At 35.9% G+C, this 111,820-nt stretch overlaps 14 protein-coding genes, 2 long non-coding RNA genes and 1 other non-coding gene across 52 annotated transcripts; 7 read left to right on the top strand and 10 right to left on the bottom strand.

Moving 5' to 3' along the window:
• The first annotated feature begins 13,319 nt into the window (after positions 1–13,319).
• LOC107420417 (chaperone protein dnaJ 11, chloroplastic-like) lies at positions 13,320–13,967 on the top strand. Its single transcript, XM_016029372.4, has one exon. It carries the CDS (start codon positions 13,364–13,366, stop codon positions 13,877–13,879), a length of 516 nt encoding a protein of 171 aa, XP_015884858.1. The 5' UTR covers positions 13,320–13,363; the 3' UTR covers positions 13,880–13,967.
• Positions 13,968–14,276: 309 nt separating this feature from the next.
• LOC107420416 (uncharacterized) lies at positions 14,277–16,263 on the top strand. Of its 2 annotated transcripts, none has more exons than XM_016029371.4 (6): positions 14,277–14,973; positions 15,076–15,124; positions 15,246–15,297; positions 15,544–15,707; positions 15,807–15,914; positions 16,006–16,263. In XM_016029371.4, the coding sequence occupies exons 1-6, from the start codon at positions 14,612–14,614 to the stop codon at positions 16,159–16,161; spliced, it is 891 nt and encodes a 296-aa protein (XP_015884857.1). In that variant the 5' UTR covers positions 14,277–14,611; the 3' UTR covers positions 16,162–16,263. The 2 variants fall into 2 exon arrangements, with proteins under 2 accessions (XP_015884857.1, XP_015884856.1); XM_016029370.4 differs by having other exon boundaries at positions 15,070–15,124.
• Positions 16,264–25,734: 9,471 nt separating this feature from the next.
• On the top strand, positions 25,735–28,433 carry LOC107420415 (pathogenesis-related thaumatin-like protein 3.5). The gene is made up of 3 exons (XM_025075176.3): positions 25,735–25,942; positions 26,064–26,757; positions 27,691–28,433. Exons 1-3 carry the CDS (start codon positions 25,885–25,887, stop codon positions 27,887–27,889), a joined length of 951 nt encoding a protein of 316 aa, XP_024930944.3. The 5' UTR covers positions 25,735–25,884; the 3' UTR covers positions 27,890–28,433.
• Positions 27,864–30,231, bottom strand: LOC125422847 (uncharacterized). Its single transcript, XR_007241328.2, has 2 exons — positions 30,091–30,231; positions 27,864–29,602 (listed from the first exon to the last, which is right to left on the bottom strand). It is a non-coding gene; the product is annotated as an uncharacterized LOC125422847 (long non-coding RNA).
• LOC125422848 (uncharacterized) lies at positions 30,129–30,465 on the top strand. The gene is made up of 2 exons (XR_007241329.2): positions 30,129–30,268; positions 30,376–30,465. It is a non-coding gene; the product is annotated as an uncharacterized LOC125422848 (long non-coding RNA).
• Positions 30,466–34,714: 4,249 nt separating this feature from the next.
• TRNAL-CAA (transfer RNA leucine (anticodon CAA)) lies at positions 34,715–34,798 on the bottom strand. The gene has a single exon. It is a non-coding gene; the product is annotated as a tRNA-Leu (tRNA).
• Positions 34,799–38,235: 3,437 nt separating this feature from the next.
• LOC107420409 (thaumatin-like protein 1) lies at positions 38,236–41,867 on the top strand. Its single transcript, XM_016029362.4, has 3 exons — positions 38,236–38,862; positions 38,988–39,660; positions 40,106–41,867. The coding sequence occupies exons 1-3, from the start codon at positions 38,796–38,798 to the stop codon at positions 40,320–40,322; spliced, it is 957 nt and encodes a 318-aa protein (XP_015884848.1). The 5' UTR covers positions 38,236–38,795; the 3' UTR covers positions 40,323–41,867.
• On the bottom strand, positions 41,672–46,713 carry LOC107420419 (endoplasmin homolog). Its single transcript, XM_016029375.4, has 15 exons — positions 46,553–46,713; positions 46,173–46,293; positions 45,798–45,951; positions 45,607–45,687; positions 45,393–45,504; positions 45,170–45,296; positions 44,932–45,070; positions 44,544–44,658; positions 44,209–44,414; positions 43,875–44,090; positions 43,633–43,798; positions 43,232–43,373; positions 42,958–43,108; positions 42,427–42,831; positions 41,672–42,169 (listed from the first exon to the last, which is right to left on the bottom strand). Exons 1-15 carry the CDS (start codon positions 46,617–46,619, stop codon positions 41,918–41,920), a joined length of 2,454 nt encoding a protein of 817 aa, XP_015884861.1. The 5' UTR covers positions 46,620–46,713; the 3' UTR covers positions 41,672–41,917.
• A 597-nt stretch (positions 46,714–47,310) lies between these two features.
• On the top strand, positions 47,311–58,554 carry LOC112491959 (protein ALP1-like). 28 transcript variants are annotated; one of them, XM_060817762.1, is made up of 7 exons: positions 47,311–47,581; positions 47,881–47,952; positions 48,184–48,217; positions 48,846–48,917; positions 55,347–55,864; positions 55,953–56,178; positions 56,259–56,877. In XM_060817762.1, exons 5-7 carry the CDS (start codon positions 55,520–55,522, stop codon positions 56,711–56,713), a joined length of 1,026 nt encoding a protein of 341 aa, XP_060673745.1. In that variant the 5' UTR covers positions 47,311–47,581; positions 47,881–47,952; positions 48,184–48,217; positions 48,846–48,917; positions 55,347–55,519; the 3' UTR covers positions 56,714–56,877. The 28 variants fall into 28 exon arrangements, 4 of the variants coding, with proteins under 4 accessions (XP_060673745.1, XP_060673747.1, XP_060673744.1 ...); XM_060817764.1 differs by having other exon boundaries at positions 48,140–48,217; XM_060817761.1 differs by lacking the exon at positions 48,184–48,217.
• A 426-nt stretch (positions 58,555–58,980) lies between these two features.
• Positions 58,981–63,028, bottom strand: LOC107420422 (E3 ubiquitin-protein ligase CIP8). 4 transcript variants are annotated; one of them, XM_016029378.4, is made up of 2 exons: positions 61,741–63,028; positions 58,981–59,362 (listed from the first exon to the last, which is right to left on the bottom strand). In XM_016029378.4, exon 1 carries the CDS (start codon positions 62,818–62,820, stop codon positions 61,750–61,752), a length of 1,071 nt encoding a protein of 356 aa, XP_015884864.1. In that variant the 5' UTR covers positions 62,821–63,028; the 3' UTR covers positions 58,981–59,362; positions 61,741–61,749. The 4 variants fall into 4 exon arrangements, with proteins under 4 accessions (XP_015884864.1, XP_048331990.1, XP_015884866.1 ...); XM_048476033.2 differs by lacking the exon at positions 58,981–59,362 and adding an exon at positions 60,455–60,802; XM_016029380.4 differs by lacking the exon at positions 58,981–59,362 and adding an exon at positions 60,455–60,702.
• A 2,748-nt stretch (positions 63,029–65,776) lies between these two features.
• Positions 65,777–67,368, bottom strand: LOC107420407 (uncharacterized). The gene has a single exon (XM_016029360.4). It carries the CDS (start codon positions 66,391–66,393, stop codon positions 66,061–66,063), a length of 333 nt encoding a protein of 110 aa, XP_015884846.1. The 5' UTR covers positions 66,394–67,368; the 3' UTR covers positions 65,777–66,060.
• Positions 67,369–68,860: 1,492 nt separating this feature from the next.
• On the bottom strand, positions 68,861–75,048 carry LOC107420418 (uncharacterized). Of its 2 annotated transcripts, XM_016029374.4 has the most exons (4): positions 74,766–75,048; positions 74,250–74,325; positions 73,875–73,951; positions 68,861–72,524 (listed from the first exon to the last, which is right to left on the bottom strand). In XM_016029374.4, the coding sequence occupies exon 4, from the start codon at positions 72,395–72,397 to the stop codon at positions 69,413–69,415; it is 2,985 nt and encodes a 994-aa protein (XP_015884860.1). In that variant the 5' UTR covers positions 72,398–72,524; positions 73,875–73,951; positions 74,250–74,325; positions 74,766–75,048; the 3' UTR covers positions 68,861–69,412. The 2 variants fall into 2 exon arrangements, with proteins under 2 accessions (XP_015884860.1, XP_015884859.1); XM_016029373.4 differs by lacking the exon at positions 73,875–73,951.
• A 5,518-nt stretch (positions 75,049–80,566) lies between these two features.
• LOC107420410 (kinesin-like protein KIN-6) lies at positions 80,567–87,478 on the bottom strand. Of its 4 annotated transcripts, none has more exons than XM_025074478.3 (23): positions 86,677–87,478; positions 86,264–86,593; positions 86,068–86,162; positions 85,654–85,789; positions 85,395–85,460; positions 85,157–85,219; positions 84,898–84,948; positions 84,699–84,781; positions 84,461–84,575; positions 84,014–84,062; positions 83,691–83,803; positions 83,437–83,583; positions 83,201–83,293; positions 82,949–83,053; positions 82,749–82,859; positions 82,532–82,570; positions 82,362–82,436; positions 81,965–82,039; positions 81,735–81,806; positions 81,442–81,500; positions 81,266–81,344; positions 80,936–81,102; positions 80,567–80,794 (listed from the first exon to the last, which is right to left on the bottom strand). In XM_025074478.3, the coding sequence occupies exons 1-22, from the start codon at positions 87,181–87,183 to the stop codon at positions 80,995–80,997; spliced, it is 2,571 nt and encodes an 856-aa protein (XP_024930246.1). In that variant the 5' UTR covers positions 87,184–87,478; the 3' UTR covers positions 80,567–80,794; positions 80,936–80,994. The 4 variants fall into 4 exon arrangements, with proteins under 4 accessions (XP_024930246.1, XP_024930248.1, XP_015884850.1 ...); XM_025074480.3 differs by having other exon boundaries at positions 80,936–81,090; positions 86,677–87,474; XM_016029364.4 differs by lacking the exon at positions 80,567–80,794 and having other exon boundaries at positions 80,880–81,116.
• A 1,011-nt stretch (positions 87,479–88,489) lies between these two features.
• LOC107420421 (receptor protein kinase CLAVATA1) lies at positions 88,490–92,434 on the bottom strand. The gene is made up of 2 exons (XM_016029376.4): positions 89,474–92,434; positions 88,490–89,166 (listed from the first exon to the last, which is right to left on the bottom strand). The coding sequence occupies exons 1-2, from the start codon at positions 92,079–92,081 to the stop codon at positions 88,814–88,816; spliced, it is 2,961 nt and encodes a 986-aa protein (XP_015884862.2). The 5' UTR covers positions 92,082–92,434; the 3' UTR covers positions 88,490–88,813.
• Positions 92,435–95,164: 2,730 nt separating this feature from the next.
• On the bottom strand, positions 95,165–100,675 carry LOC107420423 (synaptotagmin-2). Its single transcript, XM_016029381.4, has 12 exons — positions 99,980–100,675; positions 98,764–98,862; positions 98,624–98,674; positions 98,408–98,531; positions 98,151–98,269; positions 97,775–97,876; positions 97,387–97,461; positions 97,026–97,102; positions 96,695–96,941; positions 96,051–96,401; positions 95,618–95,749; positions 95,165–95,485 (listed from the first exon to the last, which is right to left on the bottom strand). The coding sequence occupies exons 1-12, from the start codon at positions 100,088–100,090 to the stop codon at positions 95,357–95,359; spliced, it is 1,617 nt and encodes a 538-aa protein (XP_015884867.2). The 5' UTR covers positions 100,091–100,675; the 3' UTR covers positions 95,165–95,356.
• A 5,952-nt stretch (positions 100,676–106,627) lies between these two features.
• LOC107420402 (sec-independent protein translocase protein TATC, chloroplastic) lies at positions 106,628–108,247 on the top strand. The gene has a single exon (XM_016029352.4). It carries the CDS (start codon positions 107,165–107,167, stop codon positions 107,861–107,863), a length of 699 nt encoding a protein of 232 aa, XP_015884838.3. The 5' UTR covers positions 106,628–107,164; the 3' UTR covers positions 107,864–108,247.
• A 177-nt stretch (positions 108,248–108,424) lies between these two features.
• Positions 108,425–111,202, bottom strand: LOC107420403 (uncharacterized). The gene is made up of 6 exons (XM_016029353.4): positions 110,912–111,202; positions 110,449–110,603; positions 109,431–109,471; positions 108,855–108,914; positions 108,721–108,777; positions 108,425–108,625 (listed from the first exon to the last, which is right to left on the bottom strand). The coding sequence occupies exons 2-6, from the start codon at positions 110,564–110,566 to the stop codon at positions 108,551–108,553; spliced, it is 351 nt and encodes a 116-aa protein (XP_015884839.1). The 5' UTR covers positions 110,567–110,603; positions 110,912–111,202; the 3' UTR covers positions 108,425–108,550.
• Positions 111,203–111,820: the final 618 nt, after the last annotated feature.

The following is a 111,820-nucleotide window of genomic DNA, read 5'->3' as shown; positions in this document are numbered from 1 at the left end:
TATTGTTGTGTAATTTTGTTTTGATTTTTGTATGGTTATAAAGTACTTATCGATACGAGTTCATAGACTAGCGGCACGCTTAAATTGGACATCTAGTTAAAAAGTTATGGTCGTGTGAAGTTCGCCGGATACCGTAATATTTTATTATATATGGCTTAAGTGCACAATAATGCCACGTGTCTCCACCTGATTGGTCCACGTGGGTGAACAATGTCACCCACGGTGGCTTTTATTTGGCAAAAATGCCGGGGAGGAGAAAGAAAGAGAGAGAGGAGAGAGAGAGGGAGAGAGAAACGACCGGCCGTCGGAAATTGTCAAATTTTCCGGCCAATCCTTGCTACACACGTCGGCCAGAAGGGAGCGCCTTCCCATTTCTGGCCGAACCCTGAAATTTCACAACCGTCGGTCACCTGATGCGCCCAGATCGAGCCTGCGAAGCTCGGCAGCGATTTTTCCCCTCCACCGCCGTTGACCCGTTTTCGGCCACTTTTAAGCCACACGCGCCTGACGGGTCCCTCACCCATGGCAATTCCGACCTACCCACCAAATTTCACGGCCACCGGACCTCCGACGACCCAAGATCGGAGCATTTTCCGACGAGGCGCTGAAAATCTTCAAACCCCGATCTCTTCGCCGTTCGGCCTCCGCTTGCCTCACCGTCGGTCTCGTTGGAATCCTCTCCCCTCGATCTACAAAACCTCCAAAAATCTCAACCATCGGCCACCGCACGCGTCGCCGCCGGCGACGGTTGCTGGTGACCGCGGTGGCTCACCGGAAGTCACTGTTCTGGCGAGTACCCAGTTGTACCGCCGGTCCCTGTTCACTGATTCTGACCTCCTGAATCCAAATCTGGCATCCTTTTCCTCCAATTCGTGACGGTTTGGGAATATTGAGGAGTCGAATCCTGAAAGCTTTCTGGCGAGATTTCGGCCACCTCCAATCCGTGATCCTCATCACTCAAGCTTCGATTCTGTATATCACTTGTAATTTTTAGTTGTCGTTTGTGTTCGCTCCCCGGGTACCCATTTGGGAGTTATCCGATTAAAATATTAATATATTTGGTTGGTGTACTGTGAATGTTTTAGGTGCGCGTGCGAGTAGTGGAGTTGATCCTGCGGAGGATCTTAACTGATATACGCGCTTAAGGTGAGTGACCCACCTTTAAAAATATTTTGGGGCAATTAATTATATTTAATTGGTGTTTAATTGATATTTGAATTATGCTCATGTGGTGCAATTTAATTATGATTTTATTGTGATTTAATTTATTTATGATGCATGAGCAATGTATATTTCAGTAATAATCGTATGTGGTTTTAATATTATTTTTCGGGCATAATTGGTTTAAATATTTTAAGGAAAATATTTGTTTTAAGTGGAAGTTTAAATTTTTATAATTATGCTCGTGGTATATTGTTTGTTGAACCTCGTATTACGAGAAAAATTATTGTTTTACTGTTATCGATGTTTTCGTACCGGGTTGTTAAAGGAAAGTATATGGGATGGTAAATGTGCAAATTGGTATATTTTCCACGGTAATTTTGGAAAAACGGTACGGTTATAATTAATTTAATAATTATTTTAGACGCGTTCATACAGTATTGGTGTTCTGGTGTATATATATGGTTAGTGCGCAAGTATTATGTCTCCCGTGAGTTGCCATTGGACTGTGGGCAGGTAAGTTTGATATTGGCCACAGCCGCCCCCCTCCTTGGCCGGGATGACGGTTTCAGCAGCGGTACTATCGGGACACCGAAGTGCCGTTTGTAAGTTTCTCTCTTTAATCTCCCCATCAATCGGTGCTCGGGACGCTGGGTATTGGAGGGCATCACCAGTATATGGTGTGGTGCGTCAAGTGTAAATTTTCAGACAAAATTTCAAACCCCAAAGTTTTCAAAAATTATTTATTATATGTATTTACATTTTAATTACATTTTGGGTATTTATTTATTTATTTATTGTTGATTAAATTGTTTGATCCTTTGGTTTTCGGGAAATACGAATATTGGGTTTTGTGAAAATGGTTTAAAAAGGAAACATTTCCAACGGAGTGATTAGTGAGAGTTTTGAGAGAAATTATTATTTTCAACTGCTATTATTTATTTACCTATTTAATTGCCGGTATTAATTAAATTTTCTTATTTGTTATATTATTAATATTAAAAGTGTTCAGTAGCTAGGGTCGCTCACTGAGATGATTAGCATCTCACGTTTTTAAATTTCGTTCTCTTAGGTGCCAGGGGTGGTAGACGTTCTTCCGGGGCGAACCAAATCTCCGCCGCTATCGTAGTTCGAGAAGTACCTTTGTACTCGTTCAATTCAGTTGTAATATTTCTTTCATCCTTGTTGTATTTTCTATTGAATAGCACTTCATGAAGCTCTGTATACTATTCTGGACACTTATGTTTTATTTATTCACTGGATTACTGTTATTCTTGTGAAGTGCTGTAAAATTGTGGAACCAATTTGTAGTATTGTGGGAGGAATAAGGGGATGAATATAGAAGTGTGTTTTCAGTGCAGGTAATTTGTGGTAAGTCCAACCCTTAGGGGAGGTTCTGCCGGATTTTCCACTGGAGGGTCCGGTAGGGTCTCCCTGGGATCAGGGCTTGTCTAGGGTTCCGGTGAGGAATTTTGGATGGGTCCTGACATTCTTCCACCAAGATGGACACGTAGGCGAGCCGGTATGTCAAGACTAGTCCAAAATTCCTCCCTGAAACCCTAGACAAGCCCTGATCCCAGGGAAATACCACCGAACCTTCCCACGGAAAATCCGGCAGCACCTCCCCTAAGGGTAGGACTAACCAAAAATTTTCTGCACTGAAAACACACTTCTATAAGCATCTCCTTATTCCTCCCACGATACTACAATATAATTCCATAAATTTGCAGCACTCCAAATGAATAACAGTAAATCAGTGCATAAATAATAACTACATGTCCAATACAGTATACAGAGCATTATACAAATAAATGTGGAATTAATACAACAACAGATAAGGAAGTAATACAAGATGAAGAGGAAAAAGGGAAGAAATGCTTCTTGGACTTTCGGCAATGAACTGAGACGTCGAATTTGTCCCGGACGATCAACGTCTCCCAACCTGGACCTAGGGGAACGGAATTTAAAATTATGAGATGTTAATCATCTCAGTGAGTGACCCTATCTACTGTACAAATATAATAGTAAGAATGATTATAGTACACTTGGTTAATTAACAATAAATAGGTAAATAAATAATAATTAATTGGAAATAATATTTTCTCTCAAAACCCTTACGATTCTCTCGGTTGGAAAAGTTCCCCTTTTAAAACATTTTCACAAAATCCTTTATTCATACTCCCCGAAAACCAAGGAATCAATTCTTCAACTAAATATCAAATAAAATATAATAAATCAAGCATTCAAAATTTATAATGAGAATAAATCAATTTATTGAATAATTAAGTAAAGGGAAAATATTAAATCAAATTTAAAGCCTCCATTTGAAATAAACAATAAAACCAACATTAAATATATTCTTAATTTGAATACAATTTCAAAATATTTATTTTGAAATCCAAGTTCTGAAAATCACTTGATGCACCCACTATATACCAGTGGCGCCAACAGTATCCAGCATCCCGAGGTACTGCCAGACAGAAGGTTATAGAGAGAAACCGGCATACGGTCGCGTGGCGTCCCACCGCGCCGCTGCAAATAGGCATCCCAGCCATGGAGGGGTGGCCTACCCTCATCTGATGGCAAACGTAGGACAATCCCATAAATCACCTGCGCGCTACTCACACCCACCTGCGTGCTAATCACATCTATATGCGCACTAATCACATCCATATATACAGAACACCAGTACGTGTATGGTGCATCTAAAAATCATAAATCAATACATCTCAAAATCTTAAATTTTCCACAAACATACCGGGTTTATTCCATCCAATTAAATCTGTAAATTTTCCACAATTCCTTTATAATCATCGTCATAAATTCATCGCATAAATACCAAAATTTTCAAATCCACCAACTCTCAATTCCACCAATTTAAATATTCAAATTTTCCAATGGCATAAATATTTTTGAATAATAATAAATTAAATCACATAATGTTCCATGGGCATAATTATAAAAAATTGAAACCACCAACTTAAACAAATATTTTCCTTGAAATATTTAAAATCAAATCATGCCCAAAAATAATATTAAAACTACAAGAATTTCATATATAATTGAATTCCACAAATCCTCAATACCATAAAATAATTTCCACATTGCATAAATTTATATAATGCATATTTTCTTTAATAAAAATGAATCCACAAATAAATTCCACAATAAATCAGTTAACATCCAAATCACAATGCCTTTATATATCAAATTTCCATAAAATCCAAATTTCCATAATTTGTTAAAAATCAAAATATGATTTAATTTATTCAAATATGGGCATCAAAATTTCCACATATAAATCCACTAAATATTTGACACATAGAATATAAATTTAAAATATTCAATTCACACAAAATATTCACACATTTAATTCCTGAAATTAATTTGAAGGTGGATCACTCACCTGGAGTATACAATTAACCTAAGATCCTCCATGGGATCAATTCCATGACGCACACGTGCTCCTAGAACAACAATTCACACACAGTCAAATAAATTAATATTTTATTCGGATAAATAATACCCGATATCCGGGGGGGTTAAACACAAACATTAACCAAAATTGACGAGTAATATACCGAATCGAAGCTTGAGTGACGAGGATTACGAATCCGGTTTTATTTCCCGGAGATCGGACCCGAGGTGGCCGGAATCTCATCAGAAAGCTTTTGGGATTCAACTCTTCGATTCTCTCAAACCGTTGCGAATTGGAGGAAAAGGACACCGGATTTGGATTCAGGGGATCGGAATTAGTGGAGAGGGACTGACGGTGCAACTGGGTACTCATCGGAATAGTGATTTTCGACGAGCCGTCCCGGTCACGGGCAATCGTCACCGGCGGCGGCTCGTCTGGTGGCTGATGGCTGAGATGTTTAGGGGTTTTGTAGATTGAGGGGAGTGGGTTCCAACGGGACTGGCGGTGAGGCAAACGGAGGCCGGACGGAGAAGAGATCTGGGTTTGAAGATTTTCTGCCCCTCACCGGAAAATACTCCGATCCCGGCCCGTTGGAGGTCCAGTGGCCGTGAAATTTGATAGGTAGGCCGGAATTCCCACGGGTGAGAGACCGGTCAGGCGCGTGTGGCTTAGGGTGGCTGGAAACTGGGCAAATCGGTGGTGGCTGGTGGTGGAGGGGAAAAATCACAGTCGTCGGAAAATGCTCCGTTCCGGGTGCGTCGCCGGTCGGTTGGCCGTGAAATTTTGGGGGTTGGCCGGAAATGGAGAGGTGCTCCTACTGGCCAGCGCGTGTGGCAAGATTTGGCCGGAAAACAGTTAAGTGGCGGTGGCAGGTCGGTTCTCTCGCTAGCTCTCTCTCCTCTCTCTCTTTCTCTCTCCTCCCCCGCCGTTTTGCCAAAATAAAAGCCACCGTGGGTGACACTGTTCACCCACGTGGACCTCTCAGATGTCAACACGTGGCATCACTATGCGCTTAAGCCAAATATAATAAAATATTACGGTATTTAGAAAATTTCACACGTTCATAACTTCTTAACTAGATGTCCAATTTAAGCGTGCCGCTAGTCTATGAACTCGTATCGACGAGCACTTTACAACCATACAAAAGTCAAAGCAAAATTCTACAACCATAAAAAGTCAACTCCCGGTACCTTTTGGATAGTTTGAATCGCGAATTATTTTGCCCATAACTTTCAAACCGTAGCTCCGTTTTCGACGTGCTACTAGTCTACGAACTCGTGCTAACATGTACTTCGTAATGGTACCTCAGTCAACCTAGAATTTCATTCGAGTCAAAAAGTCAACTTTTGACCCATTGGTCAACGGTCAAAGTCAACGGTCAACCTCGGTCAAAGTTAGAAAATTTCCGTTGTACTTTGGGACGGGGTGTTACACGGTAGGCCGAGGATGCAACGCATACCATCCGAAGGTGAAGATGTTATTGGACGTAAATATAACCGATGGGGTGGTGTTGGACATTATAGGTAGAGATATACAAATCCATTGTCTTATGCTTCGAATTAGAAAGTTTTAATTTAGTATTATGGTTTAATATGTTTTGATAATTATTTCATATCTTGGATATTATATTTTCTACTTCACGGTGGAAGATTTATTAGCAATCTTTATTTTTTTTGAATTTAATCCCAAATGAAAAGAGGCTTTCTGGAGTTGATTTTAAATCTTTAGTTTACATCTCATTTTATGAAATGGCCAAATGATTTTGAAAAGAAAAACAAATATATATCATTTTTTCTTTTCTTTAAAATAGTTATTGATTTTAAATGTCAATACATTTTTTGTTAATTCCATCTTCATCTTATATAATATTTGTCTCCACTCTCAATTTTTTTACCCCACTATTAACTTAAATAATCTATTAGAAATTGATTTTTCAAGTAGAGGAAATTAGTTTCTGATAGGAGCAAAAATTATTCAACGATTTCCGCTTTGAGGAAATTTTTTCCAATAGGAGGAAAACGATTTCCGCTTGGAGGAAAAATTTTCCGCCTAGCGGAAAATTATCCAGAGGCTTCAATTGATCTCCATATGGGATTTCTGACTGGAGGAAAATTTTTCCGCCTAGAGGAAATATTTTCTGACAAGCGGAAAATTTTTTAGAATTTGCAATTGACCTCGTAAGACGTTTGTGCATAATGAAATTCTAATAAATAAACATGACGCATTTTCTATAAGGTCAATTAGCTATCCTTACATCAATAATACATCATTATCTTTGTTAAATGAACATTATAAGCTACCATTATCTTTACAATTAAAAATCTAATATAATAAAGAATATGCATCTATAAACATGACAAAAGGAAAGAAAAATGCATCACCACCCAGCTCATATGCTTAGTTCTTTGTTGTAAGCCTCATATGCATACTTCTTCCTAAAGAACTTCATGTCATCTTGTGTGAATGTCACTGGTAATCTAGCATGTAAAAACTCAATGGTCTTGAATGTATACATGCCACAGTCACCACTACAAAAAAACAATTATTATAACATATATTAGTATTATTAGAACCATATTCAATAGTTAATATTTATTCAACAAACATGTACATACTAAGGGGCTTTATCCATTACTTTGCTGAGGGAAATTTTGTGCCAATTCACATGTAAACTCATCAATGGAGTCTACAAGATTCGGCAGCTGCTCATAGAAGGATGTAGACCGCAGTAAATAAGGTAACATAACGTAGTAAACACAACTTCATAATAGTTTTAATTTCACATTTCACATTCTAACCATGCAACACAAACATTTCCGTCACACCAAATAACACAATATTATAAGCATGGCTCATAATGATAAAGGTTCAAAATTGAGCAATTTATAAAGAGATGACTTATCATTTCTAAAATAATACATTATGGAAATTATCAACAATTCTGAAAAACCATTCAATACAGCACAAATAAAGGTTCTCAGATTAGTTCGTTACATTAAAGCAAAATTAGTTTGCAACATTTTTTTTGTTTTGTTCAAAGAAGCAACTTACATTAATGGGGGACAAACCGCCACCAATGCTTCTCTATCTATTTATATATATATATATATATATATATATATATATATATATATATATATATATATATATATATATATATATATATATATATATATATATATATATATATATCTCTTTCTCTATCTCTGTAAGTGTGTGTGTAATTTTCTCAGTAAACATTTGTAACTCTAACGATTGCAAATTTTGTGCTTTAATTTTCTGTTCGGTCCATCACTTACTCCTCCAATGCTGAAAAATATGGAAAATCAATATTAGAAACAAAAAAGAGATTGGCAGTGTTTCAAAATTAATAATGACAACGAGTATATTGTTTTAGTTTTAGTAATGTCCATTTATTAAAATCCCCCAATACAAATAATAACAAAACAAAGAAAGAAAAAACCCCATGCACACATGTGGATGGAACAAATTGCTTATACCAAAATGTAAACAACTTAAAGGTACATACGTTTGAGCAAAATGCAGAGAAAAAACAGAGTAAATGTCACATGCGTATAACAATCTATCTATACGGTATATCATGCTATAACAAGCTTAGTAAATGTTGGCATAATCAGAAATACATGCTAAAGCTATATCTTATGCAAAACTGTACATATACCAATTTCCCAAGTCATAAACCGCAAGAACAAATAAGTTATGTTAAGACAATCACTTAACATTATTCAAATGCCAATCAAGTATGATTTACCATTTTCATGGTCTTCTTTCTGGTCTAAATAACTAAGGCTTAACTAGGAAGTTTAATTAATTCAGTAATAATTAGTAGAAGTATTCAAGCTTAAAGGAAGAGATATGTTTCAGAGCACTATACTAATTAATCATAAAACTTAAGAACATGACTCCTACTATAAGTGTCTTTAGCATCAAGGTCCTTTCAAACAACAATAAACATGCTAGAAAACTAAGTGACCAGCTAATAAGCCAACTTAAACAGCTAAAGTTGAATTGTGTTTATACCAACAGTGTTTACAATGCAATCAATAACTCTATAACCAAACAGAACTTAACTAAGTGACCAGCTAATAAGCCAACTTAAACAGCTAAAGTTGAATTGTGTTTATGCAATGTTTTCTCAATGTTTTTTTCAATCTTCCATCCACTATACTCCGTTAGCTCAGGCTTGTCAGTTATTTTGTTTTTTCTTTTTCTTTTTCTTTTTTCTTTTAACTGGAGACTACATTAAGAAATTATAAAAGCAAAACCGTGCATGGACTTAAGCCTATTAGCTATATATATATTTCAACATCTTTAATTCTCTAATGGTTAGATTTGCTATTTCCTACTTTCACTCTTGGCCCTTGCAAACTAGTGACAATGATAGCTCATAACAGCTAAAAACCCAATCTTAAAATCAACCGTTTTATAGACACAAAAACTAAATAAATAAAAGAAAAAAAAAAGGAGGTGGAGCACTACTCTTTGTAAATTCATCATTTATATAAGAAAACGATATATATCAAATACAATAACAGAAAAAGATTTTCAAAAAAAAAATGTGAATAAATTGATTGAGTAAAGCTTAAAGAATAAAAAATAATAGATGGCTTCTAATTACTTCAAAGGGTGGGTGGACCATATATATTGGTTTTGCTCTCTCATTCTGTATATATTGATCGAGTAAAGCTTGAAGAATGAAAGAGCAATCATATTCTTTTTCACCCCTTTGAAGAATTAATTAAAGTTTAAAAAGCATCTCATAAACATCTATAAATAAGGATAAAAAATAGACAAGCACATACCTTTGTATTGAACACTTAAATTCTGTTTTTCTTTATTTTTTTTTTCTCTGCTTTGTTTCGTTTTTTATTCTTTTGTTAGCTCTTACTGAAGGGGGAAAAAAATATATATATATATATATATATATGGAAACAAAGCATATTCTCATTCTAAAACAAGAAAAAAGAAACCAGAGTTAATGTCCATTAACGAAAGAAAACAGAGACTTAATTTAAAGTTGAAGATGTTAAGCAACAATGTACTTGAATGTGTACTTGAAGATTTTAAGCAAACAAGAAGAAGAAAAAAAATGTTAAAGTTGTTGGAAAGAAAAACAGAGCGCACTGGTGCTTTCAGAGAAAGGTTACCTTGTAGTTGTGGCAACGGCTAGCCCCTGGTGGTTATAGAGGACGTGAAAGAGTCTCAAATAGATAGTTATCCCTATTAAGTATCGACATGAAAAAGTTTGCGGTTGTAGAGGACGTGAAAGCAGGGATTTTAGCTCCTATATATCCCAATAAAAAGAATAAATAAACAGTCACCCAAAACATTTGCATTAAACAGTGACAGGCAATTCAATGTAATCATGAAGAATATTTTACATTACAAACCTGCTGCAGCTTTTTCAAATTTGCAGAGATGACTTTTTTTTGCTTATGGTTGTTCACTTTTTCCTCATCACTCCCATCGTCATCCATAAGCAACTCAACAGATTATGCATTTCATTCAAACCAGCTTTTCTGTGCATTTTCCTTTCGAAAACGAAAACAAAATTATAGTTTTTAATTTTTAAACATCAATGGAGCATCATGACACTGCAACGAAAACAAAATTATAGTTTTTATTTTTTAAACATCAATGGAGCATCATGATATTGCAGAAATAACATTCACAAAACCCATGAAACCCATAAAACTCGATACTGCAGAAATTGAACAATTTGAAAGAAACAGAATTTACAATTTTGTTAACTAAACAGACTTACACACAAGACTGGGAGTTGGACAATTTTGTTCAATTCTTCTTAGTTGGGCTGGGCAGGTTCAACCAGAAATGCTATACTTACACACAAGACTACCCCTCTTCCCGAAAGTCTCGAAAGCTGCGCAGGGACTGCTTTACAATGACAGACGGTTGCTGCGGCGGTACCTGTGGCTGCGGTAATGACTAGAGAGGTCGGAATATAGCGATTGACGACAACAATGGTGTGCTATCCTCTACCTTTGGGTGGCGATCGCAATCGTGATTTTTGAAAGGGAAACTGGAAAGGAAACCGTAGCTGCGTTTTGAAAACCAAAGAGAGCAAAAACAAAAAACATAAAAGAAAAATAAAAAGAACAAAAGGAAAAAACCCTGTTTTGATGGAGAACAAAAACAAAAAATGAAAGAAAAGAAAAAAACTTAATGAAAGGTATTTTGGTCCAAATGAGTTTAAAGTGGGCTAGTTTTTTTAAAAAAAAATTTTTTGCTATTCTTCAAAAATGGATTTGTACGGTGACTAGTTTTCGAAAAAACCCATGTCAAGTTGCCTATGGCTTCTTTCTTTCTCTTCTTCTTATTATTATTTCTAATGTACACATCATGCAATACACACATACATATAGCATTTTTTTTTTTATTTGTTTCCTCCTTTTTTAGGTCAAAATATATTAGGCTTCTATATGGTGGCTTTACCATATAAAGTTTTCTTTTCCGGCCGTTAAATCGGTTCAATAGTTTAAATTTAAATTTTAATATTGAATGGATCTTACATATTTTAGTTTTTGTACATGATTTTAGTATAGTATTGAACCTATATTATATGATTTATTAATTTAAAATTTCAATTATTTAAGTTATACAATATTTATAATGAAGGATTTAATAATAAAACTATAGAAATTTCTATGCGGATCACATTTAAACCCAAAAAATATTGATTTTACTGTGTATATATACATAATGTATACAGCAAAGCAGACTTTTTCTTCAAAAAAAATTGATTTAAATGCGGTTTATATGCAAATTAGTCCGTATGGTAAAATTACTCATAAAACTATTAGATTGATCTCATACGAATATGATAATATCTTTTCTCTCTCTCTCTCTCTCTCTCTCTCTCTCTCTCTCTCTCTTTTGTGTAGTTTCGCTAAATAAATATCATCAATTTAAAAAGTTAACAATAAATAAATTAATAATAAATGGGACTGATGATTTGGAATTATTAACTTATATATTGCATTAAATTTATCACATCAAAGATATAATTTAACAATTATAAATAATCGTATTCACTTATCACCATTCTATATATGTATATATATTGTATATAAAGTTTTGTTATTTATTTTCATTTCTAATGATTATTATTATTTATTTATATGAATGTGATGATATCAGTAAAATCCAATTTATCTGAATGCATGATGGATATTTTTCAAATACACATTTCCTGGGCTACTTCTAAAGTAGTGGTTAGGAATTCAGACCACAATAAGAAAAGGAGAGGAAAAATTTAGCATGAGGAGAGAGGCCACGTAGGATAACAGTAGAAATTTCACTATTCACCGATATGTGAAGGAGAAGCGTGGTCCAATCTGAAATCAACATGTTACATCCACCGTCCATTGTGCAGCATAAGTCAGCAAATTCATCGTTTGTCCCCCTGAATGACCACGTGGTTGAAAAAATTATCCCACGGTATCAGAGCGTATCTCAAGCCACCGTCTGGTTGGTACATCGGGGCTGCCCACAATTTTATTGGCTTTAATTTCTTAAAGCATTGCACAGTTTGCACTGATGTGAAATCTGCTGCTCTTTAGAACCGCAAACTCTATCTAAGTATGAAATAACATCCGAATCAAGATTATTTCTTAGAGCCCCCAAAACTACAGTCACAATACAATGAATGAGATTTCATGGTCCTCAGCCATCCTCTCCTCTTATGTGTTTGATTGTAGCATTAAATTTGGAAGAGCCATGTGTCCTCAAACACAAGCAAAGTCGGTGGTCCATTGCTTATCTGTGTGTGTGTGTGTGTGTGAGGTGTGCTTGGGTACACCATCAATATGGTCTCCAAATGCAGGGACCATGCTTAATTGTTACACTCTTACTCTTTAATGCATGTCCACGACCCATATTACATATTATCTATAATCTATATCCACAGACTGTACTCTCAATTCTTTATTACTTTGTATAACTATCTTTATCTCTATCCATTGATTTCATGTTCGTTTATATGTAACATTTTATGTGTGATAGAAACGTTGTTCTTAACCAGTAAGTGGATCAAATTTCCGACTACATATCCGGATAAAATTGATCGTTTATTGAAAACTTTTTCCTTGTCCTTTCTATTATCTAATCCACAAATTGAGCAGTTAGTTAGCCTTTTTTTCTCTCGGATGTGAAACCAATACTAACAAAAACCTTGGTTTGCTATAATCGCGCAGCACATAGCGCTTCTCGGCTTCTTTTATTTTTCCCAAATTAAAAAGTTCTAAATATGTAATTATCATTACAGATACAAAAGACAATGAGGAAGGCACAAAATTAATTTTAGTCCTATAAAGTCTACGCAAGTTTTATTACCAAAAAAGAAAGTCTATGGAAGTTTTCTTAAAGATATACTTTTAATTTTTTTGCTGAGCTGTAAGATTTGTTTTTTTCTATTTTCAAAAACACTAAAAAAAAAAAAAATGTTTTGTTCTAGAATAAAAGAGGATCCTCCCAGTCAAGCCCGCAGGAAAATACAAGACGGTAATTAAGAATTAGTGTTGTGTGCGTGTGCGGCAAGAGATTCTGTAAGTCTAGGACACCGACGAGTGGCTGAGTCAGACAAGAAAACGGATCGAATGGATAAAGCCTAAAAGTTGTTAACCACACCCCAAAATAAACCCTGGTTAAGGCCGGCCCACTTCCCACATGGCCACAACTACCACTCTATAAATCAAAGAACAGAATCATTCCCACACCACGCCGCAACCAATCAAAACCAGCGACATGATTTCCACATCCACAACATCTTTTATCTCTTCAGCTCCATTCCTTGCCCCGAAAGTACGGGTTCCAAACTCAAACCCTTATCCTTCTAATTCCATCGCAGTCCGTCCGCTTACCATCTCCGCCGCTTCATGCGCATCGACGGCGGAGAAGCCGGCGATGTCCCACACTGCATCGGCCTCTTCGCTTTACGATGTCCTCGGGATTCGAATGGGAGCCACCAATCAGGAGATCAAGACTGCTTACCGAAGATTAGCAAGGGTTGTGCACCCGGACGTTGTAGCCAATGGCCCAAGGAGGACTAGCACTCAAACTTCTTCTTCTGCAGACGACTTCTTGAAGATCCACGAAGCTTATTCCACTCTATCCGATCCCGATAAGCGCGCCGACTATGACCGTATGCTGTACAGACGGAGAGGACCGGTTAGTTCACCGGCGGCGATGTCATATGCAGCTTCAAGATTTTCTGCCTCTATGAGTATGCGCCGTACATGGGAAACCGATCAGTGTTGGTAGCATGATATACCAAAAGAAATATACATGTTTATAGCATCGAATTGTTATATATTGAAAATTATTGATACATTGAACGTATATTTTTAGACGAACATATGTACATATGAAGCAGTAGAGAAGGCTGAGGCTTGCACTTATTTTTCTGATGAACATCAAGGGCTTGGAGCAGATTCAGTTATTATTTTGTATATGGTCAAAGTCACAATTATATGGCGCCATTTTTAACAGCCTAATATTAATGTACATTAAGGAAACTTGGACCCCTTTTTTTTTTCTTTTTTTTTTTATAGTTTTTTCCATATTGATAATAAATAAAATCAATACAAAGTAAAAGTATTCCCAAAGCAAAAAACAGAGCAAAAACAGAGTAAGAGAAAAAGAAAAGAAAGAAACCCCGCAGAATTTCATGCTTGTGATTTGCATCGTTGGAGCCTTGGAGGTTGTGTAAGATTTAAAGTCCAAAAAGAGACTCTGCCTTGACAGTCAAGCTCCTGGACCTTTTCAGAGCTACTGTAATAGTTGGTCCGATAGCTCAAAGCCCAAATTCAGTAACAACAGGCCTGAATTTAGCCCAGCGGGTTGTTTGAGGTCCAATATAAGATTTTGTGCAATTCGTAACTCTTGTATTGTAATTGTAGCAGCAGAAAGAAAGAAACAGAGAGATTTTAAGTTTTAAGATTATTTTGATTTTTATTAGAAGGTAAACGAAAGAGAAATAGGAGTCAAGTAAGTATGACACAAATGGGACGGTTTCTAAGGGAATGGCCGATGTTGCATGGTCAATACAGCATTTCCGCTGCATTCCATCGACTACTTTCCTCACCGACAATCTCACTAACACCGAAAGCCACTGTACGTCGACGTTTTATGTCGACAACAGTGCATTCAGCTAATAATCACCGTAACGTCCATAGCCGATCGAGCGGCCTCAGATTGCCCAACGCTCCCACTCCGTCAGATGATAAGGGCAGCAGCTACTCAGACTCAGATGAACAAAGGAGCCGAAACCAATTGAAGCGCCAAGCTCGTCGTGCTGTCCGCTGGGGAATGGAGCTCGCTTCCTTCTCCACCCCTCAAATTAAACGTATCCTCAGGTGCTTCGTATAATCTATAAATTTAATACTTAAAATCCGACAACTTCTGTTTTTGTTAGTCTAACGTGGTTTTGATTTAATCTATGATGTCGGGAGTTGTAGAGCGGCTTCTCTTGACAACGACGTCTTCGAAGCTCTTGTCCTGGTGAAGGTGTCAAAAATAAAAATTTTGGAATTTCTTGTTTTTTCGTTAGTTTTATTCTTTTACCATTTGAGAAGCGATTTGGCGGTTTTTAGTCTTTGAAGCTAAACTGTTTGTTGTTTTGCCACAGAAACTGGGCCGTGATGTCCGAGAAGGAAAAAGAAGGCAGTTCAATTATATTGGTAATTGAATTTCAATCATTATTTCTATGAGCTCACGAGCATTAATAATACCAGAAGTTAATCTTTTACTGTATTATTATATATATCTTGCTTGCTTCTAATCATGTTCACGGAATATGTATTCTTTGTCCAATCATTGTAGTATTTTTGTTTAGGATCTTTCTCATAATTTGCTATTTTGATATTTTAGATAGTAAAAAGGTTTGCATGATTATGATTCTAACAAGTTCAGCAAAATTTGTTAAGGGAAACTGCTACGGGATGTAGAACCTGAGTTGATGGATGCATTAATCCAGGCCACAAAGGATGGTGACCAGAATAAGCTACAGGGTTTATGTGGTCCAGAGACACTGATTATTCAAGATGATGACGAAGAGTTTGAAGAAACTGATGCTGAGGAGGAAGAGGAGGCATGCTAATTCTGTACAAAACTGTGTAGTAAAAATGAAAATGAATTGCATGGCCTGAAGGCTTTTATTCCATCTCATTTCTTGACATTTTTGTCTCAGGGATCTCACAATGATATAGCTACAAGATGGTTTGATGGTCTGGTCAATAAAGACGTTGAAATCACCAACGAAGTATATTCAATACATGATGTTGAGTTTGATCGCCAGGTGAGTTAAATTGTTTGGCCATCTTTGGTTGGAAGATTAGATTGTTTGTTTGATGTTTCCCTTCACTTGTGTTAGTATTTCTGAAAAGCAGGAATTGCGAAAACTTGTTCGAAGAGTGCATTCGGTTGAAGAACACAAAGTTGCTGCAGAGGAAAATAAGGGAGAAATAGATGCGGCCGTTGTGCGTGCCAGAAGGTCCCTCACCCGTTTCCTCCATGCCATTGCCAAGCAAATTTCTACTGCCTGATAGCTGATCTGTAAAATGTTGCGATGTAAACTCAGTGCCATTCAGTTGTTATAGTCAACGGCTGCATTTTTTCTCAATAGACAGAGCCAATTCGTTTCTATACTCTTAAATCTTTTAGCCTGAGAGTCAATTTCTTTGGGCACCAGAGCACATAGGTTTATGCTGATAAAAAGATTAGTTATGTATCAATTTGGATTTTCTTAGATCATTAGGGAAATAAAATTTTCGATTCAAATTCAAGAACCATTCATGAATTCACAGTCCATAGTTAACGGTTCAAATTTGTCTTGAATTTTTGCTTTTGTGACTGAAAGTTCACATCCACATTTGGTTTTTCACTCGAAAACGGGAAGGGAGACCGAGTGTAATATATATTATAAATGGGCTTGTCGTGATTAGTGGGACGAACTCAGCTCCAAGTTGAGGGGGCCCAACTAAACAGCCCGTTAAAGATCCCTTGCCCCTGGGTTTTAGTTTTTATCGGTCCAAAAGTGTTGAAATGGGCCCTTCGCGGTTCTCATTTTTGATTGTTTTTATTTATTTCAGCTTCTTGAATGACTTTAATTAATTTGTCCGATTTAAAAGCTCTATTCAATTTAGATTTATTTTTCGCTTATTCACTTCTTTACTTTGCTATGTCAAGGATATGCGACGGGTCTCCACACTTGTTGCCCAGACAACCCGGAAGGTAACGTTACAGTTTTTCGAAATATTTTTCATTCAATGTTTGCAATACATAAAGTGATATTATGAGTGTTGGAGTGTACCAAAAGTATCATTTTTCTCATCATGTTCCCATGCGAAGTGCTAACCTGAAAAATATTTAAACAATTTAAGTCTTTCCTATTTTTCTTTTTGAATGCGTACGTGGATGGATTTCGAAAGAGAATTCCTGAGTGCTGTTAAGCATATTAAAAACAAATTAATTAGGAAAAAAAAAAGAGGGCGACAATTAATGGTAGTTGGAAGAGGATGCTACAATTCGTGGACCATAATCCAATGGACGGCATCAGGATAGTAACGGATTTGTCATTAGAGAAAGTTACAAGAATATTTGGGTGTAAAATAAGCAATCCTCCAACTCAATAATGTTGCATGGTGTTTCTAATTTCTAAATTGGGATTGCTTTTTGCATCAACTGATGTGATTTAATTAATTATTTTGGCATATGCATGAACTTAGCTTTTAGATAAATTTCTTATCACATCTTCTAATTGAAAAGATTACAAAACAAAAAATGCCATTTCTTTCGACTGCGTTTAATCACGCTGATGGAATATGTTGTTGCAAATTCTAGCAATTGATGGAAGCCTCTTAACTTTTCAATAATTTGTATTCACCTGAACGTGGATATACATCAATCTCTTAACAATTCTGCTGCATCTTATTTATTTTTCTCTTTTCTATCTATACTGTTAAAAGGACCTTTGTCTTCTCTAACATCTGAACTTTTCCTTATATTTCTTCATTGAAATATTCTTTCCTTGAAATTTTCCTCTCATAATTTCAATATTTTCTGCGAAATTATGCATTCATTGTTACACAATTGCCTGTCCACAAGAAGCCGATTTTTTCTGACAAACTAAGAAAACTTTTCTAGGGAAACTGACGAGGTAATATGCAGAATTTCCTAGTTGGCTTCATGCATGAAATATGAACTACTGACTAAAGCCTAGACGTATGGGACCCGGGAACTCAGTCAATTTGCAATTCCGTTCTAGGCATGTTCATAGAGTTTACTCAAAAACTTAAAAGTGCAGATGCAAAGGAAACAAGCTGTTGGAACTTGGAATAGGTCTGTGTAATGTATTAGAATATAAAAGTATATTTTGTGAAAAGGAAATTGGATTTTTTTTGGTGTATCATAAAGGAAATTGGATTGGATTGTCCTTTTCTTGCTTATTAGGAAGCCAGCTGTTGCAAACTACTTTTTTTTCTCATTATCATTATGATATGATAAAAGGGAGAGTGCTTTGTGACGAGACCAAATTTGATAAATATAGAACCCTGTGGTCCCAACTACCAACTCCCACGTACCCCAACATGGAGCGAATTGTAAGAGTACAAGCACAGGGGAGATTTCCTTCTCTGACTCATCAGGGCAAGAACTGCAATCCAACTTGAGCACAAACATGCATTTAAGATTGATTGAGATTGTCCAGGATTAACATTTTCTCAAATTCAATTTCGTTTGGCTCGTTGGGTTTTACGGGTAACAAAAAAGAAGTGGTACGGGATCAGAAACTATATATGCATCTATGTATTATAGGTAAAGCATTAAAAAGGGTTGTTCTCCAAAAAAATGCAAGTTGACCCACTTGAGATGAAGATTGAAGAGTGTAGGTGGGGGACAATTGGATAAGATAAGGTCTAATGACTTTGTGACAAGAATACAATAAAGCCTCTCTACCGCCTCGTGCACATATACCCGCTTCTCTCTTCTCAAATGGATTTCTAACTTTTCAATTAACGCCAACGCTAGCTGCGGCTTCTAAGAAGACAATGAATCAAATACACCTTAAAATGATTTAAAATAGTCCAAGCCAAAAAGATTTGCTGATGTATATGCTAGTCTTTTATTTGTGCATGGTGTTAAACCTGATGTGTAAAGTACATAAAAATTTCTATACAAGTAAGAGACTCTTTTAGCGTCAGAAAGGTAAGGGCTAGGTATGACTAGATATGACGGTGTTATTCATTGTGCATTGTTCTACCAATTTTATACGGATTGCAAAATTTATTAAAGAAACAAATGCAGAGTAATAGGAGTAGGTCAAGATTTGTGGCTCCTGGATAAATAAACAGCACAAGGAATCTTAAGTAGCTGGTACATCCGTTGAATTCTTCAATTAAAAATAAATAAATAAATAACCAAATTGATATTTTGGAAAAAAAAAAAAAGAAAAAGAAAAATAAATTTTAAATAACTAAAAGAAACAATAAGGCACAAAAAGTTTTTCCTTTTTTTTTTTTTTTTCCCTTTTTTGACAGACTAAGGCTAAGGGGTAATTGATTAATATCAGAACAACAAACACAGTAACTTCCTAACTTTCATAGATTTGATTAGTTGAAAAGCGAAATATGGGTTTGAAATCAAGCAATGGACAAAAAACAAGAAAAACGAAAAAAACAAAAGAAGAAAACTCTGTCCATGTAATTTGACCTAATAAGATAAAATAATGTTCATGATGTTGTGTAAATTCTCATTGGATGTTGTTGGAAATGAATCTTGAGGGTCGTATCTAACGTCTGCGGTTAGGCTTTATACAGTCATTGAAGATGACAGGCTGCCAATAGCACAAATTTAATGGGATTGATTTTCAAAGCGCCTATAAGCAATGAGTCTTACCACCAGAACCTCACTTGACACAAACATAATATAGACTGTGTTGCCAAATCTACTCCTCACACTTATGCTGCCGTGAAATGCTAGCCAACTTGTTAAGCAGCCTAAAAATTAACCAGTCCAGTCTAAGCTGGGGGCTCATTAAATATTATAATTGTACGTGTTCAATAGATATTATTCTGGGAAAATTCAGTTCATCTAATTAAACATACATATATATTAATTAATGAATTCAAAAATATTTTCAAACTTAGATTTTTTTCCATCGGGATTCATAACCAACCAGTGAGTGGTTATTTTCTGGTAAGACTTATTTCTCCCTGGAAAACCTGATTTTGTAGAAAATTATACATGAAAGCTACTGGAATTCTGGGGCAGTTGAACAATTATGTGGGTATTTCGCAGACACAGTCTAAGAAGTTGAAGCTAACATTTAACTATCTCACTCTCTGTGTCGAGGTTTTTCTGTCGAGCCAATAGATATTGGTGATTTGGAAGCAGTAGTCTATTAGTATAGTAGACCGGTCAACGATTATAAAGAATTATGAGATAGAAAATCGTCTCTGTGGAAAATGTTTAAAATATAAAAACGTGTCAAAATGAAAAAAGCAAGCCAAATATGACTCTTCCTGTTTTTCCCATGGGGCGGCGCTGTGAACTAACCCATCTTGACAAACTCAATTTTTGCCGCACCTCCAATCTTGGAGGGTTTCATACTTGATTTACCAGTTGATCCTAAAAACTAGTTTTAACAAGAAAACAACTTTAAAATATCCATATATATGAATATAAATATATATATATATATATATATATATATATAAATATGTGTATGTGTGTGTGTGTGTGTGTACATGAACATATATATTCATATATATTAATTTGTCTTATTGTTTTACAGGTTGCAAGGCATTGATCATTTGAATTCAGTTAAATATGTAAATTAATGGTATATATCTCAGCAAAAATTTGAATGATTTGATCAATTTTTATATTTAATTTTCCAGCCATTTCGCTCTTTTATGCGTTGAGATTATTGTAGAAAATAATTCGCCCTTTCTTTTGTTGGATTAAAATTGAATATTTAATTATCATCCAAAATCCATGGAAAATATTTAAAAACAAAGTGAAATAATAGGAGAAATATTTAAAAATAAAGTGAAATGATAGGAGAACTTCTGTGTATAATTTAAAACGCCCACGTTGGATCGCTGCTTAACGTTTCACGTACAGTCCCACTCCATTCAAAAATGTGTAAAGTATGTGTCATGTTTCTTCAACCCGGGTAACTCCTATTCTAGCAAAACTTATTTCCTGCACGCATAAATTTTAAGTGAATCTCTATATTGGGGTCAAATTTAGAGGCCCACAGTGCTACTATTCTGAGAAACTTTGCATAGACAGCCGGGGGGGGGGGGAATATTTTTTTCTGAAAAGGAACAAATAAAGAAAAAAAAAAAATTGCCAAAATGAGGTCTTAAGTGAGAAAAAGGTTTTTGAAGGTGGGAGTAGTGTGGACTCTGGAGAAGCATATGATTGTGGGTTTTTTTGGGACAATTTTGCGAGAGCTTTCTGCTAATATTTATTAGGTGCTTTGTTATTGTTTTTGGATTGGATTGGATTGGTATATGCTTCCCCAGCATACCATAAACAGATCAATGACGTTATTGTTAATAGTGATGGAAAGTTTAAAACACATTAGTCTTAATAGTATTGAAGGTGACACAAACCAACCCAGATTTTATTGTCCGTATAACATCACCCATCTGGACTAATTTTATTTAATTTCATTTACATATATATATATATATATATTGAGAAGTTAATAAATAAAAACAGTCTTAGGTTACTAAATAATTAGATGAATATGAACCCAAAACAGAAGAAAAAAATAAAAAAAGATGGCTACTAAAACGCTACCTTCCATGTTATGACTTGACACTGACTTAGCTACTGCAACGAAGATGGAATTTTGGCTTTTGTTTATTAACAAATCATCCTCAATCTAGTTATTCCACGTTAATTAGTAGAAATCCACCTTCTTATTCCAACAATTGTCAAAACTCCTCTGTGTCCGTACCTCTGTTTTTCTCTTCCTTCCTCTGTAAATTAGTTCGCCAGCTAGAATCAAAGAAATGGGTTTCTCAAAATATTACAAAAGTGGCATATTAAATTACCCTACATATATCTAATCAAATTAAGAAAAACACAATTTGGCTAATCTTTTTTTTTTTTTTTTCTTTCAAAGAAAAAATGATTTGGCTAATATAAAGGTTAACTGGCTCCGTATTTCTATTAAGTATATATATATATATATATATATATATATTTTTTTTTTTCTTGCTATATGCTTAAAAACGTCTAACAGATTATTTACACTATCATTTTCATCATTAAGGAGGCATGTGCTTCCTTCCGAAAAAGAAAATAGGGAGGAAAAAAAAAAATAAAGGAGGCATGATGCTGTATGGAGTGATTTAAACTTTTTGAAAAACATTGACCAATTTATTATAATAATATGATAACATTTCCATTTCACCATAGTAATCAATGATAGATGTAATTCATATATTTAACATGCCCCAAATGAATTCCCCTTTTATCTTTAATTGGAATTTATTTTAAACGTAATATTTTTTTAGTAGGTCAATAAACAACAAAATGGCAATAATAAGGCCACTGACGCTATTAAATAACTAAAAGAAGCAGAAAAGAACACTCTTAAAACAATATTTAATTCCATAGCGTATGCATATTCAGTTGCTGAACAATTTATATCTTATTACTGTTAAAAAACTAAAAATTCAAATGAAAAGACAGATATTTTAATATTGAAAGCACCAAAAAAATTGCATTCCATCAAAGTAAAAATATATCAGAATTTTTTTTTTTTTTTTTTTTTTTTGTTCGGTGAAAGATGTCAGAATTGATATCCATATAACTTCAATTTCATCAATGAATTTTGCACGAGAAATAATTTGCTTTTCAAGGTCACATGTTGTTTGCACCGAGCCCATCAAAACTCAAGAGATATAATCAGTTGATTTAACGGCTTAGAAAATTTGTAGACAATTATAATATTTCTTTAATTGATATTTATGTATAACATATATATATAAATATTGTATTGATTTCTTGAAAATAAATGATTAGCATCCGAACCTTTTCCATGCTTTTTTATAATATAAAAATCCTTGACGAGATTAAAAAAGACAACCAACATAAAATTCACATTGCAAATTGTAAATTATATATATTTATATAATTTTTATTTTTACAAAAAATAAAATAAAATAAAAAATGTCTATGGTCTATGATCCCTCACCCCTACGCATAAATTGGCCAGTTTTGCCAGTTCGCCACCCTGCCAAGTGTCACGGTTAAAGCATTTCATCAAACATTTGGTGAGCATTCTCTCCATTATGGGCCTTATAATCCACTTTGGGCCTATTTTGGGCCTTACAATGGGCCAAGCCATGTACATATCCATTCTAGATGTTTCTTTAGATATTTTATGTAAAGTAGGTGGGAGTAGGTGGGAACCATTCTCCACCGTAGGATTAAAGCAATTATAGCCGTAGGATTAAGCTTTGTATGCCTATAAATAGGTGGAGGCCTCATTTGGCCAAACCATCCAAGAAATCTCATCTATACTTGTAAAGCTCTCTTTCAAGTAATATACTTTCATTCTCTCTTTGTGCTCTAGCTTTCTTTGCTTAGCTTTCTCTTTAAGTGGGCAAAAGGCTTACTTAGTTGCAACAAAGGGTCGGAATAGCAACTAAGGCCGCACGGCTTGAAGGGCAAACAAACAAGTCCGTGACAAGTGGTATCAGAGCCAAGGTTAAAGCTAGCATCTAGAGCAACATGTCTTCCTCAGAGGTTGTGATTGAAGAAGCAAGGGGAAGGGAGGTCATCCCCGAAGCTGCAAGGAAGGGACGTGGGCGTTCAAAGTCGAAGGACGTTCTCACCGCCATGGAGACCAAGGTGGTCAAGATGGAGTTGGCCGTTGCCGACATGTTGGAGCGGCTTGATTGTGTGGAGCAAGGCATGGAGGAGCTCGATGGCCGAGTGGAAGGCCAAGTGGGGGAGCTTAGAGGTACCATGCAAGACACCAACGAGGCCAACACCGAGGCATGGCGTCAAGAAAGCCAAGCTTTCCAAACAAAGGTAATTGAAACCTTGTCCCTTATGCAAGCTCAATTAGATGAGAATAATTATACTACAGGTGGGGGAGACAAGTTCTATAAAAGTCCCCAAAGCAAGGAACATCAAAGAAGGCCACCATTACCTAGCAAAGATTGGAAGAAAGGAGCCAAGCCCGAACTAAAGCCAAAGAGAAATTGCTTCCTATGTGACGGTCCCCATTGGGCAAGAGATTGTCCAAAGAGGAAGTCGTTAAATGCCATGCTCGAAGAGAGGGAAACTCAAGAGCAAACACAAATAGGTTCCTCACAGCTGTTGAATGCTATCAAGGCTGCTCCTAAGGAGACAAAGAAGAGTGGCCTAATGTTCGTGGAGGCAAATGGGGTGCCCACCAAGGCGTTGGTGGACACGGGTGCCTCACATAATTTCCTATCGGTGGAGGAGGCGCAAAGGCTTGGGATCGAGGCAACCAAAGAAAGGGGCTCCGTAAAGGCGGTGAACTCGGACGCAAAGCCACTCCAAGGAGTTGCTAGAGGTGTGCAAACCACCATCGGGGATTGGGAGGACCAATTGAACCTAACGGTTGTGTCCATGGATGACTACAAGGTTGTCCTTGGTATGGACTTCTTCAACCAAGTAAAGGCTTTCCCACTCCCATTTGCAAGCAAGTTATGCATCATGGATGGGGGAACGACGTGCATGGTGCCTACGAAACAAGCTAGCAAGCGAGAGGCCAAGGTTTTGCCAGCATTGCAAGTTGAGAGGGAGGAGCAAATCAACTTGGCTGCTGCCCAAAAGCCTAGTGAGGATGCCTCAAACCATGCCAAGACATCTCCTAAGGTACAACATGTGCCAAAGGAGTTGCACCAAGGGAACTTGCGTGCATTGGCTTCAAGTCGTGGAGACGACAGGAGAAAGCACGAAGAGGCTAAGGAAGGAAACTTAGCCAAACCATCACCTCAACAAAACGAGGTACATGACGGGAAGACACGACGCCATGAAGAGTCACTTCCCATTGTAAGGAAAGGGGGCACAGAGGCCCTAGCGATAGTGACTTCACCAGCCAAGAGTGTTGAAGCCACACCTGCGGATGGAGTCGGTCAACATAAAGGCATACCCAACTACACCAAATACTTGGTGAAGGGGAAGGACCTGCCGGATGGTGAAGTAACTGGGGAGCACGAAGATACACAACGGCAACTCAAAGATCACATTCGGCGGGCAAGGAAGAAGGCGCGACGAGGGCGTCGCGAGTTTAGGTGGGGGAGAGTGTCACGTCCCGTGAAAAAGGACTTCCCGCTAACGAAGCAAGTTGGGAACCTGCTATCGCGCTTTGGCAATTTGAAGATCATATCAAGAGGTTCCATGAAGCAAGCTCGACGAGGACGTCGACGGCATAGGTGGGGGAGAATGTCACGGTTAAAGCATTTCATCAAACACTTGGTGAGCATTCTCTCCATTATGGGCCTTATAATCCACTTTGGGCCTATTTTGGGCCTTACAATGGGCCAAGCCATGTACATATCCATTCTAGATGTTTCTTTAGATATTTTATGTAAAGTAGGTGGGAGTAGGTGGGAACCATTCTCCACCGTAGGATTAAAGCAATTATAGCCGTAGGATTAAGCTTTGTATGCCTATAAATAGGTGGAGGCCTCATTTGGCCAAACCATCCAAGAAATCTCATCTATACTTGTAAAGCTCTCTTTCAAGTAATATACTTTCATTCTCTCTTTGTGCTCTAGCTTTCTTTGCTTAGCTTTCTCTTTAAGTGGGCAAAAGGCTTACTTAGTTGCAACAAAGGGTCGGAATAGCAACTAAGGCCGCACGGCTTGAAGGGCAAACAAACAAGTCCGTGACACAAGGCCGGGCTTTACTGCAAGTTAACGTTATCTCGTATTTCCCAGAGCGAAACGACGTCAGTTTTTTAATTTCAAGGTGTCCCCGGTCCCCACACAATAAGCCACAAAAAAAAAAAAAAAAAAAAAAAAAAAACAAACAAACAAAGTGAAAGAACGGCACGCCCTTTCCTTTTTCCCTTTATAAATACTCCATATCCCCTAACTTGAAAGAATCGCAACTTAAATCTCTAAATCTGCTGCTCTCCGTGGGAGGAGAGAGAGTATTAATTTTGGTGTTTCAGAATTCAGCTAAACCATCATCATCTTCTTCTTCCTCCCACAATCTTCCTTATTTTTTAATTTTTATATTTGGGTTCCAGCTTCTAAATTAATATGGCTCAACTAATGCCATTATTAATCTTTGTGCTAACACTTGAGCAATTAACATCAGGTAACAACAATGACGTAATTAAAAAAGCTGTTACCAAATTGTTCATCTTCAATTAATCCGTATTTTTTCATGGCTATAGAATTGGTTTCGTTAACATAGTATAGTTTTTTGGTTAAAACAGGGGCCGTATCAACAACTTTCACAATAGTGAACAAGTGCGAGTACACAGTATGGCCAGGCATTCTTTCAAACGCGGGTGTATCACCTCTACCAACTACCGGATTCGCTCTCCAAAAGGGTGAGTCGAAGGTCTTCACCGCACCAACCTCTTGGGGTGGCCGCTTCTGGGGACGAACCCATTGCTCTCAAGATTCCGCCGGGAAGTTCTCCTGCGTCACAGGTGATTGTGGCTCCGGAAAGCTGGAATGCGTAGGGAGTGGCGCTACTCCACCTGCCACGCTGGCTGAGTTTACTCTCGACGGCGCTGGTGGTCTAGATTTCTTCGATGTGAGCTTGGTCGATGGGTACAACATCCCTATGCTTGTTGAACCCCAGGGTGGTACCGGCCAGAATTGTACAAGCACGGGATGCGTGGTGGATTTGAACGGCGCGTGCCCTTCGGAGCTCAAGGTCACGAGCGTGGAAGGCAGTGAAGGTGTGGCATGCAAGAGCGCGTGCGAAGCTTTTCGCCAGCCGCAATACTGCTGCAGTGGCGCGTATGCTACTCCTGATACCTGTAAACCATCTTCCTACTCTCAGATCTTCAAGAAGGCATGCCCACGTGCTTACAGCTATGCATACGACGATAAGACCAGCACGTTCACATGTGCGTCGGCGGATTACACAATCACATTCTGTCCATCCCCAAGTACCAGGTAAATTTACACAAAACTCCTCTTTATTATACTTTTACTTTTTTTCACCCAAGGTAACGTTATAAAATAATAAAAGGGGTAAATCAAATCTTGTCCTAGAAAGGTTGAGTGAAAAAAGGCTGCAAATATGAACGTTGGGGGGCTTAAGTTAAGATCGTGTCTCAATGGAAAGGCCTAACTTTTTCACGTCGGCAGAAAAAAGAAAAAGGAATGCTATATTAGGTCATCAGTCAGTTACGGCAATAATGAAGGGTGTTTTAGTGATTTCGATTTAGTGATTTCGATTCAGTAGGACACCAGAACATGCACTCCACGGCTCTTAGCTAACATTTTCATCCATCTATGTCCCTTAAAGAAAAAGAAAAATTTTGTCTATGTCGCAAAAATATTCATTAGTCAAATTCATTCCGTTGTATAAAACGTTAGGAAATTTGGTCAGAACTTGGAAACCAATTGATAGTGGCAAACAATCCGGTCATCTCACACACTTAAATTATAGGAAGTTGTCCACTAAATTATAGGAAGTTGTCCACCACCAAAGATGAATTAAAAAAAAAAGTCAAAAAGGAGGGACAATACGGTCTTATCGAGTTTTGGTGTCAAATTTTGATGCTGAGTCCTCTTCAGAATTCCGTCTCCGAAGCCTGGTCTCCAATGCTGGGGATCCCTGGATCTGAAATTGGAAATCATCCTTCGCTCAAATAATATCCAAATTCCCATACAACTTTTTTACACTTTGATTATACTTTTCCCGTCCCAATTCCAAGCCCGTAAAATAAGACGGTTGCACACTTTTCGAAGCATTAGTAACGGTTAGATGGGGAAAGTTACATGTGCACCCAATCATACTTCAACACGTGCACATCGATTTTTGTGATATTAATTTATGGATTATGGTAAAGTTTTAGTAATGAACGTTGTTGAAATATGCAGCCAGAAAGCGTCGCAGGGGCAGCAAAACACGCCGAGCACAAGCCCACCGCTCATCAACAACACAATGGTGTACGAAGGTGCTGCCTTAGACGATTTCAGTGGATCTCCGTCCACGTGTCCCCACGCGTTCGGATCCCATGCACTTGCCGGTGTGGTCAGCATCACGGTGGCAATTTGGCGGTTGTGGCAGCTCTTCTAACTCGTTCGCTAACTGATGAATTCATCGGGAGGGTTGGCCCACAAGCTTCCAAAACCTGCCCCATGGCTTTTGTCCTACTATTCAGCGTGGACCCTACGGTCCTTTGTGACCTGGGTGGAGACCCACGAGGTGGGACATGGTGACGTGGAATTGTGTCATGATTGAAAAAGCTCACCTGTCAATTAATGGCTTATTCCTTTATTTTTCTTTTATTATTATTATTATTATTATCAGTTTTTCTAAAATCATCAAGAAGAACAAGTACGGTAATTGAATGGGCAAAGAGAGTGGTGGGTGGGGCTGGGGTTGCAAATTGCATGAGGTTGAGCTGTGTTATTAGGTTGAGAAATAGGGAATTATTTAAACATATCTATCTGATTCTTTATGTTAAAAGGAAGGTAGGGTAGGTTAGGGTTGGGATGGGATTCATTTGTTTGTTTCGAGAATGTATCACAGTGATTTACATGTAACTACCAAAATTTGGTTCCAAGTGAATTGAATTTTTTTCTTTTATATTATAATATATAAAAAATATTAGCTCTAATTGTCCCTGCGTTTGATATCATATTATCACTGAGCGTATTATATTTTTGGTGAGGTATATAATATTTAATAGAATTTATGAGTTTTTCTTCTTTTTTTTTTTTTGGTCTGATAGCTATATATGAATTATAAAATGAAAATGTAAGAATAAGGTAATGAAATACAGGTACAGTGGATAATATAAATAAATAAAGGTACGAGTGTTGGAGACGTGGAATGTGATGGTTGAGATGACTAATCAACAATATAAAATTGCAATTACGGATCGAAGTGATCATTTTTTTTAAAATATTTTTATCAGCCTCCGTTGCGGTGTTCCATTGCCCCATTGTAATTTTTCTTTTTGCTATTTCAATTTTCTTCTGCTCAAGGGACCTTAACAATGAGTGAGTAGCTATGAAAATGAGGACGTCCTTTGGTGTTCCATTGCCCCATTTTAATTTTTCTTTTTGCTATTTTAATTTTCTTCTGCTCAAGGGACCTTAACAATGAGTGAGTAGCTATGAAAATGAGGACGTCCTTTGGTGAAGTTCTAGTAGTGCTTAGTTTTACGTGTCTTTATGTTGACTTTTGTTCTACTACTACTAACTACTTGTACCAAATATCCTAATTAGGCCAATCCCAAAAGCTGACAAACATAAGCACGGGTGAGTTGACATTCACAAAATTCATGTACAATATTGCACCTAGCGATTTTTTTTTTTTTTAAAAAAGAAAAAAATGGATTTTTCATGGAATTCTTCAACCCGAAAACTATTTAAAATTTTACAAGACTTCATATTAGATATATACAACCTTTTAATTATGCAATATGACATTGCATCAAGAAATAAAAATAAAATTTATTATGTTGGAATCCACAATTTCAAACCTTCCAAATAATAAGACAATGATTTTCTTCTACTTGCTCTACCCTTTTTGATTATATTGCACCTGGTTGTATAGATACATCTTCCATCACTGAATGAACTCGCGCTTATTGACGTTTAAATTAATAAGGTCAAATATATTGCATATGTGCTGGAGTTCTCACTCTATGCAGGGGTAGGGCTATTGGGCCTGCAACTCTTGATTGCCCATGCATCCGTGTAAAAGTTTTTATGTCATATGCCAATTTGTGTTGGCATTGTATGGTTTTTTTGAGTTTGTTTGAAACCCTTTGCCGTCGTCCTGGCGATTTGAATACAGAAACAAACAAATTAGAAGCTGTTCGTAAGAATAACAATTCGCAATACACACGAAATTAGAGACCCTATGTAAATGTGCCAATCATGCATCAAATTAAACAAATGAAACCTGTCTAATATTTACAAATAGACAAAATTCACGGGATCAGATTCCCATTTGAATAAATAATCAATTATGGGGCCTATAAGTCTACTGGTAATTTTCATTGGTTTATTATAAATTTTGTCAGAAAGGAGAATAATATCAATTGTTTCACACTTAAATTTGTGAATTTGAAGCAACCTTCTCTTCCATCATGTAAGGAGCTAGTTATATATACGTAACGTACCTATATAATTATCTAGTAAATAAACGTGAAATACAAAAAGAATATGGTGGTAGAGTTTGGACGAAATAGGTTTGCAAAGTGTGAAAAACACAGATAGAGGCTGCGGACTGTATAATCAAAAGATTCGATAGTGGTGGGTTACCGGATCTAGGTGCAGTCACAGTCATATATGGTTGGAAAGGTGGACATCAACAAAATGGCAGTGTGTTGGGTGATTCGTCATATATCTTATCGCGTGCTCAAAAGCAACTCACTGCGTACCGTCCAACTTCATCCCCTCCTTATCCACCGAGAATTCACAGAATTTCCCTGTGCCACAGGTTCAATATCCCCATGCCGGCATTTTCTCTCTTTTAATTTTTTTTTTTTTTTGGTTATTATAATTATTATTGTTGCTATTTATGCATTTATTTTATTTGATTTCTAGTGCGGGATCGATTGGATATGAAAGGATCAAAATAATTCAGTCCACCGGTTGAGGGATATATTGCAACATTATTAAATTGTCTTTTTTAGATATTTCTACATCATAATTCTTTCTTTTTTCTTTGCCTTTTTTTTTTTTTTTATTAAACACATAATAAATAAACGTAAATTTGGTGCCACAACATAAATTTCCTCAAGTCCTTTCGTCGTTTTGCCATCCAATGCGAGCGCTGCTTCCAACACAAACAAGATATGCGTGTAATAATAAAATAGGGGATGAACTTTAAGATATTTATATATTTGATACATATATTTTATATTTTATTTATATTATGTACACGTGGACCAAATGATTGTAATTTAGGCGGCTTAGGTGCTCTCCCTGCAAAAAGCCACATATATCCATTAGAAAAATAGCTGTGAGGCATCCATTAATACCTTTGACTCAAATTGCCAATTGTCAGATTCCAAGTCTTATTAGCTTCAAAGTGGTTTTGTTTTTAAATTATAAGGGCTGAAAACGTGCACATTTACATTCTAAAACCGGATAATCCTATAGATGAAATTGCTTTTACTGAACCACTTCTCTCTCCCAATACATTTTCATTACTCGAAGCAAAATCACAATTTCTTGTGTGCTACGTGATTCTTTGTGACTTTAAGAAAGCAATTTCATTGGCATTCTTGTAACTATTTACTCAAGACTCGCAATTATGACTTTGAGAGAGGTTGATGGTCAACTAAGGTATGCTAATTATTTAATGTATATTATATAGTATTTAAATTTATATAATTTTTAATGTATGTTATTTATCTTGATCATGATAAATAAATTAAGAAAAACAATATTATATATTTATGATTTAACAAATCTCGGATTTTAAGATTTAAAAATGGATGAGAAATTAGACTTGCCAACCAATTCCATATTATTAATCTTCAAATTATTGAATTTTTGTTTGAGGAAGTGCTAGTTTCATCCAAAAGTATATTAATTTCTATCAATTTATGAGATGAATTTTGTGCAACTTGAGTTTTATTTTTATTTATATTTTTTTGGGGCTAAAAGTGCAACTTGAGTTGCAAGTTGGAAATCTTGCCGCAACAAATAATAGCGATTTCATACTTATATAAATTGAACTAAAATTTCACTCTTTCGCATTTTCTGCCAATTTATTATTAGTTAATATAAAAATAATATGCTTTGTGCTGAAATTTAGAGTATAAGTCTTGTAACACAATATGCAATTGATTCAAATAAAACCCCACAAAATTATTATTAATTATTAGTTTTTTTGGCCGGTAGGTGGCTTTCTTTTCTCTTTCATTAGGGTAACTGGATTCAAAAACTCATATGCGAAGGAATGTGGACATTAACGTAAAGATAGTGTTCTCATGCGAGTCTCTCTTTTATTGAAAATAAAAAATGAAAATGAAAAATTCCCACATCATCTGTCAAGGACACCTGCAGTAGCTAAAGAGTCGGTTTTTGTCGTCTTAGTGGGGTGAACGTTACTGGACCTTAGCCCATTGTACGTGGCGAGCCCAATATCTTGTGTCGGTCCAGCAATTTTATAGACCATCGAAGCCCATGTTACACATGTCATTTCCCGAACCGTGTTTGTTTTTACTTTCTTCCTTTAGAAAAATAAAAAAATAAAAAAATAAAAGATTGAATATAAAATGTTATCCCCGAGTGATCAACTATTAAACTTGTCTATTTACTTTACCCCAGAAATATACATATATATATATATATATATATATATATATATATATATATATATATATATATATATATATATAACTTTTCTCTTTTCTTAGAGGACTTAACGAATAAAGCTATATAAAGGTCAGCAAGGGTCGAAGTGTCGAAGAAACTTTTAGTTTCGGATATAAAATTGTTTAATTTAGCAGTCCAAACTAATACTACGTTTAATTTCAAAGCTAGATTAGGGTCATGATCTATGTCTTCAACATTCCTCAGTTTGTATTCCAATGAAAATTGAATTCTACCAAAACTTATCTGTGAAGATATTAACAAACGTGGCCGTTATAGTAATTGATTACTCTGTCATACATTAAACGTAGATCCCCAGATATAGTTGTACATATGTTAGATAAAGTAATCACGGCTGGTCATATATTTCAGGGATTTTCCATCTTATCAATTTCTGCTACGTATGTATTCTTTTTAATTTAATATTAACAAGGTTGCCCAGCCACCACAAACAATCACTTAGCTACTATTCCTTACAACGTTATCTGCAGGAAACCCTGTAGAGCGACTCATCAAAGTAATCTAAAAGTATGAAAAGAATAACCATTTGGGTGATAAAAATGCAAAGTTAACAAATAAAGGGAAAAAAGCATGATAGACCTTTCAGTATTTTGTATTCAAAAGCAGCAATTCTTAGCGTACGTACGTGATGAAAACCTTCAATAAAGAGAAAGTTTGAAAAAGAAAGAAGAAAAAACTAATTAATAATGAGAACGATGATCCGAAATATGGTTACTTTACACGACAGATAACAAGTTAGTGGACATACCCCCAGATGTTGAAAGAACAATCTTCCTCAGCTACCAAACCATGTGAATCAGATATTTTTATTTTGTATTAATAAATCTCCGTTGTTCTATTATTGACCTTACTTTCAAATTCTTTTACATTTTTTTGTGGGGAAAAAAATCCAGATTAATTCTAGATGAGTCCATATATATAATGTTTTATATATTCTATCAATTGTCTATTTGAGTAAACAAAGCATTGGTTCGCACGGAATCTTGGTAAATGATACATACATACATAATACACACACACAAACACACACAATATATATATATATATATATATATATATATATATATATATATATATATATATATATATATATATATTATGCATTCGACAAATGAATATTCATTACTAAAGAAGAACAAGAAGCGTTCCATTTATGATGGAGCCTCCATTTTCGTACACAAGGTCACGTGCAAATCGTGTAATGAGCTCTGATGTAGCCGTACCTGAGATCAATTTTGGATTTTAATTATATAATTATGTATTATATTTATAACACTTAAATTAAATTCAAAAGATAATTGATCAATTTTATATGTAATAAATAATGTGATCGATAGAGATACAGCGCCGCTGAATTGAAATGAGAAAATTAACTTTCTGCGGTATTTGCACATGGAGCAAAAAATGGGCACGTCAGAAAACCAAATGGCTTATAAAGAGAGATTAAATGCAGTGTAGGATATTCACTTTTGCATGTCATCACCCCAGCAATGTTGATAAGCTACACAGCTTTTCACTTTTTGCATTGCATGGTCAACCATCTACCAACTTAGAAGTGTGCTTGGATTTCCATTCTATCTACTCACAACCTCTCAACCAATATTTGATCACTCTTACCCTAAGTACACATTCTTTGAACCAACTTTAACTTTTATGCCTCCAACCAACTACCTACTACTCTTATTCTTTGATTAGGGACATACATCACAATACGACATGTTGTCTGGCTAATTAATTTCTCAGCAAGTCCCTGCGCTTTGCTTTTGTTTCCCCTTTTGTCTCTTTTGACTAATTATCAGCCTGTTTCTGGATCAATACACGCCTAATTTCTGGCCCTTACACGCTTGTGACCTCGTATTTATTCATCGCTATAATCCATGCATCTAAATTATGAAAAATCTCATAAAGCAAGATTTCTGTGTTGACGATTTGGTCGTCTTTTATGTTTGCTGTGCGTTTGCGTCTTGTTTTCATGTGAATTTTGATTGGATTAATTTTGACAAATCGCATCCACCATGCATGGGCAGACAAGGGATGTAGAAACCTTTATAAGGGCTGTTCCTACACATGGAAAAAAGCAGTAAACTTTGGCACATCACATGCATGCCAACGTGAGCATTACACTTATAGGCACAAAATTTTGCTTTGTGAGTGCTAATTTTTGAGACATAAGGGTCGTCACCCGATCTCCATGGCAAAAGCTAGCTAGGCTGAATATTATTGGTAAAATCCCTTATTTATATTTGGATAAAGTATTCAGGCGGCATAGATTAGATTATGACATCAATGGTGGAATTCTTTTATTTTTAAATATCAAGCAAAGAATCGCTTTCTTCTTCATTCAAAAAAAAGAATGGCCTCCATCAAAGCCAACATTCATATTTCATGCAACTAAAGCAGCTGATTGATTCTAAAAAAAAAGAGAGGAAAACATTATTATTCAAATATTTCATGTAGTACTTTAACACTAATCAAGTTTCCATGGTGGTGTATTTGCACTAAGTAGATTAATTGAGGACAAACATAAAAAAGAAAAAACTGTCAGAAGTGGGATTTGAACCCACGCCCTCTATCGAGGACCAGAACTTGAGTCTGGCGCCTTAGACCACTCGGCCATCCTGACTTGTTATCAAATTTCTCTACTTAATTGTGAAATGTCAAAGCGCAGATTCTCAACAACCTCAACCAGTGAAGGAAACATTATGAAAAAGCAGCGATGAGTGAGGTCCACAGAGTAAGTGGATTCCACGCCACCATTTATGGTGTGAAGACGAGCAACATCAGCAAGCGGCATGAGAATCTCTTTTTGTAATCCTAAAAGCCAATTGTCGGCTCCTTTTGCTTTGCAACGTCCATCCACCATGGGCCCATAACCTATCATCTGTTCTTCATCCTGCCATAGGGGCTAATATTCATATTTCATAACCTATGATTTTTTTTTTTTTAATTTTAATAAAATCATCATATATTTATATAATATCAATTTGGACAAAGCTTAATTGAGGAGTTTTAAATTGCGTTCTATTTTATCACGAAATACAATATATTATAAATTAAAAATGAGAAAGAAAAATGAGTTGTGATGAATTTTTTGCTTTCTTTGCCAGTTAATTAGTTTCCACATAAGTATATCTACTTCACCCTTTTTTTTTTTTCTTTTTTCTTATTTCTTTTTTTAAATAAAGTATATGTACTCCTTATTTCAACATGTATGTGATAGGGCGGAACCAGAAAATGACGATGGGTTGGCCAAGACACCTTTTTTTTTTTTTTTAAATAAAATTATCTTAATTCGTACAAACAATTATATAGAAGCAAGTAATATAAAATATTTTATCAATTTTTTATATTAAATACGATAATATATGAAGAGCAAACAAAAAGATGTTATCACCAAAAAAAAATAAAAAAATGTTGATTGATCTTTAAAAAAAATTTGCGGGTCTTTTCTCTGTTTTTTTTTTTTTTCCTTTTGTTTTCTTTGATTAAAAAAAAAAAAGTTACATTTAGTTATATATATATATATATATATATATATATACACGCAATTAACTAATTTTTTCTCTAAAACACTTATATATATATGTATGCATATGCAATTAAAAATTTTCAAAAACCTTAAGAGGGGCCATGTTCCCCCGGGCCATAGGCTATCTACGCTATACTACTGTATGTAATATTTCAAAAGTGTTACGAGCATTACATTTTAATTAACCTCTATACACAATGAATAGTTTAAATTACATAAAAATAATGTCATGTGATCACCTGCAGATGTTCCACTCAAACTCGGGTACATGTGTTAAAGGTTCCCGTCAGCGATGGACGCGGATCTTTGTTATGGAGCGGGTTTGACATATGGGCGGTTGGAGAAACTCCTATAGTTGTCCTCCCAGTACGACACGTAGCAAATTGATTGGCAAACTCTCCGACATTATATACTTCCATTCCACCGTCCCACCCACGATGTTTAAATGCTTTGGATCCCCCCCCCAATACCCCATCCAATATCCATGCAATGCTACTCTTATCTATTCCCACCTTTCCATAACTGAATTAAAATAATATACTAAATAAATATTCAATCATTCGAAACCACCCCATCTTCATTTTTAGTTCTTTGAGACTTAGACATCTGTCACATGATGCTTGCACCTCGATTTTCCAATCTTAAATATTTAATTATTTGCATTGTATTGTGCTACCAAACAATGTTTAATGCATGCCAAACAAATTTAAGGTGTGCTAGCTAGCTAGCTTCATTCTTCCGCATATTTTTAAATACTATATGCAGAAATCATATGGTGTACTCCATATTATAAATTCGAACCCCAAAAAAAAAAAAAAAAAAAATACATATATATATATATATATATGTAAAAAAAAAAACAGTCCATTGAATTAACGAAATTGGGAGGAAAGCAAGATGGTACCTTTCGAAGATCTCTGGTCTCTTTACACGTGATTCGGATCATCAAGTGAGTAATTCGATCGCCTACCAAAAGCAATTTTTTCCTCTTAAAAAATAAAAAAATGAAAAAGGAGGGGTTTTATATATATTATGGGAATCTAATTCCATGACTAAATGTCAGATAGCCACATTCAAGCATTAATTCAACGAATATATATAAAGAATCAATGAAAGCGAATGGTCCGTAAAAATGATGCTTCAAACAGCGGTTAATTTGTTAGGTGGCCGGAGTAAGTTGATTTGATACCAAATCAAAAGATGCTTGGGCGGAGGGAATCTCTTAATTAGACCCGCTTAATTCATGAACTAACTCTAACTCTAATCGATATTATTAATTGTTTCTTGCCACTAATTTCTTTGATGTACTTAACAATGTAAGGCACAGAATATTAAACGGTTAAAATTCCACTCAGGTTGTAATTAAACCATCTATTCTATCGAGTTATCTCAAAATTATTGCTTTTCACTTGATAAATAAATTAAAGTAATTAGGATAAATATATACGATTATATGATCCTCTCGAATATTATCTTAGTTCTCATACTTTCGGTTAAATGAAAATTAAAGGGAAAAAAAAAAAAAAAAGAAGGCCGCATAAGTTTGTGCAGAAAACTAGGTTTAAATATATTATCTAACAAGTTCTAAATACCGGTTCAACATTTGTTTCGTAATTCTCATGTAATATTCTGCAGAATGAATCAAACTAATTAAATTACGATAACTTTAAAATGAATTATGATTCCAGTTCAATTTTAGTGTTCAAGCCAATTATTCTTCGTGTTATTCTTTTTCTTTGGCTTTCGGTAGCGCCCCAGCCAATGTCCTTTCCTTATTAAGTAGTAGCCATTTTATGATTCAGAGTAGGATATTGTTAGTATATTGACCCTTAGAATTTCCTTTTTATGGGAGTAAAAAAGGAAATTTTTTTTTTTTTTTTTGTGGAAGGAGTTAAATGGAATTTGATCCAACTAATTATATGATATACGAAAACGTTTATATATATATATATATATATATATATATATATATATATATATATATATATATATATATATATCTTTGGGGATGGCCATATATGGATACAATTAATGTAAAAACGTTCAAACCCAAGAAATTTTGTCACGGAAAATAATAATTAAGGAAAGGCATTGATGGCCATATGTTTAGAACCCTACCAATTTTAAGCATGTTTCTCAAGCGATTAAAAGTAATTAACATGCAGAATATAAAAAATAAAAGGAAAATAAATAAAATAAAGGTAAAATAGTAATGGCGATAAGGACTCTAAAATCAGTGAACTTTTGGTATTTTCCCGCAATCCATATAAACTTTATTTGCCGAGGGAAAAAAAAAAAAAAAAAAAGTGAAAGTGTTCAAATCAAGGAAAAGTCCAAAAAATAAAAGACAAATTTACATAAGTTTGCCTGTTTTTGATTTTTTTTTTTCCCCGTATATATATATATATATATCCACAAGCTCAGGATTTACATTAGCTTAAAAGCACGAGTAGAGAGGAGTTTCAATTGGAATTTACATACGCCCGCGCTCTTAATTAAACTGCCGCCCATTGTATTTTATTTCTAAGATGATTGGGATAGAAATTAGGTAGCTTTGACTTTGAGTGTTTGACCTCTTAGATTACGTGGCTTCGCTTTTGACCTCCTAGATTACGTGACTTCCAATATGCATCTATTTAAATTATATTATATTATTACATGGAGAGAGATAAATATATAGACAGATAGATAGATAGATTGATAGATCATACGAAGAAGCAAAGAAACTAGTCTACTTCGAAGCAATTTTGTAGGTGGCAATTCCCGTTCAATATTTTATTTTTCTATCTTTTTATATATCTCACACAACAACCCTCCAACAAAAGCCCATAAGCAACCCTCATCAATTACGTTCCATCATCATTTCCATTCTCCTTCCTTTTCATCATCATCATCACCTTCTTCTTCTTCTTCTTCCAACCCTCATCAATTACGTTCCATCATCATTTCCATTCTCCTTCTTTATCATCATCATCATCACCTTCTTCTTCTTCTTCTTCTTTAGGTGGTATTGCAGCCATTCTTTCATTAAAGAAAGTTATAGGATAGAAACAACCAATATTGGCAATAGCCATTCACCATTGCCAAACTAATGGATCCGACTGTCTCCCATTCTTGTTATATGTTTATCACTCTCATTATGCTTCTAATATGCAAAGGTAACATTTTTGCAATCTATGTACCTATATGGCTTATTTAAGTACTTTTTCCAAACATTGAAATCAAAATATGTCTCAATTGTGTTATTGACATTTGGTGTTTTCTGGGTGTAATTTGTAAAAAGGCACAGAAGGTGCTACATTTACTCTCCTCAACAGGTGCGGTTATACGGTGTGGCCCGGAATTCTCTCCAATGCCGGAAGCGACAAATTAGAAAGCACCGGATTCGAACTCCAGCCGGGTGGGTCCCGCTCCTTCCAAGCCCCGCCCAACTGGTCCGGAAGATTCTGGGGAAGAACCGGCTGCGCTTTCGACCCGAACACTGGCCAAGGCAGCTGCACCACCGGGGACTGTGGCTCCAACCAGGTCGAATGCAATGGCGCCGGAGCAAACCCACCGGCTACTCTTGCCGAATTCACAATCGCATCGGCCTCGCAGGACTTCTACGATGTGAGCCTGGTAGACGGGTACAATATACAGATGATCGTGGACGCGAGTGGCGGGTCGGGCACGTGTTTGTCGACGGGGTGCGTGACCGACTTGAATCAGCAATGCCCGGCTGAGTTGAGGGCCGGGAACGGCGCTGCTTGCAAGAGTGCTTGCGAGGCTTTTGGGAAGCCGGAGTACTGTTGCAGTGGCGAGTATGGGTCGCCCACCACGTGTAAGCCGTCTGTATATTCGGAGATGTTTAAATCGGCTTGCCCAAGATCGTACAGCTACGCTTATGATGATCCCACCAGTACATTTACATGCTCTGGAGCTGATTACACTATAACATTCTGCCCTTCCTCCACAAGGTAAAGCATTTTTTTTTTTAAAAATAAAAAAACAAAAACAAATAAAAAAATTTAAAATAAAAAAAAAACCCAACCCGCCCCATTTAACATTTTGTTCTTTAATTTCTAATATTTAGTATTTATTATTAATTGTAGTAAGCGAATCTGTTATAGTGTGGTATTCTTTACTACTATTCCATTTGGCTTTCGTACAACTTTTTTTATTTTTTTTTATTTTTTATTTTTCAAGCAGACTCATCTTTTGTATTTCACAAGCTAACTAACAGCTCAGTTTATATTAGCTTGTGGAATACAGAAAGATACTGCCAGCTATTATAAGGAAAACGTATAATGATCTTTTGAAAACCATAAATATTTTTATATAATTTTTCATAAGTTAAAAAAGCACTCTATAGATATGAGTAAATTTCTTATTATTTTATTGTATTTTTATTATATTGTGCAGTCAAAAATCAGCCAGAGATGCTTCTCCAATAACAGGCACAGCGAACGGATCTGAAGCAGGAACAGGGGATGTCCCAGTCCCAATGGTGGACAACAGTTCGTGGCTGCCAAACTTTTTCACTGGAGATTCTCCAAACACCCTTTCTTCTTCTGCTTTGCGTATTTCATTGTTTTCTTCTCTGACTTTGTTTCTCTCCCTGTTTTTGCATTATTCATAGTTTCTGTATTTACCATTTTTGCGTTGAGAGCAAGGACTGAACAAGTCCAGGTTGTAAAGCCCAAATTTTCTAGGTCACATGTAAACAAGTCCAAAGCTTAAAATATACCTTTTTCTTTATTAAATTTTCCAAAGATCTTGTAGTTTGGTGAATGAACTGGGAAAAAACAAAAGAAAAATGAAGAAGAAAAGGTAAGCTCTATGTGGGTAGAGTGTCATTATTAATTGGGATTGGGAATTGGTTGGTGGGTGCCAGCTAAAGAGAGAAGCATTACTTTGCTGGAAGTGGAAGCATAGTTGATGGTAATTTTGAAGTGCTTGGCAACATTGGAAATATAATTATAATTATGCTTATCTTTATTCTCGTGAGAGTTGTGAAGAACTTGAGTCTGTATCCCAAAAACAAAACTAGCATCATGTCTAATTATTATATAGAAAAAAATCCTTTACTCAATAAAGTATTTTCTTGGTAATATATATACATATATATATATATATATATATATGGGATCAGTCCATGAAGGTTGTGGCTCGTATTAACGAATAATTTGTGAAGCTTTCAATCAATTTTAAGAATGGAACGCTGAAAGGTTAGAGATTCGCCCAATGTCAGGGGGATACGAACTTGTTATGATTCCATACCATAAATATAAAACTATTCCAAATATAACATATTCAATTGAAAAAAGAGAAAAACACCTGAGACTCATCGGGATGAAGAGTAGAAAGACAAGAGGACGCAAGGTGCCAATCCTCTCCCTCCACAGGTGCTCCATTCCGGGCTGGTCAGGCTAACGAACCTCTTACATGAACGTCTGGCTAAACATTTCATCACACATACCTTGCCCATCTTGTAAATCCGTTCTAATCCTTAAGATTGAACTTTTTATTTTTATTTTTAAAATTAACTAATTAATTATATTGAAACAGCAAGAACAATTATCCTTTTCTATCTAAGGATTTTTCCATTGGATTAAAAAGGGAAAACCTTTTAACTGTAAAAGAAATACTAATTATCATCAAATTTTGCATTTTTATCGTATTGACGACAAACAAAACAGCAACATAGTCAGCCTTATAGTGAGCCCATCCAACAATTTAGGCAGGCCTAAAAGTAAGGCCACTTGAGATTGACCTATGTCTTATCCAGCAGGATGGGCTGTCTGTCACCCGATCCATGCCCAAGTCCCTTCGGGAATGAAAAGGATAAAATACATTAATCCCATATTTTAGACTTATGCCATGCCGTCCTTCACAACTTAAGAAGAATGACATCGTGTGTAGTCCACTCTACCCAAATTCTACATTTTTCCAACCTTGAGAGCACATAATAACATAGGAAATCGGACGGAGAGAAAAAAAAAGAGTTATGCATTGAAAAGTCATGCGATTTTATCTGAAAACACAGTTTTCTGATGCTAATGCAAGAAAAAACAAAATATTCTGATTATATGATTACAGTAAATCTACTAATGCTTTCTTTCACTTCAACAAAGCAAAGCAAAATTATGCGTGCAGCATTTTCCACGGACTGAACAATAAAAAGCTTGAAAAGGCAACATGGATTGGAAAAGAGCCGGTCATTCTTCAAGCCATCTACAATTCATCCTTGACATCATCTGCCTCTTCAGCTTTAGGAGTAGCTGCAGCTTCTTTTGTATCACTTTCTCCCTCATTTTCTTCAACATCATCATCCTCCTCCACTGTAGCATCAGGGCTGATATTTAGGCTCGACTTTACTGAGCTGTAGATATGGGAGGCAAAATCCTTTGGATCATTAAGATTGAAGCCACTCTCCATCAGAGCAGTCTGGTAAATGAGTTGTGCAGTTTGCTTTACGCTCTCATCCTGAAAGATAAGGCAAATAATTGTAGAAAACAAAGATACAGTCAGCCAATAAATTAATTCCAATATCCTAGTCACCAATCAAGCGACAAAGGAGCTATTATTCATAATGCTCCTTCAGCATCGCAAACCACAGGCATGTTCCAAGGCATGCCTGTTTTCCACTCCCATACAATAAAGATGACCGCTTATACATTTTTCCCTCAGTTAATCTTTGAATACGTATGAAAAAAAGAAGTAAAAAGAGTCTTAAGCATTACCTCTGGATTCTTTACCACTCTTTCCCGTAGCTCCTTGATAATTGGGTGCCTTGGGTTGATCTCAAGCACCCTCTTCCCACGCATATATGCTTGCTTGCTAGCATCTGATAGAGTCTGAGATTGCATGATCTTCTCCATGTTTGCACTCCATCCATACTTTGATGTCACAACAACACATGGAGTGTCATCCAAACGATTAGACACCTTCACATCATCCACATTGTCACTAGCAAGAGCACCCTTCCACCACTTGGTCAGCTCCTTGAATGACTCCTTGAGCTCCTTGTATTTTGAGTCTTTCCCAAGTTTCAGCCCCTCCTTGGACACATTCTGGAATTTCTTGTCTTCATAATCCATCAGGTATTGCATCAGGTATTCATCAACAGGATCCGTAAAGAAAATAACCTGCAGCCAAAAGAATGGTGATTGATGTAAAACTAAAAAAAATATTATACACAATCTACTTTATTTAAATGAAAGAAATGAATACATTGTATAAAAAATGAAACTAGATAAATGTCTCATATGTACCTCAAAGTTTTTCTTTTTAAGCTTCTCAAGGAATGGAGATTTTTCCAGTTGCTCCTTGCTGGTTCCAGTAATATAAAATATATCCTTTTGACCAGCTTTCATCCTTGAAATGTACTGGTCCAGGGACGTCAATTTGCCATCCGACTTGGTGCTGTGGGAGAGGTTAATTAAGTCAAATTATCAACCCAACCAAAAGGGGAAAAAAATAATAATAAGAAGAAGAAATTAAAGGCTGTAGGAAATGAAATCATATTACTTGGCATAATAAGTATACCTCTCAAATCTTAGAAGTTTAGCCAAACGATTTCTGTTAGTAGCATCCTCAATAATACCTAGTTTGATCGACTTGCCAAATTCATTCCAGAATTTTGCATATTGACCTCTTTTCTCATCATCATCATCGGATTTTTCAACATCTGGTTCCATCAACATTCAACAAATGGGAAAAATTAACTTCTATAGAATTTTCAAAAATGACATATACATACGTATAAATATATATATTTTTAAACAGAAAGCATGAATTAACCGGAAATTTTGCATTTGGACTTGTTAAATAATACAGGACATATCATATGCATGAAACTAACACAGATGAAATGGTCAACCAGAAAGGACAAAGCTGAATTATGAACTTTAATCGGAAATCAGAAACCATGATAGAAAAAGTCATACCTTTCTTGTCTTTGTCATAGGCCTCATCAGGATCCTCCTCCGCAATTTTACGAATCATATCAAGTGCTTTACGGATGAGCTTCTTCTTGATAGTTCTCAAACTGCTGTGTTGTTGAAGCATTTCTCTTGATACATTGAGGGGTAAAGTATCAGAATCAACAAGACCCTGTTCGAAATGTCAAACAAATTAGAAACCAATCCCACAAAAGTTAATTGTAAGCATTTAGCATATCCTGCATTACCTTCAAAAAGTTTAGATATTTTGGCAGAAGATCATCAAATTCATCAGAGATGAAGACCCTTCTAACATACAACTTCAAGTTGGATTTGTTGGCGTTGTAGTAGCTCTCATAAAGGTCGTGAGGAGCCTTGGGTGGCACAAATAATACAGCCTTGAACTCCACATCACCTTCAGCAGTAAAATGACTCCATGCTAAAGGCTTCTCATCACTGAAATCCTGTTGAACATAAAAGATTAAACTGGTAAAGATAACTGAATTCTGAAAAGTTTCTACAATGTGTAGAACACACATTGAAATGTATTTGGAACAAGTGAAAATGGAAATGAAAGAGTACCTTTGCAAGAGAGTGATAGAATTTGGTGTACTCTTCATCTGTCACCTCCTTTGGACTCCTCAACCATATAGCTTTAACATCATTCAAAAGTTCCCACTCATAAGTTGTTTCCTTCACCTTCTTAGTCTTTGGTTTCTCCTCACCATCTTCCTCTTCACTTTTCTCAGCATCATCTTCTCCTTCCTCATCAGAAGATTTGCTTTCAGCTGTTCACATTGTTGTGTTAGGACAAAGAAACCAGAATTGTAAAATTAATCAAAAACAAACGTAATTTATCTTAGAACACTAAGTTCCTAATATTAAATAATAACAAAATTCAAATGCATAGTGCATACATGATTCCTCGTCAGTACTGTCATCTTCATCAGCGGGAACCTCCACATCAACCTCCTTGCTGGCCCATAAGTAGATGGGGAAGTTGATAAATTCAGAATATTTTTTAACCAAATCCTGCAATAAGTATTATGTTGAATGTTAATTTGGCCTCAACCATCAATCAAAACACAAAGTAAAAGAGAGAGAGAGAGAGAGAGAGAGAGAGAGAGAGAGAAGACACATTATCCAACAAGTAAAAAGGAAGGATTGCACGAAAAGGGAAAGGACTTGACGTAGCAATCAGATTGAGCTCAAAGGAAAAACTAATGAGAAACAAAAGCATCAATTGGTAGAAGAAGTTAAACAGTGACAGAGTAATTACCAAGAGAACATCTTGAATGAACTTACTTTTAGTTTGCTTTCCTCCAAGTACTCCCCAGCTTCTTCTCTAAGGTGCAATCTAATCTCAGTTCCACGTCCTAGTGGTTCATTCCATGTGTCTTCAGAAATTGCAAAGGCACCATCAGCCTTTGACTCCCAAACATACCTAAAAGTTTTTTTACAATATTTTAAATAATACAAATCAACAAAAATACCACTAAGAAGATAGGAAATTTAAAAAGCTATCTCAGTGCAAAGTTCCTACTGTTTGTCATCGTTGTGCTTGCTAATAACTTCAACATAATCAGCAACAAGGTACACAGAGTAGAACCCAACTCCAAACTGACCAATGAGATTGAGATCTCCACCTGTCTGCATTTTCTCCACAAAAGCTGAAACAGAGCAAAAACATATATTACAATCAACATCATTTGTAGCAATAAAAAGTTGGGTGTTTTTTGCTTCTTAACAAATCCAGTTGTATATACCTGAAGTTCCAGATTTTGCTATGGTTCCCAAGTTCTTTATCAAATCTTCCTTCGTCATACCGATACCTCTGTCACGAATTGAAAGGATTTTCTTTTCTTTGTCTAATTTAATCTGCAAAATCCAAGTGGTATAGTTATGACACAATACGAAAATCATCAACTATATGTTGTTTAAGGCAAGAAACTAAAAACTTGTATATCTGCCACCACTAACCTGGATGTCAAGCTTTGTGTTATCGCCTTCACCCAAAATCTCTTTATCCGTGAGGGAAAGGAATCTAATTTTGTCCAATGCCTGAAATTTTATAAAAAATATTCGCATTTAGTAGCAAAACCGAGACATATTTCACGTGATAATGGTATTAATGAATGTGCTAAAAATTAATGAGAAGGACATAAGCTTACATCGGAAGCATTGGAGATCAACTCCCTCAAGAAAATGTCTTTGTTACTATAAAGAGAGTTGATAATGATATCCATAAGCCGAGATACTTCAGCCTGGAACTCAAACTTCTCCGCGTTGTTACGAAGAGATCTCTTAGAGATCGACTCCGACTCCCTGAAATTAATTTATTTCCATTTCCATACAACGTTTCAGAAAGACAAAAAAAAAAAAAAAAAAGGAAAAAAATAATAATAATAGCGAAAATTCATTTAAAATTAAGATACTAATATAAAACACTTATTATGTGACCGAATCAGAGGGTGAGTGAGTGAGTGAGTGAGTGAGTGTTCTATAAGCGGTGCGAGAAGAGTTGGAAAGAGTGTTGGTTTACGAACCTCTTAACGACGTCAGAGTCAGTGGATAGACCATTTGGAACTGCACCGATCTTCTCTTCGACCTTGGGCGGATCTACAAGCTCTTCGGAGCTATCCTCCGCACTAGCATGTAATTTACGGCCTGAGTAACAACAGATCCCAAACCCTCACTTTGATTCAAATTTCTTACAAATATTAACGTCGACAATAAAAAGGATTTTGAACAATAACTGGTTCCATAAAATGAGCCTAAATCTTCGAAAATCAAAATCCGCCGAATGAAAAAAGAAAAAAGCATAAAAAACAAAATGTCAAGAAGATCAACAATATCTAGTGTTCCTTACGGAGACTCAGATTGAGAAAAATGGAAAAATGTAGGGAAAATAACAGCGAAAAAGTACCTTGATCCGGAAGGAGAAAGAGAAGGCATAAGAGAAGCAGAGCTGAAGGAATCGTCCACTTCCTCATTGTAACACTTCCAACTACTTCTAGTAGCTTCGCTCGCTAAGCTGATCCCCTTGTCTATGACTCTCGGGTGCTCCGTTGCTAGGGAATGCTTTATAAATAGCTCTCTTAGGAAAGGCAAAGACTGATTATCGAAAAAACCTTGACTTTAGATTGGGCTGATTTGATTTGCCACCGTGGACAATTTAACGGCCCCTGATTTGTTTATTAACACGTGGCGAAATTTGATTGCTCATAGTTTGTTTTCTTGACGTGGAGAAACCGAGTTATGTGGGCGGCCCCACGAGATGACTTGAAACGCAAAGTCTACTTGACCGACTTGATTTAGTTTGGGTGCGCCATCCTGGACGATCCTACGGTTGGGCTTAGTTTGACTAGCGTGGCAAACTTTCATTGGTGTATGCTTTCTACTTGACGTGGAGAACGCTCCTCATCTGTTTGGTTGCAGCGGTCACAGTAATACCATCACCGTGTATTAGCTTTACTAGAAGAATTTCATCAATACATATACATTTTTTTGAGAATAATTTCATCAATATAATTTATGAAATTTAGTAATAAATACATAAATGAGAAAATCTTCGTTTAGATGATTAGAAAAATACCCTCCGAATTTTTTTATTATTTTATATATATATATATATATATATATATATATATATATATTTTTTTTTGTTTAACCATGACTTTAGTCCCAAAGGGTGTATTGGTTGATGGGATCGGCCAGGACAGGATGGGATTGTGTCCCAAGTGTAGTGTTTGGTTTGCAATTTTGAGTTTGGGATAAATTAACCCAAACAGTGTTTTAACACCAAAAGACTGGGACTCAATTGACCCATTCCCCCCGGGTCATATTTGTCCCAAGCTCGAAGGTCTCTCTCGCTGGTGTCTCCCTCCCGTCGGTGTCTCTGGCTATATCATTTTTGCCGGACTGTTCGCGTCTCTCACAGGAGTGGAAACTGCCAGTGAGTACAGTTCTTCTTCTGCATTCCATTCGTTTTACTTCTTTTTCTCAGTCTTCAATCTTAATCTTCGATCTATTTTTCTTCGATCTTCCATACCCTTCTTCTGCGTTTTTCTTTGATCTTCCATCTTCTGCTTTCTTCTTCTTCTTCTTCTTTTGCATTTTTCTTCTTCTTTTTCTTCTTCTTCTGCTTCTTACCTGCAAAATTAGGGCTTATATTTTGTTTTCATGTCATTTGTTGATCTGCAAAATTAAGGCTTATATTTTATTTTTATGTCATTTGTTGATCTGCAAAATTAGGACTTGATATTCATGAGGAAGAAGGCTTAATTTTGGAGGCTTAAACTAGAGCTAAAGCATCCGATTTGGAAGGTAAGTGTTCTGTTTTTGCCTAAGCAACTGAGAATCACTTCCCAAAAGAGGCATTCAATAAATGTATAATAATAAAGCAGCAACGTTTTAACTAAAAGAAAACCACAAGCTTGTAATTTCAAGAAGCTAAAAGATAGGGTAGACAGAGACAAGACTAGATCTTTGTGAAAGAAAAATTATATCGTAGATTCAACAAGGTTGCACAGAGACCTGAAGATTTTTGTTTGGCAGCTGCTTGATATTGAAAGTGAAGTCCTCATTCCAGGTTGGCTCTTTTGTCTTGTCAATAATTAAACATTTGCACATAATCAAACCTATGAGTTGGGACAATTGACAATTCCATGGTTTATGCATCAACTGAATTTAAGGCCATGTTATATCATGAAAAAAAAAATGTATAGCTCTTAGATTTTCATTTTCCCTTGGACAACAGCTCTTACATTTGATGGCACTATTATCAGAAAGTCCATGGTTTCTAACCAAAGAGATAGTTCAATATTCTTGAATTAACAAGTTTATTCTATGCTAAATATTCCCACTAGAAAATCCTGAGAAATAAAATTTAAATCGAATGTAACTGTTAAGTTTTGAAGTAATAATGATCACTTTCCAGAGGTTCTTTAGAATCAAGTACTAAGAAGGAAATTGCACTACACACAATATTCAAAAAAGCTTTTTAACAAAAACATATTCTATAAACATATAATAATTGTAAGTTTGAATAGATACACACATACATGTATATTTATGTCCATATGATTGGATATCCTATATTCAAGTCATTTTTTAACCTGCAAAATTAGGGCTGATATTTTGTTTTCATGTCATTTGTTGATCTGCAAAATTAGGGCTTATATTTTGTTTTCATGTCATTTGTTGATCTACAAAATTAGGGCTTGATATTCACGAGGAAGAAGGCTTAATTTTGGAGGCTTAAACTAGAGCTAAAGCATCCGATTTGGAAGGTAAGTGTTCTGTTTTTGCTTATTGTTGATGTGTTGCTTATGATGTGTTGGCTAGATTAATATAAACCATTTTTTACTTGCTTGTGTCGGTTTCAGATGATACTTTGAGAATTAGCATATCTAATTCTGTTTGTGATGTTGGTTTGAGAATTATATCTAATTTGGTTAATGTCGTTGTGCAAAGAATTAGATCTGCAATCTGTTTGTGATAATACTTTGAAAATATGTATTGCTACTAGCAATGGTAATATATCTGTATGAAAATATGCATAAACTGGTGTTGGTGTTTTAGCTACTAAGTATATGATAACTAGGTAGCATTTGATAACTAGGTAGCTACTAAAAAAAACTTCAATTTACTGCAGAAAATGCAGCATTTGATAACTAGGTAGCAGTGGTAACATATCTGTATGAAAATATGCATAAACTGGTGTTGGTGTTCTAACTACTAAGTATATGATAACTAGGTAGCATTTGATAACTAGGTAGGTACTAAAAAAAAAATAAATTTACTGCAGAAAATGCAGCATTTGATAACTAGGTAGCTACTAAAAAAAACTTTAATTTACTGCAGAAAATGCAGCATTTGATAACTACCAGCTACTAAAAAAAACTTCAATTTGATAACTAGGTAAATTAGATGACATATATATAATTCCACCATGTGCACCCTAGACACACTAAGAAGATTTATTTTATTAGCAACTAAGCAAAATGTAGTAAAAGAAGAAATAAACATATCGGAACCTCCTCGGCTTTTTTGAATAATAAAAAACAAATAAAGAAATCATGCATACTGTTGAAAAAGCATCTGTTAAGCAGGTACAATTTGTAATGCTTCCCTAACATTGACTTAACCATTTACTAATGAATACTGTATAACAAACATTCTCATAATAAACATTCTCATATATAGGCTACTTAAATTGTTTGAAATTGAAAAAAAAATTATTAAAAATCAGTGAAATCAAATGTAAGTGGCTACTGGTCCTAAATTTTAATTAAAGAACCAAAACATAAGCAAAATAAATATAAAGAACTGGACCAACAAAATAAAACAATTGTAAAACTATATATACATTGCAGCCAGTTATCTATAACAAGCAGGGGGCATTTCCCAATTCCCGCCAAAAACAAAACAAATCAAATTACCAGTGGAAGAATACAATGCTTACAGGAAAATGCAGAGTCATATTGCAAGAGCAAACACAATTCTGTTTACTTCTTCCACCCAAGGTCGAATGTTACTTTTTGATGGATAACCGCAACAGGAGCCTCCTCACCTTCATAATTTGGGGACAAACAGAACATGTAAGAGGTTGCCATATGTAGAAGGCAGGTTTTGGAGGGAGAGTCCTTAAAAGAGATTTTTCTTCTATTGAAGAGACAAAGAGGGAGGCTTTAAAATACTGCATGTAAATGTAGGCCACATGCAGATGTGTTGTAATGCATGACATTAGATTAAGAAACACCTAAATCAGATTAATGAATCAATTTGCTACATGGCTTGAAAGGTATTTAGACTTGAAAATATATCAAGCTTTTGACTTTCAATCAGCTAAGTGGTTTTCAAAGAATGATAAGCCTCAGTAATTGATGCACTGTTTAAAATGCTCCAACTATCAAGAAAGTCTAGCATCTGCTTGCTAATATCTGCATACAGAGGAGTTCTAACCATTAGCTCGTGATGCTCAAATTTTAGTTCCTCACACTTCAGTGCAGCAGTTTTGAATCACTTGATGCATCCTAAAAATAAATGAAATGAAATTAGATGAGACATTTTCAAGAAACTAAATAATCATGACAATACCATAAAATTAGGTTAAAATTCTTTCATGGTAATCATGATGCATTATAAAGCACATGATATCATCAATAATTAAAGGCTAACAGTATTAGTTGTCTATTTTTGGAACTTACCTAGGAGTCAAATAATTGAACAAGTTTTGGTTTATACATATAGTGAAACTCATTGTTTTTATATATATTTATTCACATATGCATTACAACATGTGCTTGCTCTGTTTGTTACTTATTAGTCAAGATAGCTATTTGAGCTGCCATTAGTTTCTTACCTAGGTGTCAAGCTATGATGGGGTAGCTAGAATTCAATAGAGGGTTTCCTATTTGCTTCATGATGGAGCTGTTGTTGCTGTGTGAGACACATTAACAATAAAAAGCAGAGTGAGGGAGAGTGCCTGTAACATTAGAAAATCATATGGATATTTTCTCATAGGGATTGAGATGCTGTGACTTTGGTGATGAGCTGTATATTTTTGGAAACTGAAATTTAATTTGATCAAGACTCTTCAACAATGGATGTAGGAATGGTTATAAGTTCTGAATAGCTATAAAACTTATGTTTTGTAGTTGTATTTTATTTTCTCAGTTTATTCGCTTTTTAATTTTAATTTTAATTTTTTTTTATCTTGTTTACTTTAAGTGTGAGTTCTTCAATTGAGAAGAAAAATCTTGCTGCAAGTTTAACATAAGTTAGTTTCCACTTGGAAACTCCACTATTTCTTAAAATTATAATTGAATACCAAAGTTGCTAGTGTTTTCTCTTGAGGCTGTAACGATGCACAGTTTTGTATGATTCACATACTTGACGACACATAATAAAGAAATAATTAAAATCTAAAGGTCAGCATTAAATCTGGCATATCATCTAACCATTGCAGACTTATACACGTCCAATTAAGATGCCCAAATTATGATATCAAACTCCAGGCCTGTTCCTTCCATAATTCAGTCTTCTCAGATTATATCAGTAATTAAATGGAATAAATGGGGCCTCTGGTCCATATCAAATAGTCAACAGTTAGCTAATGTCTACAGGCAGCGCTAAGGGTTCTGTGGCTTAAATAATTTTCTAAGTCCAAGCTTAATCGTCCTTACATGAAATGATGAATAAAAGAAATCAATTTAAGTAATATTCTTGTCATCCAGGTCACAGCTCAATACCACCAACTTGCATAATGGACATGCATATATAAAATATGGTCACATGTGCAAACAGAATTAATGCTTATGTAGAGTGGAGTTACTGAGATTCCATATGTGGACAAATTTTCTAGCATTATATATACATCAGTCAACTTAAGATGCTTATACTCAACTTCTTCAGTTTGAATAAATATCTGCAAATCGTTGGCAAAATAGTTAAAGACCCACAAAAATAGAAATGAGGTTATGAAATTGATGCCTTATTTATTTAAAAACATGTTATAAACAAATAAAAAGATATAAAATACGTATTAAATATAACAATTATGAAGTATATTATTTGATTACAAATTAACAAATGTTAAAAAAAAATATTATTAGAACATAAATGTAAATAAATATTAAATATGCAGTTCATGTAACACCCCGTCCCGAATCATGTCGGAATTTTTGCACGTTGACCGAGGTTGACCGTTGACCGTTGACCGAAGGGGTCAAAAGTTGACTTTTTGATCTGATTGGAATTCTAGCTTGACTGAGGTACCGTTACGAAGTACACATTGGCACGAGTTCGTAAACTGGTAGCACGTTGAAAACGAAGCTACAGTTTGAAAGTTATGAGCAAAACAAGTTGAGGTCCAAACTGTCCAAGGGGTGCCGGAGTTGACTTTTTATTCATGCAAGGTTGAGCTTTGACTCATGCATGGTTGTGAAGTGTTCGTCGATACGAGTCCGTAGACTAGCAGCACGTCCGATTTGCACATGTAGTTTGAAAGTTATGGACCTGTAAAGTTTTTCAAATACTGTATTATTTTAATATTATTTTTACACGCATAACGATGTGCCACGTGTGACTCAATGAAAGTGGCCATGTGTCACCATGGTGAAATGCCACATGTCAACCATGTGTAAAATCAAATTATTTTTATTATTATTTTAAATAATAATATTATTATTTGATTATTTAATTATTTTTATTTTTATTTCTTTTATTTATCTTTTTCTTTTTCTTTTTCTTTTCTTTTCCCCACGTGGGAAAACACCTGTTTTTCTTTTTTTCTTTTTTTTTTCTTTTCCTTTTCTTTTCTTTTTTTCCCTTCTTCTTCCCCGAAACACACACACACACACAGTACCTTTTTTTTTTTTTTTTCTCCCACCGGCCGTCTCTCTCTCCCCCGTGTTTTCTTTTTCCGGCCACCCATACTATACACGCGCTGGCCAGTGATGTGCGGAAGGAGGAGGCGAGCTCGGCCGCCAAGTTTCACGGCCAGCCGCCGCCGGACGCGCACCGATCGGGCCGGAGAAGCCGCAGGCCTCCGGATTTTCTCTCTCCTCTTTTCTTGTGTTTTCCGGCCAGTCCACTCCCAATTGAGCCTCCTATCCCCCTATTTTGGGTCCTCTGAATCCAAAAATGGCCTCCAATCCCAAAAATTCGAAGCGGTTTGCGAGATATGGAGAAGTGAACACCGGCCGAACCTTTCCGGCCAAATTCCGGCCACCTCCGGTGGAATTGGGGTCGACGGAGACCGGATTGGTGATCCTCGTCCCACAAGCTTCGATTCAGTATATCATTCGCCTATTTTGGTTAAAGTTTGCGTTTGACCCCCCGGGGACCGGGTATTATTTACCCGATTAAAATATTATTTTATTTGACTGTCTGTGAATTTTATTCTAGGAGCACCGGTGAGTCGTAGAATTGATCCCGTAGTAGATCGTGGGTTAATTGCGTGCTCCAGGTGAGTGACCCACCTTCAAAAATTATTTTGAGCAATTAATTAAATTTAATTGGTATTTAATTTAGTATTTAAATTATGCTCATGTGGTGTGGTTTAATTATGGTTTTAATGCGGTTTAATTTAATTTATTTGTTATGCATGAGCAAGGTATGTTTCGGTATTAATTTTACATGGTTTCAAATGTGATTTCTCGGGCATAATTGGGTTAAATATTTTATGAAAATATTTGGTTAAATTTTATAAATTATGTCCGCGGTATTTTTATGGTTGCATCTCGTATTTCGAGGAAAATTGTGGTTTATTGATTATCGCTGTTTCGTACCGGGTTATTGGATAAAATATGTGGGATGGTGTTTTGTGAGATTTTGGTATACTTCCCACGGTGGTTTTTGGAAAAACGGTACGGTTGGTTACTTATGTTTATTTTTAGACGCACTCATACAGTATTGGTGTTCTGGTGTATGGTGTATGGACACGTGGTTTAGCACGCGGTTATTATATGGTTTAGCGTGTGGTTTTTACTTCACCCGTGAGTTGCCATTGGACCGTGGGCAGGCAAGGTTATTGTTGCGCACAGCCGCCCCCCTCCTTGGCCGGGTGATGGTTTTTTTAGCAGTTGGTACTGTCGGGACGCCGAAGTGACCGCTGCAGGTTTCTCTCTTTAACCCCCCGCCAGTCGGTGCTCGGGACGCTGGGTATCGGAGGGCATCACCGGTATATGGTGTGGTGCGTCAGGTGTAATTGTCGGTGTAAATTGCAAATAGTATTTTAAACCCCAAAGGTGTTCTAAAATTATTTATTATAATTTATTACATTTTTATTATATTTGGGGTATTTATTTATTTAATTGTTGTTTGTTAAATTATTTAATCCCTTGGTTTTTGGGAGGTATGCACATTGGGTTTTGCGAAAAGGTTTTAAAAAGGGAACATTTCAAACGGAGCGATTGGTGAGAGTTTTGAGGGAAATTATTATTTTCCAACAGTAATTATTATTTATTTATTAATTGCTAGTATTTGTTCTATTCCTTAATTGCTATTACTATTATTTTTATTATCACAAAAAGGTGTTCAGTAGTTCGGGTTACTCACGGAGATGATTAGCATCTCACACTCTTAAATTCCGTTCCCTTAGGTGCAAGTGGTGGTAGGCGTTCTTCCGGAGCGAACCAAGTTTTCCGCTGCTGTTGTGTTTCGAAAAGTTTCTTGTACTATTTCATTTCAGTGTATTATTTCTTTTAAGCCTTGTTGTATTTCGGTTGTTTAGCACTTCTTAAAGCTCTGTATACTATTGGGATACTTCTGTTTTATTTATGCACTGGACTGTTGTTGTTTTTGAGAAGTGCTGGAATTTGTGGAATCAGTTTGTAGTTTGTGGGAGGAATAAGGGGATGTTTTTAGAAGTGTGTTTTCAGTGCAGGTAGTTGTGGTAAGTAAATCCCTTAGGGGAGGCTCTGTCGGATTTTCCGTTGGAGGGTCCGGTAGGGTTTCCCTGGGATCAGGGCTTGTCTAGGGTTCCGGGGAAGGAATTCTGGACGGGTCCTGACAGTTCATATATATATTTTTTTTAATCTTTAATCCTACCTCATTGCTATAATCAATTAAACAAAAAAGTTTGGGAATGATTATGTTTCTTTTATCTTTTCTTAGTTCCATAAATAATTGTTTCTATTTCATCCAAAATAAATTATGTTTCTTAAATATAATGTGCTTTTGATATATTTGTTCTTTTTTTTTTTTTTTGGTAGTACATATGGATCGAAGAAAAGTCGCTGCATTCTTTTTGCTTCCAAATGATTCACAATTAGAGTCTTTTTGTATGGCATTTATGTTGCTTTTGTTTATGTATATGTACTGGGCGTATATAAGGCGACATGTTAGAGTTTATAGGAATCAACTACCTAGAAATGTATAATTGCTTATGTCATTTCTAAATAGTCTGTTAGACAATGATGTTAATTGTATTAGTCAGCTTAGGATGGATAGGAGAACATTTGATACTTTGTGTCAGTTATTACGCGATGATGGATATGTTAAAAGTGATGGCATTGTTACATTGCAAGAGCAAGTGTGTATATTTCTGCACATAATTGCTCATCATACAAAGAATCGTACAATTATCACTAGATTTTTTAGATCGGGAGAGACGATTAGTAGATATTTCAATGCTGTGTTACATGGAGTACTGCGCTTACATAAGACTTTATTGAGACAACCAGAACCTGTATCAGATAATTGTTTGGATGATAGATGGAAAGTATTTACGGTACGTTTGTGGAATTGTTTGGTTATTTATATTATAGTTTAATTATTTGTAACATTATCTGATATTAGTAACTTTGTTAATGACGTAGAATTGTTTGGGAGCTTTAGATGGAACATATATTAAGGTGAATGTCCCAGAAAACGATAAACCAAGATATCGAACAAGAAAGGGTGAGATAGCCACAAATGTTTTAGGTGTATGTAATCCAAATATGGAATTTATATTTGTATTACCTGGTTGGGAAGGTTCTACTTCGGATTCAAGAGTACTCCAAGATACATTAAGTAGGCCAAATGGGTTAAGGGTACAAACCGGTAAGACTAATTCTCAAGTTTTACATTGTAGTAGTCAACATTGCATACACTAATAGGAGATATGTTTTTTCTTTTTTTAGGTTGTTATTACTTAGTGGATGCTGGTTACACTAATGGTGAAGGGTTTCTTGCACCATATAGAGGAACAAGATATCACCTTTCTGAGTGGAGAGATGGTTGTGCATCCATAAATCATGAAGAGTATTTCAACATGAAGCATGCATCTGCTAGGAATGTCATTGAAAGATGTTTTGGGGTTCTTAAAAAGCGGTGGGCAATTTTAAGAAGTCCATCTTTCTATCCTATTGTAACACAAATCAAGATAATTACCACATGTTGCCTTATACATAATCTTATTAGAAGAGAAATGATAATTGATCCTGGGGAAGTCAAGTTTGATAGGAGTGATGATGTTGACGTTAGTATGGAGGATGACTTTATAGGATCGATTTCTTCATCGGATCAATGGACCCACTGGAGAGATGATTTAGCTAAGCAAATGTTTGATGAGTGGAGAGGTCGTCGTGGTCATTAGTGGTCGATTGTTGTCTTTAATGCTTCTCTAACTGTTATATTTTATATTGTTTATTAAACATCTTGGATCATTTGTATGAAAACCAATATATATTTTGTGCCATTGTTGTCAACCGTGAATGATTGTTGCTTATTTGCTTGCTATTATTGTATTGTTGAAATCATAAAAATGTGAATTTTCGATAGAAATGGAGGTTGGAGGTAGCAGTCATGATATCCGAGGGGTCGAATCTAGACGAATATGGAGTAAAAGGGAGGAAGATGCTTTGCTACTTATTTTAGATGAGGTTGTAGCTAGTGGGCAGCGGTGTGATACAGGATCATTCAAGCCTGGCACAAGTGCTATGATTGAGAGGCGATTAGCTAAGATATGTCCTAATTCGGGATTGCGAGCAAATCCACACATTGAGTCAAAATTGAAAAAGTGGAAGAAGCAATACGGTATAATATATGATATGCTAAACAAAAGTGGGTTTGGATGGAATGACTCTCTTAATTGTGTGGAAGTTGATAGTGACGAAGTTTGGGAAGCATATGTGCAGGTTTTGAAACATTGGACATCTTTTTTCATTGAATTTTTTAACTTGAAGTATGTTTTTCTATTGTTTACAATTAAAAGTTTGTTTTTTTTTATTTTAGAGTAATCCAAGTGCAAAGGGATGAAGAGGTAAATCGTTTCCGATGAATGAGAGGCTTGCTATAATTTTTGGAAAGGATCGGGCAACAGGACATGGAGCACAAACTCCAATTGATATGGTCAATGATTTGAATTTGGATAGTGGGAATGAACAATTTAATGATGTGTGTTCTCCTATGTCTATGAATGAAATACATAGTGAACCGTCCACCCGACCTAAATCAAGAGGTAAGAGAAAATCTGGATTGAAGGATGATGATATTGTGAGCGGGTTTGGCAATGTAGCAGAGAAATTGTTTGATAAATTGGCTGCGAAGTTAGATAAATCTGAAGCCAATTATTCACAATACTTAGCTATGGAGCTTGACAGGTTAGGCTTCTCTGCTGATGACAATCTCGATATATCTAAGGCAATGAGATTGGATCCATCGAATATTGAGGTGTTTAAGATTATTAGGACGGATTTGGGCAAGATTGAATTTGCTAGGAAATTTTTAAATTACTAAGTATCGTTGTGGATCATATATTTAAACCTATGTATGAGGGGATGATAATTAGAAATACTTATTTTTGAACTTTATGGACATATGTTGTATGGTTGTTTATGGACATATGTGGTATGGTAATGGATGTTGGTATCTAATTATGCATGCAAAGACACTTTTATGAAGCATGTGTTATGTTTTAGTGTATTAATATGCACTTGATTGATTTAATGCATTGTCATTTTGTTTAATTATATTATTATATTATGTTATAATTTAATATAATATGCAGGAATATTCAATGGCAAGGAGAAGAATTTATGTTGTATTTAAAGGTAGACAACCAGGGATATATAATTCTTGCCCTGAATGTCATCAACAAGTCCAAGGATTTAAGGATAATTTATATCAAGCCTATAATACAACCGAAGAAGCTGAAATAGCATATGCTGAGTATGTAGAACAAATTATGAGGAATTTAAATGACGCAAATCCAATACAACATATCACCGCACATACACGTGCCAACTTGAACAATGAGTGGCGTAATGATTGTATAATCGGCTATTTGTTTGGATTATTATCAATAGGTGTTTTTATTTATTTCGCATATAACTAGTTATCGGTGTAAACTCAAATATATATATTTGTATGCAGACAAGTATGTGAAATCGTAGTTATTAACAAGTTCTTAATTAAATATGATGTTATGTTTTTTTATTTGTACATATGATTTAATATATTATAATATCAATTTAATTGGTTTTTAAAACCATATATTAAAAGTAATTTGTGGGTATAAAAAAAATTACAATTTAATTCCAATGTAAATAAAAAATTACAATTACAAAATTTCATTAATTATCTTTATTTTTTATTAATTATTATTTATAAAATATTATGTTATAATTATATTATATTTTATTTTTAAAATTATAAATTAATATAGTTTGTGGATGTAATAAAAATTGAAATTTTATATGTAAATACAAATATATCAATTTACAATATTATTTAAATATATTATTTTTTATTATAATTATAAATCAAATTTTATAAATTTTCATTAAAAAAATATAAAATAGTCCAATCCAGTCTAATCCTGCACCAAACATGTAACAACCAGTCCACCATTTAGTCCGAAACTATACCAAACATAGGACTGTACTATTTTATCCTGTCCGATCCGGACCTGTCCTGTCTGATTCGAACATGTCCTGCGTACCAAACGCACTTATGCATTGCTTAATCATCATATCATGTGTACCAAATTTAATTTACATATCATGAAATTTTTTTTTTGATTTTTTTTTTTTTTGGTAAATAAAAAAATAGACCTCCTGGTGATTGTCCTTGGCTTAGGTGGGAGGGAACTGTAGACCATTAGTAGATGGGACTAGATAATCCAAATAAGAGTCCCCACACCACCCAGTCCACCATTGCACTGCTGTCCCTACCGTCTTCTCCCACAATGCGCAGTGCGTGAAACTCACACCAAAATTCAAGTGGGATGTGCCAAGACTCGAACCTGCAATTCCATGCAAGCAGATGTGAAGGGTTGAACCGGCTTCCTACCACTAATCCACCCGCTTGGGTGTAATTTTATTTTGTTCACCCATACGACCAAAGATAACATGTATTACAATTTACAAATGTCAAGCCGATTACCTCATGGTACAGCTAGAAGAAAATTACATATTTTAAAATTTTATCTGTAACTTTAACTTTTGGACGTAATTAATTACCAAAAAAAAAAAAAAAAAATTTGGACGTAATTTATTTATTTATTTATTTTTGCGACTCTGGACATAATAATGTGATCCATAACTTGGACTTCTAGAACAGAGCAGTTTAGAAATGACTGCTTAGTAATAAGCTTAAATTCTATTTAACGTCTGTAATGAAATCTCTTTCTCAATTTAGGAAAAAAATAAATAAATAAATAAAGTGTTGTTTATTTATAAATCAGACGTGCACCCTATTTATTGAGTTCTGCAAACTTTTCAAACGTTGCAAATGGAACAGGAATTGCTATCAAACCATTGTACTATGGGGAATTAATTTATAATTTGGTGAATCTTTTATTTAATTTCTTCGACGACATATCACATACCAGTTACATATTCCAATTTTGAAAAGAATAGTTATTTGTTTACAGTGAATTGAATTAATAATCACCATTTTTATTTAAGACAACAACAATATAGCTTCTTCTTTTTCTTTTTTCTTTTTTGGGTAAATACAATAACAATATAGTATTGAAGATGAGGCAGGTGAAATCTATGCAAGGAGTTATGAGGCTAAAAATGCTAATTTCAAAACAAACAGGAAGTTAATGGTGTAAGTGCTTTGACAAGATAAATATCTGTAAAAAAGCTAACCAACGATAGCAATGGGGCTCTGCTAAATTGGAAATATACTTGAATCGTCAAAAGTCTGGCTCAACAATTCATGCCATTTAGCTTCAGCAAAATGCTTCTGTTGATTGGGCAATTCCTTAAGGCAAGATTCATTTGAATATCAAATATATCTTATCGTACTATTACTCTGAATAGACAATAATTTTTAACCTATTGATATTTATAGTAATCAAACATAAAAGGTAAAAGATTTACAGGAATGCTTTCAAAACACAATCGCGATGTAATAATATTATGTACAAAGACGCTTACAAAATCCATGAATAATGTAACCCAACTTTATTTTATGCATGGTAAAACATGATCTAACTTTATTTTGAATAGAAACCTAGAGGTAGGAGGTGATCTATCTGTCAATTTAATTCACAACAACGAATACAGAGGCCATCCAAAGTACCCCAATTAGCAAAATCCTCCTTGTGACGATATCATATGAATATAGATAGTTCTGCATAACAGACATGCATCCACCTATAAAAAAAGGATATCACAATTTTGCACAGGGAATAGAATGAGGCAAATTTTCCTACATCCTTAACATCCCATTCCTGTTATAGGCCAAAAAATAAGTTCTTATACCTGTATTTGCTAAAGATGTCCATATTCTATACAAACAAAAACTCTATTCTTAGCTTGGCTGTAAATTGAATAATGATGCTAAGAACAAAACATTGAACAAAAACAGAAAGTGAATTTTATAAAAACATATAAAAAATGTAATAGGAAGTTGACATAAATTTTTATGAACAAATAGCAATCGTGCAAAAACCCAAATAGCAATCGTGCAACAACCCAAAGTCACAACTGCAATTTCTGAATGCAATGCACCTACACGACCGGCTGGCTTTGGAAGTTTGCAACTCAGATATCAAACTTAACATACAAAAATCAGAAAATAACCAAATGATGGTCTGCAATAAAACATTAAAGGATCATAGGCTACAAGAAAAAGGAAATGCATTACCATAATTTCCACCAAAAACAACATATCCATGGAACAAAAGCAATAAATAAATGAATGAATGAATGAAAAAAGCTTTTTCCTTAGTATTACTAGCATACAAACATACAGATTAAAAAAACGACAGCTGACAGAAGCATTATTGATCACAATCATTAAGCATGCGGAAAATAAATTCCAATGAAAGCAATGCACACCCAGAATGATTCTTTTAGTGGTGTGGAGATACAGATTAAAGCGAGAATTTTACTCTCTTTAATTGTATGAAAACCACAGCACCTAGACAGATAAATTCTATCATACATTGTAAAAACTGGAATGGAACGCGAACAACAGATTGAGTGAATATTATTTACATTCAGAAGAAAATGGAAACAAATCTCAGTTTCTTTTTCTAACCCACTACGAGTAAACGAACAAAAGTGCATAATTAAATTACAATACAACAGGGAAATGGAGTAAATTAAAAAAAAATAAAAAATAAATAAAAAGAAGAAGAAAGCATGGGATAAATTGTGAGCATACCAGGTGGAATCAATCCGTCACCGAATCACTTCCACCGGAACCTGAAGCTCCACCGGGAATTACCGCTTTATTCTTTCTCTCGGCCTCGTACTCCGGATCATCCGTCGGCAGCTCGAATCTACAAACTGGGCAAGAATTCCTGGAACCCAGCCACGGCACGATGCAATCGCCATGGTACCCATGCCCACATGGCAACTTTTTTGCCATTTCACCGACATTGACCATGTCCTTGCATATGGCGCACAGCAAAGCCTCATTCTCAGACGAAATCTTCACCGTCGGTAACTCCGATACAGCCGATTTGGATGCCGGCGGGGCTCCTCTCCTTCCACCGCCGTCGCTCTCAGCTAAAGTCTGCAACAATGCCTCATACCCAGCTGCGTCCACGTAATCCTCCGGATTGCCGATGTACCGGTCCGATTCCGGCACTTCCAGACGGAATTCGATCGAGTTGTCTTCCAAGCCCATCAAGATCTCAGCCCAATCGAGGATCCGATTTCTCCCGCTCCTCGCTCTGGTGGCAAAGTCGCGGAGGCGGAGCTGGAGCACATCGCGACGCCTCCGCCGCCGCTCTAATTCATCTCTGTCTTGCTGGTCGTGATTCTCTTCTTCCTCGTTACCCGATCGATCTTCCTCCTCGTCTTCGCTTTCTTCGTTCTCCTCTTCTCCTTCGTTATGAAACTCAACTCTGGTAGCAGCGTCGTCGTCCTCATCTTCTTCATCATTATCCCACTCATCGAGCCCAATCCTAAGGAACCTGTCTTCCGATAAATGATTTTGAGGCGGTGGAGAGGGAGCGTCATCCTCACGCGCCGCCTGTGCGATTATTCTGAGAACCTGTAGGAATTGGGAGTCGAAAGTCGGACCGTCGACTTCATCAGACGATCCGGAAGGATGTTCGGACGTCAGATGGGAGGCGGCAGGGATGGTTTCGACGAAGCCATTCTTACATTCGCGGCAGATAACGTCAGGGAGATTGGTTTCGATAGAGACGCGTTTATCGCATCGATAGCACCAGTATTGCGAGGCATCGATGTCTGAAACCGATGGTGCCGGTGGCTGAGACGGTGTTTCGGCCATTCACGTTGGATTTTGCGGTAGACCGATACGGCGGAGGAAGAACCGGTTACGACGAATCTAGAAGAAGGAACGAAGAAAGTGCTGGGGAGGTTTGAAGATTAGGTTCCCTAAAGACTTCTTGTACGCTGAAAGTGTCATTATGTGCGCAGACAAGGTTTTGATGTTGCACAGGCGATTGTTTGCTTGGAATTGTATCCGCTAGATCACACTAACCAATCGCATTTCTGGAGTGTCTGTTTCAATCTGACGGTTTATATTCGACAGGGTGGAAGTGGCCCGGTGGACCCACTCTTGTTGCACCAATCATCCCAAGTCTGACTGGTCCTTGGCATTGGCATACTAGATATATAATATAAGTGCATGGTCCAAGATAGGAGAGACCCCCACCCTCTATTTTCTTCGGTCCAATATTTTGCCCCATCTGGCACTTTCATGTTAGAATTGTATTTGTTAGATAGATGCCACGGCAATAAGCGTATAAGACTCGTCGCACTAACGACCGCTATTTAATTATTTATTATTTTGATTAATTATTTTACACGCTATTAGATTCGATTTCGATTTTAAATTTTAACTCAAATTTTTAATTAATCCGACTTAAAATTGTAAGTTATCGTAGGAGAATTAAATTGACTTTGCATGTAATGAGAAAAATATATATAATTAAGTTTCAAGCAAAAACACTAAACGAATAAACAAATATTTATTAAACCTACCATATTAAGACCTTAAGTTTTTAACTACTACTCACAATTTTATTATCTAACTATTCATGTAGTATAGTTAAATACCATTAATCTATACTTAACTATTTAAAATTAAGTCACATGCTCACATTTAACTTTTTTCTAAAATGTAAGAATATAAGATATTTAGTCGAATTGATTCATCGGACAAACTCAACGATATCTTCACTCTTTTTTTTTTTTTTTTTAAGATATTCGTTAATATCCATTAACTTCTTCTTTTTTTATTTTATTTGAGTGTGTATGGAATGGATTGTCATACTTATCTAAACTGGAGGGAGAAAAGTCACGGATGACTCAACTTCCATCTCCACTTTAATATTAGTTTATTTTTCAAATTAAAAATTAAGATAGTATATTCAATTTAGAATTTTAAAAATTTTAAAAATTTAAAGGTATTAGATTTAGATTCTAAAATAGTTCATACAAGTCAAATGATATTCAATTCAGATTATGATAAATTTTATAAAAATTTATTAAAATTCAAGTGTATTCAATTAGGATTTTGTAAAATTCTTTTAAAATCTGATGGTATTCAAAAAATTATTGATTTTAAAAGATTTTAAAAAATGATGGATTTTAATGGATTTGAAAATATTTTAACAGTGAAATTGTGAAAAAAAATTATTAATATAAAATCCAGCCTTAAATCTAAAAATTTAATTGGATTCTTATAAAATCTGTATGTAATATGTAGAATTTTATAACAATCCATTAAATCATTTCAAGTCTATAACTCATTTTAAATCCATCAAATTTTAAATTGAATAAATCTCCCTAGATTTAAAAAAAATGTTATTTATTAACATTTGTGAACAAGTAAAATATATATGAGACATGATAACTTAAATGATTATTTAGATGTTTAATTTTAATATTTTAATATAAAAATAATAATATTAGATATCTCAATTATAATTTACTATATAAGATGATGATTGTTACTAATAATGACAAATAATAAAATTTTAACTTTAACAAATAGTATAATTTTGAATTTTAATATATTGTGAGTAGTGGTGTTGATGATCACCTACATGATTATTGCTTATTGACTATATTTTAATTATGCATTATTTTTTTATTTTTAAAATTTTAAATTTTTTTGAAACAAATTTTAAAAACTTAATTTAAAAAGTGAATATTTTAGAATTTAAATTGTCATATAATATATAAATTTCACTAATAACAGCTAGGAACAGAAATAAATGATATTTTTATACAATTACTTTTTTCTTAAAAAATAAAAAAAATATTAAAAAAATAATTAAATTTGTAATTGGTATAAAGATCTATACAGCTAGTATTTCACTTAAATATATATATGTATATATATACAGCTTATAGATTAACATTGATCATCCTTGTGTTGTGATGGTGACATCATTTACTATCACTTACTCATCTATATTCTATATTAAAAAAAAAAAAATTACAGACCAAGTTATATGAAATATCGACACTACATCCCGTGCTTTTTCCCCCAAAGCAGTTTTTTGTTATTATTTCTGATTATGATACACACATATAATGTAGTGCTAAAATACCGCTTTGAAGCATGAAAAACGGTATGATCTCCCATACAACTTGATGGTCAATCTTCTGGGAAGAAAGTTATGAAATCCTAAAAGAATATATGTATTTTATTTTATTTTGGAGAAGAAAATATATATTTATTCTTTATGGTACACAAGTTGGTTTATTTATACATTTAGAGAAAAGAAGGCAGACGAGCTTAATTACTCACGCACACATATAAAATTAAATATAATTTCCTCCATAATCATAATCACGTGGAAGTAACATATGTTTTGGTTGAAATATAAAGTCCTACTCTGTGCAATTTAGTCCAAAACAACTATATAACATTACCGAAAGAAAACTATGGGTCTACAACCTTGACAACCATATAACATTACCGAAAGAAAAATATGGGTCTATAATCTTCACATCTAGGTTTTTAGGTCAGATTCCATCCATTGACACAAAGACTTCAAAAACAAAGACTTGGAAAGTTGAAAGAGCCGCGTGGAGAGAATAGTACCATTAAAGTGTTAATGTTTTGGCCTGAATTTCCCAGCAAGAGCATTTCAAACGTATCCAAAGGAAAGTCATTATTGTAAAATTAAGACTTGTAATTATTTTCTCAAACAGCTAGAAGCACAATAAATTTCTGACGACATGTATTTGGAGGGGAAAAAAAAAACATATTACAAGAAAAAGCCAGCTTATGTACATTTGTTTATTGATGTATTTTTTATACACGGATATCCCTCAGAGCTCAAAAAACAAACACCTCGTGAGTGCGCCCTTCAACAAGTAAAGCCAAACTCAGCCTATCCCAACCCTACAAAAGCCACCAACCCAGAAAACAGATTCCAATACGGATATGGGTATCTCACAGTGTTAAATTTAAACTAAAGTTTTTTTTTTTTTTTTTCCTTATTTTTGAAATTATATAATATATAAATATATAATATTATCCACAGCTTTTTCACATGGCTCCATAAGGAAGTTGCTGTGGCAGTCTAAACCGGACCTGAGAAGCCGGCGACCGGACGGCTACGCCGTGCCAACAAATACCTCCCTTGCACATCTCGTGGACATGGACACGACGATGATCGCGAGAGACAGCATACGTGGCTTTACGTGAGACGTCCCACGTAAGCGTTGCAATAAGGATGAGTCCCACCAAGATGGTGGACACGATCAGCACAAATCCGCCGCCGAAGCTCCGGCCCAAAACAAGCCCATAAACCTTGATCCCTGCGATGACTGCCACGTAGATCGTCGTCAAGTTGGCAACAACGGCGTCAGAAACCGCCATGGCTTTCTCTCTCACACTTTCTCACTCTTTTAAAAATTACCACTGCTGCTTTGGCTGAGCTTGTTGCTTTACCAAATAGGCTTTAGGGGGCTATTTATGGAAATGGAAAAATGGGCGCTCTCGGTTAGGAATGAAGCATAGGTATGCGTGGAATTGCCGCAAAATTAGAGAAACTGGGAAGAAGGGATTTTAAAATTAACGCCTCTGAATCTGGGAATGTCTGAGGGGTTTTTAATTACCAACCTGAAATTACCAAAATGGAATCGTCTCCGTTGCTCTCGTCTGATTCTGAATCTGCTTGCATGTGCCAGCTTTTTTAATTTGTGCTTATCCCCTTTTTATTCGTTTTTTAGGTTCCTGGGGTGTTTCTTGGAAGGGAAAGTGGAAGGCATTTTTGCCGTCGTACACCCGCCAATATTTGGCAATCCAAGTACGCCACGTGTTCAGTATTTCACTGAGACGCCTATGTGGCTGCACCGCACAAGGCGGGCATACAATTCTTTTCTTGTCACTGCAATTCTTCCTATGACCCAAACGACATCGTTTGTTATATCCTATCCATTGGCAGAGCACTCGGCCCACTGCTCAACCTTTTATTGGACCCAATCACTTTCCTCTTCTAAACGGTGGTTACATCCTTGATGAACCAACTGATACGAGGCACGTGTAAAAGAATACCGCATCTATTGGTGGGCCGCGTATCAATTGCTGAGAATTAAGTTGCAACGAATTATTTGTGCATGGTATGGTCGCAATTTTCTAAGTGTTGCTGTTGCGTGAAGTTTGCTTGCTTGGATTTAAATTTAATTATGGGGATCAGAATTCAATATAATTGGGGTTAATTGGGGATTGAGAGTGATAGGTGAACTTTAGTGCGCCAACTTTCCTTGTAAACAAATTGGGTGGCATCATTATTGGGTTTCACTTTCTTCTACTAATTACTTTTTTTTTTCTCCCTTTGTGTTCTGGTCAGTGATTTTTTAAGGACACGTCTTCTGAATGAATATATATATATATATATATATATATATATATATAAATTGTATATATGTAGATGATGTTAATTTGATAATGTAATAAACATATATATATATATATATATATAGTCTGGGTGCAAAGAATGAAGCATGGTGAGGGAAGAAGTGTATCAGTACTGAGATTTAAGAGGCGAAATTAAAAGGCAGTAAAGATGTGAAAATCTAATCTAAATGGGGCTTGACGATTCAAAGTATTTATTTCATGGTAGTATGCAAGTTGGAAAAGCAAAGCTCCTGCATTGGACTGCGTACTGCCAATAGTATTTACGTGTTTGTTTTATTGTGCTAAATGACTCAACTAGAAAAACTTTTGTTAATTAATACTTGTTTTTATTATCAATAAAGTTCTTTACCTAAATTAGTCCTAGTGAATGAGGAATATTGCAAGAATTTCAAACAAAATTCTCAAATTTTTCTACGGAAAAATAATTTAATAAGGTTCTTAAATTCTCAAATAAAGCTCTGCGTTGCAGGGCTAATAAATGCTTCAAATATACTGATTAAGTTGAGATCAGGTACATGTTAGAGTTTAAAATCAAACTGGAAATAGGCAAATGCATTTAGTTTGCAGAATTGTGGTATCTAGGAACTGTAGACAATTGGTACCTTCAACCAAAAAAAATAAAATAATAATAATAATAATAATAACAATAATAAAATAGACACGTTTTTTTGCAAATAATAGACACACGTACGTCCACATGAGGAAAAATGAAGAAAAGAAGAAGTATCAAAGGGAAAAATAGACTTGGAATTGCGAAAGTTCAGACAACTAACTAAATCTAAAAAGTGAGAGATTGTTATCAACTATTAAACTTGGAACGTCAGTGACCAATTTTGGTACAATTAAAAGAATTCTCGAAACATGTAATTGCTGGCATAACAGTAAAAGGGTGGAGGAAAAAGTTAAAGATTGATTGAATTTCAAGCTGAAACGAGCATCATAGACGTGGTGGAAAAAGAATGAAAAGGAGGTAGAAGTCGATATTCATTATGAAAAATAAGAACTAAAGCAGTTTCCTGCTCTTTGACTGCACAGAGAACCAGTAGTGGCAGATTTAAAATCAGGGATTCTTCATTTTTTATTTCTTAATTTATGTAATTTTATTTTTATCCATTTAAAATCTTGATTACAACTAATAGCAGGTGTTTTATCTTCAGCAAGGTTCTTTTTTTAGAAGTATAACACCAAAACATGTCATGTGTAAATTCAACAATACAATTTAATTAATGCAAAAAATACATATAAAATTAATTATTTATATCTCAAATTATATATACAAAAAACTTTAATTAACATGATGCTTCTTGATCATTTTTCTTTAGTTTTCTATATGCAACTGTTTTTGAGTTTGAAAATGAATTTAGAATCATATACCAATCAATTTTTCAAAATATAGTTACTATAACGAAGTTATACTCAATCGAAATAAAAGAAATTAAGAAAATTTTTTGAGTCACGAACCAAATGCAAGTGTAAATTTATAAACTGCAAAATATGAAAGAGTTAATTCCATCTCTCATCTGTTTCTTTAAACAGTCAGCCCTGACCTTGTTCATCCGCTACCCCTCGTCATGAAAAGTCACACTCCGCTAAAGACAGAGATCTTTGTTCCTATAATTTTTGTGATATACATGGAAATGAAATTACAGCTACAAGCGCCAAGTCTGTGTTGGAATATTGCCTTCTATGAAACACAGAAAAAGAAAAATTAAAATTAAAGCAAAATTAAAACAAGAACCTAATTTTTTTTTTTTTTTTCCCTCCCAGCAATTAATCGCATAAATCATGTTACATAAAGATAATTTTCCTCCAGCTTTATTGACTTCTAGTTCCCCCTCCCACTAAAGCCAATGGGCTCACCTACAATATTTCGAATCAATTTTGGCACGCAAGCATCATCATCAATCTACGAGTTGGATTTTTATGAAATTCATTCCAAAGTGAGTAGGAGCACAGATAAATAACAAAAAAACACTTTCTATCTCCATGGCGGTTGCTGGTGTTTGGTGTAGTTAAACGGGTAAGACTCCCACCCACCATCGGGTTCCTTCCTTTTACCACCGACACCAGAACTTGAAGTGGGTTGCGAGTTAGTCCGCAGATGCTCCTCCATAGACCTTCCTTGATCAGGAATGAAAAACTGCCTCAGATTTGAGTCCCTATTTCCTCCGTCAACAACGAAGCCAGAGTTCAGATCAAAGCTAGGGCGTGAGGAGGGCCCAGCACCATTTAGAACTGGCTGTGTATTAGCCATGCTGATAATGAATGGCGGCTGGGAGTAAGAAGGTGGAACAGCTGATGCAGGGGCCATAATTTGAGGCACAACTTGGGCTCCTCTTGAATCCACCATATATGGGATTGTGCCACCAGGTGCATACATTGCAGACGTCAAAGACATTGTCGGTCGCCCTGTTGGCAGTCCATTATACCCAAAAACAGGTGGATGATTATAAGAGGCGATGGGACCCAAACCCAAAAAGCTTCCTGTTCTCGCTTGACTAGCATCAACTGAAGGTTCAATGGTCTTGCCATTTGTCAGGGAGAGTGATTGAGTAACAAAGTCTTTTTTGTTGACCTCCACTTTGGTACCCATTATAGAAATAACAGAAGCATCTGGTTTAGGACCTCCATATGCATTTACAGTTTGAGAAGAGTTGCTGGGTCCCTGGTCTAGAGAGTCCTGAAAAAGTGGCCTATCGTTCAAATCAAAATTCCTCATAGCTTGCATTGATGATGAAGATGAGGCTGGCGACGGGCTGCGATGGCCATTTCGGTTGTACAAGAGCCGTCCTCCCACCCTCAAATCTGATGGTACAGCATCACCATCATCATCCATGCGGTTTAAATCCAACTTAAATCTTTCTGATTTTCTCGGGCTCACTTCCACTGAAGATTCTCCAGAAGGGAGGCCAGATGATGCAGGAATTTCTTTTCCCAAATCATCTCCATCTTCAGCTACATTGAGATCAAAATCAAGAAAATCCTGCCTTTGCTTTGAACTATCACTGGTGCCCCCAATAGAATGATTCTTATCACCGTCAGAAATCCTACGAGGAGATGCTGGACGGAAAGCACTAGTAGCAGCAGATCCTTTCCAACCAAGAGTCCCCTCAAACTGCAAAGGGGCTCCAACCAATCCAGGGGCAGTTGGTGGTCTTGAAACAGATACAACTGGAATGGGAGTAGATACGGGATTAACTGGATGGTCCATTTCATCAGAGCAGACTTCTTGATTTAGATCAAAACCACCCAGTCCTTTTTCTGTCTCCATATCTGGTTCTTGAGCAGCTTCAGTCACCTGAGAGGATTCTACATCATGGATACAAGGTTCTGGTGCTCTGTGCCCCTCTTTTTCAGAATTCTCCTCAGCAGAATGACTTTGTCCGGTTGGAATTTCTTTTGGTGTTGCCTCAATGGACATATCCTCTCTTCCGTTTATGGAGTCTGGGCTACCTGGCTCCCTTATCCCACCTTCTGAGATTTTCTCAGAAGAGGAGCAGCAGAATGGTTCTCTGCAATCCACTTCTCTCTCAACTTGTTGAGCAACCTTCCTAGCAAGTTCAAGAGGATCATCCATTGTACTTTTTGTATCCATTACTGGTTTAGAGTACTTGTAAGCATTCCTCAAATCCTCTTCTTCATCACTAACATGCTCCTTATCTTCAACTGCTCCAAGGTCATCCATCCTAGAAGTCTCTAAATCCTCAGGTTTTCCTGACATACTGTCATTGCCGGATGAGTCCTGCAACGTATTTGTACAACATTCATCATCTTGAGCAGGAGCATTGCATTGATTAATAACCCTCAAATCTCCAATCCCATTCTTAGAATCAGATGGAGTCATTGTACTATCAAGGGCAGGGACTTTTTGACAGACATCTTTCTCATTGGCATCAAAATTATTTTGTAAAGCAGATTGTTTTACAAACTCAGCATTAGAACCTGAAGCAACACCGTCAGTGTCCGATGGAGTAATTGAAGAATAGAATTCAGTCCCAATCAACTTGTCCGAAGAAGGGCACACTTTCTCTGCCTGCTTATCATTTTTGGAAGACTCATTAACTTTTGGAAAATCAGACTGTTCTTCAACAGTGCCTTTCTTAGGAACGGGAAAGATACAAGTCCCAGAAGTGGTTCCTCCTTCCGAACATGTGGGGGATTCTTCCTTTGTAGGAGGGTTTTCTTTAACAGGATTCAACATAGTAGAGGAGACCAAAGGATCTGAAGATTTCTCTTTCGTGTCTGAACCGTCTAAAGTCTTTGGGGGGCTAAGCTGATTGTCATGATGAATCTGTACATCATCAATCCTTTCTGGTTGAAGACTATCGGATCTTCTTAATGGCAATATTTGATCTTTGGCATCTTCTGATGTATGTGTTTCTTCTTTAGCACTTCCAATAGGGGTAGGTATATCTAAAGCAGCAGGTCTAGCATCCTCTCCAACCACCTGTGAACTCTTTTCATCATCCAGTACCCCAATATTTTCAAAATCATGATGAACTGCATCACCATCTGTTTCCTGCTTCCAGCTATCAAACAGCACTCTTGCTCTTTCCTGAACCCTAGAGCTTTTGTGGCCAAGAAGATTCTTGACGGTATTCCAGATACCAGAACATACTGACCTCTCATTGTTTGGATGCAGCTTTTCAAGTGCTCGTAGAAGAGCAGTAATTGACTCTTCTACAAAGCTCTCATTTGTGTCATTACAAAATCTTTGAGCGTCTTTTAGCCATCTATCAATGAACCCAATACCATCCAGTTGAATAAAAAGATTAAGACAATCATTATTCTCCGTGGCAGCAATAGTGCTTGCAACAGCAGCCCACTGCCTGGTTGCATCACCAACATTCTTCACAACACAGTCTTTCTCCTTCTGCATCACAGAAACCAGCTCCTCAACTCGAGATGGCACTGTGAGCCCATCTTTCATCTCGGTCAAGGTGAAAAAATCCTCGAGCGTCATATTGTTTCACATACCATGCTGCTGTTGGGCTTCAAATGAGTCATAGGGGGATGAGAACGCATTTTTCTCCATCAAATACCACCATAGGCTTCAGGACAAAATTTTATGAATGATTCACACATAAAACCTGACCCAAAAAGAAAAAGGGTGAATATGCAGTTCACTACATGCAGAAGCAGATTCATACTTATAATACTTCTGAATGCAATCTTAAATCATTTGAGACACTTCGAGACTGAATTTATAGTAAACATTTCACAAAGCAGTTTTCATAATTTACAAGTATGGATACACTGTGGTATCTTGTCAAATAGATTGGTCACAAAAGAAATGCAACATTCACCAAATTATTTCATGGTTGCAAAGTGGAGGTTATGAGAAACTAAAATATAAAATGAAAAACAAACGATAAGGGCATAATTGTAATGCAAATAAGCTATTGACATGTTATGAATGTAGGTAAATACCTACTTATTCACAATTTCTTTGATGTCATTAGATGTCTCGAATATAGCCAACTTCCAACTTATTTATCTTCCTATTCATGATCTAGATCTAAAATAAAGTTCTTGTAATCCGGCTCAACCTTGGACGACACTTAAAATTACATCAAGAGGAAAAAGGCTTCAAAGCAAATAAGAACTACATGATCTCTAAAATAAAATCAAACAAAATCATTATCCAATATGTTAAACAAAAATTTCCATAATATGAACAAACAACAAACTTCATTTTCGGAGGATTTAACTTTCGGAGGACATTACTTGATTTTACATGTAGAGGACATAAAAATTCCATCTTAATTAACTCCATTAAAATATATAGTTTTCATGATAAACAAACTGTAATTTTCATTTGGACAGGGTAACATAAAATATATAACTTATAAAAAAGCCTGAATTATCTCCATACTTTATCTCAGCTGTTAAAATCCATAAGCCATCGTGAAATAGAATCATATGCATGTGAGAGAAGTCCAGTATAGATTCTCATCTCACAATCAGTATTGCCTCATCTCATAACCTAGTTATAAAAAGTAATCCAAGAAACACAAAGAACCAAAGACCACTAAACTGGGTGGGAAGTTAGAAAAGAAAAAAAAATGTGAAGTGGAGAAACTCAAGCCAAAGTTAAAATCTGTAACAGAAACCATTTAGGCTAAAGATATAGAGGTGTAAGAATCCTATACTCAAGTGTTGACATAATATATCGAGTTGTACCGTTAGAAAACCTAATACAGTAGTCCATCATGGTAGTATCATTTACTTATCTAATTATAGGGAAATATTTACTAATTTAACTAGGATGCATAAAATCACATTATGAAATGAATGTGATCAAATTTCCAAATTACAATTGTTCTCTTATAAAAATACATCCCCATGCCATGAAAATGCATTCCCATCTAGATAAATGATAATCAATGAGAAGTTCATAGACAGTCTGCTGATCAAACTAATCTACTTTAGGGGCCCACCTAGCAGCTTTTAATAGGAAAGTTCATCCCCACCCTTGTGAGTCAAAGGATACAGAGGCAAAGCAAATAGGAACTTCCTACATTCAGAACAAAATCAACATACTTAGGAAGATAAATAAGATAATCAGCTGACAGTTATCATGAAGCTAACTATTTTCCATATACTTTGCCCAAAACTCTTCCCTAACAATTATCATTACCCATGATCAGATCCACAGAAGAAAGATAGAGACTGTAATGTTTAATAATTTCACAAAATTGCATTACATTTTCATGCTACACTAAATATCACAATACATTACATATGCAAAAACATCAAAGAAGATCAAAAAGTACTATACGCCAAAACCAATCTAGCATCAAATTAAGAATTACCAGTAATTTAATGCCTGGTATCCAGAAAGATTGAAACTTCTCCAGCACGATTTCTTTATTTATCGCTATTCAAAACCTGAAACAGCAAAAGAGAATAATCAAAACGCCAAATAGAAACTACAGTTGATTTAGAAGAAAAGGGAACAAAAAACGATAGCTCACTGAATCAGAAACAAGTTCTGACTAAAAGCGCACGCATGAAAAGAGAAACATTTTCTTTGATTTTCAGAAGAAATTGGTAACAAAAGACCAAACAGGGCAAAGCAACTACGATTCCATAAAGTGGAGATTATCAAAACCTAAAACTCAAACGACCGATGTAAAAGAAGAAAAGCTCCACACTTTATTCGAGTGTGGCTTGGTTTGAAATTTAAAGATACGATGAATTTAATCAGGATTATCAGAATTAATGTCCCGAAACTAGTGATTAATATCTCAAATCCCAAAATTGGGAACAAACTTAAATGACAAAAAATTAGAATGGAAATACAGTTATGATCTAAGCATGTACTTTACCTTCAACGACGAATTTGGGAACCCTAGCTTTGACAGGGCTTCACATAGAAGGTCTTCTCTCTCTTTAGAATTTCTCTCTCTTCTCCGTGTATTATGGGTTTTCGCTCTCTACTTTCTCTTTCTGAAGCTCGGCTTTCATTTACTCTTTCGCTTTCTTCACAAAACCCTCGCTTTGTCCTCTGTGAAGCTTTTTTTCGAACCAGGGAGAGAGAGAGAGAGAGACCAACGTTTCTTCTTCTTGTGCGTGTATTTTTTCTTTTTTCCCCTTTCCTTTGAATTTTTATTTTTAATTTTTTTTCCATTTTCTGGTCCGTTTTTAGTTGCGTTGGGTTACTACACGTGCTGCGCGTGCGCAAGCCGAGGCTCGGAGTCGGCTGGACATGGACCGCTGGCGCCGTTGGTTTTATGAAAACAAAATAAAAAATAAAAAATAAAAAATAAAAAATGAGAAAAAGGTAAAATAAGATGCAACAAAGACTACAAAAACTGTCAATTCTGGTGTGCATTTGTGGGGCTTTTTATTATGAGCTTAGAAGAAAGGGTTGAGGTGGACACGGTCCAGCTGAAAACGAGAGGGGCTTATCCTTGTCACGGTCAATGGATTCCAAATCCATCACGTGCAGCGCACATGTGTGATTTCTTTTTTCTTTGTAATATTTTTAATTAATAAATTTTCGCTGGGGAAGAAATACAATGTTGTTCTGAGAGTAGTTTATGCGCTTTTAAAATGGAATGCAACTGTAACATATCTGTACTCGGAAATGGTACAGAGAGAATTGAAACAAAATTGCAAACTTCATGACATTGTACGTAAGGCATGTAATTCGCTCTCATTAATTTTGTTTTAAATTTTATATATATATATATATATATATATATATATATCTCGTGATATATTTATTGATCATATAATGAAATGGACGTTTTAAGTTCATATTATACTATAGTTCAATAAATGGAGGGATAGTACTCTTTCAGCCAAGCAGTAAATCTAGAAGATGTTGTGATATTTACAATTTTTATTTTAGCCTCACAGGCTAAAATCTAGATTGTAGTTGAAGCAAAAAAAAAAAAAAAAAAAAAAAAACGTATATATAGATTGTTGACAAATAGGTTATCTTCTTATTAGAGGGAATAAACAAGGACAAGGTCCACCATTATACGCTTCTTTAAAATTAATTCTGAATTTAAAATATGAACCTGACCAGTGGATTGGCCAACTGTTTTTGTCATCTAACTCTTTGCCACACGCAAAGTGATATGACCATGGCTGCATGCAATAAGTTTTTATACATATATATAATATATTGATATGCTCATTCTCCTAACACAAGAATGTTCAATTTAATCCACATTTTTGTGTACCTCCTGTTTTTGTCTTGTTGGTCATACTTATAAGTGATCCAAGTCGTGCCGCTAATACTATTGCAGTACTATTATTTTTGTGAATAATAACTAATCATTAAAACTGTTAAACATTATCGTTCTCATAAGTTATTCTAACATTACAAAATAGCCCAGCTTTAATTCAATCTTATATCCTGTTTCGGGAAATAAATAGTAAACATTCTTTAATGGTTCCCAAGTCATTAATATGTCATACGCCGTCCACCACAAGTTTATGCATACATGATTATGATGTTCAAGTAGATTAAAGCAATATAAATATAAATATATATAATAAGAAAAAATCTAAAATGCACGAAGTGAACTCAATTCAAATTGAAACTTTTATATAAGTTTAATGAATAAGTTATTTTACATTTATATTTGAAAGATAATAAATTTTAAATATTAAAATGAAAGGAATTATTGTAAATAATAAAAGAAAAAAAAAAACCTTCCATGAATTTGGACTCATTTGTTGTTAACAATAAATATACCATGCAAAATATGAATCAAAATTGATAGCTTAGAGATAACTCATGCAAAGGCTATATTTTCTTACATTCTTCTATCAAAGTTCAAACATGTGGCAAGTTGATGTTAAATTAAAAAAAAAAAAAAAAAATACTCATCTTCTGATAAGTTTAAAACTGGAGGTTAAGTATAATTCTACTAAATAGAGATTTTTTTATATTATGTAAATCTGCATATATTAGACATGTGTCACGGGCCTAGATTTTTCAACACTCCCGTGCGGCACTTAGCACCTCCCTTGCTAAGTAAGCCTTGCCCACAAGCTATGAAAATGCGGAAGCTAAGAGTGAGAGAGTAGGAAGTAGGAGAGATTGAGAGAATGTGGAGAATACTTGTATTACTAGAATGCTTGGATTCTTGGATATGTTACAAATGAGAGACCAACCCCTTTATATAGAGGGCTTGGCATGTAGGAAAGTTCTAGATATGTACACATGTCACCTATCTAGTTATGGTTCTAGATTGTACAAGATATTTACATGGAGTATTCTAGAGAGATTCCAATCTACATAAGTCTAGGTTGCTCTTAAATCTTCTAGAATCTTCCGGGTTCCTCTTGTATCTTCATGGAGAGTGTAGAGTCTTCCGGTTAAACCTCAAGGGTTTTACTCCTTTTGTGCGGGACGTGACACTCTCCCCCACCTAAACTCGCGACGCCCTCGTCGCGCCTTCTTCCTTGCCCGCTGAATGTGATCGTTGAGTTGCCGTTGTGTATCTTCGTGCTCCCCACTTAATCCACCATTCAGCAGGTCCTTCTCCTCCACCAAGTTAGGCACGCCTTTACGTTGAACGACTCGATCCGCAGGTGTGGCGTCCACATTCTTGTCGGGTGAAGTCGCTATCGCCATGGGTGCCCTTCTTGGCTTCCCTTTCCTTGGGGCTCCCTTGCCCCCTTTCCCTACAATTGGAAGTGACCTCTCATAGGGTCGTGCCTTCCCGTCATGCACCTCTTTTTGTTGAGGTGATGGTTCGGCTAAGTTCCCTTCCTTAGCCTCTACATGCTTCCTCTTGTTGTCTCCACAACTTGAAGCCAATGCACACAAGCTCCCTTGGTGCAACTCCTTTGGCACATGTTGTACCTTAGGAGATGTCTTGGCATGGCTTGGGACATCCTCACTAAGCTTTTGTGCAGCAACCAAGTTGATTTGCTCCTCCCTCTCAACTTGCAGCGCCGACAAAACCTTGGTCTCCCGCTTGCTAGCTTGTTCCGTAGGCACCATGCATGTCGTTCCCCCATCCATGATGCATAACTTGTTAGCAAATGGGAGTGGGAAAGCCTTTACTTGGTTGAAGAAGTCCATACCAAGGACAACCTTGTAGTCATCCATGGACACAACCGTTAGATTCAATTGGCCCTCCCAATCGCCGATGGTGGTTTTCACACCTCGAGCAACTCCTTGGAGCGGCTTCGCGTCAGAATTTACCGCCTTGACGAAGCCCCTTCCTTGTGTTGCCTTAATCCCAAGCCTTTGTGCTTCCTCCACCGATAGGAAGTTATGTGAGGCACCCGTGTCCACCAACGCCTTGGTGGGCACTCCATTGAGTTTTGCCTCCACAAACATTAGGCCACTCTTCTTGGTCTCCTTAGGAGCGGCCTTGATAGCATTTAACAATTGTAAGGAACCTATACTAGTTCCTTCCTCTTGCTTCTCCTCGTATTGGGTAGTCATGGCATTCAAAGCCTTCCTCTTCGGACAATCCCTAACCCAATGCGGTCCATCACATAAGAAACAAGAGTTTTTGGGTTTGGAAGCATCCTTACCTTCTCTAGGCGGCTTCCACCTTGAGCTTTTTGGCCTATGTGCACTTTCCTCCCTTTCATCCTCTTTGGACCTACTAGGTTCTCCCCCACCCTTTCCATGGTTGTCTTTCCATTCCTTTGGCTTTGGAGAGTCTCTTTGGTTGGAGTAGTCGATGAAGCCCTCGGCATACGCAATGGCACTAGCCAAATCTTGTACTCCACGCCTCTTCAACTCCGTCTTGGCCCAAGGTTGTAGACCATCCATGAAGTAGAAAAGGGAGTCTTTATCCGATAGGTCCGGGATCTCCAACACCAAGTTGGTGAACTCCTTGATGTATTCCCGGATATGGCCTACTTGCTTGAGTCGTCGAAGGCGACTCCTTGCCTCATCTTCGGCATTCTCCGGATAGAATTGCCTTTTGATATCCTTTTTAAAGTCATCAAAAGTATGGAAAGTGCACGTACCTCGCTCAATGTCGCTATGCCTCCTTCTCCACCATAACATTGCCGTGTCGCTAAGGTAGAGGGTGGCAGTCCTTATCTTTGAAGCATCGTCCGCAATGCCCATTGCTTCAAAGTATTGCTCCAAGCCCCAAAGGAAATTCTCGAGCTCCCTCGCATTCCTTGCCCCGGAGTAGGACTTGGGCTTTGGCACATCGATACGTGGCCCCTCGCGTATGGTGGTCGTCCCCGACGCCACCGCCCTCTTGCAAAGAGCCCAATCACCCCGCATATCCTCCATTTGGGTGCGGATAGCATCCAATTCCCTCTCCAACATTGTACGAAGGTCTGCTACCTCCCCCATGCATTGGTCGCGTGTCGCACGGAGCTCCCTCCTTAAGGCATCGTCTAGTCCGTTGAGTAACCCCCTCACGGCTTGATTGATGGCAATGTCCTCCGACTCTAGCCCATCTAGGCGACCCTCCAGCGCCTCAAACCGTTCCTGTACTCGGGATGCATGTTCCTCCAAGCGCAACTCTACGCCCATCATCACATCCTTGGACTTGAACTTATGCCTCTGCTTCCCCGCATTGGGGTTGCGTTGCTCTTCACGACCTCGCACCTCGGTAGCTCCCTCCACATTGATGGTAACATCCGAGCTAGCCATCTTGCCTACTTCCACGTTACACCAACGATATGCTTGAGCAGCAATTGGCTCTGATACCAACTGTCACGGGCCTAGATTTTTCAACACTCCCGTGCGGCACTTAGCACCTCCCTTGCTAAGTAAGCCTTGCCCACAAGCTATGAAAATGCGGAAGCTAAGAGTGAGAGAGTAGGAAGTAGGAGAGATTGAGAGAATGTGGAGAATACTTGTATTACTAGAATGCTTGGATTCTTGGATATGTTACAAATGAGAGACCAACCCCTTTATATAGAGGGCTTGGCATGTAGGAAAGTTCTAGATATGTACACATGTCACCTATCTAGTTATGGTTCTAGATTGTACAAGATATTTACATGGAGTATTCTAGAGAGATTCCAATCTACATAAGTCTAGGTTGCTCTTGAATCTTCTAGAATCTTCCGGGTTCCTCTTGTATCTTCATGGAGAGTGTAGAGTCTTCCGGTTAAACCTCAAGGGTTTTACTCCTTTTGTGCGGGACGTGACACATGACTCTACATGGCTTTATCACTCTTAAGAGATAATATCTATTATATCAGTTTGTTGTATACATGGTTCTGTAGCTATCCATTCTCTTGTATGTATACATAAAATCAATACAAGTTGACTAAGCTATTTTTCCATACTCTGTTTTACTTTAAAAAATAAACAAAGTTGAAAATACTCTTTGTTGTCTCCGAAGTCCTTTATATATGTGTGCTTAGTTATTATTATTATTATTATTATTATTTTTTGGTTGTGAAATTTAATATACACACATATATATATACACACACACATATATGTGTGTGTGCGCGCGCGCTCTTCCCCCTTACCATAAAGGATATTATTATAATTAAAGTAACCAGTATACTTGTACAATTCAAATTTTACTTTCGAAGTTCACAAAGGGCTGAAGAAATTTTTTTTGGTTTGCTCTCATGGATCGACAACAAAATGAGCAAAAAAATAACATAGCACCGCAACAAGAGGGAAGCGGATCAAAGCTTTGTTACTTCTTGTAGCCCATGCATATAACTTTAAACCCAACTATGATTAAAGAAAAAAGCCCAGTTGACTGATCCACTAGATACATAATCATCATTCTTTGTTCTTCTTCTTTTCTTTTTTTTTTTTTTTTTTTTTTTTTTATAAACTTTGATGGTGTCGCTAAAAGATCAATCACGATGATTTTTCTAAACAGACAGCAAAGCAGAGTCTTGGCAGATGGGTTGGATATGCTTCAAAGTTTGATACATCCTTCTGAAATGATTAGACAAACACACAAAAAGATGATGACGATTGACGAGAGGGAAAAGCTAAATGCCTATAAAGTTAAGACGTCAAGTTAAGTCATAAATCACATTCATTAATCCTAACACTGTACAACTATGGCATACTTACAAAATTTTCAAAAAGACATATTGATAGTGATTGTTCAAGGGGCTGAAAAATAGACCACACTAAATATGATTTCCATGAAGCAAGCGAAGAAGAGAGATGCTACCCGGAGTTCTCTTCCTTTCATCTGCTGCGACTTTTTTTCCACCCCTAATTCCCTGCATATTAACCTTTATCTAGGTTACTATTCCCAAAAAAAAAAAAAAGCAATTACAGTCCAAAATGAAATTTCTCATACATTCAAAAGACAATTTGAAATATCATATACATGCCAAAGAAGTACTCGAAATGCAAATAAGTTGAGCTAAATCAAACAGGAACAATCAATCGTACCTTTGGTTTCTCTATTTCATCATTAAGATCCAAAACAGTAAAATCTCTTATCAGTGCAGTTGAAGCAGGCAAAAGTCTCCTGAGTTTTACAGCATAATGAAGAGGAATTAAGAGAGAAAACAACCAAGATTAGTCTTGACGTGACTTTTACTCAAGACATTTAAAGCCTTACTGACCTTTTTGGTAATTTAGGTTTTGATGAAGAATCAACTCTTGGCGACTGATTCTTTACTTCCTGCAAGTGATAAGAAGTTATAAAACAAACGAAGAAAAAGAACATAAGACCAATTCTTGTACACAAAGAAAATTGGAGAAACTGAATTCAAATAATTCTTCAAAAAGATGATTTTCCAGCCCATGGGGAAAGGGGTTAAATAAATTGGTCTACTAGGGGACTTCCATCTTCAAATGCAACTTGGATGCACAAAATGAACAAACTAGATTGGGAAACAAAAAGCTGACTAGTTACCTCTGGTTTCTCAACTCTTGGTTCACAAGCCAGGGCATCAACAACGGTGCAACCAACAGGTGCAAAATCCTCCTTCAGTGATGGTGGGATATCAAATCAAGTCCAGGAAAGACAGGTAAAAGAAAACATCTTAAAGGGAAAAATCTATTAAATAATATTTCAAAAGCAATTTCTTATAGGAAGCATGGCAAAATATATATTTGTGTACATATCTGGTGTTTGTGTCTTACATTAGCATCAAAGTCTTGCTTCTCGTCAACAGACTGCAAGCCCTTTGAATCCAAAGGAGAAGTTACTTCTTTCACCTAGACACAAATAAAACGCTATTAATCCAAAGGAGAAGTTATTTCTTTCACCTAGACACAAATGAAACGCTATTACCCAAACTAAACTCAGAAATATAATTTAAAAAATTTCTAGTCCATATATTTGTAAGGCTAAAACATAAGTTTGCACCTTAATATCCACACCCATAGATAAAGCATGCTCCAGAAAAGACAGTTAAAAAAAAACATCTTAAAGGGAAAATCTATTAAATAATAAATATTTCAAAAGCAATTTCTTATTGGAAGCATAGCAATATATATATATATATATATATATGTATATCAGGTGTCGGTGTCTTACGTTAGCAACAAAGTCTTGCTCCTCGTCAACAGACTGAAAGCCCTTTGAATCTGAAGGAGAAGTTAGCTCTTTCACCTAGACGTACAAATAAAACACTGTTACCCAAACTATTCAGAAATATAGTTTGAAAATTTTCTAGTAATTTATAAACCTAAAACATAAGTTTGTACCTTAATACGCCCATCCATAGATAAAGCATGCTCCTCTACCTGAAGATGAAAATATTTTAGCTATTAAATTTCACAACTTAAACTCAGTGGGCTTAAAAAAACAGTTCATTTGAGAATGAAATAAAAACTAAGCACATATATTTCTCGAGATTACATAATAAACTTGAGGTAATAGTAAACTCAAATCTGAAAATTTGAAAGAAGAGCAAAGGAATACCTGAACCTGGGAGAATATATCCTTAACCAGTCGAACAGCAAATTCACATTGTTTGGGAGTGCTGCTGCTGCACTCAGATTCTCTGATATTTGAATAAAGGTCCACATTTTCCTTAACATAGAACGAATGTTTAAAAGTATAATTTAGTTTTCGAAAGAATAAATAGAAAAAGACACAGAAGAATCATTTACTTTATGTACCTGAGAGATTATATCTTGATCCTGTCTTGGAGCAGAGTCATTTTTTCTGGGAATACTATTGCACTCAGATGCCCCAACTGTGGAAGAATCAAGTGCCACATTTGTCTGACAATTAAGCAAATGTTTAATCATTTAACTTTATAAAGAGTAACGAAAAGAAATTGAAAACAAAGAAGTGAGTTCATTGCAAACTAAGACAACAGATAGAAATTTCTACCCAAATATATATATATATATTACAATAGAGAATACCTCTTGATCCTGTCCTGGAGTAAAATCAATTTTTTCAGAATTGCACTTGCACTCAGATGCCTCAAAGTTGGAAGGATGAAGATTCATATGTGACTGAAAATTGGAAATATTTAATAACAATTTCGGTTTTTTAAGAGAACAGAAGATATAACCCATGCTGACAACAAAATTATCGGTTCAAGGAAAAAAAAAAAATGAAAACGTAGAACTAATATTGGAAGGGAAAAAAGCCTAACCTTATCAGCCAAAATGACCCCCACCAAGCTCTCTTTGGAACATGTATAGCCGGCTTTCAAATTCCCTATCTCTTTTTCCAACTCTGCACGTTTCGCCTTTTCAATCTTAAGGTTTTCTCTAAGAGTTTGGATGTCATCTTCTGCCACCTAATTACAATGATCCAAGATTATACTAGTTAAATTTACAATTTCAATTGCATCCATCTCAAGACATTACTTAACATAACTAGCAATACACACTCTTCAATTATTACTTTGAGTTTTTCATTATATTGCTTCAAGACATTCCATAAAGCTTTAGCAAAATTCTGCAAAATCAGATGGTTTCTATCTTCCTGTGTTTGTCCAACACGGTTTGACTTTACAGCTGCACAATCAAATAATATATTGCTTTTTAGATTTTTGGGGCCATTGTAGATAAAGAAGCAAATTTCCTGAAAGAGAAACTAAACAAATTAGACGAGGGATGCAGACAATGTGAATGAAACAAGTTCAACAAATTAGATGAGGGATGCAGACAATGTGAATGAAACAAGTTCATCTGCAATTGTCTAAGATAGCATGCAATTTACACAACCTTGCCCAGGAAAGCACTCCACATGGTCAACAAAACTTCCTTTTTCAATCTAAAATCAAAACAAAGATACTAAGGTCAGTAAACAAACAATTTAATCAAAATTATAATAAATAGCTACAGACAACTCCATCAGTTAATATTCATTTCTGGAACCAAAAATTTTATAATGTGTAATGGCTACATATCATAGAACAAATCTAAGTAGCAGAATAAATTATTCTTGACATGTTTATTCAGTAAAATCATCTAACAGATTTGAAAGACATTAGACATCTCTTCAGTGGGTTACTGGCTATAATTCATGAAATAAAATTATGTGTAACTTTTTTTTGTTCAAAGAAAAAAAGTTGCCAAATTACATCTGAAAAGTCACTGAATTTGTCAAAAAAAGTAAAACCTATTTAAAAAATAAGCAAAGGTTTAACTCTAGGGCAAAAAATTAAATACCGCAAAAGCATCAAGCCCACCAAATTTCATCTTTTTAGGCTTCTCATTTCTACACATTGCTTGAGTCTGTCTCTTTTTACAAAAAATATTTTGAGGTTCTTCAACATTATCAAACCTGTACAAAGTACCAAACCAACACCAAATCACGAAAAAGAAACATGAAATTTAATAAGCATCAAGGGCAGTAGAATTTCACTTGATTTTCCAAAATAGAGAGAGAGAGAGAGCAGGATTTCACTTGATTTTCATGAAAGGTGATGCCTGTCTTAGCACATAGGCTGTATCGAGATAGTCTTCCACCCCTGATTTGACCGTTAAAATCTGCAAATATAAACATAAGATTCTTTCGATAGATGTTAGAAGATTGCATGTTCCACAATGCAAGTTACTTAGCTAGAGGCTAGAGCAAAACAAGTTTGAATACATAAACTGCGTACCAGTGCCATCCGTTTCTTGCCTTCCAAATAATCTCGAAGGTACTTGGTCAACTGCTCAAAGATAAAAGTACTTGTGACGTATGTTGACGACAGATGTCTAGCAATATTTCAATTGTGAATACTAAATATAATCATAGGACAAAATTATAGAATCACATATAATAACACATAATTTTAAATTGTAACAATAAATAGCGTCAACCCAATACAAGGAGATATATGAAATATAAATAAGAAACTTGTTAGAGGAAAATACTACCAAAGAGTTTTGGAAGTGCTTCTGCAATGGCCTTTTGGGGTTCTTCTGATGCTCCAACAAAGACTAACAAAACAAAGAATAACAAACATTACATGCATGATGCATCAAGTCGTATAGAATAAAAAGAGGCCTGAAAGGAGATGGAAACTTTTGCCATGTTATACAATAAACTCATAATCATCAGAAGCACAGAAAGGATGCTTCAAACAGGATATATAGACAGCAAAAATCTACGTACTCTTAAGCACAAGCTAAAAACCATTGATGTGTTGTTGATGAAATTGCTTTCAAGCAACCTTGCTCCCTGGAAAATAATAAATTAAAAATAAGCCTAAACGATAAAATAAAAAAGAAAAAAAAAACAGTGCACGTGCTTAGAGACAAGCATGCAGATAACAGTTCATCAGACTTCATGATTACCCGCAACTAAAGTCGAGAAGTGCACCAACAAATTCTATGAGAACAATTCAACCGTATAGAAAGCAAAAGAGATGAACCTGATTCCCGGTTCTCTTTTCTCTTTCAGCTCCAGCTAAGTCAATTATACTTAGTGTAGCATTATTTGCTTGGACATCATCTGTTCCATCAAATTTGCAATCTACACTACGGATATTGATAATGCACTGCGAGCGACTGAAATAAGAAAAAAATAGATGTTATGTTCAGGCAAAACAACCCAATGCAAGAAATCATTCAAGTAAGTTGGCAGAATTTAAGATAAAGGCTCTCCTAATTAAATAAGTGAAACCAATTAAAAGGATGCCCAGCATTTTCATGGATAAAAGATCACTAACAAAAGCATCAAATTGAGTTGCACATAAGCATAATTGAAGTTGGATAATTGAATTTGTTCCTAAATTACTAAGGGTTTTTACATGAATGAAACATTGAAGATGAATTAGTTCACGCACCTTGACTGGAAGTTAGAATTTGTGGTAGCAGTGACACGTTTTAGTAGCGCTTTCGCTACCAATGATTCAGCCTCTCTTATATCACATACCTTAACCTGTTACACGAACAAAACAAATGTAATGGCCAAAATATTACTAAATTATATCCAACAACATTACTCAACAGAGCATAAACAAGAAGAAATTAGCTATCAACCTCTTGAAGTCCTTTTATAGTTGACTGGTGCAGGGTTAATTCTGCTCCCTCAGGGGATAAGTCATACAACTTCTCTCCCTTGCCGCCTTCCGTACGAATTTCAAATATCGACAAGTAAAGTGATCTGCAAATTGGCGAACCAGAAACCAACCTTTCCGTTGATTTGAAAATCCTTTCAAGTGCAATGGTTAACATCCCAGGCTCCCTAGGGCTTCCAAAAACTGTATGAGTCTTACCAGAGCCGCTTGGCCCCATTGCAGCCAGCATTCCACTTTTTCCCTTCAGAAAATCCTCTACCAAAGGACTAACCATCTTTTCGTACACTTCCTCCTATTAGTATTTGACAGAAATAAGCATAATGAGAATTCGAATTTCAAATAAAAGGAAAAAAAAAAAATGGCAACAAAATGAACCTGAGACGAGTCGGCGGCGAAGACGTGAGAAAAACCTTCGTAAACCTCGGATTTTATCCGTTTAGACTCCTGCAAGAGCAAGGGCGGCGATAATGTCACCGATTGAGAATCATTAACTGCAATACAGACTTCGCTGGTCTTCTTATTCTTGGCGGTCGTCATGTCTCTCGCCGAGTTCTTCTTCGCTGGCTTTTGAGGCCAAACATTCTTGACTCTCGACCTCGGACGTTCATTTTTGCCAGAGCTCTTAGATGGCATGAGGGGTTTAATTCTGAGGAACACTTTGAGATTCTCAGGGACGACGGAATCAGAAGGATTGGGTTTCTGTTTCTGGGAAAGGGGTACATCCATTGAGAGTATCTCTTGAATTGGGAACGATGAGACAGCGGCTGATTTAGACGAATTCTGTGGAACTGGAGGGCAGGTTGAGGAAGGCGTGGCCCTTGCCTTCCGGTGAGGGTTTCGCCTGGCCGTTACCGTATTTGGACAGGGCGGTGGGCTCTCCATCACTGCCTCCGGTCGAGTCGCTCCTCTCCCCTCCCTCTTGTTGGCGCGTTCGTCGTTCTCTGCAGAATCTCAACTTCGTCTTTTCCCTCCCTTCTACACTTTGAATTGAAAGACCGCACGAGTTTTAAGCGCCAGCTTCTTCTTTTTTAAATCTGCGCACCCATATGCTTCTGTTTATATCTTGTCCGTTAACCCAATTGTTGCGCGGCCCATCAACTTCTTGTAATCGATGACCCTTTAGCAGGAATGTCAATGCAGCGGGCGAGATCGATTTTTATACTCCCATCTTCATTTTTGTAGTAAATTTTTCGTTCTATTTTTGCAGTTTTTATTTTTTATTTTTTTTAAAATAGGACGGGCGACGGAGATTTTCTTATTAGAAAGCTTTTTTTTTTCATTTATTTTTTTTATAATTAATATAACTTTTTTTTGAAAAATTTATATAAATTTTTTAATGAATAAAATATAAATAAAATGATTAAAAATATATTAATGTTTAAATTTATAATTATAATAAAATAAAATAATTAAAATATAAAAAAAATAAATATATTTGGGCTGGAGACTTTATTATCCGGTCTGATCCATTTTCGATTCGGATTTTAAAAATTTATCTTTAGTTGGCCCATGATCATGATTTAAAAAAAAAAAAACTATTCCATTAAAAACGGTGCACTGCAGTTTTCAAAGTGTGCAGATCAAATTAACATTCCTATCCTTTAGTTCGTTTTTTTGTTGGACATCGTTTACTAAGGTGCATAACATATGCGTGAACATATCAAAGGATTTGGCGTGCAATTTGATGTAATGCATAATATATAATAACAATTAAGGTATAAGCAATTTTTTTTTTCTCTCTCTTCGCACATAGTAGTGTGTAGATCAATCTTATACTCAACTTCTTATGTCCAAAAAATTAATAATAGTAATCTTTCTAATAATATATATCCTATCATATGTCAACTATTCGGTGCGAAATTTTTTAAAGAAATCGAAAACAGACCGCGCTGATAAAATAAAATACTGCTATTTTAATAACTTATAGAGAGTAACGTTTCTAATAAATTGCTCGTTTTATATTTTCGTTCCGGAGATACTATCTTCGTGGAAGGTTTAAGCTATATAATCAATAACTTGGGACATTTTTTATTTACAATTTTATGTTCAGTAAAAATGCTTTAAGAAGTTTGGAACAAGTGATTTAAAGAATTCACAGCCACAGAAAATCGTTGCTGATTTTCTAAAACATACGAGTGACTCACAAAGTTATTAGATGTTCAAAAACAAATTTTGCACTCGTGATATGTTTTTGCAACAAACTCTAGTACACCACAAATATATATATATATTTTGATAAATCAAGTACACCACAATTTGATAACTTAAAAGCAAGGCCGAAAACATATGAAACATCAGTAGAGCAACTTTAACAACAAAACAGGGATCAACGGACAGGTTAATTATCCCAAGAACCCTCCTTTCACCATGGCATTAACGAAAGGTTGTGTTTATGCCACGACACTACACAACTATTGGCAACAAAAATTATTTTACATTTTTTGCATTCACATTAAATTATTTACTCGAGAACACGGTCACTTTTAAAAGTAAATAACCAGCAAACTGATAACTATAGATTGAGAAGGCTTGGGGCAGAACGAGGAGGATTTGTGAGCATGTGAACCACTTCCCTCATCGTAGGTCTCGCAGAACTGTCATCCTCCACGCACATCATTGCAATCTTGAACAGATGTATGACACCTGTCAGTGGGTACCCAGTGAGCCTGGGGTCCACCACCGCCAGAACCGAAGCAGCATCCGACGGTTGAGAAAGTTCCGATGTGGTTTTCCTCACCCACCTGACTATGTCCACACCATCCCCGAATTCCCCAACCGGTTTCCTCCCTGCTATTAGCTCCAGCAACACCACACCGAAGCTGTATACGTCGCTTTTCTCATCCACTTTCAGCGTGTAAGCGTACTCTGTTCGTACCATAAAAACCAACAAAAAATGAGTTAATGACACATTGACCTTATTACACACGCTTATGTCATAGTCAAACTCGTTCAGTCAATTAAATTTCAGATCCCACGTGGTACTGCCCACCAGACGAGACAAAAAGAAAAATCAGACACTCATGCTTGTTGCCAAATTATTAATCATCAGCCCATACAGAGCAAAGGCCTTGCCGGTCCAAAAAATGGGCCGAAGTCGTAGTGTAAAATACGGCCCAGTTTCTTCTGTTAAAACTTGAAGAAGTAAATAACAGTAGTAAAGAAGATGACGAACCTGGCGCGATGTAACCATAGGAACCAGCAATGGAAGACATGCACTCGGATGCTCCAGCGTCCTGTAAGAACTTGGCGAGCCCAAAATCAGCCACATGAGCTTCCATCTCCGAATCAAGCAAAATGTTATTGGATTTCACGTCTCTGTGGATAATCAGAGGCGAACAATCATGGTGGAGATAACACAATCCTTTTGCAGCCTCCACTGCAATTTTATACCTCGTCTCCCACTGGAGACGACCCCCCTTTGACCCGTGCAACAGCTCTCCCAAGCTGCCATTAGGCATGTACTCGTAGAGCAGCAAGTTGGTATCCTTGTTCGACACGTACCCCAACAGTTTCACGATGTTTCGGTGTCTGATCTGTCCAAGAGTCTGAATCTCGGCGGAGAAGCCGTGATCGCTCCGTCCGCTACCTCGACCTACAAGCCGTTTGATTGCGACGTCAGCACCGTCCGGCATGGAACCGCGGTAGACGATCCCCGCACCTCCTTTGCCAATGATGTTCTCTTCCTTCAAGCACTCCAGAACGTCCTCCGCCTTAAATTCCAGTCGCTGGAACGCTGTGAGCTTCCAAGCCCTCGAATTCTGGAGCTTCTTCTTTCTCATTCTGTAAACCGTGAGGAGGACCAATAACAAAAGCGTGGCAGCTGCAATCACGGTGAGACTGAGCTTGGAAGAATTAAAACTGTTGTGGCCACCGCCGGAGGAGCGAGCTTGGTTCACAAGAGATGCACATGGCAAATGACGTGGCAGACAAAGAAAAGGGTTTCCGGCGAAGGACGAGTCGTTGAATACCAGAAATTGCCCGCCAGTTGGGATTTGGCCTAAGAAATTGTTGTATGAGAGGTCCAGGGTAGTTAGGCTTGTCATGGACCGAATTTCTGAGGGTACTTTCCCTGTTAGATGGTTTCTCGAGAAATTCAGAATGCTTAGATCTTGCAATCCTGCAATCCCGCTTGGAATCTCTCCCGATAAGCCATTCCCGCTAAAATCAACGGCTGTAAGATTAGAACAATTAGAAAACGAAGCGGGAATTTCACCGCTGAGGTTGTTGCTGCTAATGTTGATTTTGGATAACAGATTTAAACCGAAGATTTCCTTGGGAATTTCGCCTGAAAACCTATTCGATTCCAGGGATAGAATCTGCAAATTCCAGAGATTTCCAACCGCCGCCGGTATTTGCCCGGAAATCCAGTTGTTAGAAAGGGCGAGAATTCCGAGTGAATCTCCAGACATGTGCGAAGGAAGTTCGCCGGAGAAGTAATTATCATTTGCTTCGATCATGATGACCTGTGGCAGGTTAAAAATTCCCCGGGGAATCGTTCCGTTGAGCAAGTTCTTCATGATTCGGATTTTCGTCAGCGACTTGCATTCCCCGAGACTCTCCGGGATGGGTCCGAAGAAGTGGTTTTGCATCAGGATCAGCGTCTTCAACCTCCCACCCTTGCACAAATCGCGAGGAATGAGGCCGGTGAAATGATTGTTCGTGACGTCCAGATCCTTGAGCTTACCATTTCGGCCCAGACTCTCCGGAAGATAAAACGTAAAGTTATTCTCCCACACCTGAAGCACTTCGAGGTTCGGAAGCTCACCGATGGACTCCGGGATTCTACCGTAAAAATTGTTCTTGAACAGGTTGATTAACGTCAAGTTCTTAAGCTCTGAGAAACTTTCTGGTATCTCTCCCGTTAGGCCGTTGATTGATAGATCCAGAGATTTCAAGCTCACCAAACCGGAGAGTTCCGGAGGTATATGACCTGTCAGACTGTTAAACTGTAAAAACAGTGTGTGTAAATTTTTCAAGTTGCTCAGGCTCAGAGGGATCTCACCGGCGAGGTTAGAACTCGACATGTCAAGCAGTTGGAGCGAGCGCAAAGATCCCAACTCCGGTGGAATCCCACCTTCGTACCTGTTAAAGTATCCAACATACAAATGTTTCAAGTTTTTCAACCGACCCAAGCTCGCCGGGAATTTTCCTGTGAGGGAATTACCATTGAGGCCCAAATACTCTAAGCTCTGTATCTCGGCGTAATTCTCCGGAATCGCGCCGTAGAAGAAGTTTCCGCCGAGATGAAGATACTTGAGCTTCTTCAGCTCGACGAGCTCGACGGGGAGATTACCCGTGAAGTTGTTATTGTAGGCGTCGAGTAGCTCGAGCTCCGTCATAGTGAGCGTGATTTTTCCAGGGAAATTGCCTCCGAAGACATTGTTGGAGATGTTCAAGAATTTGAGAGACGTGAGGTTGGCCATTTCCATGGGAAGTCCCCCAGTGAGATTATCGGCGGCGATTGTGAGGTTTACGAGCTTATTCAGAAGCCCAATCTCCGGAGGAATGGTACCGAAGAGAGGCAGATTGGAGACGTTGAGAGCGATAACTCGTGAATCCTCATCGCATTTAACTCCAGAGAAAGAGCAGTGATGAGCAAATGAGGAGGAGGAGGAAGAAGATGGAGGTTCCCAGTCCACGAGACCAGAACCTTTGGGTCCGATGAGAGCGGTCTTTAGCTTCAAGAGTGCATCGAGATCGCTGTAGCCACAGCAGGAGGAGAAGAGAAAAAGAAGAAAGGAAACGTGAAGAAGAATCTGGCAGAAAGATGAGGTTATCATCTCGGAGTCGCTCTGCTAGTTCTTCGCTGAGGAAGATAGCTTTACTTGTATGCACTACTATCCCTTATGAATGAATAAAATAGGGGGTTTTAGGCTACAATAAGTAGCAGATGTAGCAGTGTACAAACAAAAAAAAAAAAAAGAAGAAAAAGCTAAAAAATAGCTTTGGAAAGGGAGGGAATCGAGCATGTATCAAGCTTGAATGAATAAAACCAAAAAAATAATAAATTTGGAAAAAGTAATATGTGAAGAAAATGGTTGCATGAGGCTTCATGTCCTAGGCTCTATGACCTGCAGTTTGCATTGCCCAGTCTGGGGTCCTACCGCACTCTACGGATTTGACGGTAATAAACCCATGGTTAACCTCGGTTTTTTTTTTTTTCTTTTTTTAATTATTGGCCAATTCTCATAGCTTGAGATTTGAGTTTGTAAAAGTCTGACATATCACATAAACTATCTATTTTAAAGAAATTGTTTCTTAATGATAATGTTTGTCCAAATATTATTAAGGTGAATTATTTAGATATTTTAAATTTTTTAAAAAATAATTTTTTTTTTAAAAATAAACTAATAAAATTAATAATTAATTAATTAATAATACAAATAAGTTTTATATAAATAATTTTTAAATTAACCGCAATTTATATTTTTGAACAGTACACATTTACTGTTTCAAACGCTCTCAGATATACAAATACTCCAACTTGTGGACGTTAACGTTAAGGGATCGGGTTCGAGTTTAAGTAAGTGCGAGTCTGCACGGCGTGTGATGGAACTCATCTGATAGGTGTGTCTTGACGGCGTGATTTGGCGGTTTAAATGCTAAAGAGCATGATAATACGTCGCTGCTGCAGAGCTGTCTCTTCAGTGCTTTCCCTCGTGTCAGCTCAGCCGGTTTCTTTTACCTTTTTTTTTTTTTTTTTTCGCTTTTTCATTATTTATCCTAAATAAATTTTACACCAAGTATTATGTGAAAAAACAATACTAGGATTTTTAAAATGTCTGCAAAATTAGACCGTGCCGTTTCACTTCAAAACGATGTAGTATTATATCATCCCCACCCCACCAGCGTCCTTTCTATTTGGCGCTGATGATACAGACATGGATGAGCTGAGTGACAGAGCTTTTTCCCCACTTGTTGGACAATTTTTTGGAAGGGAAATGAAATTGGGTTACATTGGGTTTTCCTTTTGGATCTGATCAGACACCAATGTGGATGCTGTTTTGCTGTGGAAAACTGATGATGGAATGGGCTTTCGGAGCATTTTTGCTGGGCCCGGAGCAAAGACTGTCTGTGTCTTTTCCCAAACAGACACCTTTTTCCCTCTGACTTCATTTGGCTGTGTGCTAAAAGTCCACTCTTTTTGTATTTTCCTCCCCTTACTTTCACCAAAAATATTGAACTCGATGCTCCATCTCATGGGACCTACAGTCTCATGCCTGCGGTACCTTGCAGGTTCTTCATACGATCCTTAAGATTTGTTTCCTTGTGCTAGATCTGGGCTAGTTTATTAATATTAATTATTGGTTATCAAACGGTGCACCAGCCGAGATTTGGTTGATTTCATTCTCAACCGCCAGATTTGCATATCTTGACCCATTTCTGTTCATAAAGAGTTATTCCGTTATACCGAGAGAACTCAGGGAGTCCACTAATGGACTTTGCTTGAAATTACATCTTTATAACCCAAGTGGCTCCTTTTATGGGGAAAGCCCTTTTAATCTTTTTATGGTGGAGACAAAAGTTGTTCTCAGTGAGATACGATGCATTGTTTCTAAAAGAAAAATATATACAAATGGGGATAATTTGAGAGCCGCATAAGTTGTGGCAACAAAGACACGAGTATTTATTCTTTTCTGGACGTTGGATTGGATAGAACATATTCATATTCTCAAACCAATCCTCGGTGGGAATTCTGAAATAGAGGAATCTACGCGATTGATTAGAGAATAAAGATAGCTGCTTTTACGCCAAAACAAATACCAATTATTTAGTTTCTACCCAAAAAACAGAAAATAAAATAAAATTATATACCAATTATTTAATCCAAAATGCATTTGACTAATCTTCTGGAAGAGCGAAAGAGAATTCCTGGACTAATATAATCTTTGTGCTTCTTATCGACATGTAGCAGAGAAGGAACTAAAAGCTAACCCAACTAAAGTCAATGCTGCATCTTCACGTGTACTCTTTGTAGAATGTAGAAAAAGCCAACTGCTTTCCCTTGACCACATAAAAAGAGAAGTGTCTATTTGGGTAGGCCCGGCCATATTTCTTTAGTACAAAAAACTAAAAAAACTACGTATCTGAAATCTTTTTTCCATATTTAGAGAAAGGAGTAAACACATGTCTCCATAGATTGTTTTATGGACGCGTGTTTGAGACACATCCCAAAAACTATGGTCGATGCCTCCCCAATCTCCCTTCCCTGGTATATTAAAAAAAGGGATATTGCTGGAGAGAGAAGCTTTGTCTCCATTTGGCCACTTTTTGGTGACTGCTTTGGAGTAGAATCCACCATCCAGCAGATATTTTTTTGGTAATTAGAGTAGAATCCAGTGGATTGGACTTTGCACAAAGTACTCAAACATTAAGCAGCGAAAAGCTAGTAGGTGTAGTAATAATAGGGTGTTCCCCCCAAAAAAAAAAAAAAAATCTAAATCAGCTGAATAATTGAAGCCAACGCATAGAGAAAGCTATGATGACCTCCTTTTACTTAAATTGGCAAATCTAATGGGAACTTTTTGGTATCAGCTTGGGAAAACGGAGAGCATTTGATAGAAAGATGGATGGACCAGACGAATGCAATTGCGTTTTTCAAAGTGCCAACTGTTCGGCGGTGCAATGATGATCAACAATTATTCCTACCAGTTTTCAATCAAATTGAGTGTGCAGTTGGAAAGGGTCACATCTCTGGGTTTGAAAAAATGAGAATATTAGGCTCTTATTTATGGGCCTAAGATTCCATTGCTCGGCAACAATTTATTGGCCCGGTCCGTGAGATAAAGCTCATTAATTGGCCCTGACTCTGAGATAAAGCTAGGGCCCATCTACATTTTATTAACTCAAACAAAACACCACGGAAAAAAAGCATCTTAGAAAATCTTTAATTTACATGAAAATTGGTCTCCAGTCAAAAGCAAGATACAAGAAGTTGATTTTTTGGAGCATATAATCCATAAACTAAAGTCAAAGCAGAAAACAGAGAAACAATTAATGTGGATTACCCTACAACGCAACAAATTCTAATTTTCAATGTCCGCAGAGCATTTCCTCAAGATGTTCTCCATTGCAGCTCGATCTGTATTCTTCCATTCTTGGAGTCTATAAGGTGGTACTTCTCGTTGATTCTTCTGTTGTTAACAACGTCGGCTAGTCTTATATCCACGTAACCCAAGATTTCCTGATTGGAAGAAAATTAGCAAAAACAGCATCAACACTTGTATATAAATAAAACTATTTAAGTGACCCTTCTCAACCAACAATTTTTGTCACCTATTGGAAGAATATATTTCAATAATAGTTCCATACGTACTTTTGGATGCAGCAAGCCCATCCTCGAGGAGGCACTGATAACTTCCACATGAAGTTTATCATTTGTGGGAGGTTCCTCCAGTGTGAATGAAAATTCCTCGTCCCATCTTGGGTCCCGATTTTTCTTAACTTGCTGGATCAGTGCCAAACATAATTGTCAAGTAACATACTACAAAATACTCAAACTTTCATTTTTCACCATAATGCACTACAAATTGAATGAAGGATTTAAAGATTTGTTCCCGGGTTTCATTTCATCTGGGGTTTTTATTATGTAGAAAAATAATTAATATATTTTCTGTGTTAAAATAAACCATGATACAAATATGTTTCTGGATGATGCAGAGCAACTTGCAGCTAAAATTATGTCTCTATTTACGAAGAAACTTCCACAAAGGAACAAGAAAAATAACAAATTTGGTGCTAAGACATACCTTGGTTCTTCTCTCCTCTCCTCTGAATAGTAACCGGACATATGGATTTGTATGGTGCTTTCCTTCCACATCTTCAGCTTCATGGACCAAAATAACAAACAAACCACCCCCTGCAGGTGTTCCTTCAGGAGCCTTTTGTACGGCATTTGAATCATCCGTATCTTCAGGTACTTGATCTTCCTTGAAAGGTTTATAGATCAATTCCACGACAAGCTGCCCTCGGGACTTCTCATTTTGAGGATCATTTGGGTCCATATTTTTCAGTAGCTCAAGAGTCAGTTCTTTAGGCTCATCAGGTGTAAGCTCTTTCAAGGGAACAACATTCATACCCATCTTGTCGTGTTTACCAACCTATATAAAAGGGATATAGAGCTTAAGAAACTTTGATAGGAATTATGGATAAATAATGACACTTGAACAACTAGAGTTGGATAATATGGAAGATCAATGTATGTTAGCCAAGGGGTGTCTAAAGCTGGAAGAAAGCTTTGGAGTTCCCATACATGCTTCAAGAAAAGTTGAAAATTGAAATACTAATCAAACTATAACAGAAACAGGGCTACAATGTAGCTTTTCCTCCTTTCAAATGCCTAAACATAAAAACATTCTAGGTTTAAAGCAAAATCACATCCAAAGACATATACCTGTTCCCAATCATAAACAACTATTTCTAATGCTTGAGATTCTGGGTCTTTGATGACCATATTAAAATCCTCGTTCCATTCAGGATTTAAGTTTTTGTGTTTCACAGTGGTTTTCTTTGCAGGAAGCTTTTCCTCGGTTAACTTCAATTTCACATAAGGGTCTGATGCCCCCATAAGATCTTTCTTTTTGAGCTTCATTGCCCTCACAACCTTTACACTGAGAATTCCAACAGGTTTCTTCAAAGCTCTGCCAAAATTGAATAAAGTCATCATGTCATACCAATAGGTTCAACATCTTATTTTGAAACATATAAAGAAAATGCATGCTTACTTTGATGGATCCATAATTTGTACTTCAAGGACTTTGGGCCATAGATACATATTTGCCACTTGATCTTTGATAAGCTCCTGATAAAATAAAAATGAATCAAACAATAAGGAAAAACATAACTGTAAACAAGATGCGGTCTTGTTTTGTAAAGAATTTTAAGGAAAAACAAAAACATCCTTTGGAGCGGATCATGTTATTACCATTAAGGCATGCAAATGATATTCCAGAGACTGACTTTCTACATCATGGGATGCAAGTACACATATGAGTATGTGTGTGTTTGTACAAACGCTCCTCACTAATAAAGTCAATACTCAAAAACTTTGAACAAGGGAAAAGGAAGTGTAAAGTGAAGTGCTACCTGGACAAACCTGTAGAGGCCAGGAATGGACATAACATCTGCACCAACCAGCTTTAACCCAAAGTCAACATGTGGCTGCACAGACAGAGCAGCATAACCAAAAGGGAAAGGGATCAACGTACACAAATTATGGTTTTTTATTTATTTATTTTTTCTAACTAATTACTAATTCTGGGGGTTTGCTTACAAGTAAGATGTCATATACAATTAATTACCCTCAAAAAGGAGGCCACAATTATTTTGCATAGCATCTAATTGCGAGTAGCAACCGCAGATTGTTGCATATGCAATAACTAAGATAACAAAATCGCAACTCTACTACGTAAGATGCTTGTTTGTAGAACAAACATCAAGTTATAACAATTTGAAATTTGAATCAATATCACACCTTCTCCATGAGAGAGACACATATTTTTGCAAAACAAGGAAATGTGGGAACCAGAGGCTTCAGGGTGATCCGTGGAGTAGCAAATACTTGCAAATCAACCACCTGAAACACTCGGAAGAATCAGTACTCTCAAACAATGGTACTCTTCAGGGTGATCCACACTAATCATATATCTCATTGTGTCTGCATATTTCTGAAAGAAGAAGAAAGAATACGAGAGAGAGAGAGAGAGAGAGAAGGGGGGGGGGACGGACAACATCTGTGTACATTTCCATATGTGTGCTCTAGGATGAGCGAAAAAGCTGTCGCTATCAACCAGCAAATTGAAACAGATAAAGCTTTGTGTTTCTCCATCAACAGTGATACAAGCTAATACCTGAACAGTGGCTTTCAACCCAAATGCTTTAGCTGCAACAATGACGTTAGGATTTCCAGCCCACCTCAATGCTGGTTCAATTATCAATTCCTTCTCATCAGTGATGTAAACTTTCATTCCTGGTATATGTGAAAAACATGGTCAGTGTGTCCATAGAAGTGCACGAGAGGAATAAGAATATGAGATCATATTGCTGGTGGTTTCTGCCAGTGTTTATGGTATGTGTTTGCAGTGTGCATGAGTGTTGATCAAGAAACCTTGAAAAGTTGGTGGGAGGGAACCCAAGGTAAGTGCTTCAAAATCAACAGACTCAATTTTGTATTTTGGAATTTGCTCAGCAATTATTGGCTTTGCTATACTCCTTGCAGTCTTGCAAATTGCCTGATAAATAGAACAATTAATATTCAGCAAAAAAGAGTAAAAGGGGAGTTTCAACCAACAATTTTTTTTTAAAAAATATATGAATGACATACCTTGTCCAGAAAAGGCCACAAGATTTCTATAAATTTATTAAGCCAGTCAACCTTCAATGAAGCAAACTTATATAAGATATAACCAAACGCATGGAAAGAGTACATGTGTTTTTGGAAGTAAGAATAGTAAACGTTCATACTCTGTCAAAGTCTGGATTTTTAACCCACAGGGGTATCTCTGGAAGCATCCGTTGCAAAGCTTTAGTATCTTGCTCTACCAAAGGACGAATAATAGGATCCTGGATGCACCAATAACACCAGCAAATAGAGAAATGAATCAACTTGTGAGAACTTTTTTACCATACGTATTTTAAAAGAAATTTTATATTTTACTTTGACATCATACATGATCAAAGTTTGGACTTTAGTTCTCAATCACTCTGAAGCGTCCAAAGATTAGTATGAATCTAGGCATCAGTCTTTATAGAAAAACAAAGGTAATTTTTAATGTCTGAAAAACACAAGAAGACCATCATCTAACTTCAGTTACTTCACCTAACAACTGTCACCACCGAAAAGAGTACATGCCATCATCTTGAGGTGTTTTAGACATCTAGAATTCTAGAGCATCCCCTTTCACATAAACTCTGAGTATTCTCATAAGCAAACAAGCCAAAGTAACGAACAGCTAAATATCCCTGTTTGTAATGGGAAGTTTCAGGTTCCAAGCCATTAAAGGATAATGTTGGAAGGCTATCCCGCTAAAGGATATCGTATCACTAGCTATAACCTTTATCAAACCAATCACTACTCTTAATCCTCTTTCTGTCTGTCACTTTATCTAATCTTTGGTGTTGCTAGGAATACTCATTCCAGTTAAAAACAAAATCTTAAAAATGAAAAAAAAATAAAAATAAAAAAAAAATATATATATATATATATATATATATATATATATATATAGAACACCTTGCAAATTTATGTGCTAAAGGTTCTCATTATAGGCATAGGCTTTTGCAATTTTTTAATATTCTTTAAAGGAATTATAGTGTAAAGAGGCACTGACTGAAGAGGTGAAGTGCAAAGTGGAGGATAAACAGTAAGTTTTCAAATGCCAGAAGCTTTTCCAGTGTAATTAAGCTGAGGAAAAAGCTCAAAACTGCCTAAACAAAAGTACCGTTCAATTGCCTGGAAATACCAAAATGGACATATACCCAAGGGTATTTTCTTAAACGAGCTTAAACTGCCCTTGGCTTCTTATTGTTGTTTTTGGCATCTATGACAAACATATTGACACAATAAATAACTACTATTTATTGCACCATGAGCATGAATCTCAGTGAAGAAGCGTAATTCAGCCACATGTAACCATGAAGAACCAAAATTGGAGAAGAAGAAAGGGAAGAACAAACCGACCTTAACATCAGTTGGCTGGAAGTAGACAAACATGTAATACCCAATCACAAGCCCAATTGAAGTTCCCATTCCAAAGCCACAGAAACCCAAGATACTACTCAGAATACCCATCTTTATTCTCCTCCCAGACCAAGGCAAAAAAATCTTCAAATTTTACTGTCTCTCAGAAATCAACAAGGGAAAAAAAGAGAAGCAGAGAAACGCAGAGAGAGATCAAAATACAACAGCAAAAGGAGAAAAACCCATTGCTATTCTCTTCTGCCTGCCTTTTGCAGCACTACCCAACGAGGAAAATGGATCTGTAATTCAAGAAAAGAATCACAATACTTCCATTGATAAACTTGCTAAAAATTCTTGAATTCACGTGCTTTTTAGGTGTGACTGTGGTAATGGATAAGAAAACAATCCCATCTGATTGTTAATCCAAGACCTGTAACTTATAATCTGATTATTATTATTATTATTATTATTTTCCCCCTTATCAGAAAGAGCATTCAATGTGGCATTTATTCTTGGTGGACAATCTTTTATGTTCAACGACCAGTGGATCCAAACAACGAGCAGCATGAAAAGGAAATTTACAAGTGCGTGGGGTATGCTAAGTGTCGGCAACATCCAAGGCCTTTTGCTAGGCAGGCTGTGATTGGTCCATTTCTTTTTTGAAATATCATTTGTTTAAACGGTAAGAGAGGGAGTGAGGAAGAAGCAGAGAGAGATAGAGCCAATGTTGGCTAGAAGAGCGTTACTCTGTTAAAAGAAAGTTGGAAACGGAAGGATATAACATATTAAATAAATAAAACGATTGGTTTCTATTTTCTTTTTTCTTTTTTTCTTTTTTTTGCGGCTTTTATTACTTGTGGACCTTTTGGCTATTGGGTTTACTGTAGCTCTTTCTTACTTTCTTTATTTTTTTGTTTCTTAATATAATAATACAAAACCATGTCACTGGAGAAAAGCACTGCACACGCTTTCCATATCAGCCAGATGCACCTCATAATTTTCTTTAAAAAAATAGGAAAATTATAGATTTTTTTTTTTTTTTTTTATATTCTGTTTAATTCTGGACCATAAAATTTATAATGGATTTTTCTATGATTGTTTGCTTAAGCAAGCAGATACAGTAATAAAAGAAAGTTTCTATGTATAACCAAAAAGTCGTTGTACTACAAAGCTAATAGATTGAGAATTTTAGAGTACAGGTTTATGAGAGAATTAGGCGAATATCACGATTGGACTGCATCAGAGTTAGCCAAGGATATGTCGGCATGTACATATTGATAATATATTCATATGAAATAGGTTTAGATTTCTTCAATTTTGTTGTGGTTCCCATTTTTTATTTTGCAAAAAGCCAATCAACCTTTTTGACCTATCCTTAACTGTATTATCTTCCAGTCAAATTTGTTGAAATCATTGCAGAACAGTTTCACCAACACAAAATCAAATTAAGAAAAACGAAGACACATTTATATCATTAATATAGGTGTTTGCGGAAATAACAAATAAATATTATTGAAGGTAAGACCTTAAGCTCGTAAAATTAACTGTCGCTTTTGAAAGGGTTCGAAAGTCCAAAACCAAATCAATCAGCCTCCACGTTATTATCTACTTGTTCTTTCATGCCATGCCAGATACCCAAACAGTATTTGGCTGTATTATGGACTGTTTTTTATGGAGTAGGCCCAAGAATGGATATAAAAACTCCAGGAACAAATCCGTATAAACGATGGACCACTATTTCATATTTCCATGCCCTCCAAGCTTTTCTGTGTCTTTCCTTTTCCCTTTGAGCAAGGAAAGTATATGAAAGGGATGGAGAATTTTTTCACACACGCTTAAAACAGAGTAAAAGAAATGAGAAAAAAAAATAAAAATTGTACTACCATATATAACATATGAAAATCTGTCAGAGCTAATGGAATGGAATTGAAGGGAATCAAACTTATTGTACAAGGAGATAGAATTCATGTGGTGCTATTTGGTATAAACGTTTGTCCACACTTTGACAGACAGTAGAGGCCGCTCCCACCATTCATAAATAGTTTTAAAAAAAATAAAACCAAAATGTTAAAAACTTGACTTGGAAGCCAATCACAGAGAGACAATAAAAATGATGAATAAAATAGAGAGGACGACAAAAAATAAAAGTTAAACTACAGTCAGCCTTTGTACTTTCTACGGTAGATTTTTTTCATGTGAATTGCTAAGAAAAAAGTATGGGAAACTACAACTAGCAGACATGTATATATTATAATGCCCTTCTGAATTCTGACCTGTGCAATGATCATACTGGAAAAGAATTCCAACATCTTGATGAGAAAGAAATTATAATATTATAAGACGACGCCAAAATTTGGACTACAAACAACGTCCGATTATAGGTCGATTTAGAGATTCTGATCAAAGCGCACTTGAGATTTTAGGACCCGATTATAGTAAGAACTCCAAAACAAGCCCAATAATGAAGAGGGCTAACATAAGCCCAAATGGAATCTGTACTGAAATTTTTACCAAATCCAGTCCATTGGGCAATAGCTGATATGGGCTCTTGTAAGGAGGAAGAGGTTGACATATTACATAAGTATTTTTGATAGTGAAGAGATTAAAAACTGATAAAGAGATTGATATTAGATCTTGGGGATTTCCAGATCTCTTCCACCGACCCATCGTCCATAATAATAATAAACAAATTCCACCAAAATATTAGAGAAAACACAAACACAATGCAAGTTGTAAGAGGCATTGCCGCGCTAGTGTACCGACAAGTATCAATTATTTTATTTTTCTTTTCCCCTTTGTAGATAGAAAGAGTATATTATTTAGTATCTCATACCAAATACCAATAACTAGTAAACCTACGGGTATTCTTAATTATTAGCATAAGCTTACACGCTAAGGTATGGCTGCTGGAGACCGAATACATGAAAATTTGAAAAGGAAAATGCGATGACTAGGACCTAATCTTAAAAGCAGTTAACATATATATATATATATACATATTCTTTTCAGGAACCGACCTTTTACTTTTTTAATTTTATTTCTAATGAAGCCAATCGATTGCCTCTTTATGTCAACGAGGAAGCAACAATATTTTTTAACGAATCTAATGTTAAATTTTTATGCCTTTTTCTTTACTTTCAGTGTTATCATAACCAAGCAAAGTGCATGCGATTTGTTTGGGAATTATGTAAGCCGATAATGATGATAAACCTTTAACTTTAATTTAAAAGACAAAAACAGAAAAATGAGCACCATTTTGTAGTAAAATATTACGAAAACTTTGTAGCTTCAAAGCACATGGTAGCGAATGAAATATACTTCATTGTATTATTAAAATATATCATAAATTTGCGATTCATATATGACGTGGGTTTTTATCACTTGGTCGGTGGTAAACATTCATGGCACCACCCAATATATAAATGCAAAGTTACACCCTGCCATATGATATATGGCATTACTACATTATTTATACAAGTAAATATAATCTACCCAATTTAATGTTTTCCTGTATATATGACTTGAATAGATTAAATCATTATATTTTTTTTTCCTAATAATTACACTTCTAAATCATGAAAGTTGTACAGAATTGTGAATTAAGTACAAAAGCAATTTTCTTTAAGAAATATACATTCAATGTATAATGAATCAGGAAGATTTTATGCTTTTTGTTTTAATAAAGATTATTTTGTATTAAAACAATAACTCTTGATTTTATATCGTGTAAGAACTTTAACCTAGCTTGTCTTCGTGTTTTCATTAACCATAAGTTGGGTGGTTTACAATATATATATTTAAATATATATATATATATATATATTTTAGAAGAGTCTACGATATAGAGTCGCATGTCATTTTACGCATAGTTTTATATTAATTGTTCTTGTTTTAAAGCATCTCTTTATGTTAAAAATTTGTTTTGTACTCATTTTATAAATATAAGGCATAAGGTCCTGCCAAAACGGTAGTAAAAACCACTGTTTGATAAAACAGTAAACTGCATTGGATTTCTCTTCGTATATAAAAAATATATATAATGAATAACACCCATATATATATATATATGCAAATGTCTGCCCAAAAAAATAACAAACAATATTTTAGCCTTTTAATTATTTGTATCTAAAAACTATAAGAGAGAGAGAGAGAGAGAAAAAAACTTAAAATTCAAGTCATAACCATGACGAATATTCCACCTACTACATGTCCACTTAAAGAGGAAGCACTCGCTCACGGCTATTCACTCTGCATCATTATTACTTTTTATCTTTTCATCTTAAAGCTTGATCTTATAATAGCATATTATTGCAATTAACTGTTGTAAATTTTACACCCAAATAACAGTAATGAAGAAAATTATATTCTTACAAAATTGTGAAAAAATATAATACTACGGCTAATTATCTTCCATCGAACACCAACAGAAAAATATTAAAAAAAATTAGGAATTTTTATTCCAAAAATAATTCAGTTATATAAAATAATAGTTCTTATTAAATTAAACAAGACCAGTTTGTTACCTATCAATTTTCTCGCAGCTGTGCCTTTTTACCCGTATTTGACAAGCCAAACCGACTTTCGGTGACTAGGACCACCTCATGTCTCCCCCCAAATTAAAACCATCATAACCGTTCTTTTTCCATGAAAAAGATAAATAAAAAAAAGCAGCCAAATACAAAATGGTAGTAAACAATAATTCCTGAACTCGTCAAATTAAGAGGGACCCGTCCGCCCAAACATCAAGTCCACTATTTTTCCCAATATTTTAAACTATAAGATGAATGGTCCGTGTATTTCACGCTCTTCTGTCGCGATGTTGCCACTTGCATTAAACAATAGTCATGAAGATCTCATGTCGTCATCGAACCATGAAAAGTCCCTCTATTTTATTAGAGATTTAAATGAAATCATAATCCAAAACTAAAGTTGTGCTGCTCCATTACCCCACTATTGGCTCACGCTAGCTAAATCAGTGCATGACACCGTGGATGTGCGTGTGGATATGTTGGTCTTTTCATTGTTGCCATGACAATGCAATTTAAAAATTACAAGCACTTAAGCAGCATATAACAAGTTGTAAGTTAATCGGGATTGCTTTAATGAATCCTAGATTTCAGATAAATAATAAAGAAAAATATTGCACTCAGCAAAAAAAGAAGAAAAATAAATAACAGGGTGTTTGATTCTCATACAAATCTCTCGTGATAACAATTAAAAACATGATTTATAACTTTTGTTAATTTTTGCTTATAAAATTCTAGAATAATTAATTTTCTTATAAAATTTTTGAATAATCTTTATGTGATGGTTACAAAGATAGACATTTTAAAATAACAAGGGATAATTTTTTTTTTTCCTTGTATATCCATTAAGTATTTGTTTTCCCTTTGGGACAAACAAGTTTAATATTGTTAACAAATACGAACATATCAAATGCACTTAGACGGGGTTGCATATTAGAGTATTATCGGCATGAAGAAATAATATTTATAGGTGATTTGAGAAAAAAGCATTGAAAAAGCTACGATGCTCCCATCGTATACGTCTTTAAACACACATATAAAATATACTTTTTTCTTTTTTTTTTAATAATACAAATAGAATATGGATTTGAAGCCTCTTTTTATTGTTATTTTTGTCCATATTTGTTTTTTTAACTGTTAAAATATAGAATATATTACACTACATATTTTTAAAATTATTTTTAATTACAACAAAATATTTTTATATAGTTATAAAAATATAAATACAAAAATATTCAATTGTAATAAAAAAATTTTAAAAATATATAATGTAATATATCCTAAAATATATTTAAATAAAAATTTTCATTAAATTTATTTATTTTTTTAAAAAACTTATTTATTTTTATACATTAAATTGATAATCAACGTTCAAATTTAGAATAAAGTATAGATGAGCAGGGCGAAAAAAAAAAAATGTACTTCCCGATTGCTTAAAATTTGGTCGTGACTTGAACCACAGAAATCATTGTTTTGGCAGCTCTAATCCCGTCACGTCGAAAATGGCTGCAATTTTGCCATGTGTACTCAGAGATCTATAGCTCCATGGTGCCACTGCATTATTTAATCAGATTCACCCCGTCACCCATACGGAAATATCTTATTCTTTTTTTTTTTTTTTTTTCAGGTTTATTTTTAAATAAATAAATCAAGTTGCTATTACCAATTCCCAGCACGTGAGGTCACAGAGACTAAACAATGAAGAAAAAATGATGGGGCCATGACGTTGAAAACGTGTATGGCTAGGATTTATTGCGTCCCTATCTGACCACACCAACCACGAAGAACCCGAGGGCAACATCAACGGTCACAATCTTCCCAACGGCTATTTCCAATGTGGGGATCCAACGGTCAACATCGAACTGGCGGTTGCCGCCCTACAGTTGCACCCGGTCTTGGACCGAGGGAAGCCGACCGCAGCGGTTGTCGGTCAATTAGGAGTAACAGTGACATTAAAGTTAAAAAAAAATCAAATAAATAATGCTATACATAAATAAATTACTTTTTCTTTTTTTCCAAAAAGAAAACCAAAAACAAAAAACAAATATGTACAATAAAGTAAACAAAGTAGCCGTTGCGGGGTTGGCGCTTTCTTCTATAAAATGAGGTACACTGCAATATTTGCACGAAGATTCTTGAATGTTGCATCATAAACAATATCAGAAACAACTCTAAGATTAAACCCTAATAAAAAGGGTTTTACAGATTCATTTTAAATCTCTCTCTCTCTCTCTCTTTCTCTCTCTCTCTCAATTTTTCAATTTTTCCTTCACTGTAAAGATTTTTTTTATCCGAGTTTGGCTTTATCTTTCTTGGCTGCTTAAAGAGTACATGCTTATTATTAGTTCTATATATGGGCTTTTGGATTCTTAGATTTGATTTTCTCTTCTTGTTTACGTTTTTGTAAATTCATCTTCGTTTTGTTTTTATATATATATATATATTTGTGCAACTTTCTTTAAGAAAATCTGTTTAAGGATTTCCCAACTCTTTTTTTTTTTTTCGTTAGAAAATTTTTCCAACGAACAAGTTTGATGCTGTTGATCGTATTATTATAAAGATCATCGCCTATATTTTTGTATTTATATTTTCCCAAATCCTTGCTTTTGATTTCATAAATATTTTATAGTAAAGCATACAAGTGGTAGATTGTTTGGCTATGGAGGTAGTGAAGGTAGATCAGTCAATCTGTGCGTACAAACAAACCAGAGGCCCGAAGAAGATAAGCCGGGCTTTCAGCTCCATACCATCAGAGAATCTTGCACCCATAAACAGCCATGGCGGTCTGTTGAGCGCTCCTCCACCTAGTCTGTCATATTCCTATCCCCCCACTCATCATCACTACTACAGACAACCTCCTTTGCTTCCTCTGCCGGTTTCAAGGCCTCACCACGGCCACTCTCCTCCTTCTAGAAGCCGAGGCCTCTCGTGTCCTCCTACCACGGGAAAGACCAACAAAGCCAGAGACAACCCCATCGCTACCACCCCAAAGAAATCAAAATCAAAACCACCTTGTGTTTCTAAAATCGATCAAGAAGAAACTAAGCAGCAGCTGCATACTAAATCCATGAAGTCTGGGACTGGGAGTTTGATTGTGACTTCAACGAATCGGTTAGGACCCGAACCGAATGATCTTCCAAAAGACGTTTCAAAGGTGTTATGGAAGAGTAATTGTTGTGTGAGTATTGAGGGGGATTTGGACAAGTTTTCGGGATCGGTGTTTAGTCTGGCACCGCCTCCGAGCAGCCTGCCGCTTCCGAGGTTTTCCGTGAGGCCAAAGCTCAGTTGCAACGCCGAAGCTACTGGCATAGATGCTGGTGCTACCGACAATCTCTGCCGTCTTCTACGTCTCCGCTGACCTCCTCCTTTCTTTTACTTCCCGTTGACGATATAAGTCGATCGCTCTGGCCTTTGCAATACTATCACTCTTAACTGCCATTGATTTTCTTCTTCTTCTTCTTCTTCGTCGTCGTGTTCTTTTTTTTTTTTTTTTTTAAGGTGGTTTTGTTTTTCAGTAAATAAAAGAATCAGCAAGGCTGATTCTATAGATATATTTTTTCTTTTTTTTCAAATTCTCCTTGTTAGTCTCTTAAGGAAATTTGTGTTCGCCTGTTATTTTTTTGATTGGGAACACAAAATCCAGCTGTTCGTGATGGGTTCATAGTTTTACTTTTTCCTTTGGCTGTAATGTTTTTTTCAATATTATGTATTTTTTTTATTTATAAAAAAACAATATATGTAATTTACTCGGTGTATTTGAATAGTATTTTTTTTTTCCCCCTTTAGCTGTATTGTTTTTCTCAATGGTATGATGTACACGTAATTCACTACACGAAAATCTAATCCAGATTCATATATAAAAACAAACATAACGGCTAAGAAATGAATCTACATAAAGATTGCTGACGAGGTTGATTCCTTGTGGAAAAGGCCAAGCAATTTCCTTTTTTTTTTTTTTGGCTTGAAAGGCCAAGCAATTTCATTCAAAGGAATATTTGATAATAAGTATAATGTTTCTTATAAGAAAAAACATGACAATACGATATTAATTGTCTTGAAACTGATGTTGGCATTTGGTACATGTATAAAATGTGGTTTGACCTTCATCTGCTGATCTCATCTGGAAAGACGAAAGATAATATAAAAATTAGTCAGAAAACCTATCTAAGACGCGATTAATGAGGGAAATCATATGTTGAGTGTAAATATGCGCACCTGTCTCGTATAATATGAAGCCTCATCGTGACCGCATTTTTCACATCTTCTTTTTATCTGTTAGACACAGTTAATGATTAGAAGAAGCCATGTAAACTGGTACTATAAATTTAACAATGTAAATGTCTTAGTACCTTTGACAACTCCACTTTTTCTTCACCAATTAGTACTATACCAAGCTCCCTTCTAATATCCTGCACCAAGGGGTAAAAGTTACTCGTGGCTGCAAGTAATATGGACAAATAGAAAAAAGGACAGCATGCGTTTGCAATTCCGAAGAGGACCTCAAGCCAATTTGCATTTGGTGCTTAAATTACCCGAACGGTAACTCTTTAATGTTCCTTTAAGAAGTGTACAAAAGTATAAAGTGGACAATACGCTAACAAGAAACTAGCTGCAAGATTGGCTAAGCTGTTTTCTAGTTTTCCAGTCCAAATTGCTCGCCTATAGATGGTTTGAGGTTGCAGCATTTCAATTCAATCAGAATATTTTTATTACAAATTTTCCCAAAGATTAATTAAAAAAAAAAAAAAAAATCCCAATAGAAGTGCAATTATGCCTAACTGAGAAACAGCAGGAACTAATGCATTGAATATTCATCGTTTGTTAGGCACAGAGAATGCCATATCAGTACATACTTCCAGGTAACCAAAAATGCAGTCATCTGTAAATATTACTTTCTTGACAATAAATAGGCATCAGCAACATACCTCAGCCGTGACAGTGTAAGATATTTCTCTTCCAATGATATCTGAAAAACGTGATGGTGAAATTAGTAATGCCAAAATTGAGAGGGAAAAACAATAAATTTTCAACAGAGATTTATCTTCCCATAAAATTACAAAACATAGCCTTCAGGAATACGGAGAGAGAACATTGTAGTTCTACTAAATGTTTTAAATGTGTCACACTCAACCTTGAAACCGAGAGCATGAGCAAGCACAGAGAGAGACTGCATGCATTGATAAGCACTTCACACCGACATAAAGAATAAATTAAACTGAAGCCAATAGCCCATGAAGTCCAGGAGGATAAATCTATGAATGTGTTTATGGAACGTTGAAAGGAAACAAAAGTTAATTATTAAATCATTGACTACATTACCTTAGACTGATAGCAAAATTGTCATTGATTTAACTCAAAACAAATTCTGTAGCAAAGTATAATACAAATTGGCTTTATGATAAAAGCAACCAAATTTAGGAGCCCTAATTTTCATTTTTCCTTTTTTGATGGAAATTGGGTGGATGGTGCCGACTTGCAAAATGATCCATCACCACCAACATCACCAAAAGCTAAAATCCAAGTACTCTGCATCTTTGTGCATTAGTTCCAGGATATAATTTATTACCAATATCACAAATTTATAGTGCACCGAGCACTAACGTCCTAGCAGAACCCCTTTTTAAGGTGATAATTATATTTTGTTCACACATTAGCAAATGCACAAACATAATTAAACCAAAGAAGCAGAATCCTGGTTATTGATCACCTATAAAGTTTCTGCCTCCATTGAACCAAGAAACAAATCATCCTCAGTTATAAATACAACCTCAACAGGAAAATAAGCGAACACATCAACCTTCTCACAAGAACGACACACAGCAACAGAAATTTCAGATAGTATTGAACAAACACATAAAACCTTAACCTTTTTAACTCCGAAAATTTCATAAGTTGAAATACAAATTAAGCGTGCTAGCTACTTAAATGGTTGCGCAGATATACCTTTCAATTTTTGTTTAGACTTGCATAAGGGACATTGGGCATGTTTAGTCGAACCAAATGCTAAAACTGTCCCACACAAGTTGCAGAAGAGGAAATCGCGCCCATGGGAATACGCCATTTATATGTCTCAATAGTGAACCTTTTGCAGCTCTTGGCTAAAAAAAGAACAACATAAAACACAATAATAATTCAAATTATGTAATCACTTGAAAATACAAAATCCCAAGATTTCTCGAGAGAGGGAGAGGCAGAGACAATTCTGCTCCGTATGAAGTTAAATACATTGGCTTCTAAAGCATTTAATCAAACAAGTCATGGGACTCGAATCAATGGGATGGCGTTTACAGCCGCTCGTACAAATAACAGTGGTTTCAAAAATCATAAACTATAATGAAAAAGAAGAATAGATTGATAAATTAATATCAGAGGAAAAGAAACATGCTGGAGAGATTCGAATATTGACCTGGATTTTAGAGGTATCAGTTATTTCTTCAACCGTCGTTAGCCTTGATAAAACCCTCGTTGTTTCTTTGGTACCTCTGATAAACCCTAACCTTATAAACTGTTTCAGTTGAAACCAGGCCTAACCCGGCTAGGTGATGATTGTCTCGGGTCTCGCACACTCTCACCAGTCCACAGGCCCCTGAACGCGACGAAGTTAAAGCCCACAGCCCAATTTCTCAAGAATCTTCTTCTTCTTATTTTTTGAATTTTCTTTTTTCCATGGTTCATAAGAAAATGAAAATATTTCTATATAAATTATCCATGCCAAAACCAAAAGAGTTATAAATTGTCTATTACATAAAATTATTTTTATTTTATTTTATTTTATTTTTTTGTAAGATTAACACCTATCTTTCTGTAGGCATTTTGAAGCATTCTCTCAGTACTTATATATATATATATTTTGGGAAAAAACCTGGAGATGTAATTATTAGGGGGATCTTTATACTGTGTCTGAAAAATCACATAAACGCTTGCAGTTAGGAATTAGGTGAGGTAAAATGTACAAAAGTGCCATGGATGCTGCAAAATCCTATTGCCATGATTTTGGCAGCGAGTTTTTTTTTTTTTTTTTCTGTTTTTTTGGGTTAAAAATTACAATAATTTTCTAATCTAAAACTAATTCGATTTTAAAGTTGTGGGTTGTGGGTGTCAAGGACAGCCACTTGTTTAACTAGCCAATAATCAATGTTAAAAAATGGATGTCATATTCCTTTATGGGATGTGCCAGTGGATGAAAGGCACTTATACTCCAACCAATATTAATCATAATTCATTCACAAAAAAATATTAATCATAAATCTTGAGCCAATGTAGTGGTCCTTCCAAGACTTTGACAGCCATGATGGACCTACTAGATCTCTCAAAT

Source organism: Ziziphus jujuba, chromosome 5 (assembly GCF_031755915.1).
Source record: "Ziziphus jujuba cultivar Dongzao chromosome 5, ASM3175591v1".
Classification (NCBI taxonomy): Eukaryota; Viridiplantae; Streptophyta; class Magnoliopsida; order Rosales; family Rhamnaceae; genus Ziziphus; species Ziziphus jujuba.
Note: the sequence above shows the minus strand (reverse complement) of the source record. Positions and strands in the feature narration are given on the sequence as shown.

Bases quoted from the DNA above. Each gene is read 5' to 3' on its own strand.
- LOC107420417 (XM_016029372.4), top strand. From the start codon at position 13,364: ATGATTTCCACATCCACAACATCTTTTATCTCTTCAGCTCCATTCCTT.
- LOC107420416 (XM_016029370.4), top strand. From the start codon at position 14,612: ATGACACAAATGGGACGGTTTCTAAGGGAATGGCCGATGTTGCATGGT. The intron at 14,974-15,069 runs GTGCTTCGTATA...TGATGTCGGGAG, and splicing joins CAAATTAAACGTATCCTCAG to TTGTAGAGCGGCTTCTCTTG. The intron at 15,708-15,806 runs GCATGCTAATTC...TTTTTGTCTCAG, and splicing joins ATGCTGAGGAGGAAGAGGAG to GGATCTCACAATGATATAGC.
- LOC107420415 (XM_025075176.3), top strand. From the start codon at position 25,885: ATGGCTCAACTAATGCCATTATTAATCTTTGTGCTAACACTTGAGCAA. The intron at 25,943-26,063 runs GTAACAACAATG...TGGTTAAAACAG, and splicing joins ACTTGAGCAATTAACATCAG to GGGCCGTATCAACAACTTTC. The intron at 26,758-27,690 runs GTAAATTTACAC...TGAAATATGCAG, and splicing joins TGTCCATCCCCAAGTACCAG to CCAGAAAGCGTCGCAGGGGC.
- LOC107420409 (XM_016029362.4), top strand. From the start codon at position 38,796: ATGGATCCGACTGTCTCCCATTCTTGTTATATGTTTATCACTCTCATT. The intron at 38,863-38,987 runs GTAACATTTTTG...ATTTGTAAAAAG, and splicing joins TATGCTTCTAATATGCAAAG to GCACAGAAGGTGCTACATTT. The intron at 39,661-40,105 runs GTAAAGCATTTT...TATATTGTGCAG, and splicing joins TTCTGCCCTTCCTCCACAAG to TCAAAAATCAGCCAGAGATG.
- LOC107420419 (XM_016029375.4), bottom strand. From the start codon at position 46,619: ATGAGGAAGTGGACGATTCCTTCAGCTCTGCTTCTCTTATGCCTTCTC. The intron at 45,688-45,797 runs GTAAGCTTATGT...ATAAAATTTCAG, and splicing joins TGATCTCCAATGCTTCCGAT to GCATTGGACAAAATTAGATT. The intron at 45,505-45,606 runs GTTAGTGGTGGC...TGGATTTTGCAG, and splicing joins ACACAAAGCTTGACATCCAG to ATTAAATTAGACAAAGAAAA.
- LOC112491959 (XM_060817761.1), top strand. From the start codon at position 55,520: ATGTCATTTCTAAATAGTCTGTTAGACAATGATGTTAATTGTATTAGT. The intron at 55,865-55,952 runs GTACGTTTGTGG...TTAATGACGTAG, and splicing joins ATAGATGGAAAGTATTTACG to AATTGTTTGGGAGCTTTAGA. The intron at 56,179-56,258 runs GTAAGACTAATT...TTCTTTTTTTAG, and splicing joins TGGGTTAAGGGTACAAACCG to GTTGTTATTACTTAGTGGAT.
- LOC107420422 (XM_016029378.4), bottom strand. From the start codon at position 62,820: ATGGCCGAAACACCGTCTCAGCCACCGGCACCATCGGTTTCAGACATC.
- LOC107420407 (XM_016029360.4), bottom strand. From the start codon at position 66,393: ATGGCGGTTTCTGACGCCGTTGTTGCCAACTTGACGACGATCTACGTG.
- LOC107420418 (XM_016029374.4), bottom strand. From the start codon at position 72,397: ATGACGCTCGAGGATTTTTTCACCTTGACCGAGATGAAAGATGGGCTC.
- LOC107420410 (XM_025074478.3), bottom strand. From the start codon at position 87,183: ATGGAGAGCCCACCGCCCTGTCCAAATACGGTAACGGCCAGGCGAAAC. The intron at 86,163-86,263 runs GTTGATAGCTAA...TTCGTGTAACAG, and splicing joins CTATAAAAGGACTTCAAGAG to GTTAAGGTATGTGATATAAG. The intron at 81,345-81,441 runs GTCAGTAAGGCT...TGTAAAACTCAG, and splicing joins AAACCTAAATTACCAAAAAG to GAGACTTTTGCCTGCTTCAA.
- LOC107420421 (XM_016029376.4), bottom strand. From the start codon at position 92,081: ATGATAACCTCATCTTTCTGCCAGATTCTTCTTCACGTTTCCTTTCTT. The intron at 89,167-89,473 runs GTTCGTCATCTT...TGGTACGAACAG, and splicing joins CTATGGTTACATCGCGCCAG to AGTACGCTTACACGCTGAAA.
- LOC107420423 (XM_016029381.4), bottom strand. From the start codon at position 100,090: ATGGGTATTCTGAGTAGTATCTTGGGTTTCTGTGGCTTTGGAATGGGA. The intron at 98,863-99,979 runs GTCGGTTTGTTC...TGGTGCATCCAG, and splicing joins TCCAGCCAACTGATGTTAAG to GATCCTATTATTCGTCCTTT. The intron at 95,750-96,050 runs GTATGTCTTAGC...GCACTGATCCAG, and splicing joins GAGAGGAGAGAAGAACCAAG to CAAGTTAAGAAAAATCGGGA.
- LOC107420402 (XM_016029352.4), top strand. From the start codon at position 107,165: ATGGAGGTAGTGAAGGTAGATCAGTCAATCTGTGCGTACAAACAAACC.
- LOC107420403 (XM_016029353.4), bottom strand. From the start codon at position 110,566: ATGGCGTATTCCCATGGGCGCGATTTCCTCTTCTGCAACTTGTGTGGG. The intron at 108,778-108,854 runs GTACTAAGACAT...TGTGTCTAACAG, and splicing joins AAAAAGTGGAGTTGTCAAAG to ATAAAAAGAAGATGTGAAAA. The intron at 108,626-108,720 runs GTGCGCATATTT...TCGTCTTTCCAG, and splicing joins CTTCATATTATACGAGACAG to ATGAGATCAGCAGATGAAGG.